Source organism: Eleutherodactylus coqui, chromosome 5 (assembly GCF_035609145.1).
Source record: "Eleutherodactylus coqui strain aEleCoq1 chromosome 5, aEleCoq1.hap1, whole genome shotgun sequence".
NCBI lineage: Eukaryota > Metazoa > Chordata > Amphibia > Anura > Eleutherodactylidae > Eleutherodactylus > Eleutherodactylus coqui.
The window spans coordinates 195,855,976-195,989,257 of NC_089841.1; the positions used below are offsets into that span (position 1 = coordinate 195,855,976).

The 133,282-nt window shown below is 43.4% G+C and overlaps 2 protein-coding genes across 6 annotated transcripts in view; both read right to left on the minus strand.

The window, feature by feature from the left end:
- The window catches only part of MRPL52 (mitochondrial ribosomal protein L52), a 14,667-nt gene extending 12,946 nt beyond the window's left edge, over positions 1-1,721 (minus strand). Inside the window, exon 1 of one of the 2 annotated variants that reach the window (XM_066603970.1) lies at positions 1,568-1,721. In XM_066603970.1, the coding sequence (XP_066460067.1) occupies positions 1,568-1,586 (19 nt within the window). In that variant the 5' untranslated portion in view covers positions 1,587-1,721. The other variant, XM_066603969.1, reaches the window with a different exon arrangement.
- Positions 1,722-8,134: 6,413 nt separating this feature from the next.
- On the minus strand, positions 8,135-81,184 carry CARMIL3 (capping protein regulator and myosin 1 linker 3). 4 transcript variants are annotated; one of them, XM_066603974.1, is made up of 40 exons: positions 80,719-81,184; positions 79,293-79,390; positions 62,301-62,351; positions 58,644-58,703; positions 57,783-57,901; positions 54,476-54,576; positions 49,936-50,006; positions 49,205-49,278; positions 49,046-49,121; positions 48,860-48,948; positions 48,245-48,339; positions 46,892-46,978; positions 46,597-46,706; positions 44,050-44,127; positions 43,753-43,829; positions 42,986-43,090; positions 41,243-41,312; positions 40,111-40,192; positions 37,446-37,542; positions 35,739-35,793; positions 32,316-32,488; positions 31,008-31,076; positions 30,827-30,920; positions 28,435-28,530; positions 28,220-28,348; positions 25,036-25,149; positions 23,560-23,732; positions 22,298-22,385; positions 21,628-21,750; positions 19,775-19,838; positions 19,359-19,588; positions 19,181-19,278; positions 18,845-19,103; positions 18,617-18,706; positions 18,452-18,515; positions 18,105-18,187; positions 17,179-17,239; positions 16,639-16,728; positions 15,902-16,051; positions 8,135-8,332 (listed from the first exon to the last, which is right to left on the minus strand). In XM_066603974.1, exons 1-39 carry the CDS (start codon positions 80,756-80,758, stop codon positions 15,915-15,917), a joined length of 3,870 nt encoding a protein of 1,289 aa, XP_066460071.1. In that variant the 5' UTR covers positions 80,759-81,184; the 3' UTR covers positions 8,135-8,332; positions 15,902-15,914. The 4 variants fall into 4 exon arrangements, with proteins under 4 accessions (XP_066460071.1, XP_066460070.1, XP_066460069.1 ...); XM_066603973.1 differs by having other exon boundaries at positions 15,962-16,051; positions 17,053-17,239; XM_066603972.1 differs by having other exon boundaries at positions 17,053-17,239.
- Between the last annotated feature and the right edge of the window lie 52,098 nt (positions 81,185-133,282).

Genomic DNA, 133,282 nt, shown 5'->3' on the forward strand with positions numbered 1-133,282 from the left:
TGGCTGGAGGGCGCGGTGGGTGTGGCTAGCGGCAGCTCATGAATATACAGGACTACTTCTGTGTCCGAGTGCTACTAATGCAAGTTTCTCCAAAACTCCTGCACAGATCCACACAGCAGACATATCAGTGTAATCAGTGCGGCAGACATGTCGACGGTCTCTACATCGTGGTGTTTGTCTATCCCTGAGGCCGCTCTCACATGCGCCACCGTTCACCACAGCATCCCAAGCGCCTCGCTAACCGCGGTACAACGCTCCCGTTGATCTTAGTGGGACTCCTCAGACGTGCGCTCGCACACAGCGTTTGTAACGCCACCATTTTTGAGCGCTGTCTGTTCTATTTTTCTGTGTTTTTTAACGCACCCGGCTCACAATGATAGCGTGCGTTACAAAGCGCTGTGACGGGTTCAACGCTGCGCACAACACGGTAAAATGCTGAGATTATGAGCGTCATTTTCTGGATACGTGAGAGCGGCCGTGAGCTAAATTCACGCCGGCGAGCGCGATGTCAGACGGACAGCACAGCTGCAATCCCGCAATTTCTGCTGAGATGCATTTTGCAAGAAAAACGTATCACATTTCAGCGATTTTTACACGCATGAAAAACGCATGTTTTTTTCAATAGCAAAAGTTTTAAAAAAATAAGTGAATAAATCACATTTCCACGTGCAGTTTTATTGCGCTCTTTTCTCTACCCCTTTGGGTTTTTTTAACCATCCTATTTAATAAAAAAAAAAAAAGCGTTTTCAGCGCAGTGTTTTACAGCGGTCGCCTGCGTTTTTACTTCATCTTTTGTGCAGCGCAGACAGAGCGATCCGATGACGTCACCGGTCCTCCCTTGCGGCAGAGCAAGCACCGTTTTGCAGCGACGCAGGGCATCGTAAACACGCTGCAACGCCAAACCATAAACCATACCGCTTTAGTTTTAGTGCGTTATAGACATTGCGCTGAATCGCTTGTCTGAGACGCCACATTAAAATGAATGGAGGGCCGGGCAGCGGTTTTAGCGGGTGTTAAAACTGCCCGCTTTAGGCCACCTGCACGCGGCGTACTCCGGCTCTGACAGCGGCGCCCGCACGTACCTGCTCTGCCACCATCCTTTCTGTACTGCGGATGGACTCCGTGGCTCGCCGTCGCTCATGCACAGTGGAGGGTTTTTCCCGCGCTGCGCTGAGTAGGTATAATTATGGAGCATGCTGCGGTTTTTCCTGCCGGAGCAGAAATCGCAATTGATTTCCACTGATGTGCAGGAAGCAGGGGATCTCCATAACAAGTAACCGTCGAGATTTGCTGCGGATTCGCGGTGCGGACGCCGACTGCAGATTTTGCAAATACCCGCCTGTATGAGCGCAGCGGATGCTCCCATAGGGGATAAGGGGGGATGCTTGCAGACGAATCACAAGGGGAGCAGGGAAAAAGCAGTAGTCACGTGACGGGGACAGTCTATGATAACGACCATGCAGCTGCGATGACATACGGGTTACAGGGTGTGAGGAGGCGGCGGGCACAGCGGAGCCGCCCGACACGTTGTATGCCATACAGCACGCCGCACGTTCACCCTCCTCACCTAACATGGGCGCCGCCATCTTGCACCGTGCAGCAGGAGCTGACGTGAATGACGTCACTTAGTCAGGTGACTCCAGCGAGGACCAATCAGTTCCGACGGGAGGTTGTCGTAGCAACAGCGTAGCCAGAGCTGTGATTGTAAGTGACGCTCCCGCCGCCATCTTACAGTCTGCTCATGCGCACACGCCGCCTTTGCCCCTGACCTTGAGCAGTGCTGCAGTAGCTCTCATGTCTGCAGACGGTTTATCCTGGCTTCATAGGAAGCTGCTGCATGCAATGCCGGCAACTTCTGAGCAGTTGAAGAGGTCATTCTGAATGCAATCTTAAACCAAGTCACTAGGGGGCGATCTACTCAAAGTGTTTTGTACAGGCCCTGTCTGTAGTCCAGCAGGGACTGCACTCATATAAGGCCCGGTACATTAAACCTAACTGTTGGGTTCCAACGGGACAGACGTCTTGCGGAATGTCCGCAGTGGGACCGCACGGATATTCCGCAGTGAAGGCTGCTCCTAAACCTCTGCCATTCAGCGCGGGTTTTGAAGCGTTTTTTCAGCCTGTTTTCCGCTGCAGAAATCTCTCCCCATAGAGAGAAGAGAGTCCGCAGCGGAAACAGCGCCAAAATTGACATGTTGCAGATTTGAATTCCGCGCCGCATGTCCGTTTTTCGCGCGGCTTGTCTGCAGCATGTGACTGTGATTTTGCTGCTTAGTCTCAATTTTAAAAGTGCATGCGGAATTTCTGTATGGAGGGTCCGCATGGCAATTCCCCCCTGTGTGAACCCAGCCTTATCCATGGCACTCCTGTTTAGTGCCAGCCACTACCCGGGTGTCGGAGCGGGCACTGCCTGGGTAACCATGGTAAAGGAATGGTACTCGCCCCGCCTGCAGCTCCGGTCTGCAGTGCAGAATCTGTAGCCGCTGACATCTGCCCCAAGGTGAGAGGTCAGCGGTCACAGACTGCACTGCGCCGCTGGACTGGAGCTGCAGGCGGGGTGAGTAGAAAGCTGGTAGGGATGCTGCCTGGTCAGAGGCCCATAGGGAAGCTGCTATTGTCCTCTGACTGGGCAGCGTCCCTGGGATTACTATGGTGGTCACCACTACCACTGGGGCCACAATTGGCGTCACTACTGTGGCCACTATGGGGGTCACTGTTAGTCATGGAAATACTATGGGAGTCACTATTACTACTGTGGCCACTATGGGGGTCACCATTACTATTGGGGATATTATGGGTGCACCATTACTACTGGGGATATTATAGGCGTCACTATTACTACTGTGGCCACTATGGGGGTCACTGTTACTCCTGGAAAAACTATGGGGGTTACTATTACTACCGTGGCCATTATGGGGGTCACTATTACTACTGGGGATATTATGGGGGTCACTGTTACTACTGTGGCCACTATGTATGTCACTATTACTACTGGGGATATTATGGGGGTCACTGTTACTACTGTGGCCACTATGTATGTCACTATTACTACTGGGGATATTATGGGGGTCACTGTTACTACTGTGGCCAAAATGGAGGTCACTTTTACTACTGTGGCCACTATGGGGGTCACTATTAATACTGGGGATATTAAGGGGGTCACTATTACTACTGGGGATATTATGGGGGTCACTATTACTACTGTGGCCACTATGGGGGTCTCTATTACTACTGGGGATATTATGGGGGTCACTATTACTACTATGGCCACTATGGGGGTCACTATTACTCCTGGAAATACTATGTGGGTCACTATCACTACTGTGGCCAAAATGAAGGTCACTATTACTACTGGAGCCACTCGAATTCGTAGTGCTGTTTTGCCCGGATTTTTTTTGGGGGGGGGGGGGGGGGGGGGGTTTGAAATATAAGCCCTACCTCAAAAATAAGCCCTAGCTACATAAAAAAAAAGCAATACATTACCTAACTTCTCCAGCAGTCCAGTGGTACTTGTTTAAAGTCTTCGGCCACCGCTAACTGATCAGGGGGTTCAAAAATCCCACCTCCAGGAAGCGCTGGCTCTGATTGGTTCTCGAGTGCTGCAGTGATCGGCTGAGCCACAGTGCTCAAGAACCAATCACTGCAGCACTCGAGAACCAATCAGAGCCAGCGCTTCCTGGAGGCGGGATTTTTGAACCTCCCGACAATGAAGCGCTGGCTGAGGACTACAGACAAGTGCCACAAAACTGCTGGAGGGGAAGTGTGGCGGAGCGGACAGCGCCTGTTAGGTGATATAGTGTGTTTTTATTTTAAGCAGCTAGGGCTTACTTTAGGAACAAACAGTAGGACTGTAAAAGCTGCATCGCACCACACTAAAACCGCAATATTTAGTCTGCTGCGATTTTTTTTTCTTGCAAGGTAGCATGCTACAAAACATCTCTCAAGTGATGGAGCCCATTGGAAAGCGTGAGCTCCACATACATGCGTTTTGTAGCGCTGTCGCATCATGAGAAAATTGTGTGATTTTGTCGCCAGTGTGAGAGCGGCCTTACGCCCACGTTTTTTCAGCCACTCCAGTATGTTTTTATGTGCAAAAATACACTGCGTATTTCTGCACACAAAAAAGAACACAGCCGTCCACAAGTACGCAGTGCGTAATAAAACATAGGTCATTTCAGGCGCATCACGTGAAAACAATCTGCTCATGTGAACGAAGCCACTGAAATGAAGGCGTTTTATTAACTGCACATTACATTGCGCAAAGACACTCATGTGAACGAGCCCTTACTATACAACTACAATCGGCCCTTTGAAGGCAGCCATAAGGCTGATGTGGCCCTCGGTGAGAATGAGTGTGACTCCCCTGGACTAGATGTTTGTGGTAGGCTGAGTCTTTTCCATCGACTGTTAGCAGCTGGTGACATGAACAAGTAACATACTAACATAGTATGGAAGGCCGAATAAAGACAATGTCCATCTAGTTTAGCCTGTTTAAGTATGACAGTCAGTTCTTGAAGCTCTTGTGTTAGAAGGAGGAAAAATGGGTCAGTGTAAGGATCTGAGGAACTTTGCGAGGGGTATACCGGGATAGCTAGACAGCGAGATCGGAGCAAGTGACAGTCTGAAACATAAGCCACCTAATAGGTAGTATAAAGTTAAACTAGACAGTCTATCTAGTTTATCATCCAGCAGAGGCACTTGCAAAACCTGGCACATTTTAAGATTGTGTCGTCTATGTTTGTACTGTCTAATTATTAGATAGCGCTAGCTTATATAACCAGTGTTGCCCAGGTATCCCTTGATGCACTGGCTCTTCCCCTCTCTTTTTAAATTCAGGCCTCATGCTGTTATGAGGTCTCTGCGGCCATTGAAGTCCTAGGTCTTTCACGCAATATTTGATGTTCGGCCTCACACTGCTCCATGGTTTCTGACGCCCTTGATCTTGCCCTCTCTTTTTGAATTTGTGCTTCATGCTGTTCCGAGGTCTCTGCAGCCCTTGATGTCCTGGCTTTTCCCCTCTGTTTATGGATTTGTGCTTCATGCTGTTCCAAGGTCTCTGCAGCCCTTGATGCCCTGGCTCTTCCCCTCTGTTTATGGATTTGTGCTTCATGCTGTTCCAAGGTCTCTGCAGCCCTTGATGTCCTGGCTTTTCCCCTCTGTTTATGGATTTGTGCTTCATGCTGTTCCAAGGTCTCTGCAGCCCTTGATGTCCTGGCTCTTCCCCTCTGTTTATGGATTTGTGCTTCATGCTGTTCCGAGGTCTCTGCAGCCCTTGATGTCCTGGCTCTTTCCCTCTCTTTTTGTATTTCGCCTCATAGTGTTATGGGGCTGTACATTAAACCTTAAAGGGGTTATCCATGCGACCCCAGCCTACAATTACAAGCGCAGCTCCCATTAATTTAGAGCTGATCCTCACAGTGAGGCTACCTACACACAAGCAAGCGCAATCTTGGACTGACAAATTAGTGCTCGCCCAAGTGTGTTTTTAGAGGGATATGAAGCATTTTTTTGGCAAAACTGCCCCCCCATCACTCCTGTGAAGTAGCGATCCTCTGGCGCGCTAGAGGATCGGCAAGTTTTTCCCATTGTTTTCAATGGGAAACATTGCATCACAATGGTGTGCACATCACAAGTCGCGCAATGTGTTTTACTTTCCCATTGAAAATAGTGAGCTATGCGATCCAAGGAACGTAAAAAGATAAGACATGCCACAATTTTTTCCTCACCTCAATGTGGAGCTGGAAAACATTTCTCATGTATATGTCTCCATTCAAAATAATGGAGTTCATATTTGCACGTTTTGTGCATCTCACAACTCACGAGAGATTCTCGGCCGTGTGAAACCAGCCGGACTGGGACACATTAAATATTTCCCACATCAACAAGAAATGTTTGTCTTTCTTTATCAACCAAAATCTCTGTCTTGCCCATCCTAAAAAGAAACTCCGCTGTACTATAATTTAAAGGTATGTTTCCTGAATCCAGTGTATGTTAGGCTGGGTTCACACCGGCGTTAGGGTCAGTTCAGGAGTTCCGTCTCTCTGCTCCTTTTTTGGAGGAGAGAAACTGAAATAAAAAGAAATGATTCATTTTTTTCCCATTAATTTCAGGGAGGTTTCAAAAAATGGAAAGGCTTCCGTCTGCTTCCACTTCTTCGGGTTCCGATGGAAAAATAGCTCAGTCTGCAGCGTTATTTTTCCGTCCAAAAAGCTGGAAACCCAACGGGATGAAAGCAAACTGAAGACTTTCCATTTGCTTTCCATTTTTTTAAACCCGATTGAAATCAATGGGGAAAAAAAGGATCCGTTTTTTTTTCCATTTTATTTCACTTTCACTCCTCCAAAAAAGGAAGCAGAGACAGAAACCCCGAACTGACCCTAACGCAGGCCTGAAAGCAGCCTAATTCTTGTTAGTAGTCATTGCCTGCACATAAATTATTTGCTTATATTCTCAGCTAGTCATCACTGCTATTAAAGGGGTTGTTGCAGTTATGTGTAGGGCATCGTAATGGATCCCCCACAGTGTAAAATAACAAAGCGACTGATATCTCTCCCTGCTCGTCCCCCACCTTTGGCTTTTGGCCTTCCTGCTGGCATATTTTTCAGAGGCGGCAGTTTGCCTGTGACGTCCCATAGACCTGCTACTGCAGCCTATGATAGCGCTGAGAGAAATTGAAGAGGTGATTTCCAAAGTGACTTATAGACATTTTCCAAAAAAACTGGGGCAAGAGGGGTAATGAATTCCTCATGATGCCTACTGTATCATTAGCAACAACGTATAGCCAAAAAAACATTCACTGCAAATATCACATTTTCTTCGAAAGTGTCCAAAGTCACACCACAGAAAATCCTATCTTGTGAAAATTGGCATTTATACGTCAGTTTGAAAATCAGCTCTTCAATTAATAAGTCAGACGTGTCTTTTCGACACACATGTAATACATCTTGAATTTTCACAATGATAAATATCAGCCGTTGGAGCATTTTAAGCACACATGGGTACAATTTTAGATTGCTCCAAAGTATTATGTATGGTGGAAAACATGAGTTATTTGGAAAATCATCAGAGCCATTGTCTTGTAGTTACCATAAGGCAATATAGCGTTCATTTGCGGTGGCATCCAAAATTTCTTTTATGCCCAGAGAAGATAATTGAGGCATCCAATGAGAGTGTGAGGTGCTGTCTGAGTGTCATGGCAGCCAGAGACCTTCAGAAGGCCCCCAGAGCTACCATGAATGATTTCCTATTAAGACATGCCATAGGCATGTCCTAATAGGATGCCTGTCCGAATAATTTAATACGATAGTATTCTGTATATGCGATCAAAAATCTTTTCCCAGAAACCACATCAAAAAATAAAAAAAAAATTAAAAATTGGTATCGCTGCGTCCGTAAGACTCCAATTTATTAGAATATCACATTATTAATCCTGCACAGTGAACGCTATCTGAAAAAAACCCTGTAATGCCAGAATTGTGTTATTTTTGGTTACCCTGTCTCCAAGAAAAAGTTGACTAAAAAGCATCAAAAAGCTGTACCAGTGAAAACTGCAAATCATCTTGCAAAAAAACAAGGGTTCGAACCTCAATGAACTGAAACAACATTGTAAAGAAGAGTGGGCCAAAACTCCTCTAGAGATTTTGCAAAAATCTCATCCACACAGGGCAGACAATCCGTCACGGCAAAGCCATACAGAACTGGTGATGCGGCGTGGAATTGACAGCCGCAGCAAGTCAATTCTTTTTTTTTTTCTGTTGCGGCCTCACTCCTCTTTATGGGGAGAGCAAACCGCAACAGAATGCTGGCAGCCAAACTGCTCCAAAATCCGTGGAGAAATGTTGCGGGTTTTGAAGCTGCGGCTCTCCCGCAGAAATCTTGCGGCTTTTCGGTGCGGCCAAGTCGGGAGATCTCCGCCCCGTGGGAACCCAGCCTTAAAGACATACATAAAAAGATATTGTTGGGGTACTTAGTTTTTCACACACTGCTTCTGCATTTTAGTCTAGCTTTTGGTAAATAAATAATGACACGGTGTAATTTGTCATGTGTTGTTCATCTGCGATTAAAAAGGAATATCCTTGGAATCTGGAATTGTCTACATATATAAAACATGAACATGAATAAAGGAAACAGGCTCCAAGGTTTACCATTTTATTAGGTGCTGAAAATGCACACTCATTTGTTATAGGCCTCTCAGTGCAACCAATTCTTCGGTTGAGCACACTGTATATGGTGTATTCACAGGCAGATTTCCAGCAAATCACATTTCAAGTTTTCCAGATGATTGAGAGTCAAGCAGACGATGGCAGACTCTTAGCATCACTCTCTTTGGCTTCTATTAGGAGACGTGGGAAACAGACATGAGAAAAGGAAAGCTCAGTTATGCTCAGAAAGATCAGGAGGACAAGCAGTAATAACACAGATAGGTAGCATTACTTAAATCAGAATTACTTCATTCAGAGGCCCGAAGACCCAAAGAGAAGATGACATTCTGGGCAAATACTATTCGTGAGGCTGGTCAGGATCCAAAACTAATTGCTAGCTGTTAGCAATGATATTTTTGAGTGGCAGATTTTTATGGAATCCTATTGCACTTCTATATGTAAGCTGCAGAAGAGCGAAATGTCATTCAGGGAGGAAACATTTAGAAATAAGAGGAAGGTGAGGCCACATTTTATTGGCATGATCTGTAGTATGGTGGTGTTATGTCTGGGCCCCGCATAATTTTGTGTCTGTAAAGGACAGATTTACACACAAATTACAAACGCGGATAACACAAAATCGTATAGAAGGAAACTAAAAAGTGGGGAACAGGAGAACTGACCCTAACCTACTGATACGAGGAAATCCTACCTTAAGCGGAGTGCTTGCCCTGATGAGGGCGACCCCCACATTAGGAAACTGGGGCAACCCTGACTATCTCTAGATGGCAACAGGGAATTTGGCAACTGTTAGATGTTATACAAGTGTAAGATCCATAATTATACAGAGAATAGGATGTAACAACACTTCAGATGAAATTTCATATATATATATATATATATATATATATATATATATATATATATATATATATATATATGACCAAACAGACTTATCTGAACCTAAACACTGGACTGGACTATGATCCTTTGACTGGACCAGATACACCATCAGACTGAGAGTATAAGTGGCACCCTATATCAGGAGGAGCCAGAATAAAGGTACACTAACACTGATTGGTTGGCTGTGATACACTCCTCCCAACCAACCTATGCACACACCAGAATTGTCCTCCTCAGAGTCCAGCATAAAAACAACAATGGGCAGGCATTAGCGTGAGGATCATGTGAGTCGGAGCTGACACAGTGATGTCACCCTGGTCCCGATCCTCTGACATGGCAGGTGGAGCACAAAACTGCTTTTTCACCAAAATCATCTTGTCAAATTTAGGTTGATTATGCCTATGAGGGAAGAGGTAGTTCTCTTGATGTTTAGAAGACTGAATGGCTCACCTCTTCAGTATTTTCTACTGCTGTGCACATAACATATTCAGGAGGTGTGCTCAGACGTGCACTTTACCACCAGTGGTAGGAATCACAATTTGCCCATACACATTGTGCATTACAGGTGAGGGCAGTGAACTTTTTATGCCAGAAAACTGGTGTGCACATCTGTTAATAAATGCCACTCAATATTTTTTTCTAATTTGTTTCACTATTTTGTAGATTTGGGGATTCCAAATGGTCTATTTCTCAGTGTCAGTCCTTATTTGCTGTGATTGGCACTTTGATGTCAAATTTTAGACTTCAAATTCCACAATTTTAATCAAAATGTTGTCATGTGGCAAATTTCAGCACATATTTTTTACTGTTTTAACAGACACAAAAGCAGCACTTTAATATTAAATATTTGGGAACCATAATATATTGGTAGAGCCAATTCCTTCAAAATGGTCAATGCTGATGGTAAACAAAGTATCACAGATCTCGTTCTATCCATTGACATTAAAGGGGTTGTTCCAAGATATAAAGGATAGGGATAACTTTATGATTCGTGGGGGTCGAACTCCTGGGACTACAACCAATCCAGAGAATGGAGATCCTGAAAGTCTCCACACTAATCGAGTGGAGGACAGGCATGCTGTCACTCCATTCATATCAATGGGAGCCCCAGAGTGCTTGTACTGGGCAATTTCCAGCTCTCTGCGTGTGATGGTTCATGTCTCATGTGTAATACTCTGCATGTGAATAACCTATTACAGCACACCGCCCCAAAATACTGCCCTGTCAATTGACCCTAGCTCCCGAGTTACATAAATAGCGTAGCTCACCATACCACACTGTTTCCATAATTCCCATTGGCTTTTCATGAAAACAGTATAGGACTGCCAGATTGGTTGTCTCCTGAATTCTGGCCACTGGTGGCGGCAGCATACAGATGGGTATTCTCATCTCACTCATGATTGGCTGAGATGGCAATAGCCTTACAGCTGTTAATTTTCTGATGGTTTGCCATGTAAGGTCCGTCTGCACACGGACGGATTTGCATTGCAGAATCCAGAGCGAGCATCTGCCCCCGGATTCCGCAGCAAATGCTGCCCATAGCATGCTATGACAAAACGCGTTTTTCTCTACATGAGCGGAAATAGATTGCGATTCTGTGCAGCTTCTGTGCGGACGGCTTCTATTGAAGTCAATGGAAGCTACCAGCCCGCGTCATCGCCTAGCGACGGCCCAGTAAAATCTTTACTGTGCATTTGCGCCAGCAGCACAGATATGAAGATGGCAGACAGTTACGCTGGAGTCACCCGCCCGGCACAGGGTCGGATTGAGCTGCGGGATCCCGCATGCGGAATCTGACCAGGCCGTGTGCAGGGGATCTAAAGGGGTCATGCAGACTTTTGTAAATAAGGCTGAATCTTTTTAAAAATGACTAATTACACAGCTTTCTTAACCCCTTAACGACCAGCCCATAGTGTTTTTACGTCCTCCCGAAGTGGGCTCTATTCTCTGAGGACGTAAAAACATGCTTCCTGCAGAGAATAGTGCCCCTCGGGCTGTGGACGTGACAGCTCCATGCTGTCGGTGTCCGCAGGTTGCTGACAGCATGGAGCTGTCATCCCGGGCTGTTCGGAGCCCCCCCCCGGCATTGCGATCGGCGCTATGCAATGGATAGCGCCGATCGCAAAAAAAGTAAATAAAAGTACATTAAAGTTAAAGATTCAGCTGCTCTGATGGATCGGATCCATCGGAGCAGCTGAAATTACTCACCGAGGTCTGGCACGCTGCTCCCCGCTCTCCTGCCGCTCCGGGGCCCGAAGCCGGTCTTCTGCGCATGCGCGCCAGGCGGCATTACGTCAGCCGCATGCGCAGAAGGCCCGGCGGCGCGGGAGATTTAAAATCTCCTGGCTCCCGGCTCCTGTAGGTAGCCGGGAGGCAGGAGATGTCAGCGGGGACTGCGGTGAGCGGTCCCCGGTACCGCGATCGCCGTTATCCAATGGTTAGCGGCGATCGCGAAAAAGTTAAAAAAAAGTTTTAAAAAAGTCAGTTTCACCTCCCCTCATGGATCGGATCCATGAGGGGAGGTGAAAATACTCACCCCCAGTCCTCAGCGGTGTCCCGATGTCCCGGGACCCGAATCCCCGTCTGCGCATGCGCGCCCGATGATTGACATCGGGCGCGTGAACAGACGGGCTCGAGCCCCGGGAAATTTAAAATCCCTCTGCTTCTGGCTGCCATGTGTAGCTAGGAGCAGAGAGATTATACCGGGGACATGATCACTGTCATCCAATGGATGACAGTGATCATGTAAAGTGAGAAAAAAGTGTAAAAAAGTTTAAAAAAAAAAAGTAAAAAAAAGTTTTTAAAAGTTTAAAAAGCGTACGTTTCATCTCCCCTCATGGATCATATCCGTGAGGGAGGATGAAAGTACGTACCTAAGGCCCCCAGATTTATCCGCGGACCTTACCACAGCTTCTGCACACGCGCCCGTCGCCAAAATGGCGGGCGCATGCGCAAAAGCTGTGGATTGCCAGGATAATTTAAATTCTCCCTGCTCCTGGCTACAAAACGTAGCCAAGAGCAAGGAGATTTAATGGGGGTCCGCGGTGAGCGGTTCCTGGTCACGTGTTCGCCATTATCCAATAATGGCGATCACGTAAAAGTAAAAAAAAAAAATTTGAAGTTTCATCTCCCCTCACTGATGCGATCGGTGAGAGGAGATGAATCTTTTTACCGGAGGCCTGCGTATTTGAATCCCGACGCGATCTTCCTCCGTGGACCTTCCAGGATTCTGCACATGCGATTGCCGGCAAAAAGCCGGACACATGCGCAGGAGTCAGGGAGCCCAGGAAACTTAAAATCTCCTTGCTCCCAGCGACCAACGGTCACAGAGAGCCTGGAGCAGTGACGGGTGGCCTCGTTGAGCGGTCCCCGGTCACGTGATAAAAAGGTAGCGATCTACCTTAGGCCGGTCTCACATGACTGGATAGGAATGACGGATTCCGCATGCGTCTGATCCGTGGTAATACGCAGATCAATTGCATTGGATTACACAATTCCGCTCACATTAGTGGGTCAGAATTGCGTAATCCACTCGCAGAAAAGAGAACACAGCAGGTTCTATTTTACTGCGGATATCGGCAACATAGAGCCCATTGTGCTCCATGGTCGCGGATATACCCGCAGTCCATACGCAACTACATTGTGTACGGGCTGCGGGTACCCGCGTCATCGCTAAGCGATGGTGCGGGAAATACAAACAAAGGTGTACTGTGCATGACCGCCTGTGTGAGTACGCAGTTATGCGCAGTACATTACGCAGCCGTACGCAGGGTCACAGCCGGGCTCACAGATGGGATCCGCTGTGGGCCTCCGCAAGCGGATTCCGCCTGCACCCGCGTGAGCCCGGCGTTATTCAGACCGCTACCTGTGATACGTATTTTACAAGAAGCCCCGGGAACGCTCGCTTTCCTGCAGTTCCAGGAGCACCTTGTTCAGCGCCTTCTGTGTGAGACCGCCGCACCTCATCAAGCTTACGGAAACTCACGGAACGCCACTTTTTACACCCCATACCCGCCACTGAGGTCATGAAATACCCCCAAAAAGCATGAGAGGAGGGGGGGGGGGATACCCGGTTTTATTGCCCCATGGGCCCATTCCAACCAGCCTCCGTAATTACCCCTGTCTTCGGAAATACTACACAGTTCACATTTTTACTTTTATCTAAGATTTGCGAACGCCAAAAAGGGCGCGGAGGGGGAGGGGGGGAATTTTTAGGGAGTCAATCTTTATTCTGTACAAATAAGCAATGGGGCCTGGAATTTATTCAGTTGTGCCCTGAAATCCAACAGGTGTTCCGTCCTTTATAGGCCTTGCCATGCGTCCTGTAAGTAGATTAGGGCCACAATGGGTATGTTTCTGAACACGGGACAAACGGGGGTATCCATTTTGGGGTGAACGTCTTCATTCCTATGTGCACTGTACAAAAAAACTGTTTTTAAATTGAAAAAATTGCCAAAAAAATTGAAAATCGTAACTTTTTCCTTCTGCTTTGCTTAGATTCATTCAAATACTGTGGGGTCAAAATACGCAGTACACCCCTAGATGAATTCGTTAAGGGGTCTAGTTTTCAAAATTGGGTCATTTGAGGGGGTTCTTTATAGTTTTGGCCGCTCAATGGCTCTATAAGTGGGCAATGGGGCCTGAAATTTATTCAGTGGTACCCTGAAATCCAACGGGTATTCCTTTCATTGTAGGCCTAGCCATGGGTCCTGTAAGTCTATTAGGGCCACAATGGGTATGTTACTGAACACGGGACAAACAGGGGTATCCATTTTGGGGTGAAAGCCTTCATTTATATGTGTGCTGTACAAAAAAAACTGTTTTTAAATTGACACAATAGCCCAAAAAATGAAAATCCTATTTTTTTCCTTTTGCTTTGCTTAAATTTATTCAAAAACTGTGGGGTCAAAATATGCAGTACATCCCTAGATAAATTTGTTAAGGGGTCTAGTTTTCAAAATGGGGTCATTTGTGGGGGTTCTATATGGTTTTGGGCGCTCAAGAACTCTACAAGTGGGCAATGGGGCCTAAAAGGACTTCAAGCAAAATCTATGTTCTGAAAGCCACCGATTACTCCTTTTATTTTGGGCCCCGTTGTGCATGCGGACATAAGATTAGGGCCACAATGGGTATATTTCTGAAAACAGCACAAACAGGGGTATCCATTTTGGGGTGTAAGTCTTCCTTCATATGTGTGCTGTACAAAAAAAGCTGTTTTTAAAATGACAGAATTGCCAAAAAAACAAAAATCCAAATTTTTTCCTTTTGCTTTGCTTGAATTTATTCAAAAACTGTGGGGTCAAAATGCGCAGTACACCCCTAGATAAATTCGTTAAGGAGTCTAGTTTTCAAAATGGGGTCATTTGTGGGGGTTCTCTATGGTTTTGGGCGCTCAAGAACTCTACAAGTGGGCAATGGGGCCTAAAAGGACTTCAAGCAAAATTTGTGTTCCGAAAGCCACCGGTCGCTCCTTTCATTTTGGGCTCCGTTGTGTATCCAGACATAAGATTAGGGCCACAATGGGTATGTCTCTGAACACGGGACAAACAGGGGTATCCATTTTTGGGTGCAAGTCTTCCTTCATATGTGTGCTGTACAAAAAAAGCTGTTTTTAAAATGACAGAATTGCCGAAAAAACGAAAATCACAATTTTTTCCTTTTGCTTGGTTTGAATTCATTCAAAAACTGTGGGGTCAAAATATGCAGTACACCCCTAGATAAATTCCTTAAGGGGTCTAGTTTTCAAAATGGGGTCATTTGTGGGGGTTTTCTATGGTTTTGGGCGCTCAAGAACTCTACATGTGTGCTATGGGGCCTAAAAGGACTTCAAGCAAAATTTCTGTTTTGAAAGACACTGACTACTCCTTTCATTTTGGGCCCCGTTGTGGACTCAGATATAACAATAGGGCCACAATGGGTATATTTCTGAACACGGGAGAAATAGGGGTATCCATTTTGGGGTGTAAATCCTGATTTTCATGTAAACTATAGGAAAAAAATATGTCTTTAAAATGACAGATTTGCAAAAATATGAAATTTTACTTTTTCTCCTCTAAATTGAATTAATTCCTGAAAAAAAACTGTGGGGTCAAAATACTCATGACACCCCTCAGTGAATACATTAAGGGGTGTAGTTTTTAAAATGAGGTCATTTGGGGGGGTATCTATTATTCTGACACTCATGAGCCTTTCCAATCTCGGCTTGGTATAGGAAAACAAAGTGTTCCTCAAAATGCTAAAAAGTAATGTTAAATTTGTGCGTCTCCTAAATAGTTAAAAAAAAACGAAAGTTTTTCCAATGTGCGCCCAAAATAAAGTAAACGGGTGGAAATATAAATCTTAGCAAAAATTTCTATATTATGTTTGCACATATTTAAGATATTGCAGTTGGAAATGTGAAAAAATGACGATTTTTTCAAAATTTTCCCAATTTTGGCGCTTTTAATAAATAAACACAATTTCTATCGGTCTATTTTTTCCGCCTAAATGAAGCACAACATGTGGCGAAAAAACAATGTCAGAATCGCTTGGATATGCAAAACCTTTCTGGTGTTTTTCCATGTTAAAGTGACACATGTCAGATTTGCAAAATTTGGCCTGGTCATTAAGGCGCAAACAGGCTTGGTCACTAAGGGGTTAAATACGTTTTGATTAATATCTCACTATTTTAGAATCAGTTTGCTGACCTGCGTAACTCCATTATGAATAATTAAGAGAGCAATAGACTATTATACAAGGGCTGCGGAATCAGATGGCGCTACACAAATAAAGATTATTATTATAATGACACTTATAGGAACGACATTTTCCTTTCTCACAAACATTACAATTAAATACCATGGATATAATACATAACGTACACTTGTTGTGTAGCTAACAAGGATGCTGTTTCTTCGGTCCACTGTGTTCTACCAACTCACCAGCCGCGTGGCGCATTCCACGGTGCAAGGCATCACCTGTCTGAGGCATTTTTTGTTCATTTGTATGAAGTGTCAAATTGGTGCCAGCCACTAGAGTACAAAACAAGAAGTAATGACTAGACTGCTCTTTGGCACAATGCACACGAGCGGATTTCTGCTGCGGAATCCACGGCGGGCGTCTGGCCACAGATTTTGCAGCAATGACCGTCCATAGCATGCAATGGAAAATTATTCTTTCACGCAAGTGAGTGGAAACACTTGCAATTTCCGCTTGCGGAGGAAGAATCGCAGCATGCTCTATGTTCGTGCGGACGGACAGCTTCCATTGCAGTTAATGGAAGCCGTCCGACCTGCCGCGATTCTGAAATGTCAATTTTGAAATCGGCGCTCATCCGCGTAATTCCCGGCGCGGCATTCTCTGCACTGCTCCGGCACGTCCACAGCACAGAGAGGAAAAATCCGGAGAGGTACGTGGGGGGTCAACGGGCAGCCCAGAGTCGGATTCCGCTGCGGGATTCCGCATGCGGAATCCGACCCGGCCGTATGCATTTGGCCAAAGTGGGAACTCTCTCAGTACACATAATACTAACTAAAAAGTGTTGATTTCAGATCTATAGTTTCTACGGGCAAACACTGGACTTCTTCAATATAATGTTTTACATTAAAATAGTTCTCACTAGAGTTTGTGGTTTCGGCCGAGTCACATGACTGCATCCTTCGAGAGCGTTGTGGCTTTAGAGGAGGCCGCCGGACTGGGGGTGCACCATCTGGTGACAAAGTAACAGGGATATTAAGTTATTTAGTCAAGGAGAATAGCGAGAAGGGGGCAAGAAGGACCTGAGGAATGAATACTGACCGCAAACAGTAAACTGAATAAATGGTTTGAGAACATTAGGATTAAAAACACATGCAGAATGGAGAAATAAACATCAGGAACGTCAGATAGAACAAAGCGTGCAGTTATAAACTGAAATGTGAAAAAGCGAAAACAGATGCAGCTAGAAAAATATAGACTCGTGGGTCTATGTGGTGAGTGATAGGGTGCAGTGTATGGTGTGCAGTGTTTGCAGTGAGTACTGGGCAGTTCCCACCTCCCACTGGGGGGGCCGCCTCTTTCCCAGGTTCTCTGATTCGAGGTTTGGGCACTGGGATATCCTTCCTCGTCTCTTCTGAACATTCGGTCTCGCCGTGCCCCCCCCCACAAGACACTTTCCTACCTCGCGGGGCAGCAACTGGCCGCAGTTCTGCAGATGGGGGGCAGGAATCAGTAAGACCCCCCTGGAAAAACAAGGGAGGGGAAGGTGCAGTGAATTGGATGTAAACAGTCCATGTCACCCTGTTAAATCAGGACAAATTGATTTCTGCTACAAGGTGGTTCAAATATCATATCCTGTAGATCCTTTCTATCAGTAGGTCATTCTGTTGGAAGATGGTTTAGCTTACCAACAGTGGGGAGGTACAGAAATATTGCTAGAAGACAACATCTACAGCTCAGTTTTACAACTATCCCAACCTTTCAGCTCATTTTTCCCACTAAATTTACGAAAAAAACTTTTTTTTAAAATCTGGTTTGGACCATTTTATTTGTAGGGCAATATAGAGAAAACAGCATTCTTCACCTTTCACCAACCAACATTAAACTGGTCAAATAATACATTATTTTAAAGGAACCAAGCGTTCAGTTATCGTCCTACATATGTAACTCCTTCACCGTAACCAGTGTCACCATAACCCATTCTAGAATACACAGTAGACCGCCCAACTTGCCACATCTCCATTACCAACAAACAATCGGAATTTGCCAAGTTACTGCAACATAGTTGAGACTGTGGTGTAACACAATGCCGTAGAACTGATTGACTTCTCTGTATTGTTTCATATGCTTTTCAACAACTCATGGTTTGCAAGTTTGTAGACTTGTCTGAGGAGACTAGGTGTCGTGTTATGTGGTTCAGATTTTTTTCCCCCCACCGAATAGTCAATGGATACTGAATTGACTTTGAAGGAAGCATCTTACAGCTACGGTTATTCCTCTAGAATGCAATATGTTTAACTTGCTTATTTCTTTCTGTATCTATATACATTCTTACTAAGGCAGCCCCTGGTGAGTCTGGTTCTTACAAGCTATGAATAGTGTTATTACCTCTTCTCTTGATAAATTCTTCTGATTGTTTCTGTCTCCGTTGGAGAAACAAGGCTGTCTGTCCTCAAACGTAGCACCCTCCTCTGAGAGACAGAGAGAGAGAGCGAGAGACAGAGAGAGAAGGGACAGGAAGGTGTAGGGAAAAGGAGGGACAAAGCCGATACACATAGAAAGCACACAGAGTGGGGAAAAAATTGGGAGGAGTACCAGAAAAAAGACAAAGAGCCAGCATGGATTGAACTGCTTATGAGATTGAGAGAAAGGTCAGAGATATGGTGTGTAACATGTGGAATGTAAGAAATAGAAAAAAGAAGGGATAGATAAAATGGGGCTAAGTAAATACTTACCCCCATCCCCAGAGGAGCGCCTCCGGTCATCTGGAACACAATTAGTTCCTCCTGCTGGTTCCATCTGAAATCAAGGGGCATGAACGTCACTTCACCATCAACAGGTCACCATATCATAATATGATTAGCTCAGTTTCTTCAGTCCATTACTACTCCACTACATACCTCCCTCCATGCACGGACTCCATCCATTCCAGGAAGGGGAACTCCTCGTACTCTTGCAGGCTGCACTTCTGCCAGTGGCTGCTCACAAGACTAAAAAGTAGTAACAAAGATCTATAATTTTATGAGTGGTCTTTTATTTATTGCCCAGTTGTCCGAGTTTATTTTATTTCACTGCAGTTTTTCTACCCTTCGTTGATGATGTATTGATCATTAATCTTAAGCACTTACTGGTGTTCCTCTGCCTGGTAACCCCCTCACTCCTCCCATACTGTGGAGGTCAGCACCATTGCTGACTGGTGTCCCATTGGTAATTGGAAAGTTCTCCAGTTTTATGTGATCTGAAGGTTCAGGACCAGGGGAAGGTGGAGGCACAGGTCTCCCTCTGTCGCGTTCTCTCTTCGGAGTCCGGCTTCTGCGGAAATGAAACAAGCTCCTACGCCTTCTTTTGGGGGGAGCATCTGTATCACTTTGTGCAGCTGAAGATACACTGATGAACATATAAGAGGTTAAGTCACAAAACAGTTACATGACTCTAGAAAACTTGTGTGAAGTATTTTATCATACCTGTTTGATTGCGTTAGTACTGTCCGATGGAAAAATTCATCCAGGCCTTCATCTATAGCAGGATCAGGACGTTCTGAGTCAGATGCTGGACCTCGGGCCTTGGGAATGAATAGATATAGTCATGTTTGCCTTTAATGACTGTGCAATGCAATAAATGTACATTTATCCTCATACTCACCTTGCCTCCTCCTGGTGCTCGGCGTGATTGTTGTTTCGGCCTGTCTCGGGTCTGGTGCTGCAGTTTACTCCCTTCTGTGGGTAGTTCAGAAAGACCTTCTAGAGATACGCTTAGAGAGCGAGAGAGCTGACTGCTAGCAGATGAGGAGAGCGCGGGTGGAGAACTGAGTTCACGGGAGCCAGGGGAACCCAAATCTAGGGTCTTGGGGCTTAATTCCTGCTCACTCACACCTACCAAATGAGGGGCATATGGATTTAGTTAATAATATAATAATATAGTAATAAGTTAAAAATGTCTTTTTTTTTGAGCCATAAGAGAAAAGTAAAGGGATGTTTTCCACAAAGCATACAGAATGAAGAAGTATAAGTTGAAGTTGTGCATGAATTCGAGATAATAGTACATATGAGAGATCTCACTGATAAAAGCAGACACGGGCCGTATTTTCCTGCCTTGAAGACGTTTCTTTATTACCATGGTATCCTGTAGACAGAATACAACATTGAAAATAAGACAAAAAGTGTTATACCAGTAATTTAAGATGGCTTGATCTAACCAAGCAAGTGGAAGTGTTTTTTTTCATTTATACTTAGAATACTATTGTATATAAATAGGACATCAGATGAATATAGCGCCCTGGTGACAATACGTATCTTGGAAAGTTACGGCTTTACTGAGAGCAGATCATTTCAAACTAATGCCATTGTTTCTTTGACTATGTCACAAGAGTACTGGGTGAAGGTGGTGCCATGGATAATGCATATCTGCATTTCAGCAAAGCCTGTGATACAGTTCCACATAAAGACCTCATTGATACGTTATTGGACATTACATTTAGTCCCTGGATGGTTCAAGGAATTCATACTTGGCTAAAGAATAGATATCAAAGTATTTTTCTTAATGGTGTGCCCTCTGAGGAGAAACTAGGGTACCACAGGGTTCTGTACTTGGCTCTATTCTGTTTGGTATGTTTGTAAGTGACATGGCAGAAGGTTTGGTAGGTAAGATTTGCCTGTTTATCGATGGCACAAAAGTGTATCATAGGGTTGATATTCCTGGAGGTATCTTCAACATGGAAAATTATTTAGCTTCACTGAAAAAATGGCCAACAAGTGAGACTGCAGTACAATGTTTCCAAATGTATGAAAAAATCCAGTCTATTTGATGATAGTATTGGCAGTTTTACTACATGGAACTTCATAAAAAAAGGATTTAGGGGTACTGATCTTTGATAGCGTCAAACAGTGTGACAAGACAATAGGTAAAGCAAGAGGAATGCTTGGTTGAACTCAAGTAGAAGTCAAATGAGAACACATCTGCAATACTGTATTCAGGTCTGGAGACCTCACCTACCATTGATAAAATAGAACAGGTCCAAAGACTGGCTTAAAAATGGTGGCATGTCTTTAAGAAAGTCTGAGAGGCTCATTTCACCTGAGAAACTATGCTAGGGGGGGGGGGGGGTTGGGGGGGTTGTATTCTGAGATTGGGCCAGGTTTTTTCTCCCTCCTGATCCCAAAGCCCGCTCTTGCCCAATGATTGACATCTTCAGCTCCCACAAGCTGGAGATGCTGTGTGTTCAAAGGGAACTGGAGATCTTAATCTCTAGGCAAGGGATGGGGTTTCGGACAAACGAAGGAGTGGGAGCCTGCATAGTCATAATATGTTCACACATCATTTGCATATTTTGGGATTTTCCTCCCTACTTCAAAAAAAAAAAATCACTTCTATTTTCCCAGTGACATAACTACATAAGGGTTTGTTTTATGTGGGAAGAATTGTATTTTTCAATGGTATCATTTAATGTACCATATAATATATTGTAAAACTTCAAAACTTTCGAATTGAAATGGGGAAAAAACACAATTTTGCAATTTTTTTTAAGGGGGTTGTTTTAGTGGCAATCATGGTGAGGTAAAATGATAGGTTATGTTTATTCTGTGGGAAAGTATGATTATGGTGATACCAAATTTATATATTTATTTTTCTGCTGTATTACTTTTTTTTCCCATGGATGGCACTGTCTGAAGACGCACTATTGCTGCCATTTTAGTTCGGCGATGCACATTTTCATCTTCATATACCAGTGGGAAGTGTTACTTGTTGTTCATTGACTCCAAGATGATGGATGGTGTGTTCACCTTCCGGTTGGTTAGGCCTAGTCTGACTATCCTGGTTTAGGCTACTGAGGACAATAATAAGTTGGCGGACAATGCATATATACACTAAATGAAAACCCCATGTAACGAAAATCTGGATACTCATGACTTACAATGCTGGAGTACATCTCTCCCTCGTGTGTCTCCTGTTTATTCCTGGGTGGTGTCTGTGGGAGGTACCCCATAATCCTCTGTTCTTCCTCCATAAGAGCCTGCAGCTGAGATCTATGACGGGCCTATTAGATCATGAAATAAATAGATTGAAAAATATACATAAATGGATGTTTCTAGTGATCCATGGATGGATCCTTTTCTTATTCACCTTTGTCTAATTATGTAAGGAGATGTTTTATCTTTATTTGTGGCGTAGGCACAAGAGTACCACGTGCATGGACTTTGTGTCTTGTCCGTGTTTGCAAGCTCCATCATTAGGGCTCTTTCACATGAGCGTTTTTTGCAGCTCATCACAGGTGTACTTCCTGCATGCGAGCACCCAACAAGTAACCAATGACATGCCTATTTGCCAACAATCTCCAAATACTATCTTGGTACGCATGTGCGCATAATACGCGTCAAGAAAGTGCATGCCGCAATCTATTTCACATGCAGTGTGTGAGAGGTACAATTAAAAGTGAATTCGAAATTGGCCCTGATTATTACACGCGCAAAACCTGGTTAAGACAGTGAACATCGATTTTAGGTTCACCGTGACTAATATGGTTCTGTATGGTGGCCTACTGTTCTGCTCCATCCCATCATAGCCCTCTTATTATGTCTAATTACCAGCTTCCTGTGTGTTCTTTGCATTTCTTGCAGAACTTGCTCCAAAACAGAATTACTGAGACGTGTCATGAGGGAGAGTTGTGAAGCCCTGGAATGATAATATATGTCAATTTTATACAATTTTACAGTATAACAAAATTTTATGTAGTTTTACCGTATTATGTGCCTTTTCTTTTGCTGTATTGAAAAGTGTAGTCAACTGTGCTTTTAAATAAATAGACATCATAAATTGATCAATATTCTATATTATAATAAATTTGTGTCAAATTGATTAACCTTAAAAGTCTAAAAAGCTTAAAAGGGGTTAACCAACCTTTAAAATTTAATGGCCTATACTCAGGATAGGCTGTCAATATCTTATTAGTGGGGTGCAATGCTCGGGATTCCTGCCAACCAGCTGACTGAAAATTATTAATAGTATACATTCTGAGTTCTACAGGCCTGTCCCATTGAAGCCTCTTCAATCAGCTGATCAGCAGGATTCTCAAGTGGCAGACCTCTATGATCAGATATTGATGGCCTATCTTGAGGATAGGGATTAATTTTTCAATACTGGAAAATCCCTTTAAAGGGGTTGCCCCATCCATTGGGACAGGGGATGCGGTTGCACCTGGGCCCAGGAGCCTTAGGGGGCCCATAAGGCCTCTCTTCTCCATATAGGGAGCCTAGTATTATGAATAAAGCATTATAGTTGGGGGCCCTGTTACAGGTTTTGCATTGGGGCCCAGGAGCTTCAATTCATGCCTCTGGTCCCACCATAGAAACTTAACACCTATCCACAGTATAGGTGAAAAATGTCTGATCAATGGGGGTTTGTAGAGATGAACAGATAGGTAGTTCCCATGTGTGACCAGTGCTTCATTCATATGGGAGGACTCAAGATGCCCTTTCTTGTGATTGGTGTGGGATCCTAGAAGTAGGACCCCCTGTAATCAGACCCTTGGCATCTATCCTATGCATATGTTTATCTCTTGCATCCGGAGATGGCTCTGGCTTTGGCTTATCTACCCAGTCACTGTTACAAGGCAGGTTAAAGGGTTATTTTTAACATGGGTCATTTCGTTTTTATGCCAACATACCTAAATCAGTAAGGGTCAATCCATAATAGACAATGCCTGTCTTACTACAGATCTTAATTACTAATGTTCATGCATTTGTGAAGAATCCCTAAGATATAATCACAATTATAACAGCTTTTAAAACCAAAGTTGACTTTTTTCTTTTGTCTCTCCAGCATGTAGTCATTGCTGTCAGTCACTTACCGCAGCTTATTATGTATTTCACTCCCCACCTGCCTAAGCATATCACGTATATGTGGGGGACTGAGTCCATGCTGTTCTCGAAGTCTGCAAAGCATCGCTCCTCCACGCTGTGCATCCCGCGCTGCTCCTGGGAAAAGATCCTGAGTAGCTTCCCACATGGTGTCTGCGATGTTCTGAGTAAAAGACAAAAAAATGGCATTATGCCTAAAGCTAAATTTACCCTTCACAATAATTGGTATGAGTTGTCCATTTTATTTTCGATCAAAATGAATTAGGAAATGCAAATATTACTTATTCGACATTTACATTACATATCCAGCTATGATTGGATTAGCATTAGAAAATGACAGCATAGTGTATGGACAAGCTTTGTACTGATGGAAATGTTCACCAGATGCCTGTAAGAATGTTCAAACCACCCATCATTTATTGGTAGTTTGCAAAACTTTGTAGCATAAGGCAAGATAGAAGAAATGCACATTGAAAATGTAAAAAAAGCAACACAGTAGAATAAATGTATGCAAGTTCACGTTACTGTGGCTGTAATGTAACCATAAACAATTGCAAAATGAGCAAGGGCACTCTGCAAGTGCCAAGAAAAATGCCAACATAGAAGGAGTTGCTTTACTGCTATGTTTACTATGCATATAAATATGAGGGTTTAGCAAACTTTTTGATCAAATTGTGAGAGCCCATGTGCCCCAGCAAGGCAACCTCCCTAGATGGAACCCTACAGTAGCACACTTAGCTGTCTTTGAGCCTAGGCCTCCAAAACAAACGCAGGGCAGGTAGGATCCAGATACACTCAGCTCTAATTAAACTCATCCTTGGACAAATGAATAGGAGCGCACATGCTAGTGTGGGTCCCATCTAAAGAGGTCACCTTGCCGGGGCTCTCCAAATTGGACCAAAGTGTGTGCTAAGAAGCTTATATTTAAATGCACAGTAAATATAGCAGTATTTAATTGAAAACTCATATATTCAATGTTGGCATTTTTCCAGATGCTTGCAGAGTGCGGTTTTACATTTTGTGTGTCTTTGGAAATTGAAAGTGTATTATGAGAAGTCTCCAAAATCTCAACACCAAAAAGAAGAATACATTACTTTTGCATAGTAACAAAAAAATTAATTTCTCATTGTGTTGAATAATTCTGCCCCCCCACGGCCAAAATACAGAATTTCTCTAGAATCCAAAAACCAGTGCACCCATTCACTGACAAAAGCACCAAGCACTGGCTACACCACTTATTGAATTGATGGTCGTATTGATGGGGCATGAGTAAGAGAATATGGAAAGTTTTGTAAATCAGATGTGCTTGACATTTTTAAAAACAGATTTACAACTTTTTCTAAAACTATGAGTAATTTGCATAATCAGGATTTGATCACAGTTTTCACCTCAACTAAGGCACAAGAGTTTTAAAGAAGGGTGCGTCATACCAACATAAAAGTAATAGAGCTTCATAACCGAAATACCTGCAATTCCCTGTCCACTGCTCGGGAGAGTTCATATGAGACTGTCTCAAGAAGCCTCTGAGCAGGGCCTGAAGGAGACAGCCAGCTGCCTGCTTCCAGGAGACGTGGTAATAACTGAAAGGAAGACGAGCAAAGGCAGTGGAGTTAGACAGTGAGGAACAGTGACCTAGACAGAAAAAATGTATAAAATATGGTTCTGGTATAGTCAGGGGCATTATCCACAGAATGGAGTACGTTTTTTTCCTGGTAGGGTTGTCAGTGTGGTTGCTGCATAGGTTTTCAACATGGTTTTCTGTAATTTATTATCGGTGCTGAAATAGACATTTTTACCTAGAAACATGTAAAATACAGAAAAAATAGAACACATTTAGCTGCGTTGCAATAATTAAGAGATCTTTCTCTCGAATGATGCTCTCATTAATTACTGGAAGGCCCCCTTAAATTGGGCTTACCTCACACCTTTCAGCCAATCATAAAGCATTTGTCAGTCTCGGAGAAATGGCTATTTTGAATATTTTGCACAATACTGTCTTAAACACTGAATGACCACTTAAATTGGAAATACCTGACCTTTCACGATTGGAGCTTTTCTTTATGGAAATTAGACATGTGACCCTGAAGTGCAGCATAAAATCAGATGAGCAAGTTTAACATAGATTACTTTCAGTGTGAATCCACATAAGGCTAAAGGCACATGGCAGTATTTTGGGGTCGTGTGCAATCCACATAATTCCATGGACAGCATATGACCCCATTATGGCCTAAGAGGCTATACACATGAGCAATTTTTCACATGGACCAATAGTCATCATGGAAAAGCTCAGAGAAGGTCCTATTCCTGTCTGTTTTCATGGAAAAGAGTAGGGCATTACGATGTGCAGGGTCCGTTTATATCAGACAGCACACAGATGGGTGTCCATGTGCTGTCCGATGTGAGTTGCGCCAAGTTGTAGTTATGGCCGTGTGCCTAGAGGGTTAGAATGAGAAAATTGAACAGTTTGAATCACTTCAAATAAGGCATTGTCATCAGTGCTAGACTAGCCAGGGCCAATATTTCAAGAATTGCAAGCCTAGTGGGGTTTTCTTGCACAACTGTTTCAAAAGTTTACTGAGAATGCTGTGATCGAGGAAAAACATCCAGCGAAAAGGGATTCTGTTGACATAACCAACTCATTGACAAAATCGGTCAGAGATGGATGTCAAGGATTGCTGTGAAGAATAGGAGGAGCACAGTCAAGTACAATGCAGTTGAATGCAACTCTGGTGCTCCATATAATGTGTGTGAATGCACAAATTGTCGTTCCTTAGTATGGATGGCCTACAAGAGCGGACAACCAGTTCAACTGCCATTGCTAAAAGAAACAGAAAGGCAAGACTCCATCACTGAGCTGATTTCTGTTGCACCATACTGATGGGAATGTCAGGATTTGGTGCAATTAGCATGATTTGATTAACCCTTCCTGTCAGCTGGTCAGAGCATGTCCATACTTCCATCTAATTTGTGGAAATTGCAAGAAATTATCCTGTCGACGGGGGCCGATATTCCTGCAGAACAATCAACACCTAGTAGAATCTATACCACAATGAATTGCTGCAGTTCTGAAAGCCAAAGTAGACCTAATATACTACTAGATGAATGCCGCCAATAAAGTGGCCTTTCAGTGTACATAAAGCAATGACATGTCAAGACTACCAGTTGTTTAATAAAATTAACAAGTGATCCATCATCTGTCTCCGGCTTTACTTCAAATCCCCCAGTCTCAAAGTCACTTTTACCTAACAACAGAATTTTATGGCGTATCTACTGGGCAAATAATGGTATTCAATGAATCATCTGGTACATGACTATCCGGTTCTTAAAGAGACAGAAAATGAAAAAGTCAATCTAGTGGCTGTCTGGGCATACAGATCAGGGCAAGCCCCAGGTATTTATGAGCTCTTGAGTGATAGAGGGCCTCCTGACTACTCCACCCTTGGCTTCACAAGAATAGAGGCACCATACACATTAGACCTTAGTAGAGATGAGCGAGCATACTCGATAAGGCAAACTACTCGAGCGAGTAGTGCCTTATTCGAGTACCTGCCCGCTTGTCTCTAAAGATTCGACTGCCGGCGAGGGTGAGAGGTGAGTTGCGGCGGTGAGCAGGGGGGAGCGGGAAGGGGGGGGGGGGAGAGGGAGAGAGAGATCTCCCCTCCGTTCCTTCCCGCTCTCCCCTGCCGCTCTCCGGCCCCTGCCGGCACCCGAATCTTTAGAGACCGAACCAATCTACGAGTATAATAGATGAAATTTGGGGAAAGTAGAGTTGGAGACGTTGCATTTCAATGCCCTGTCCTTTGGTTCTCCAAAAGAAAAGCTACCACTATGGCTGGGACTTAGGAACCTCAACACACAACATTCATGTGTATGGGGAAGTCGTAAAAAACAGTTGTCGAACAAATGATCGTTCATCCAATAGTCATTGAAGGTATATGGGCAGCTTAAAGCATGCTTATCCTGATTGCTATTTGCCCTCCAAGTATAGTGGACCCCATCATCCACCCAGATGTTTCTGCTAGGGATGCAAGTCCAGATTATTTTATATAGTAAATGGTGGAGAATGGTACATAAGGAAGAAATATGGTTTCCTCTTCAGTAAAATGCAAAGGAAATTCTAAATGAATCTGTATATACTGCAGCAGACATGAGGGCATCATGGGAGAGAAAAGTAATCTCATACTGTTTGAGTATATATTGGATAGAATAGGTGTAGTACTTTAATACCATATTCCTCCATAAAGCTGGGAATTAAAATGTTCTTTTTAAGCCACTAAAACACCTGCTTTTTGCAGTCATTTCCTACTTTTTATTATAGAATGCTGACTCCATTAGAAAAATATGTAAAACGGGCTACGCATGCACATTTTATAAAGGTCATATGTACTGTGCCTGTGATATTAAACAAACCATAGCGGCTTTTTGCTAATTATCTTAAAGTGTGGTTTCTCCCTAGAATAAAAAAAAATTGCTAATATAACACATAAGGGAAAGAATTCCAGTTTGGGGCCCAGATGAATGTAAGGTTGCACATCATATAAAAAGGTTACTACATCTACAGTATCAAATTCTGTCCTTTCATCTTATTGCTGTGCACTGATGCTTTACAGGAGCTCTGAATGTGCATATAACTTTAATTGAGACACTCACAGCTCGACAGTTCTTGGCATCTCTGAGGAGCTGTCTTGCACATATGATGTCTTCTTGTACAGTTTCCAGATCACAGGAGCGCAGAGCATTAATGTTATCTTGTATCATCATGGACAGTGTATGTAGCATCTATTGGTTGAAGGAGCATATGCAGAATTGTTAGGAAGATGTAAGGGTAAGCACAGGGGAAGCAGGTAAGAGCAAGTATACTGTACCTGTTCTGCACTGCTTGTCACACCCTGTTGAAGCCGGAGTGCTCTTTGGTCAGAAACAGCCAATGTCTGAGAGTTTCGAAGGAGACAGCTATGTATCTGTGAAAATAGACATTTTTTGATATCATCAAATAAACTTATATACAAACAATGAGGATAGTCTATGTAAAACTGCATATAAAAGCTGAAGATGTGAAATACAAGTCTTTGCACCTACCGCGTTTCCCTGAAAATAAGACCCTGTCTTATATTAATTTTTGCCCCAAAAGAGGTGCTATGTGTTATTTTCGGGGGATGTCTTATTATACATACCTAGCAGCCTCGGTCCAGGTCCCTCCCACTGCTCTCCGGAGCTCCGATGCATTGAGCCGTGGTATTCATTGGCCAATTCATAAATCCCGCCTCCACAACGCGATAGCTGTGATTGGCTGAGCAGCAGTCGAAGAACCAATCAATGCAGTACTCGTTGAACCAATCACAACCATCGCATTGGTTCATCAAGCGCTGCATTAATCGGCTGAGCAGTGTTTGAGAACCAATCAGAGTCATCACTTCCTGGAGGTGGGATTTATGAATCCAGTAACCAGCAAGTGATCTTCTGTGGGCAGCACAGGACTGCAAGAAGCGCATCGGAGCTCCGGAGAGCAGCGGGAGGGACTTGGACCGAGCCTGCTAGGTAAGTATTCCTTTTCTTTTGTGTTCTTTTTAATGTAATGCAGCTAGGGCTTATTTTTGGGGTAGGGCTTATATTTCAAAGTAAAATTTTGTGTAGATGATATGATACTTGCTCATACCAACTACATTCATATGAAGTCCTGTTTTATAGTCTTAGGTTATCTTAGGTGGCCAGTTGATTGACTCATGCAATTATATTCTTCCTTTTTCAGGGGCATTTATAGTGCTGTCTGTGTGGCAGAGGTTTTTGGGGACCTCCAGGCACTGTGGCCTGATTGTGACTTTTAATATTTATAAAGGTTCTTTTACACAGAACGATAATCGTTCGGATTCCTGCGACCCAGCGAGTGTCTGAAGGATCATCGTTCAGTGTAAATGCATGTGCCGACTAAACGACAAACAAGAAATCGCTCGCTTCTTGTTCATCGTTCAGTTTCTGCATTCAGAAAACAATGTATCGTTGCGTGTAAACAGGCAGTTGTTCATCTATGAATGACTAAATGCTTTCCCCGACCCACTCCGTCTCCATTCGCTAGCTATGCTCATTGTTGTGTAAGAGCACAGGACTGATTTGCTGGGACGACCTGTTAGGCATCTGTTGCCCGACAGATCATCCCGTGTAAAAGCACCCTTACTCCTGAAGCCATTGTGTGCCGGGCCCTCTGATACAACTTGATTATACACATCACTTTATTCTGTACATCATTTATGCTCAGTAAATGCTGGCTTCAGACCATTTGGAGTTTTCCCCAGTATTAGGGCTCAGTCACATGGGTGTATGGGGTCTGCTTATTATGCACATATATTTCACTCGCATAATACACAGTCCTAAAAGCCCATTGATTTACATTGAGCCATTCGGACATGTATTATTTTTACACGTATCAGAAAAACCTCATGGCAGAAACTATATGTCATAAATTTGTACAGTCAGAAGGCCCCTTAGGCTGGGTTCACATGGGGCGGAATTGCCGCGGAATTGCCGTGCGGGCTGTCTGCATTGAAATTCCGCCTGCAATCTTTATCCCAAGATAAAGAAGTAAAGTGGACGAGATTTTCAAAAATCTCGTCGACACGCTGCAGCCAGTCCGCTAAAAGGGCCCTTAAGCATACCAATGGTCATGATATTACTTTGCAAAGCCTCCGGGTAACTAAGTTTTAATCCCCTGCACCTCCATCACTGCAAGTACCTTGAACTTGGGACTTTGCACTGAATTGCTCTCCACTCTGTCCAGTGAGCTACTCTGCAGCTCTGATTAACTGCTGTAGCGTCCACTCAGGAGACTACAGACTACCTTCAATGAGACGAGAGCGTTTCCCGGCGTATACATAATATGAAAAAAAAGGTTTGGCACCGTGTTAGCCAATAGAGTAAAGTGTGATTGTTCCCAGCAAGAGAAACCAAGTAATCTTGTAGATATGATACCTTCTAATAGCTAACAAAAATACATGATGTTATAGCAAGCTTTCAGGTTCTTCTTATCAGGCTGATGAAGGGCCGATAAGAAGAACTCGAAAGCTCGCTATAACATCATGTATTTTTGTTAGCCATTAAAAAGGTATCATATCAACAAGATTACCTGGTTTATCTTACTGAGATTAATCCGACATATATGTCATACGGAGGCCAAACCGTGATATGAGCACACACTTGTCCACATAGTACATTTTAAACAGCAGCTTTACAGATAGAGGTGACATTTGTCTCCACGTCTGTTACCTTCCTCCAGGCACTTTCAGCTCTCTCAGGGTGTCTCTGGTATGCCTGGCAAATGTCACCAACAGGAAAGGACATGAAGCGCAGGGTTCTATTTCTGTGTGATATCAAGAGTTAAACTGTGTGAAGCACAAATCAAAGTAGGAGTATAAAAGCGGATGAAAATAGTCTATTGTTAACTCACTTCTCAAGAGCTCGAGCTACATCCATAAATCCAGAAGCTGAAACCGCATTCCTGTCCCAAAGAACAGACCTGAAAGCAAAGGAATAGAAGAAAGGGAGTTATAGCACATAATAAGGAAAGTATTCCAGCTCACCCAACAGGCAGAAGTACTGGGACCGCCATACGGAAGAGGCAGGAGCGAGCAGATCCAGCATCCATATACAAATAGTTCAGGATGTATTAGAATCCAAACTAATATCCAAATAGCGGACACAAGGCTACATCACTTATGAGTTTCAGGCTTTTCTAGTCCTTTTACATTTTCAGTGGGATCAGCCAATCATCTAATGCGTATGAGGGTCCACTGACGTTCCGCCAATGGCAGATTTCAGAGGGAAGAAGGATTGGGCATTCTGAATTAAAATATGCCTGATTCTTTTGCTCTTGGGATGAGGTGTCTTGTAGCGACTTCAGGCCCATTTAGACACAACGATTATTGCTCAAAAATAATTCAAAAGCCATCTTTTGAGTGATAATCGCTGCGTCTAAACTTGTGGTCACCGTGCACTTTTCGTGCACTATTAGTTCATCGCTGACTTCAAGCCAGCTTGAAGTCAGCGATGTATCTTATCAGGACTGCACACTGAGTTCTCAGCTGGATAGTGCTGATAGCATTCTTTCAGCTGCAGTTCCACTCACGAACAAAGCAGTTGAATGCAGATAACAGACCTCCAGCTGTTATCTGCATTCAGCGAAAGGCTTCATTTGCACACTAATAAACTCTTAAGTAGCTGAGTAGCTACTTAAAGAGTTTATGCAAAATGATCGCTCAAAACTATCACTCAAATTGACGGTCATCATTGCATCTAAATGGGCCTTTATTTCTCTTTCACTATTGAGATCACATGAATGATTGGCCAAGGAGAAATAGGATAGGTCATCAATAGTATTTTCCTGGAAACCCCTTTTAACTGTTTCTATAATTCTAACCATCCTTGCCACCTCATACATCTGGTCTGGGGGCCAGAACAGGAGAAAGATATGAGTCCCAGAGGTGGGATCCGTACTTATCTGACTTCTATGGCATATCGTCTGATTATGCCTAAAAAGTCTGAGATGGGAATAGACCTTTAACGTCAGTCCATGAGAGAGAGCTAATTTCCATGTCTTGTGCATATCATTTTCTTTAAGGTCTTTGTTTGAGTCAATGTAGGTTTTATTATGTGGTTTTATGTATCAAATGATTTTAATATCATATTTTATTTTTTCCTTTCCTTTCATTCCAGAATATTCCTGCCAATGTAACAGCAATCCAAGAGATGTACTCACCGCAGTGTACTATTTATCTGCAAGGTTTTGCCTAGCATCTTGGCACCAATGTCAGACATCCCATTACCACTGATATCCAACTCCTGAAGAGATGTATTACTCCCCAGAGCATTTAAAACAATACATGTGCGGGACTTCAAACGAGAGTCTGCGAGAGACAGAGACTGGAGGCACTGAGAGAAACAGAGACAACCGGTCAGGATTTCAACGCTCCTATACCTTTAATATCATTATGGTTTGAAATACCTTTGTGTCAAAACCAGGAGTGATACTTTAATTTATAACTGTCAGCGTTTGGAGCACAAAGGACCCTTCATCAGTGAAATTTACAAATGTCCGTTGTATATTTTATACACATCGTATATTACTCTAACCCAACATTTCCTCTTCTAACCTATATTTTCTTACTAATATAGTCATTCTACAATTGAAACACTTCAGATCCTAATTGATAACATGATGCAATATTATCAAATATCTTGTACCTCCAATCAACCAGGCATTAGTTTTTCTCTGTAAAGGAGAATGTTTCAATTTGCTAACCGATAGCAAAAATGATCAACATGGTGAAGAATTGAAACATAAAGTTGTAAAACTTTTCATTATGCAGTGATTAAGTTTAATTTACATAAACCAAGACAATCTTTCCAATCATTAGCTATCTGGCTCTATTACACTGCGATGGGCTTTGCTGCTCTAGCGAATGGTGCTGTGGGAATGACTCAGTAAATATGTAGAACTGCTTTCTCCATAGGGGCAGGATTTACAAGCTGCAGTACTGATTTACATGCATTGCAGTCAGTGGAATATTTCTAATCTCACCCTGGGAGACGACAGGCACAGTGGAAGGAAAAGCTTGAGTATCTGCTAATCTGGAATTACATCTATCACCTCCTTTCTGATCACAGACTTCACATCAAAGGACGATGAATCATAGATACAATTTTAGTTGAGGATCTCAGCAAGAGACTTATAACATGATCCTCTGAGCTCCTCTGGTACTACCAGAACATCTGTGATTATTTCACCACCGAACGCCAATCTTTTTTTTTACTTTTGGTATTAACAGACTAATCATTACACATTCAGTGGTGTGTGATGAATATTTATATACTACCAGAATATTTGAATCACAAATCCATCAGTTTTATCTTACGGTTTCAGCAAATAAAGGTTTGGTGTCGCAAATGTTTTTGCTGTATTTTTATAGATTTCCAAAATACTTTCTGAATTAATTCTGCACAGTTTTTAAAATATCCATTGTACCCATTGCTTACTGTCAGGGGATGAAAATCTGTCCTAGTCATGTGATAGATATTCAAGTGCTTGGCACATTGTTTAAATTAAGTTCTTATGTTAATTTTTTTTAAAAATTTCTTGTGATTTTATTTTTCATTTTCTATGTCACTGTGTATATTTACAGAATAAACCTAATATCTTGCAGTTTTAAATCTGGCCACTAAGCCTAATAATAGTCTAAGATTTCCAGTTTTGTGGAGAAAACATTTCAGTAGTCATCTCATTAAGGTAACATCGATATATACAACCCCAATTCCTAAATAGTTGGGACGCTGTGTAAAATGTAAATACATGTAAAAAAAACATTTCCCTCCTTCTACCTGCTGTAAGTCACTGCACTGATTACAAGATCTCTCTCATCCTCCTCAGCTCACTTGCTACCTCCTTCTCCTAACTCCTCCACACTATTTGTTCACACTTTCATAGAAGTGGCCACAAAGTCTCTGGACCTATTTGTTCAGTGGTCCAATGTGGAAGCTGCTAGCCCTATCCTGCACAAAGATTCAGAGAAACACTCAGCAGTGAATACAATGAGGATTGGCGAAATACCTCTGTAACTGGGCTCACAAAACGTTTCTCTGTGTGCCCAGCCTTTCCCCAAGTTCTTTCTGTCGCTGAAGACAGCATATAGGCAAAACCTTGGGAGGAACCATAGGCTTTCATTGGTCAAACAAAGACCAAGGCACAAGCTTTGGTCTCCACTTCAGTTCACTTCTGTTTGTGTGAAGACCAAGGCACAAGCTTTGGTCTCCACTTCAGTTCACTTCTGTTTGTGTGAAGACCAAGGCACAAGCTTTGGTCTCCACTTCAGTTCACTTCTGTTTGTGTGAAGACCAAGGCACAAGCTTTGGTCTCCACTTCAGTTCACTTATGTTTGTGTGAAGACCAAAGCACAAGCTCTAGTCTCTGCTTCCGTCTCTTCACTACACTATTCTGCTGAAAACAAACTGAAACTGACTGCAACAAAGAGCAAAGCTGCAAGATCTTGTCTCTATTTTAGTAACAAAAGCCTATGGTTCTATGCAGGATTCCGTTTGAATGCCGTTTTTGATGATCAAAATAGAACCCAAGGACTGAAAGGCTCAGCACACACAGACACAGTGTGTCCCCGACTTGCTTTATTTGTATTGATTTTTTAATAATTTTTCTTCAATTTCTCCTCTTTCAAGGGAGGAGGGGGATGTATTGGAGCCTTTAAAGCCAATTAATATTGCATGTTGAGGGACTCTATAGTGGGCACTGTAGTGTGGGGGAAGTCATGCTCAGCTTCCTGTCCCATCATATGGCACCATCGGTGTGATGCAAGCGATGACATCATCATGCCACCTGCATTGTCACACAGGCTGGCCAGAGGAGGTCAAGTCTTCTCTGTGCCTGAGGCTGGATGATGACTCGAAAGCATGGCACGTGTTTCTAGGCTTTTTATGCAAGGGACACTATCTAATCAGAAAGCACAGAGTTGAATATATTTCAATTAAGAAGCACAACATATTTTCTTCAGAATGCACTATACGTAGAAAATCAGAAGATGACAGCACACACACAAAATTCCCACAAGTGGTGCAAATCCCAGGGGGGTCACACTAAGACCCCAACAATTAAAAGACCGAAACACAGAATAGAATAGCACTTTTTGAATTAATGCTTCAGTGGCATTACAACATGAGCAACGATTCAGGGCTTTTGTGAAGCAGTGTGTGGAGTAGAACGGGAGCAATGACTGCCATGGAGCCTCCTCAGAATGGTTATGATTCTGTATATATGTTATGAGCTTCTGGCATTGAGTTTATATTGTGAGAGGTGGATCTTAATGGGTTAATCTGTGTACTTGCTCCTCGGATTAAAATTTGACAGCCGGCCCCTGCTTATATATGTCATTAAAATTTACAATTTTGTATTTTAAAATCATTTCACTAAATACATTAAATAGTACAGAGCTTGAGAGAAAAACTAACAGCTGTAAACCCAAGAGGCCATACTTGTGAATATAGTCATTCTGGAATATTGGTAGACGAAGAATCTCTCGGGAGAACCTTTAAAACTGGCAATGTCCCAGGGAATCAGGAACATTCTATATCTATGAGACAGCTTGATATTTGCTGTAGGTATTTCATTGGTACTCACACAGTCTTCATCCTGAAGAACATTCACAATTCTTTGAAGAATCTCCTCTAGGACCCTATGTGCAAGGTTACAGAATAAAACAGTCTTTCTTTAATAACTACAATGTTTTCTTGTACAAGTGCAGGGAAAACAGATGCATTACCTACTTCACTTTGTAAGAAACAAGACACCAATGCCCCAGTGACGGGTTCCCATATGGCCGCTGTCTGGCAATTCTACTGTTGCATTTTTTTACCATATCAAACACTGCAACTTGTGATACTGTGATTCCCATTACCAGAATGCACTAGTATTCATGGTCACAACTCTCATGGATTTTTCTTTTTTTAGTTACAAAATTATTCCCTAACACAAGCATTTATGTGTTAAATTTCCCCATAGACTGCAATGGGAAAAATTAAAAAAAAAATGAAATTCAATAGGGTTTTATTTTAACTAAATCTGCTATATTTGCTTCCCAAAATAGTTCTGGGGATATTTTTTAATTTTTTTTAAAATTTTTTAATGCAGAAAAATAATAACAAGACACGTTCATTCTTGAGATGCACTACGAGGGCGGATTCAGACGACCGTAGTTTTATCCCCTTATATGGCCGTGATAATCATGGCTGTATAGCGGGATAGAACGAATCGACTGATCTCTATAGGATTTCAGTGGTTTTATTATCACCACCTCTGTTCCCGGCCGTGATTTGTACCGCTGAGAAAATATAGGATCTGCCCTATCTTTCCCGCACGTAAGTAAACTACATGCGGGGAAGATCGGCCAGACGCTATCTTCCCAGCTCTTTTTTCCAACTTTGTACTGCCGGCGAAGGAAACGAAATCTCCCTTGTTGAGGCGCAGTTGCGTCTACGGCATTGTGAATAAAATTAACACACTGTTTGTGGATGCGTTAACTGACACAACTCATTTAGATTGGGAGCATTAATGGAGAAAGTGGCCAATGTAAGGCTGCCCTCCAGTTGGAGGTTCCGTCGTAGATCCGGCACAAAATACCGAAAGAAATAGTGCTGTATGCAGGGGTTTTTCTTCCATTCAAAACCCAGGCAGAAAGCAGGCAGACCCCATTTTAGTCAATGGGGGCCGTTCAGCCCTGTTCGGTTCCGTCATAAGACAGACTCATTCGGCCAGAAGATTCTCTTTTACTGTTTCCTGAACTAAGCAGGAAAACGGAACCCCCGACGCAACATTTTGGCCAATACATTGAAAAGCGAAAGGTGAAAAAAAAAGTCCCCAATTCCCTTTCAGGTTTTCAGGCTGTTTGTTTCAAGACCTTATGAAATCCATTGTAGAATGGCAAATAGGCTTATTAAGTATGCAAGTGTTAGTTTTGTGGGGGAAGAGGTTCTCCTTAATCATTTCTAAGCCTAGTCTTCCTCTTAAAGAGGTCTTCCTATCTAATAAAGTGATGGCATATCACTAGGATTTGCCATTACTTTATGATTAGTAGGAGTCTCATATTTGGGACCCGTGCCAATCTTGAGAATAAAGAAGCTGCATGTGGCTATGTTACAGGATTATGGAGCGTGAGAAAAACAACGATGGGGACACAGCGTTACTACAGCTCTTCATCCCCTTCATTCCCAGAGGTTGGACTCCCACCAATCATAAAGTGATGGCGTGGCCTTTAACTGGAATTCATTGTATGAGTAAAATCTTGTAAAACCAAGGTGGTACACTCATCAGTATATGATAAATTCTCACCGTGACTTAACTGAGAAGTTTCTGCCAATCGAAAGGTGTTTGAGATGTCTACTTCTTCCCAAAGCAGGGACAAGGGTGAGTAAATGGGAATCTAATCCTAATAGAAAGAAATAAGGAAATCAAAGGTAAAGATAACATTTATTGAATAAACAGAGCTAAAGGGAACGCATCACTTCCATTTTATTCTTGCTAAAACAAGATACTGATACATGATATTTTTTATAATTTATTTTGGGGTTGAGGCGTCTGAATTTTATTTTCTGTACGTGATTATGGGGGCAGCCGTCTTGCCTGAGCTGCTGCTTTGCTCTGTTTACAACAGTTCAGAGATATGCTTTACAGCAGTCACTTGGACATTGGAACCTGTAGTTTGGGGATCTTCATTGACTTAAATGACAGAGTGCCCTGGGCATGCTCTGTGACCTGTGCAGAGGTGATTGGGCAGAGAGGGGTAGGAGGTGAGCTGTGACCATCACCTTTTGTGTTATATATATATAGGTTACCTATTATTGTAATTCATTCATGTGATGATAATGAGATGACTGCTAAACAGTGATTTCTATAGAACATGAAATATAATACTTTTACTTAAAAGGCAAGACATCTTGGTAATGACTCACTTCTTTTTAGAGTCTGCTGTATTTTCTGGTGCAAAGGCCTTTTCATCATCATCATCATCATCATCATCATTATTATTATTATTACTAATAGTCTATTTCTATAGCACTAACATATTCCACAGCACTTTACAACTCAGAGGGTACATGAACAGACATAATCAGGCATTGCATACAGAATTACATTAATGAACTGAACTGAGGCCCCTGCTCACGGGAGCTTGCAATCTATGAGGAAATAGGGGGGACACAAAAAGAAAAAGTGCTTGTTCTGTACTATCATCCTGCCACCTTTTTAAAAATAGGATAGTTGATTACAGCATGAACTGGTCACTAGCCTACATCTGTGTATCTACAAATATGAAGTGCATTAAGGTGCATAGAGTGCCGGGTGGGGTGGGGGGTGGGGGGATACTGTAGGATGAAGGGATCAGGTTTTGAGGAATAACATAGTAGAGGGGTAAAACTGTGAAAAGTTATAAAAAGGAATATGATAGGCCTCCCTGAGATGTTGGATGTGTTTTCAGGGCACACTTAACCCCTTGAGTGGCACGCCCGGAAAATTTCCGGGGACGAGCTCCACTGCTCATAGCAACATAGCCCGGAAGATTTCCGGGCTATGTATCACTATGGGAGCTGCAGAGCACAATGCCACAAGCTGTGACAGTGTGCTCTGCCTGCACAGACCCACACAGAGCAGTGCAAGGGCTTTGAAAAACCAGCAGAAGATATTGCAGACATGTCGGCAATGTCCTGCTTTGTTTACAAGTTGCCATAGAGACCATCGGCTTGTCAGAAGCAAGCCGATGGTCTCTGTGGCAGGGAGAGCTGGTTGTTAGCTGTCAGAGGACAGCTAGGTACTAGCTCTTACAGCAGAGATCAGAGAAAACCTCCGATCTCTGCTGTGTTAACCCTTTACATGCTGCCGTCTATGTGACTGCAGCATGTAAAGGGCTGTCACTGCAGCATGTAAAGGGCTGTCACCATCGGACCCCCGGAATGTGATCAGGGGTCCTGATGGGTCCCTGTGGAAGTCCCCTAAAGGGACAAAAAAAAAAAAAAAATTAAAAAAATTATTTAAAAAAAAACTTGTCTCCCTTTACTTTGTAAAAGATAAAAAATACAATCACACATGTGGTATCCGTGTGCGTCGTAATGACCCAGAGAAGGAAGTTAATATATTTTTTAACCCCTTAATGACATGGCCCCTTTTTTTCTTTTTTCCCCATTTCTTTTTTTCCTCCCCCCTGTTTAAAAAATCACAACTTGTCCCGCAAAAAACAAGCCCTCATATGGCCATGTCAATGGAAAAATGAAAAAGTTATGGCTCTTGAGACGCAACTGCAAAATTAGTTGAAATTCAATGATTAGACCATTTTAAAAAACCTGCCCTGCTGGGCACGACAGGGTGGTAGGAAACCTGCCACTCAAGGGGTTAAAACTGTGGATATTGATGGTTAACCTGACTGTCTGGGGTAACACATTCAAGAATACTGGTGCAGCTCAGGAAAAATCTTGGGATATTGGAGTGGAAGGTTTAGATTATGGAGCATTGTTAGGATTGTAGACAGGTGACGGAGAGATATAGAGCAGTGCAGCACTGTAGAGAGCTTTATGGGTGAAAGTGTTGAGTTTAAATGGTATTCTAAAGTGGACAAGCAACCAGGGCAGTGACTGGCACAGGGTGGATGCAGTTGGACAGAATGATGAGTCTGGCTGCAGCGTTCAGGATAGATTGGAAAGGGGAAGTTTACTGATGGAAAGACCGATCGGTAATAAGTTACAGTAGTCAAGGCAAGAATGGATAAGGACAACAAAGAGTTTTCTGTTTCCACAGTTATTAATATTAGTGTATTGTGAGGCTCAGTGACCAATGTGAAAACTGCAATATTTCAGTTTTGTTTTTTGTTTAATGTATGAGTATATAAATTGTGACTTAACGTGTTGAAAAAAGTAACCAAATAAAAAAAAAAGGTTAAACATAAAGCATGATTCAAACAAGAGGATGCATTCCCCTTAAAAATGATATTAGAGCAAATGATTCTCACCATTATCAGATATATTCAGGCTCCCAACACTACTGATTGGAGGGAAAAGTTCCTGTAACATTTGTGCACCTGCAGACCGCAGCTGGAAAGATAGTGAAAAACATATATCAGCATGTCCCTGATACAAAATACATAAATACAATATAGTAAATTCTATCCAGCTATAGATAGACAGAGATAGATAGGCAGATAGATAGACAGACAAACACAGGAAGATAGATTCTTGTTTCCTTTTTAATCTGGTTGACAACCAATGCAATGACATGAATTGCAGTTTCCATGGGGGGGATGGGGGGGGGGGTTGCCACACAACCTTCAGTGTCGTGAATGGGAAATGTGCTGCCTAACTAAGCATATTAACCATTCAAGAGTCTGTAAAACTAGTGAAAACCCCCATAAGGGACCTTTCACACAGGACGGAATATTCCATAACAGCATTGCAGAATATCCCCTTCTGTGGAATATTCAGCCCTAAAATCTGCACTGCTAATGTATGCATTTTGACACGGAATTGAAAATACCCTGTGTCCCTGAAAATAAGACATACCCTGAAAATAAGACATAACATGATTTTCCAGAATTTTTGAGGATGCAAAATGATTTTTCAGGCTTTTTGAGGATGCTTGAAATATAAGCCCTACTCCAAAATTAAGCCCTGCTAACAGTTAATTAAAAAAGTCAATTTAAATAGTGTCCAGGCAGCTATACATGTAAAAAAGTTAAACCTTTTTGAACAAAAATTAATATAAGACACTGTCTTATTTTCGGGGAAACACGGTAGCAGAATCCTACTTGCAATTCTGCATCAAAATCCACAGTTAGCAGTGCAGATATGGATGCAGAATTCAAAGATTGCATATTCTGCAACGTTCCATATGAAAAGTCCCTATAGGCTGCAGTGATGAACGTAAAGGCTGCAGTGAAGACGTCCAGCTTTCACAGTCTCAAGGACTAATAATTTTCATTTGAGGGGGAACTTCTGTACATTACAGGCACTTATAAAGGCTAACTTAGTTGCTTCTTTTTGTTGTGCTTGGCATGGTCGGCAGACTTTGTTAGGTAGTCTAGAATTATTTGAGTCACTCACACTTATGTCACGCTTAAGTGTTCTACAACTATTTGACACACTTACCTCACAACTGCTTAAATCAATGTGAACGTCCTGCAGGTGAGTGTTGGAACACAGCCCCTGAAGCATGGCTCTGCATCAAGAGAATAGATTTGGCAGATACATTACTGAAAGGGTTTGTATATTAATCGGACTTATTCCAAGATAATATCCATAATTCATGTGAAGAGTTCTCATTTAAAAACCCTTACTGGGTAAAACTGACCATAGACATTAGAGTAAAGTAATGTAAGTATTGGCAGGCCTGGCCAACTATCTAATGTGTATAGGGGTAGCCCCACAGTCTCATGACAGCAGAATCCCAGAAAGGATCTGACATTTGTAATTGCTTTGTGTAGAGGTGAATGGTAGAGATTCATTCCCCTTTGAATTAAATATGCTGGCTCAGGTAAATGCAGGATGCATATTTATGAAGGGACAGTAGAGATAGCTGTCTACCGAATGAACGTTTGGCTATCTAATGTGTATGGCTGCTCTTCAGTAGCAAAGAACACATAATTGAAAGCTACAGTATTTAAAGGGGTATTACAGGACTTTTTAAAATTTTCTCTATTGATGACCTGTCAGACCATCGCTGATTTGCTGATTCCCAGGGCCTGTCACTGCAGTCAATGTAGGAAGCAGTGACCATAGCGCAGTGGTTCAGATTGGTACTGCAGTGCAGCTCTCATTGAATTCAATGGGAGTTGCGCCTGCAATACTAACCCAGCCGCTGCACTATGGTCAGCACTTTTTGCTTCCTTCATTGACCGCAGTGACAGTGGAACCAGGAATCAGCTGATCATCTTTGATCTGAGTGATTGGTCCCCAACAATCATGTATTGATGATCTGTCAGTCAAACATCTACATTTATCCTTATCTGGTTAGTAGGGGCCGACTCTCGGACACTTTCTGGATCAGCCCTCTTCACGCGGTTCTGTTTTTCACTGCTTCTTTCAGATCCATCATTTGCATGTTGGTGTCAGCTATGATAGTATCAAGCCAGCGAGTTCTTTGGCAGCGAGGTCTTACTTTGCCGCTGACCGATCCAACCATTATCAATGTTTCTAATGAATTAGCTCGCAATATGTGGCTGAAGTATGAAAGTCTCTGTTACGGACTTCAATGAAAACTTTGGTTTGATGGGCTCTAAGACTGTTTTGTTGGTGATCTTGGTGGTCCAAGTAATTCATAGGAGTTTCTGCAAGCACTGAAGTTCAAAGGCATCAATCTTCCTCCAAATCGTGTTCTCCAGTGCCCAACCTTCGCAGCCATAAGTTGTAATTGGGAAGATGATTACATTGCCTAAGCGGCATTTCATTGCAATGCTTATGCCTTTGTTTTTCCAGTTCTTATCCATACTTAAGATTGCACTGCAAGCTAGCGCGATTCATCGCTTTATTTCCAGTCCTGATTCTCCATTGCAGTCAATTTTGGATCCGAGGAAGATGAAGTCTTGAACTACTTCGATTTCTACATTGTTGATTTAGATTTTTTTTTTGTACCGTTACCGGCTGTTGTCATGATCTTAGTTTTCTTGATGTTTAAGTATAGGCCTGCTTTTTCACTTCCTTCAGTCGGTCATAGCAAAATCAAAAAAAGTCCTGAAATAACCCTTTAAAAAGTTATATTTTCATAACTATTAAAAAGTCAGATTTTTTACTGCGCTAATATGTTTTTCTCAGATATGAGGATTTTCTTCTATTAGATCTTGCGAACTGATGTAAAGTAGGGTGTTATCAAAACTGTGAAACTTAGTTTCTCACCTTAATAATTCTGGGGGCACTTTGGTTCCACTTAATGATACGTGAGACAGTGACAATGAGCTGCCGAAAAATTTCTCCACCGATGGCAGTGTCTCTGGTGTTCTTCTGTCAGAAAGGCAATAAAATTGTATGCTTTGAGTATATATTCCACTAATGAAAGTCACATTTGTAGATAATTTGTGAACTAAAACAGTGCAAAAAGTACTGCATGAAATTTAAAGTGACCATGCAGTTTAGCAGCAAAGTTCTATCCTAGGACTGATGGATGCGAGTGGTATATTGACTGCAGTTGTTCTTCTCTGCGGTCCCTCCAATCCACGATCCAAGATGGCTGACACAATCATCAGACTGCCTAATCCCCACAGTGCATTGCTAATATTAGACTACCAATACTCTATACCTGCTTTCTGATTGGCCAGACCTGACCAATCAGAGAGCAGGTATAGTGATCAGCACTGTCCAATCAGAGAACAGTTCACAGTGTGCATTTGGTAGTTAAAAAATTGCTGCCGCCATCTTGAACAGCCAGCTGCAGGTAATATACTGCCCACCTCTTCCTGCCCTGGACAGAATCTGGTCCTGAAACCAGAAGGTTGCTTTAATACTTAAAAGAACTAAATGTCTTAAATTCAACCGTGCCAAGAATGACCACATTGAAGCTTCATCACCCAAAATTGAGCAAAAACAATGGCGCATGAGCTTAGAATAATAGCCTTATCTACAGCATCATACCCTAATAGCATTCTATGCAATAATGTGACACTCACCGATGCGATATGGAATTTTTCGAGAGGTCAAGATGTGATAGACAGGAGCAACAACCAAGAGCTAATGCACCAAAAATCTGAAGCAAGAGAAAGCACAGCTGCAATATCCTCAAGTCATTGGAAGTTTTTTTTTTATCTATGACATTCATTCTTCTACATAAATGATATTCTGCAGTCAACTCTCTCTAAACAGTAGTCTTATCCAACCCCAGCCACATCATGCACTGCTGATATCCCATACACTACTCCCACATTTGGCTCATTTCCATCCTTTATATATTGCCTCCGTTCTCTTACAGTGTCCACAGCACAGTCTGTTCCTGAGAGATCCAAATAAACCAACGAATTTGGATGAGACAGAAAAGTATAAAGTGCCTAGAAAACAGAGATTTAGTGGTTATTAAGCAAAGGGACAGAAAGAAAATGGGATTCTTAATGTGTGTTATCTGAGCATTAAGTAGGGGATTTGGAGACAGTTGAATTTTTATGTCTTATCTATATAACTATTAAGGATTGGAAATCATGCAGGAAAAAGAGGAAGTAACAGATGAGCTGCAGAAGAAGTCAGAGGAACTTGTAAGAAAAGGTAATGCTATGCATGAAGTAAAAGACAGAGGAGTAATATAATGAATGCTTATGAAGTGGTGGATGTTAACAGGTAATCCCCCCCATGTCCACTGTATATCCTCATGAATGAAAAGACTAGAAATCACACGAGAGGTTATGGTGGAATATTAGATGAATTTTAATATAGATTATCTAAAATAATACTTTTTATGTGTTTGATCTTTATGACTTGTCGAAATGCATCTGGGGCCATGTTTCCAGCAACTGTTTTCTACATGCCCCATTCTCCCCTTACAGACTATGCTATACTAGTAAACAGGGGCGTAACTATAGAGGGTGCAGGGGGTGCGGTTGCACCCGGGCCCAAGAGCCTTGGGCGGCCCGTAAGGCCTCTCTTCTCCATATAGGGAGCCCAGTACTATGAATAAAGCATTATAGTTGGGGGCCTTTTTCAGGTTTTGCATTGGGGCCCAGAAGCTTCAAGTTACGCCTCTGCTAGTAAATGTCCATATCTCCTTAACTACTCCTGGTTCCATTTAAGCAGCTTATCCTAAATCTTTTCACCCTGCTTTTCACTGTTCTTCTTCCTTAGTACTGCCAACCCCTTCCGCCAATATTCCCATTCTTTTTCTTTCTTTTTAAGACCAGTTTCATATGAGCATATTGTAACGCGTCCATAATACGAATGTGTTACAGATGTCATTACAACCATATGTCATCAGTATCTGATCTGTATTTTCCTCCATATATTTTATTCTCTACTGGACAAATACTGATCTATAGTTGCCCAACAGAAAGGAATAGCAATACTAAGATAAACATGCGTCTTTAAAACACAGCAGTGAAAAATATGACCATGAGAATAGATGCATAGATTTACACTAGCTACCTGTTACAGTCCGCAAAACACGTACCAAACATAGGGCTAAAATAAGCTCATATAAAAGCGGCCTAACGGTACATACACAGGGCCGTTTAAGAAGTTGCAACCGAGATTCTCGGATGCAACTCAGATCGGACGGCCTGTGTACATCCTGGTCCAAACATTTCTTCAAGATGGAAGAAATGTTGTGTGTATGTAGCCTAAGGGTGTATATACTATAGGAGCAAACCATGTATTTGCTATGGGGTCCTTTGAGAAAGGGTACCCAACTATGGTTGGTCCCATCATCTTTACTACCAAGTTTCAAAAACTTTTGCAGGCCTCTCCTCTCCACAGAACAGCTTTATTTACAAACAGAAGGGCATGGAGGAACAAGGGAAAACAGCATGGAGGAGGAAGCACAAGCCATTCTGTCCTGCATGGCAAAACTTTGCACCATGTGGAGGGCCCACTTCCATTTTTGCTACGTGATCTCTTTTCTTCTATGTTTGCCACTAACTCATCTTCACTTGCACCTATCACTTTTGCCATCCTAAACAATAAAGTATTTATTATTCTTCATTTAGCTGAACCAACTTTTAGCTACAGTTCCATTAAACACCCTTACATGACCCAGTTTTTGCTCTATTGAGTTGTATCTAATACATTGTACAAATTGCATAAAATTATATATATGTACATACAATTGAGGCTTATAATGTGGAATCCCCATGAATGTCTAACAAATAAGTGCAAAAACTGATGCTAACGGCAGGGGTGTAACTTTAATGCATGCAGAGACTGCGGTTGCACCAGGGTCCTAGAGCCCTAGGGAGCCCATAAGGTGTGTCTTCTCCACATGAGGAGACCAGTACTATACATGAAGCATTTGAGTTTAGGGGCCCTGTTACATATCCTGCATTGGGGTGTCGCAGATTCAAGTTGCACAGAAAGATGACCATGGCTACTTTTCCAGTGAAGTAAAATGCAGTAAGTCCTACGGGAGTGCTTGTGCTCCCATTGATATGACCATTATGACATGTTCAATTGATCATGAAATGCTAAATACTTCTTAATCAGCAGTTCTCTAAGTATGAACGATACATACATGTGGATCGATGTAAATGAAAATGCCAAAGGAAACAATAAAAACAATCAAACAAGTATGTCGCAGGGGATGGGAATGTGATGTGTGCAGCTTTAACGGCATGATATCGTCTGTGATTAATAGATAGAAGCAAGCTGGAGAGTAATTAAAGGGTGCGCATACATGATATCTGATACAATTAGAAGGGAAGGACCTGCATGCAGATACAATGTAGAGACACTGAAGAATTACAGAAGAAACAACAGATTAAGTGAGGGTTATAAGTGCATGCTGATATGTGGGTCGTGTTGTTAGGGGTCAGTCTCACATTGGTCTCCTCACTCCCGAGAAGTCCAGGGTTCTTACTGAGGGTCAGTGAGTGCAACGAGGAGGAGAAAAGAGCATTCTGGCAGAGAGATTGACACAGAGAGAGTGCTCCTACAGAGAGAAAGCCCAACAATAATATACGTACATGTAGAGCATTGCACATGCCAGGTTATCAAACACACAGTGCCACAATCGCTCAGTTTCTCACAAACAAGAACACAGTTTAGGAAGACACAGTAAGACAGTATAACAAAGTGGTATAGTTACATGCAGTAAGACATCGGATATAATTGTACCTCGAGCGGTGATGTTCGTTTTGCTCAAATTGAGGCTTCGAAGTCCAGCATGAAAATACAGAAATTGCTGGGAGAGAGCAGAAATTCCTGAAAATAGCAAAAGGTTTTATGTAATAAATAGTTTTCTAAGTCGAAGAACATTATACGTTATCTCTAGAGATGAGCGAGTATACTCGCTGAGGCTAACTACTCGAGTGAGTAGTGCCTTAGCCAAGTATCCTCCCGCTCGTCCCTAAAGATTCGGGGACCGCCGGGGGGCGGGGAAGAGCGGGGAGGAACGGAGGGGAGATCTCTCTCTCCCTCTTTCCCCCCTGCTCACCTCCGCAACTCACCTGTCACCCGCGCCGGCAGCCGAATCTTTACAGACGAGCGGGAGGATACTCGGCTAAGGCACTACTCACTCGAGTAGTTAGCCTTAGCGAGTATACTTGCTCATCTCTAGTTAGCTCTCCATCCCAAAACAGGAAATTTTGACTTTATGCCCTTCCCACCTCTTTTGGGAGACAATAGTGGTGTGAATCTTTGCCTTCTTTCCCACTTACAAGGGTATTCCAAGACTTTAACTATTGATGAGCTATCCTCAGGAACTGTCATCAATATTTGATCAATGGGGGCCTGTCACTTGGGGTCCCCAACGATCAGCTTATCGTTGATAAACATTCATTATCGTTAGTCATCATTGGTCGACGCCAAAAGTTTAATGGCAAGCTTTACTCCCATTGATTTCAATGAGAGTTAGGCTGAGTATTACACTTCCGGTGTTGACCAGCGTTGACAGTGGGCCAAATGATCAGCTGATTGACATGGATCCTGAGCAGTGGGCCTTCATTGATCAACTACTGAGGATAGGTCAGCAATAGTTAAAGTTTCTATATACCCCTTTAGAAGAAAACCTCCACTTGGGAGCTGAAAATTGATATGTACAGGGGATGATTACTTGCTAATTATATTCCTCATATCTTGTTCCTTGGTTGCTTTTTAGCTCAACTCTGTTAGAATAGAGCTGTGATCTGTGAGTAGAGTTTATGCCCCTAGAGCTGACCACCCTCCTCTTATGAGCCCCTGCATGGACAGCCTCCATAGTACTGCCCTAAGTAGTTATGCTGTGCAGAATTATGGATAAGGAAGGAAGGAATATTTCTTTATATGATGAATGGGTGGAGTACTTCATGCTGACAGTAAGAGTGCCATGAGCTATAGGAGGCATCCCAAGTAAAATGGGGATTGGAGATTGAATAATTATGTTGAGATTCAATGAATATATCATTTATATTATAATGTATTTATTGGTTACAAAGGAGATCGAAGCAACCAACATATTACATTGTATGTGCACTGCAGTAGATGAATTACCTCGGTCTTCCAGTGGGTTGTGTGACAGGTTCAGCGAATGCAAAGAGGAGGCTGCATTATCTGACAACACAGAGGCCAAGCGGAGAGCAAAATCACTGCAGGAGAGAGAGGGACAGAGAGAGGAGGAATGGAGAGAGGGATAAGGGGTGAGAGAGAGAGGGAAGGTGAGGGGAAGGGGCTACTGTACTGCTGGAGATGAAAAGCTAATCTAATATCATTTCCATTATCAATTCCTCAATCCATTCCTGGCTTGTTTTATTACTTTTCTGCTTAGTCAGTGAGATATTATGTCCCCTGATGTGATAGTCTTTTATAACACAATTCATTTCAAACACTGCAAGCAATTATAAGCACATGCATACCATGCTGAAACCCATTGTACTACACACTCATATATGGACAGAATAACTCCCATGATATTTCGTCACGACCGACCCCTCATAGTCCTCCCACATTCTTGTTCAACCCTTTATTTAGCATCCCCTCTATATAGTACTTTCATTTACCACTTTCTTTGCTTTCCTCCAATTTCTCCCAGTGCTCTCCTATCTCCCTCTCTACCCTTATCTCGGTATCCCATCTATATATCCCTCTTTCTCTGTCTCCCTCTCTCACGCTCTCAGTCCGCAGTCCTCTAGGATTAGCTCCTCTAGGTGCTGCGATCGGCCCACGCAATGTAGGATCTGCTCTGTCACCTCCGATCCCTGTATTGGAAAAACAGTAAAATTAGGGAATTTATAGATATCATTTGAAGTGAAGAAACAAAAACAGAAATGCTCGCAATGCTAATTTAGTATTTACCAGTTTGAGATTTGCGGCCTGGAGCCTGAGAAAATACTGATTATATGCCAGAGCTGCAACAACCAGAGCCAGGTCCCTGTGGAGGAACAGAAAGACACAGTGTGAGCAATATAGTGGTCAATGAGTACTGACAGCACTTTCTTACCTCTTTCACCTGACCTGCTTTCCAGATGGCTGAAGTCTTGCAAGTTAAATTCCCGGCTGTCCTGAGAGTGATAAATCATATCCACATCCTAAAATGAGACACAACAACATTTCTAAAAGAGAAACACTGTAGCAGAAACTCTGCTTTACTAACAAACAGTTTACAAATATAACAATTATAGAACAAAATGCAACATTATGTATACAGTAAATCATAGCAAGGGGGATTACACATTAATACCACGAGCAAACCCGAACCGAGCAGCCTCTACACTGCAGGAGAACATCGGCTACATTTATCCTAACTTTTTGCTATAATATAAAGAGCACATTACATTATTTGGGCTTTAAATGTCCATATTATGGATGGAATAAGCAGGACCAATATGGTCCTACTGAACCAAACATAGATCACTACATGTCATTGTAGATCACTCTATGATGATCTATGTTCAGCTCAGTAAAGCAGTGCAAGGTCTGTTTTATAGACTGGAACCTAACACATAGGCTAAATTCTGATCCTTCCTTACAGGTAGAAATAAACAATTTTTCACAATTGTATATCAAACAATTAGATGACAGGTGGTCCAGCATAATTGGATAACTGCTGCCCACCACTGAAATGCAGCAGCATGACCTTTTGTAATAGTCCCAGCCCAGGTGATTTTTGCAGTAACTTAGTCACCATTGACAGACATGGTCTACTTGGCTATATATTCCATGAAATACAGTTACAGATCACTTACCCACTGAACCTCTTCTCTGCAACACACACCATTATAGTCACAAAGAGCAGCATATGTCTCTGAAAAACCACCTAAAGAAAAGGAGGTGATAGTATTACTGATAATGTCACTAATGATGTTACATTTATTTTAGGTCGTTTTTTTTAGATTTGTAGTTATATCATAAATATTACAGAGGCAAGAAGGATTGGGCATGGTGGATTTTAACATGGCTAATCCTTGGTTCCCGCTTGAAATCTCTTAATTCCCTAGGGAGAATATAAGCAATAGGGACCTGAGCATGCATGTGTATGGGAGGGTCTCAAGGCTTATTAGGCCGACAGCTGTGTAAGGTATATGGCCACTTTTATAGTTGCAACTAATGATGATCATCTCAGAAATAAGAGGCAGGCAGAGTGCAGTATAAGCATAAATGTCCAAACTTTCTTTGACTATCACCTCCTATATTTGCTATAACTGAAATACCAAAATGTTAGAAACACACCAGTAAACACTTTAATTGTAGTTCTCTTTATTTTGTATGTCATTTAAAGCAATGTATGAACTTCGTGTGATGCAAAGTGTTAAGGCAGCAGTATGCAGTCCTAAGCTCTCGCTCACGACCTGAAGGTTGCGAGTTTAATCTCTGCATGGTTCAGGTAGCCGGCTCAAGGTTGATGATTTAGCCTTCCATCCTTCTGAGTTTGGTAAAATGAGTACCAGCTTGGTGGGGGAATAAGTTGGCACTATACAAATAAGATTTTTTATTATGTGTACAAAAAAAGAGTCCCAATCAGTAGGAGAAAGAATGTGGAGGATAAATTTGGTATGCAATGATGTGGGTGGCAGGACAGAAGCTAAGCCACAGGCAGGTAGAAAATAAAAATTCAGTTGCAGTATACCACTAACTCATCAAGAAAGGAGGTCAGCAATCATTTTAGAAGTACATAGGAAAAACATTGCCCGGCCAAAAGGGATGGTTTGGTTTAGCAATGACTGGTCAGCAGCAAATGCACAAGAGTATCCCAAGGTTGAAGCATTAGTGGAAAATATCCCTGGATAGTGTAGAGCAGTGTTTCTCAATTCCAGTTGCCAGCAACCCCAACAGGTCATGTTTTCAGGATATCCTATAGTAGAACCACCAATAATTACATCACCTGTGGAATACTGAGGAAATCCTGAAAACATGACCTGTTGGGGGTCCCTGAGGACTGGAGTTGAGAAACACTGTTGTAAAGCACCCCCACAGCTGCAATGTATTTCTGTGCAGCCCCCTTGGGACAACCCCTTAAAAAAGCAAGTGTAAGGACTACATGGTTTATTTTATATACAGTATTAAAATATCATTCCCATGTATGTTTTTGAGTGATACACTGCAGTATGGGGTTGGATGGACTACATTTACTACTTTATCCATGCTTTCATTTTATGGAAATGTTTTTAACTTTGTTTAACTTTGTGAATGTATACAATTACAAGATTTTTGTGTCATTGAATGTTAAGTTAAAGGGGTTGTCTGAGTTTTTTCCCCCCAAATTCCTGCTTCCCATGTCTAAAAATAATAAAAGAACGTATACTCACATCTCTCAGCTGCCTGCAGCACCCAGCGCTGTGGCTCTGTTCTCTGTGCTGGGTTTGTGTTGACAAGCTGCAGTCAGCTTGTTTACCGGACATCCCAGGCTGCTGCAGCCAACCATACACCTCAGCATTCACTGAGGTCTGCAATTGGCTGCAGCAGCCTATGACGTCTCGTACCAAGGCCAACTGCAGCCTGTAAATGTAGCTTCATAGGGAAGACCAGGCTTGGTATTGCAGACCAAGTTCCTATTAAATGAATGGGAACTTGACTTAGAAAACCAAGCCTGGCCACTGCAGTGGAAATTAAGCCACCTGCTTCCTGCAGAAATCAGCTCAGTCTACAAGCACAGTGGTTCAAAGAACAGGTCAGAGGTGTAACTTGAAGCTTCTGGGCCCCAATGCAAAATCTGTAACAGGGTCCCCAACTATAATGCTTTATTCATAGTACTGGGCTCCCTATATGGAAGGAGAGAGCTTATGGGACCCCTAAGGCTCCTGAGCCCGGGTGTAACCGCATCTCCTGCATCCCCTATAGTTACGCCCCTGGAACAGGTGATTAGCGGGGGTCCCAGGTAATGGACCCCCACCAATCTACTACTGGAGATCTAACTTGAAGATAGACCATCGATAGTTTACAACTGCACAACCCCTTTAAGGTAAGAAGGCTCACTATATAAATCAATGGCAGACGTGAGCCAGACGGCACCTTTTAGAGGAGCAATACACGGCTATTTTCAGTTTATGTTTCCAGCTTTGCAACCGAAATTGATATCTTTCACATTTGAGATCTAGCTTATTTTGTTCCGTAAAAAATATCACATTAAATATTGAGCTTGGTCAGTTTCCTGCAGAATTTAAGAAATCTGCAGAATTCATCAAATCATCCCACATAGCAAATACTGGCACAAAATGTACAGATTTAACTGCTTATAATCTGGAATAAATTTAGAGGGTTTTGTTTTGCTTAATTTCAGCTAATTCTCATGCTAATGCAGCAGGAGATGTAGAACAGTTCTGTAATGTGATCGAACCAAAGAGGTTAGGAGTCGGGTACAATGAGGCCCGCAATGCAGAGAGTAAGACAGGAAGAAAATAGGAGATGACACCAGGAGAATGGATGAAATGCAAAAAAGCTAACTTGACTCAAGAAATGGTGGTTACAGTCTCTGATCGACAAGGATTGGTTACACTTCCAACGGAGGCACACAGCATGGTGGTTACACATCATAATCTAGTACAATCTAAGTTTATATCCCTTGCTGTGATCATAAATTAGCTGATAAGAATATGCAGCTTGGAGGAGATAAGGGCTGAAAATATTGTCCCCCAAAAGCTGTTCATCGCCTTTAAGCTTACTATCACAATTGCTAGCTTAACACTGATAAATCACAGAGTGGCAGAAGAGGACAACCCTTATAGAAACAATTCACTGGGGAACCCCTAAAAAGTAAACTTTAAAAATATCAAAAATTAAGCCAGTAGATAAACCAAAAATACACATATGTATATACACTCTACAGCAAATGATAGAGGACAACCGACACAATTGTCCAATACCACTCCCAAATAAAAAAAGAGAGGGAGGGTTCAGAGAAAATAGCACTGGCCGGATAGAAAAAGACAAATAAACTGTCAAAGTGACATATCCCACCCCGTCCAATCATCCAAACTCCCAGTAAGGAAACTCTTCCTACAAGAGAATGATATACAGCAAGTCCCTAGCCAAAAATATTAAAGAACATACACTATCCTCATAATATAGTAGGGTGACCCAATACAGAATAGACAGAATACTGTATCCGGGGATGGTCACAGTGAATATAGTAAAACATCCCATACATCTCCCATACTGAGTTAGTGGGCAGAAATTGTGCGTCACTCCTTCCACGGCAAGACTGCAGACCTATATAAAAGGGACGAGATAATCTTATACTGAGTAACAAACTAGAAGCACTGAATAGCCCTGCTGCTATAGATCCCTTTAAGATGAGTATACAGCCAAGATAATAGCTAACTGCTATAAAGATAATAGCTATCTTTATGGCAGACAGTGTATTACAGTTACTCTTCACTCAACAATGAACTATTTATTTCCCGCTCCCTTTAACCCATTCATTTGACTTTGACTGCAGATGTTTTTTTGCATTAAAACCTTCTTTTCCCAGTATATACCACCACATCACACACTATTCTATCCCCACCTGTTATCCCTCTCTATGCTTCTTCTCTTGCCTAGTGCCATATCTCATAATCCTGGGTCCTCTCAGCAAGTCATATCACCCTCCCATCCCCAACCCACTACCAAAAATTCTTGCAACCCCAAACTGATTTATTTGGCCCTTGCGCTCCCCAGTCCCTCTTTCTGACGCACTATGGAACACACGCTCTGTCTGCAATAAGCTTCCTGACATCCAAGAACTCTACATCTCTCGTAAACTGCCCTACATGGACATAACAGAAACATGACTGACCTCCTCTGACATGGCCTCCCCCGCAGCACTTTCCTATGGCAGCCCTGAATTCACCGCACTCCCCAGTTTGGCCACAAATATGATGAAAGAGTAGTTCTCCTGTTAGATAACTGTACCTTCATTCCCATAACGCCCTTACCATCTTTGACCCTTCCTTCTTCTAAAGTACACTAGGTATGCATGTACTCTCTCTCCAACCTCCGATGCCCAGATTCACGTAGGTTAGACAAAGATATTGAGTGGAAGAGAAGGATAAAGGCGTCCATCACTAAGATGTCATTTTAATATGTGATTAAAATATCCTCCATGACTACTTCTGTAATCATGTTACTCAGTGAAATACCATGTGGTATGATAAGGATGTTAATAAAAAGTATATAAACGACAGTAACAAATCACAAAATTGGGAATGAAGCCTTGTAATGAAACCTCGGAATTGTACTCATTGGGCACATTATTTTTGATATTATTAGGCATGCATAAAATGTCATCCTAAATTAATTTAGACTCACCGCAGATCCCGGTTGTAGGAGGAAGCCCAGCGGTCTCGGAGTTTGGAGAGGAGTTTCGTGAACTGTCCGAAGACTCGGGATATTGTCGCCTGACCAGACATCTGTTGAATATTAGCAAGAAGAAGGAGTTGGCAGAAAATAAATCCGTGGTTTTCATTAGTAAGTAGTTTTAGGATCAAAATGAAAATATATTTGTTCTCAAGTGTAAATTATTTATTTATTGTACTCATTTACATACACTAATGAATCACATTTTACGCTTGATATAAAGGTCAGCCAATCATGCTGATTTTCGTGGGATTAGCAGACGATCTTATGTGTTTGTAAGCCTCCCAATTCTTCCCCATTGGCAGATACTGGGGGTGAGGAAGAGGAAATGGTCCTCTGTCCATTGAAATAAACCCACACGTGCAGCTGATCAGTTCTCTGGGAGCCAATGTCTTCAGAACTCACCGTGACTCTCTGCAACCTCCAGGTTGTACAAAGCCTTAAAATATCATTTGTAGAATTCTGAGGGGTCTAACTATACCTACAGCTTATTATACCTTAGCATACCTCCAATTTCAGGAAGAGCAATGTGGAGATTTTTTTTCTTTTTCGATTCTGTATGAATGTAACAGAAAAATATTGTCTCCAAGTCTACCAGCTCAGATTCCAAGGCATCCTCCTCCACTCACTGCACGGATCCAGTCCCAGGTGTAAGGGATGAACAGCAGACAAACTGCAATTGTGGAAACCATCCGGGAGTAGACATCCAACATCCACTAGGGACAAACAAGATTATATGTTTTTGAAGAAGGCTTATGCCGAAACCTGCAGCTGTCTTGTTTGTCCCTAATAGACGTTGGATATACTAGAAAAAGGCGCCTTGGAGCGCTGAAACGCATTGTATGTACTGCATTGTGTTGTTTGAAGATTAAAGCTGTATCTCTAAAGAGACATTCATCCAGAACCATTAGGCATTTTTTCCATAGCTGGACCATTTGGACCTTAAGGAAGGGGCTTTTTCATTATGATTAACCCCTTTCTTTCTTCAGTGCTGCGGGGAGTCGTCCGTTTTGAAGTATGTCCGTCTTCTTCCTGCAGTAAGGGCTCAGTCACACGGGTGCATCGGCGCCTGTGTACGGGTGCCAATGCGCCCGTGTGACTGAGCCCTGAAGAAAAAAATATTGTGGCATTCTTCATCACATGGTGTATTATGGAACTATTCTTCCCTTAGAACCATGTAATAATGCATTAGTATACATAGATACATATTTAGCACACATACATAACTTCAAGGGGCATTATGATGTTGGTGGGGGCACAGATGTGCTCTATTACTTTTGGAGGCCACAGAGGGGATATTATAAATGAGGCACCACAGAAAGGCTACAAAAGAGACGTTATTACTTCTTAAGGCCACAGAGGGGATGCTATTACCATGTGGGGCCACAGAACTTGCAGGAGAGATTGCAAATAGCAATAGCAAAAATAAAAGGGAAGAGGATATAATTCATGTGGAAGTGGAGCGTCAGCGTCAACATGAACTGCCGCTAGCTCCTTCTTCTAAGGAATCCAATAGTAAGCAGCCAAGAAAAGCCAGTCAGCCAGATCAAATTGTTACTGTTATTGCAGTGGAGGATCAAAGTGGAGAAGCATCTGCACTTTGTGAAACAAACACTGATCAGAGATAGAAAGAGAGTGCTGCCAATGAAGATGCTAGAGTAGTGATGCAGAGCCAGAAGACACAAGTGACGTGTCCAGTGATGCCACCAATGGTGTTCAGGTGGTTATAACAGTGCAGCTTCATGTTGCAATTTAAGATGAAAGCTATGCAAGGTCTGCATCTCCAATAAGTTAATTATGCACTGGGTGAGCTTCACACAGCATGTGACAAGAAGGTGACCAGAGAAGGTCTGAGAGAAGAACCTGTAGTGGATCATACATTGCTAGAGAACGTGCAAGTGCTTAAGATAGAAGCAAATGGTGAAGTGGAAATATTGGATCAATGGGTGCTTCGGTCTGCAGAACAGACAATGTAGGGACTAGGTAGTGTGCCCCCTATCAAGAAAACAAAGAATATTGATCTGCACGACAAAGAAAACAGCTGATGTATCAGATTGTGACTTTGAGACCCCTAAACGTACATAAATTACAAAAAAAAGGTGTAAAGAAGAATGTCCAGTAGGAACTTATAGTTATATTTGTCCTAGATGGTCAAGCCTTGATCGTCATATGACGAATAGGAGGAGTTTGCCAGAGTTTCTTAAACTAACCCTCTATACGTTAGACTATAAATTTGGGAGGAGCTGTGATCATGTGACATATACTGTATGAGGGGACCCCAAATGTGATTTTACCTCAATGTAGGTAGGAACTTTCACCTCAGAAAGAGGGCTGTTAAAGGTGAAAAGCCCTACAGCCTTTGTCACTGCGGGGGGATATTGTTGTAGAGTTGCAACTGGGATAGCATGGTTGTGCCACTAGGGGGTCAAAGTACAGGCAGAGTGCTTGCAGCACTGGATTAAGTTTTGAACCCAATAAAAATGGTCTGGATTGCTGGAGTTGGAGAGAAGGGTGGATTTCATTCCAAACGGGCAGGACTGGGTCTTATGAGTCATCCAAAAAGGCAAAGTGAACCTTTCAGTTGTTGCTCTCAATCTATGGTATGATAGGCAAGGCCTATGGCAGCCACTGTGAATTTTGGGATGTTTTCAATTGATGGATAGAAGGCCTAGAAACTAGTAGCTAGGGAGCTATATGTTTAGTTAGTGGCTAGTCGGTCAGATTTTGATTTATATACTCACTGTACAATATGCTGCCTGTGAAATAAAACTAGCTGAGGCCATAAAACCACAGTCTGGGAGTGAATTCATATGAATGCCGACTATCTGACCACAAGGATGGAGAACCCAGCAAGTTACTAATCCCCAAGGAGTCACAATATACATACATGAAAATGTATTTCTTTTTTGGGAAGAGGACCCAAACATATGTTTTGGGGCCTGTTCCGTTAGTTGGTTACGATGAGTCAGAAACTGTAACTCTCCATTCCCCTTGAAAAAATCCTGTTGATTCTAATATGTACATAGGCAACATTAATTTCTAATGAGCAGTTTAGGCAGTGGTTACTATCTAAAATGCCGACAAACTATTTCTTTCATCTGTTAGCTGTCTTAGGAGAAGATTATCCTTATTAGTACATTTCTTACTACAGCAACCTGCAAGCTTCAATTACAGAATCCCCAATTGACTATGCTGAGGTCTAATTAAGACACTGTTTGTCAGAAGGCAAGTCTGATGTCATTTCAAAATGGGAACTTACACTGTATCTGGAGTAGGAAATATTTTGGACAGTGTGGCCTGGATGCCATTAATCAGCTGATCTGTATTCTGGGCAGTCAGCGTCAGCTGGTAGCTTCCTTTCTCTGTTTCAATAAGTATCTGCAAGAGGATAGGAAACCAAATAATGGTGGCATTGAAACAGCAAGCCCACACAATAGTGGCATCAAATGTATTATAACAAATGTAATATAGTGGATCCAAAGGTTTGCATCAGTATCTGGGCAAGAGAAAGAGTGTAACCCTGGATCTGATACATATAATGCATTGAGCTTGGAAGCATTTTCATGGTGGATGAGTGTAGCATGGTGATACCTAGACAACCTTAATTGCATTTCTATAATATTGACTAAGGGTGAATTTCCACACTGCGGCCATGGGTGGGCAGGGTTTTGGATGCATGCGGTTACTGCAGTGTAGAAACCCAGTCTAAGGGTCCTTTTAGACCTGCCGATTTCTCGGTTGAACGAGGGAACAAGTGAATGATGTCAAGAGTTGGCTCAGGGAGCCTGTTCATACAGGCAGATACATTGTTGGCTCGTTCCAACGAGAAATCGTTCAATTGTTCACATTCGCTGTATAAGTGAATGAGAACGACTGAACGATCGGTATTGAAACCGCATGAATGGTGAACGAGCGAATGATGATTTTCATGCCTGCAAAAAATGAACAATTAACGAAAGGCGAATGATTTATCATTCGTCATTTGATCATTGGCTGAGTTTACACTGGACGATTCATTAATTTGCATTTTTTGAACAATAATCGTTCCATATAAAAGGGCCTTTAAAGTTTGAGGTTGTCCAGTTATCACTGCTCAAGAGTGGTTACACATATTCAGTACCTGGCTAATACTGATAGCTGTGAGGGATCGGATTTCCAGCACACTGAATGACGTTTCAATCTACAAAAATAACAATATGGAAACATCAAGGTCACTAATAGAATATATTGTAAAAGGCAAGAAGATCAGGGAGCAATCAAGCTTTACAGCAAATGTTAAAAGATTGAAGACAGAGGAAGAATATGAAATTGGTACAACATACCACCACCACCTCACCCGAATATACTAAGGCCGAATTCAGATGGTCGCATGCAAGCTGTGCCCAAGAATGTTGGGTGCAACTCATATCAGACAGTATAAAGACACCTGTTTGTGTGCTGTCCGATCTTTAGGACTGTGGACATTGCATGCATTCTAAGATGCAGTCTCGTCTGTAATATGGTTGAAGATATAATGAAAAAAGTTTGGTACGGCGTTGGCCAGTAGAGCAAAATGTGATTGTTCTCAGCAAGAGAAACAAAGTAATCTTGTATAAATCCAAAACGCCAGCTCACCGCACGGACACAACAGCCGTAGGGTGCACGGATAGGTAAAATAGAACCTCCGGCACTTCCGTGGATACCAGAATAAAAACTGTATTTTATTTAGACATCATGGATAAAAAACATCTTCCGAAAAAAAAAAAATTGCGCTTACATGTTTCGAACAGAGTTCTTATGCATTGCATATTTTCCCACAAAATGACTATTCCTTAAATATACAGAAGAAGCAATGAAGGAGCCAGAAATCCCAGCCAATAACAAAATGACATTCATTATGCTACATCTGTGAACAGCAAGGCATATAAAACCCAACAACACAATCACATTTGTTATTCTGTGTTTACAAACAGCACTATATTTAAATTTAAAAATCCAATAAATATTCAAGAGGGTCAGGTCACCAGATTAATACTGATATGACAGATCATATCTTCTGTATATTTAAGGAGCAGTCATTTAGTGAGAAAATATGCTATGAATAAGAACTCTGTTCGAAACATGTAAGCGCAAAAAAACTTTTTTGGAAGATGTTTTTTATCCATGATGTCTAAATAAAATACTGTTTTTATTCTGGTATCCACAGAAGTGCCGGAGGTTCTATTTTCTAAAGTAATCTTGTAGATATGATACCTTTTAAAGGCTAACAAAAATACATGATGTTATAGCAATACATCTTTTTAAACAATAAACTTAATTGGCAAGACTGTTTACACTTCATAAGAGGGCCCATAATTGAAGGTGAAATAACATCAAACTGATAACTGTCATAATAACATTTGGGTGCACACATTTCATCCCGATTTGGGCCACAGTAATTCATCTGTCACCTTCAGCTGGCTGTTCGACATAATCAGCTGTGCTACTTGTGGACTAAACCGTATCCCGCCCTGTAGGGACTGCATCTCTCCCAATGAAACGCACAATGTCTTGGACATCATATAAGCAATACACCGCAAGTCTACCCTTGGCTATGTCACATTTCTTCCTACTGTGTCAGGTGTTTTACTGCACTCTTACATCATAAGTGTCACAAACATATTAACATAACAATACTCTATGAATCCACCCATCTTCCCTAACCCAGGCCTGTAAATAACTTAAAGTACTAAGGTGTGCACACCAAACTGAGGCCAAGCCTCACTTACGTTCCGGTGATGCAGAAATGTCCATTGTCTTCTGGTGGTCCAATCTACCGCCTTTGTAGCACAGCTGCAAACTCTCTACTTTGCAGTCCTTTGGTCATCAGGACCCTCTCGCAGTAGTTCTTCCCCTTGGTTGTCAGAGCCCTTTCTCTAACGTTCATGCTGCTCCCCAGCTCAGCACGAGGCATGCTGTTCTCCATCAGCAAAGGCTGCCACCATGTCATTGGCTGCAGTGTCTCTACTGGGCTCCTGCACAGACTCTGCTGCTGCTATGTGTTCCCTCTTGCAACTGTGTCATTCTCTCACAAAGCTGCTACTGTAGGGCTCCCTTGTCATGCAGCTCTCCACTCTTATATACAGGATGCCTCCCTATACCCAGAACATTCTTGAGCCTTCTGGCTCCCTTCCTCACCCACTGACCTACCAATGACATATCTTTTGGGTAACATGCTAGCCATGTTACCGTCCACATCATAGAGAGGGCAGAATATCTTCCCTGTCCCTAACCAACATAACACCCAGAGCACTCTCTACTTTCTCCCCTCCCCAGCCGTGGCTCTGGCTGGCAGAGGGGTCTTTTACACAGTACCGCAAGTGCCTTACTGACAAACACTGGCAATCGCCTTCCTCACCCAGCATTCGGATCTTCCCACTCCCCCTACTGGCCGAGTCCTAAACTAATCTCTAATAAAGCAGCCACTCAGTGTATATGCTATTGTATCTGCATTTCATTGTATTATGCAGTAATTATGGATCCTTCTTTATAGCTTCTAGCTATGTACACCGATCAACCATAAAATTTAAACCACCTGACTAATATTGTGTAGGCCCCGTCATGGCAGGGACTCAACAAGATCTTTGATGGTGTTCTGTGGCATCTGACATCAAGATGTTAGCAGTAGATCCTTTAAGTCCTGTAAGTTGTGAGGTTAGGGTTTTTAACACATCCCACAGATGCTTGATCAAACTCAGATCTGTAGGCCAAGCCACCACCTTGAAATCTTTATCATGTCCCTCAAACCATGCCTGAACAATTTTTGCAGTGTAGCAGGACGCATTATCCTGCTGAAGGCATGAACTTGATCTGCAATAATGTTTAGTTAATGGTAGGTGTCTAAATTCCACATGAATGCCTTGGAACCATGGGTTTCCAGCAAAGTATTGCCCAGAGCATGACACTGCCTATTTTTGTTTGCCTTCTTCCCACAGAGCATCTTGATGCCATCTTTGCCCTTGGTAAGCGATGACACACACCTGGATGTCCACATGATGTAGAAGAAAATGTGATTCATCAGAGCAGGCCACCTTCTTCCAATACTCCATGGCTCAATGCTGGTGCTCATGCGCCCATCGTAATGTAGGTGCTTTTGGCGGTAGACAAGAAACAGCATGGGCACATTGACCAGTAAGTGGTAACATAGCCTCATGTGTTCTGACACCTTTCTACCATAACCAGCATCACTTTTTCAGCAATTTGTATTACAGTAGCTCTTCTTTTGGTTTGGAAGAGATGGTCCAGTCTTTGCACTTACCAGGCATGGCTTGATAGACATCATCCATGGCGCCATTTTTGTTATGGCGCCCCCTCTCTTCTACGTCCATCACTGCTCCAGAAGTCAGCATTATCCCTAAATCCTTGGTCAGGGATCATTTCCTTGACCAACTGTCATTTTTAGCAAATGTTTGTGCCCATTTCATGTCAAAATGAACTTGTTTTGTGTATTTCGTTGATACGTTTCTGTAGTCCGGAACATTTTATATGGAAGACTATCCCATATCCAAAAGCTATGATATGTAAAATATAGAATATACCTTGTATAGGCAGATAATGTAGCAATATAGATGTTTTATGAAGAAAAAGCCTAGATAATGGAATAATAAGACATCGGCGTTAGGTACTCGGGTGCTCAGACTAAGCCTCCTTTTTAACGACTCTTTATATGTTGCCCCTTGCAGGAGGTGGAACAGTGAATGTCTGAATATACATCATATTCAAGATTTTTTTGGAGTCACCTTGTTGACAGATTTCTTACCTTTGCTGGCAGTTTTATGTAGAATATATAGAATCTCCAGCATGTTGTGACCTGTGGAGGAATACATAGATACAGTATGACAGATTGTATGCTATTCACAAGACCAGGAGAATGTGAGTGTATGCAACCATGGCAAAAAACGAAAGTGATTAAATGGATTAGTTGCTATGGTAACCTCCATGCTTTGTGTTGTGGGGCCCATTGAATTGTTTATCATAGAGAAGACAATCAGGTAGATCCTATAAATAGTTATTTTCTCAGCTTGTCACTAGGAAACTGTAGTTTGATATTCATTTTACTTAAACATTAGCAAATCCATTAATTTTGTGTAACGCAGATAAGCACAATAAAGGTGAACATAGGTACAGTAGATATAAAAGTCTACGCACCCCTTTAAAATGCCATGTTCTTGTCATATTAAAAAATCCAACAAAGAGGAATCATTTGAGATGTATTTGTGACCCGTTATCTGTATAATTCCATTAAAAAACACAGTGAAATCATTTAGAGTGGAAAAATAAAAATAACCGAACTAAGATAATGTAGTTGCATAAGTGTTCACACTAGAGATGAGCGAACGTACTCGTCCGAGCTTGATACTCATTCGAGTATTAGCGTGTTCGAGATGCTCGTTACTCGTAACGAGTACCACGCGATGTTCGGGTTACTTTCACTTTCATCTCTGAGACGTTAGCGCGCTTTTCTGGCCAATAGAAAGACAGGGAAGGCATTACAACTTCCCCCTGCGACGTTCAAGCCCTATACCACCCCCCTGCAGTGAGTGGCTGGGGAGATCAGGTGTCACCCGAGTATATAAATCGGCCCCTCCCGCGGCTCGCCACAGATGCATCCTGACATAGTTCAGGGACAGTGCTGTTGGTGCCGGAGCTGCTATAGGGAGAGCGTTAGGAGTTATTGTAGGCTTCAAGAACCCCAACGGTCCTTCTTAGGGCCACATCTAACCGTGTGCAGTAGTGTGGAGGCTGCTTTTTGCAGTGTTGCACTTTTTTTTTTTTTTGTATATCGGCCGTGCAGAGCATTGCGTCCTACAGTAATTTTACATTGTCCAGGGCCAGTAGTGGTGAGGCAGGGACAGAAGACATATTTAGTGGGCCTTTCCAAAAACATTTGGGAAAAAAATCTATTGGGGCTGCTTGTGACCGTCCTCAGTGTACTGGGTCTCTGCTGGGGGTAGTTGTCCTAATTCATACGCAGCCAGCTAAGTGTTACAGCAGGCTTGCGCAAAATTCTTTCCTGCCTCTGTGTTGCCTCTTACATCACCACTGTATTCCTGTCCACAAGTGTACTGGGTCTCTGCTGGGGGTAGTTGTCCTAATTCATACGCAGCCAGCTAAGTGTTACAGCAGGCTTGCGCAAAATTCTTTCCTGCCTCTGTGTTGCCTCTTACATCACCGCTGTATTCCTGTCCACAAGTGTACTGGGTCTCTGCTGGGGGTAGTTGTCCTAATTCATACGCAGCCAGCTAAGTGTTACAGCAGGCTAGTGCAAAATTCTTTCCTGCCTCTGTGTTGCCTCTTACATCACCGCTGTATTCCTGTCCACAAGAGTACTGGGTCTCTGCTGGGGGTAGTTGTCCTAATTCATACGCAGCCAGCTAAGTGTTACAGCAGGCTTGCGCAAAATTCTTTCCTGCCTCTGCTGTGCGTTCCGTAAGCGAAGTCAGCCTCCAACCACAGACCAATAAGCGGCACATTTAATTACAGCGTTCTGTTTCTGCACTACTGGTAATACACCATGCTGAGGGGTAGGGGTAGGCCTAGAGGACATGGACGTGGCCGAGGACGCAGGGGCCCAAGTCAGGGTGTGGGCACAGGCCGAGCTCCTGATCCAGGTGTATCGCTGCCGACTGCTGCGGGATTAGGAGAGAGGCACGTTTCTGGCGTCCCCACATTCATCTCACAATTAATGGGTCCACGCGGTAGACCTTTATTAGAAAATGAGCAGTGTGAGCAGGTCCTGTCGTGGATGGCAGAAAGTGCATCCAGCAATCTATCGACCACCCAGAGTTCTGCGCTGTCCACTGCTGCAACTCTGAATCCTCTGGCTGCTGCTCCTCCTTCCTCCCAGCCTCCTCACTCCATTACAATGACACATTCTGAGGAGCAGGCAGACTCCCAGGAACTGTTCCCGGGCCCCTGCCCAGAATGGGCAGCAATGGTTCCTCTCCCACTGGAGGAGTTTGTCGTGACCGATGCCCAACCTTTGGAAAGTTCCCGGGGTCCGGGGGATGAGGCTGGGGACTTCCGGCAACTGTCTCAAGAGCTTTCAGTGGGTGAGGAGGACGATGACGATGAGACACAGTTGTCTATCACTCAGGTAGTAGTAATTGGAGTAAGTCCGAGGGAGGAGCGCACAGAGGATTCGGAGGAAGAGCAGCAGGATGATGAGGTGACTGACCCCACCTGGTTTGCTACGCCTACTGAGGACAGGTCTTCAGAGGGGGAGGCAAGTGCAGCAGCAGGGCAGGTTGGAAGAGGCAGTGCGGTGGCCAGGGGTAGAGGCAGGGCCAGACCAAATAATCCACCAACTGTTTCTCAAAGCGCCCCCTCGCGCCATGCCACCCTGCAGAGGCCGAGGTGCTCAAAGGTCTGGCAGTTTTTCACTGAGAGTGCAGACGACCGACGAACAGTGGTGTGCAACCTTTGTTGCGCCAAGATCAGCCGGGGAGCCACCACCACCAGCCTCACCACCACCAGCATGCGCAGACATATGATGGCCAAGCACCCCACAAGGTGGGACGAAGGCCGTTCACCGCCTCCGGTTTGCACCGCTGCCTCTCCCCCTGTGCCCCAACTTGCCACTGAGATCCAACCCCCCTCTCAGGACACAGACACTACCGTCTCCTGGCCTGCACCCACACCCTCACCTCCGCTGTGCTCGGCCCATCCACCAATGTCTCTCAGCGCACCGTCCAGCCGTCGCTAGCGCAAGTGTTGGAGCGCAAGCACAAGTACGCCGCCACGCACCCGCACGCTCAAGCGTTAAACGTGCACATAGCCAAATTTATCAGCCTGGAGATGCTGCCGTATAGGGTTGTGGAAACGGAGGCTTTCAAAGGTATGACGGCGGCGGTGGCCCCGCGCTACTCAGTTCCCAGTCGCCACTACTTTTCCCGATGTGCCGTCCCAGCCCTGCACGACCACGTCTCCCGCAACATTGTACGCGCCCTCACCAACGCGGTTACTGCCAAGGTCCACTTAACAATAGACACGTGGACAAGCACAGGCGGGCAGGGCCACTATATCTCCCTGACGGCACATTGGGTGAATTTAGTGGAGGCTGGGACAGAGTCAGAGCCTGGGACCGCTCACGTCCTACCCACCACCAGAATTGCGGGCCCCAGCTCGGTGGTGGTATCTGCGGCGGTGTATGCTTCCTCCACTAAACCACCCTCCTCCTCCGCAACCTCTGTCTCGCAATCAAGATGTGTCAGCAGCAGCACGTCGCCAGCAGTCGGTGTCGCGCGGCGTGGCAGCACAGCGGTGGGCAAGCGTCAGCAGGCCGTGCTGAAACTACTCAGCTTAGGAGAGAAGAGGCACATGGCCCACGAACTGCTGCAGGGTCTGACAGAGCAGACCGACTGCTGGCTTGAGCCGCTGAGCCTCCAACCGGGCATGGTCGTGTGTGACAACGGCCGTAACCTGGTTGCAGCTCGGCAGCCTCACGCACGTGCCATGCCTGGCCCACGTCTTTAATTTGGTGGTTCAGCGCTTTCTGAAAAGCTACCCACGCTTGTCAAACCTGCTTGGAAAGGTGCGCCGGCTCTGCGCACATTTCCGCAAGTCCCACACGGACGCTGCCACCCTGCGCACCCTGCAACATCGTTTTCATCTGCCAGTGCACCGACTGCTGTGCGACGTGCCCACACGGTGGAACTCTACGCTCCACATGTTGGCCAGGCTCTATGAGCAGCGTAGAGCTATAGTGGAATACCAACTCCAACATGGGCGGCGCAGTGGGAGTCAGCCTCCTCAATTCTTTACAGAAGAGTGGGCCTGGTTGGCAGACATCTGCCAGGTCCTTGGAAACTTTGAGGAGTCTACCCAGATGGTGAGCGGCGATGCTGCAATCATTAGCATCACCATTCCTCTGCTATGCCTCTTGAGAAGTTCCCTGCAAAGCATAAAGGCAGACGCTTTGCGCTCGGAAACAGAGGCGGGGGAAGACAGTATGTCGCTTGATAGTCAGAGCACCCTCCTGTTTATATCTCAGCGCGTTGGGGAGGAGGAGGAGGAGCATGAGGAGGATGAGGAGGAGGGGGAAGAGACAGCTTGGCCCACTGCTGAGGGTACCCATGCTGCTTGCCTGTCATCCTTTCAGCGTGTATGGCCTGAGGAGAAGGAGGAGGAGGAGGATCCTGAAAGTGATCTTCCTAGTGAGGACAGCCATGTGTTGCGTACAGGTACCCTGGCACACATGGCTGACTTCATGTTAGGATGCCTTTCTCGTGTCCCTCGCGTTACATGCATTCTGGCCACTACGGATTACTGGGTGTACACACTGCTCGACCCACGGTATAAGGAGAACCTTTCCACTCTCATACCCGAAGAGGAAAGGGGTTCGAGAGTGATGCTATACAACAGGACCCTGGCGGACAAACTGATGGTAAAATTCCCATCCGACAGCGCTAGTTGCCGAAGGTGCAGTTCCGAGGCCCAGGTAGCAGGGGAGGCGCAGAGATCAGGCAGCATGTACAGCACAGGCAGGGGAACACTCTCTAAGGCCTTTGACAGCTTTCTGGCTCCCCAGCAAGACTGTGTCACCGCTTCCCAGTCAAGGCTGAGTCGGCGGGAGCACTGTAAAAGGATGGTGAGGGAGTACGTAGCCGATCGCATGACCGTCCTCCGTGACGCCTCTGCCCCCTACAACTACTGGGTGTCGAAGCTGGACAAGTGGCCTGAACTCGCGCTGTATGCCCTGGAGGTGCTTGCTTGTCCTGCGGCTAGCGTCTTGTCAGAGAGGATGTTTAGTGTGGCTGGGGGAATCATCACAGATAAGCGTACCCGCCTGTCAACCGACAGTGCCGACAGGCTTACACTCATCAAGATGAACAAAGCCTGGATTTCACCAGACTTCTCTTCTCCACCAGCGGACAGCAGTGATACCTAAACAATACATAGGCTGCACCCGCGGATGGAAGCATTGTTCTCTATCACCATCAAAAACGTGGACCTTTTTGCTTCATCAATCTGTGTATTATATTCATCCTCCTCCTCCTGCTCCTCCTCCTGAAACCTGACGTAATCACGCCGAACGGGCAATTTTTCTTAGGCCCACAAGGCTCAGTCATATAACTTTTGTAAACAATTTTTATACGTTTCAATGATCATTAAAGCGTTGAAACTTTCACCTGAACCAATTTTTATTTTAACTGGGCTGCCTCCAGGCCTAGTTACAAATTAAGCCACATTAACCAAAGCGATTAATGGGTTTCACCTGCCCTCTTGGTTGGGCATGGGCAATTTTTCTGACGTACATTAGTACTGTTGGTACACCAATTTTTTGGGGTCCTTGCCTACAGTGTAATCCAATTAATTTTTTGCCCACCTGCATTAAAGCTGACGTTACATCAGCTGTGCTGGGCAATGCAATGGGACATATTTATGTACCGCCGGTGGCTTCCTGGCACCCACCCATGCTGTGGGTCCACAGGGAGTTGTAACTGCATGTGTCCACTTCTAAAGAACCCCAGTCTGACTGGGGCATGCAGTGTGGGCCGAAGCCCACCTGCATTTAATCGGACGCTACCTCAGCTGTGATGGGCACTGCAATGGGATACATTTATGTACAGCCGGTGGGTTCCAGGGAGCCACCCATGCTGTGGGTGCACATGGAATTCCCATTGCGGAGTTGTACCTGCCTGTGACTATTTATAAAAAACCGCGGTCTGACTGGGGCATGCAGACACCTTGACAGAATGAATAGTGTGTGGCACATAGGTTCCCCATTGCTATGCCCACATGTGCAGCTCCTGATGGTGGTGGCACAGGATTATATTTCTCATTGCTTCTGTACAGCATTGTGGGCTATCGCCCCGCCCCTTTTAAAGAGGGTCGCTGCCTAGCCGTGCCAACCCTCTGCAGTGTGTGCCTGCGGTTCCTCCTCATGGCTGACGCACTTATAAATAGACATGAGGGTGGTGTGGCATGAGTGCAGCTGAAGGCTGCGCAGGGACAATTTGGTGTGCGCTGTGGACACTGGGTCGTGCAGGGGGGTGGGGGGGGGGGTGGGCAGCATGTAACCCAGGAGAAGTGGCAGCGGAGTGTCATGCAGGCAGTGATTGTGCTTTGTTGGAGGTAGTGTGGTGCTTAGCTAAGGTATGCATTGCTAATGAGGGCTTTTAAGAAGTAAAAGTTGTTGGGAGGGGGGGGGGGCACTCTTGCCGCTATTGTGGCTTAATAGTGGAACCTGGGAACTTGAGATGCAGCCCAACATGTAGCCCCTCGCCTGCCCTATCCATTGCTGTGTCGTTCCCATCACTTTCTTGAATTGCCCAGATTTTCACAAATGAAAACCTTAGCGAGCATCGGCGATATACAAAAATGCTCGGGTCGCTCATTGACTTCAATGGGGTTCGTTACTCTAAACGAACCCTCGAGCATCGCGATAATTTCGTCCCGAGTAACGAGCACCCGAGCATTTTGGTGCTCGCTCATCTCTAGTTCACACCCTCTTATATTTGGGGATGTGGTTGTGTTCAGAAGTAGCCAATCACATTTGAACTCATGTTAATTAGTAGTCAGTACTCCGCTGCCATTATTTACATGGATTCTGACATTTTCTTAGTTGCATTTTCCATCATAAGCCATAAAGATCTTACAACACATCAAAGGGATCTGAATGCTGAAAAGTATCAAGAGAAGGGGACCAAAAAACTTTCCAAGGCATTATATATACCATGGAACACAGGGAGGATGGTCATCAAGAAGTGGATTAAATTTGGCACAACAGTGACATTACCAAGAACTGGACGCTCCTCAAAAGTTGACGAAAAGACCAGAAGAAAATTGATCCAGGAGGCAGCCAAGAGACCGACAGCAACATGAAAGGAGCTGCAGGAATTTCTGGCAGGCACTGTTTGTGTAGTGCATGTGACAACCGTCTCCCGTATTTATCATATATCAGGGCTGTGGGGTACGGGGGCAAGAAGGAAGCCTTTTCTAACAAAGAAAAACATCCAAGCCCGGCTATGTTTTGCCAAAACCTACATTAAGTCTATCAAAAGTATGTGGGAGAACGGGTTATCGTCTCATGAGACCAAGGTTAAACTATTTGGTCACAATTCCAAAAACTATATTTGGTGTAAAGCCAACACGGTGCATCACCAAAAGAACCCCATACCCGCAGTGAAGATGGTAGAGGCAGCATTATCTGTGGGACTGTTTTTTTCCTGCTGGAACTGGGGCTTCAGTCAGGGTGAAGAGACTTACGAACAGTTCCAAATATCAGTCTAGTTTGGCACAAAACCTTCAGGCCTCGGCTAGAAAGATGAAGATGAATTTTCGTCTTTCAGCACAACAACGATTCAAAGCATACCTCCAAATCACCAAAAGAATGGTTTCACCAGAAGAAGGTCAAGGTTTTGGAATGGCCTAGCCAGAGCCCAGACCTGAATCCCACCTATGGGTTAACCTGAAGAGGGCGCTACACATGAGATGCCCTCACAATATGACAGATGAGGAGCACTTTTGCAAGGAAGAGTGGACAAAGATTACCAAACCAAGATGTGCCATGCTGATAGACCCTTACCTAAAAAGACTGAATGCTGTCAGAAAGTCAAAGAGTGCATCAACAAAGTATTAGTTTTAAGTTGTGCACATTTATGGAACCACATTACATTAGTTTTTTTCTTTTTCCACCCTAAAAGATTTCAGTTTGTTTTTCTATGGAATTGTACAGATAACGGGTCACCCTGAGGGGGAAATAAATCAGAAATGAATAATCTTTGTCTGATTTTTTAATATGACAAAACATGGCATTTTAGTAGGAATGTGTAGACTTTTTATACCCACTGTATGTGTCTAGGTACCTGCAAAATATATTTTGGCAGTACAAGCCACGATTAGTTTAACCACGGAGTATACAGGCCACAAGATGAAAAATGAAAAACTGAAAGGTTGGTAACAGACATCCCACAGCTGCTACCAACTAATGTCCGCTTTGTGACTGTCATAGGATCACCGATGGCTATAGGCTGTGGGAGTTGGTAACTACTGCGATTTTGAAGGCAAGCAGTGGAGTAGAAGAACTATTGAGTCAGCTTGTGTCTTTGAAGAGGACGAGTAACCTAATGTGACTTTTTTCTTTTTTTAATGACTGCACGCCACATGGAATAATTCTGGAGCATCATTTTTCTCACAAGTTGACAAGTAGGTGTTACCATTCACCTTGTCAAAGGATTGTGCCCTACACGGTCAGCAGTGACTAAACAGTGTAAATCCCGCACTGTTCATTGTAGAACTCACTGCCCACAGCCAACAGCTCTGGGCAACACTTGTTCTATGATGCCTTGTCCAGGTTTTACAAAGGGAGATGGAGTCTGACTGTTAGTGGGGTAAATCTTATGTTTCTCACTTAGATTAAATTGTATGTATATTAATTTAAGAAATATTTATTGTTGTCATATATTAATGGCATGCAAGTGTAGAGTGGGTCTATGAGGCCTTGTGCCTTTATTGGGGTACATGAAGTAATGTATGGCCATTCTTTCATAAATGTATGATTTTTGTGTTGCTTTTTCTTTAATTCCAAGATATTGTGACTCCAAGTTGCTGGAGAGTGAAAGCACAAGATGCAGAGTCAACTCTCATGTGAGGATGAACCTATAAAAGGTGTTTAGATTGGTTGTGACAGTACAGAGTGAGCTCTAAGAGGAGAGAATGTGCGTTCTCCAGATTTGTCCTGAGGGAAAATAGCTGGGCCATGACCAAGACAGAAGGCCAAAGGAGTTCATAGTCAGCTCCCTGGGATTCCAGTGCAGCTCTTTTTTCTACCAGTGATCAAGAAACTGCCTGTTCTATTGAGGAAATCTTCCAAAGTCACAAAAGACTGTGCTCATTATACCTCCACTGTGGAAGCCTGAAAGACCCTGCATCTCTGGCTTCAGTGGCCCAGCAGCGGGAGCCCTGTGACCTATCCAAGGGTTGCTGGATCGCTGTGCATGGCACCACCACTATAGCCTGTCAGAGTTGGGCACAGGAAATATTGTATAATGGCTACCAGCTTGCAGGAAGAGATGCCAACATCAGCGCAGACCTAGGCTTCATTCAGACACCAGCATTCCAATCAGTACGTTGCATTTGTATTTGTAAGCCAAATTCAGAAGCAGAACCTACGGAGACAAGAACTATAATGGAAAGATTTGTAGATACCTGTTCTTTGTTTTGGACCTTCTCCTGGTTTTGGCTTAGAAATACTGATGCAAAATACTGACCAGAATACTGCCATGTGAATGGAACCTTAGGCAGAGCCTGAAACTGACGTATTGGTAGCATTGTGGCACTAAACGCTGTGCCACCACGCTGGTGGAAAGGGGCTGATAGGAGTCCATTGCAGTACAGTGTTTGTTGCCAGCATGTGTGTCATGTATAGTGTGACCATATCAGGTGCCTGTTCAAGGAATGTGTACAGAGTAGACCCCAATCCCAAGGAGCATGTAGGTAGGCTGAAGGAAGAAGAGTGACTGAGAAATTAATTTACACAATGAGGTCCAAAAGTAGCGCTGTCAGACCTGAGGATCCATATTGCCATAGTGTTGTCATCGGGAAGAAGCTGGTGAGCCGGTAGAGACAGTCTGTAAGGGACTGTTATGCTGCGTTTAGACGGAACGACTTTTGTTCAGAAAATCACTCAAACTAGCAAAACTGAATGATAATCATTCAGGTGAAACGCGACTAACGAGAATTGTGTGCCTCTCGTTCATAGTAACATAGTAACATAGTAACATAGTATGTAAGGCCGAATGAAGACATTGTCCATCTAGTCCAGCCTGTCTATCCTACTGTGTTGATCCAGAGGAAGGCAAAAAACCCCAAGGCCAGAAGTCAATTAGCCCTTTTGGGGAAAAAATTCCTTCCCGACTCCCTAATGGCAATCAGACTGTTCCCTGGATCAACCCCTAATAGTTCCTACCTGCCTATATACCAGGATTGACACTTAACCTAATATTTATATCCTGTAATATCCTTCTTCTCCATTCGTCATTCAGTTTCAGCCGGCATAAAAGTCATCGTTGGCTTGTTGGCTTCTCATTGTTTTTAAGCACTGATCGTTAAGTGTTTCCCATAAGAATGTGAAACATTGAAGAGAAGTGAACGAGAAGTTCAGCTTGGGCGAACAAGAATCCTGAGGTTTTCGTTGGTTGTCAAAGGAGCATTAGACTATGGGGCTATAGCTGGAGCAGCAGTATGGCCCAAAGAAATTCTAGCCCAGAGAGAAAGTCAAGAGAGCAGTGGACAATGTGAGACTGGTTGCCCTATTTATTCTTGTCCTGTGAAGCAGGTGGACTGGTAGAGGTTAGAGGGGCAGTGATAGCCCAATAGGCTCTTGGAAGATAAGCCAAGTGATTTAGGATAATCCCTGCTTCTGTGGAAAGAAGTGAAGGCTCATCTGTTATACTGTATTCTGTGACTAAAGTAATCCTCTTAATCCATGCAAAGATAGCGTTAACCTGAGTGAAGATAAAGTTAACCTGGGTGCTGTTACAGATGTAATTGTAATGCTGCATAGCTGCAGTTGAAAGTTAATGTTTGCATTCTTTAAGGAGTATTCCCATCTTGGCCCATTATGTCCTAGATAAGAATACCCCTCTGTACACTGCAACCAGTATGGTCAGAACTATGGAAACAGCCAAGTGGGCTGGGTACGCTGTTTCCATAACTCCCATAGAAGTGAGTGTTACAGAAACAGCAGAGCACAGCGAGTTGTGTTGTTACCGTAACTCGGAAGACTGTTGTTACAGAAATAGCATAAGAAAGACTTCTCACCTATTTCCATAACTGCAGACAACCTCATATAGCCGGTTCAGGGTTAGTCAGGCTCTAATCTCAAGATAGGCGTTGGTCCCTGAGGTGGGACCCACATCTACCAGACTTTTATGGCATATGCTGTGGATATGCCATAAAACTCCAAGATGAAAAATACCCCTTTAAAGAGATGTTACTCCAACTTTTGAGGACTTGAACTGAGGCCATGTTGACCACTCAATGGTCTGGAATCATATCGCTGTTAAACATAGGACTGGACAATGTGCACATTGCATGTTCACTGCAGTCAGAAGTTGATTAAGTCTGTGATAGGAAGTAGTGTAGTGACCACGAGGACACATGTATGTGCTGTACAGATATATAAAGAATGACTGGTGCAATCCCATGTGAACCGCCTAAGTGGAGTATATTGTGGCAGGGCGTTGCCTCCCAGAAGTTAACAGCGGCACTGCAGGACAAGCAAAGTTCGGCAGTCAGTCTATGCACAACTTCACTGTGATCAGAGTATCTTGCAATCCCTGACCTGGAACCTGAAACTATAGTCTATTCCTGCTGTTGGATTTATTCTACAACTGTCAAGTGCATTGTGCCACTAAGTGGGACCTGTACCCATCAAGAGTACCATGCCCTAAATAGTGTTCTTCAATTCTGTGCCACTGAAGTGAAGGAAATAAAGTTCTTTTTATGCTGATGGATTCCACCGACAATGTATTCTCTATGGGAGTGGCCGCACACAAAACGATCGGTAATACTGGATTTCAATATGCCAACAGCACTGGCAGCATCTTACACCCCTCTTCCTACTGAATTGGTCCCTTACATATGTATGTTCATTCCAATCAGAGCATGCAAGTCTATAGATAAATCAGGTGTATTTCCAATTTAAAGTGAATTTATACCCATAAACACCACACTTTAAAGCTATACTAGTCCAATATTAAGAGCCGATGAATTTCCTAATCTGGTTTATAGCTGTCGGACTTGAAATTGATACAGCCCTTCATAGCCCTTGAATAGCTATAAAGTTTAATGATTCTGCCTGCTATAAACACATTACATTAAAGGCGGTGTCCCACAAATGAAAGTTATCCCCGAAGGGCAAAAAACAGACGGCCGTAGGCACGACTACGCTCACTGAATTGGAGCGCAGTTGTGCCTGAACGAGGAAAATTTCTTCCCTTTCGCCAACTGTTCAAACTCCACGCCATAGCGCAGAAGTTTGAAAGAAACCGCGGGACGATAGGTGTTGCCCTATCTCTCTCGCACGTGGTATTCACTATGTGAGGAGAAGATAGGGCAGGTCCTATTTTTTCTCAGACGTACAATTAACAGGCAAGAATCCCAATGGTGAGAACGAAACCATTGAAATCAATTGAAATCAGTGGATTTGTTTTGCCCCGTTATGCAGTCGTAATTATCACGGCCGTATAAGGGGAGAGAAACACGTTCATGTGTCTTTGCCCTCAGGCTGTGCATTTTTAAGCAAACAGAAATTAGCAAATTGATCCAACTAATTTGAGATTTCCACCCCAATTCCATCAGTCCCCTGTTAGCACACATTGACGTGATGTGCTGAGTTTGTTATTCACTTTTGGGAAACTGAAGTGGAAATGATTTGTATTGTATTCCACCCACTGGTTGTTGTATCAAGTGAATACAATGAATTGATCTGCTCATCGTAAGTTGGGAAAATCATGCAGGAACTACTCAAACCCCCATAAACCAATGCAAGTTATATATATATATATATACATGAGAACAGAAACTTTTTGCAGATGAATGGCTTTCAAAGAAGCGGTACTGGTCACTGTGCTACCATGCTGCAGAAAGGCGAATGTCATTGCACCCAAAATGAGGGTGAATGAAAACCTGAGCAGCCACAGGGTGAGCCCACAACTGGCAATGACAGTAGATACCCAGTAAAGAAGGCAGAAAAAGAGATACGGCATGTATATAATGCGGGAAAAGGAGGTGCCCACAGCCCGCTACTCGTCGTGCTATCGCCCAATCCTGATGGCTGGTCCTGCACCTCCCTGCTACCTCCTCTGTTCTGTCTTCTTCTCCCAAAAGTTGCTTCCCCCTCTCTAGTGATCAAATGAGAGGCCATTAATTTGTGGGAATCCAGCTATCCATGTTGAGGGTTTATTCCCACAAGCGTCTATCGGTCGACATTTTCATGGCCGTCCAATATATGCTATCATTTGGGGCGTAGAAGCTCGTGAACGGGCACACAAATCTAACGTTTGTGCACACGTCCACATGGCATGGGCCCGGGCACATATGCACCGAGGTCACCATGCCGTCGCCCTTTTCCCCTCCCTCCCCATCGCAGGCTCATCTCTGCTCTCCTCCCCACTCATTCTTTGCAATGGGAGGGGTGGGAGCGGGGGCGGAGCTAAGCGCCGCCCTGTCCCGCCTCCTCCCATTGATAGCTATGAACAAGGGGCTGCAAGAGGATGGGAGCTGAGCTCCGCCTATGTCCCGCGCCTTGTCCGCAGTCAGCAATGAGAGGAGGCGGGATGGGACGGTGCTTAGCTCCGTTAGTTTTAGGGCATTTTACTGTGCTTTCAGCGCTGCCGGCATCCTTTCACATTGGCGCAGGACACACCCTCACTGTGATTGAGAAGGCTGTGCACCCTAATTAGTCCGTAGTGTTATTGATTCCCCCACAAACTTGCACAGTTCATTGCGCAATTCCACATAGATCAGGTGCTCCCATGGACTCCTATAGTGCCTCGGATATGCAAATGCGAACAAAAATAGAGCATGTTGCATTTTTTGGGGCCCGCGCAAAACGCACCACAAAAAAGAACGGTGAGAATGAACCCATTGAAAACGATGGGTTCTATTCTCTGCGCAATGTGCGTGCGAAAAACATGTGCACATACGGTTGCCTGAAGCTGCACTTAGGGCTTAAACAGACAAATGTGATTTCATCAGGTTTTGTGGCCGTGAAAATCACGACTGCAAAACGTGATGAAACAAAACTATTAATTTCAATGGTTTTGTTTTGACCAGCGTGATTCTCGCATGTTCGTATAAAGGACGGCTCCGTAGGAAAACATGGGCTACAAAAAAATCGCGACAATATTTAGCAACCCAGGATTTTTTTCTCACAATGTCGCAGGCTACAAAACATGGCTAATGTGAAGGAACCCATTGGAAAGCGTGGGCGTCACATACATGTAGCGCTGTCACATTGCGAGAAAATCACACGATTTTGTCACCCATGCGAAACCGGCCTAAACAACACTGAACAATTTTCGTTGAATGAGTCAACAATGAATCTGCTTGTCTATAAAGGCTGCACAAGAGCGAACAAGCGAGCGATGACATCACTGGCTCCCTCGCTCGTGCAAACGAGAAACGTTCAGTGTAGAAGCCGCATTAAAAAGGCGGCTGTACCTTTTTCACAGTTTCAAAGGTTGAAGAGATGATCAGAGGTTTTAGGGTGACTTTACAAAGGACAACTTTCAGCTGAAAAATCGTTAAAACGAGCGATTCTCAGTGATACTTGTCCTGTGCAAGCAGAACCCAACAGGAGACTGAACGAGAAATCGCTTATTAGTCACTGGTTGCTGCGCTTTAGGTCAGCAACTTCTTGCTCATTAGGCCTCCTTACGTAAACATATGCGTTTTTACGGTCACCCGCACTTGCCGTAAAATCGTGTAAATGACGAAAAGCCATGATCGAGTCCCGATCTTAATTAGCGTCTATTCACATGGCCGGGTGTGGTATATTAACGAAAAAATACGCCGCAGTCCAGAAATCCCTCAGTCAGCATAAATCCTCGGAATGACTTCTAATGCCTAAATTGGGGCGTCTGTAAGCCTTTCCCTGCGTTGGACGCAGCTAAACCCCCTCCCTATTTTTGCAGCTCCCATAGGAGTCTATAGGAGCCACCAGTGAATATCAGTCCAAACATAGGGCAACGTCTATCTTTTCCAGCAGTGCATAAATTTGGTCGCGTCTGTCTTATTTTTTCCAGCGCAACATTTTTAACGCTGCTAAAAATCGGTCATCTGAACAAATACAGTGGAAACCATTGCTTCAGATGGTCGCGATTTTTGGCCGATGTAGAAATGTTGCTAAATAGCCGCATAAAAATGCTCATGTGAATACGGCCTTATAAGCAGGCAGTTCCTCATCTTTGAACCGGCCGGAAGAGATCTGCAACACGCTCTGCCTACATTCACTTCTGAAAAGCACATGTACTAATAGCCATTGCCAGAACTGCACTACATATCATACAATACGTCAATATACCTGTAGGGAATGGGGAACTTTATTTTATGTCACTTGGCACACTGGAAAATGAAATGAATAACATTGTGGCTACATGGTTTACTAGTTACTATTCCCTCATGCTAAAGACCTCACTGTCAGAAGGCAAAGACTATTTGCATACAAATGGTACAAAAAGAAACGCTTTCTGTCTTGAAACAAAGATACATTTTTGGGTGGATACATTGAAGAGATCGGTTCTAGTGTCAAATGCAAGTAACACCCCAATGTAGCAATTTAGCAGGTAACTATTCTGAAGTGCATGTCTGCATGTCATTCCCACCCTGATCGGAATCATGCACATTTCTATGATCTCATTATGTTCCACATGCAGCAGTGCTCCGATAGGTCAGACACACCTGTTAGTGTGAGTATACTCCATAGTACTCCAACGGTGCTATTCATAACCCTTTCCAGCGCTGAAACACATTCCTGTATGAGGCTAAGGGCTCTTTCACCCGAACGCATCAACGTCGACGTTTTTACACCGGACCGATATACGCGACCATCTGAAACATTGGTTTCCAATGTATCCGTTCACATGGGCAGATATATGGTGCGTAAAAACGTTGAACCGTAAAGAGTGGAACATACGCGAGCAATATGCGCACCGACGCATATACGTTGGGCAAAAAGATGGTTCCGGAACTATCTTTTGGTCAATATATGCCAGCGGGTCCCATAGACTCCTATGGGAGCAGGTGAAAAAACACTGCGAAAAGCTTACAGGCGCCTCTATGTAGGCATTAGAAGTCATTCAGAGGATTTAAGCTGAGCGAGGGTTTTCCAGGGTGGGAGCTATTTTTTTGCTAAAAACGATGCTCATGGTCCTGTGAATGGGTGAGAAAACGCTAATTAATATAGCGGAAAAAAGTCCTTTCACGCACTTTTACGGCACCGGCGAGAGAACGTAAAAACGCTTACGTTTGTGTGATAAGCCATAAGGGCTCTTTCACAGGGGTATGACAATTTTCACCCGGCCATGTCACGCCACAGCGCGGTTGAAAATCATGTGAACGGGTGCACAAATCTGCCATTTGTGCGCCCGTTCAGACGGCACGGGCTCAGCGCATATATGCTAAATCCCTGATTGCTGTCGGGCGGGGGGAGACAGTTTAGATCTGCTAAACTGCTTTCCCCTTTCTGCCCCCTCGCCAACTCTCGGCGAGGGAAGGGGGCGGTACAGGGTTTGAGCTAGTGTGCTAGGCTCCTGCCCCCTCTCTGCCCTTTATGGGCTGCCAGCAATTGGAGGGGGTGGGACCAGGTGGGAGCATAGTAACTAGCTCCCTCCCAGTCCCGCCCCCTCCCATTGCAAACAGCCGGCAAGGGGCAGAGAGAAAGAGGGTAGGGGGTGGGAGTCTAGCAGACAAGCTGCTAAACTCCCTCCCATCTCCCTTCTCCGGCAGCTACCATAGGAGTCTATGGCAGCGACCGACGTATTTCGACCAGGAAGATAGTTCCTGAACTATCTTTCCTGGCTGGCGTAAAAGACCGGGCGCTTTTACGCTGCAGTAATAAAATTTAAACCGATGCATCAAATGGGCAGTGTATATCGGCCGGGCGTGAAAGTGCGCCCAATATACGCTCATGTGAATAAAGCCTAAGTAAGAAATATCTTGTATCTGTATATGTGAAGATATAAAGCCATAGCCAGAGATGACAGGTACATCTGTGCTGAGACTAAACACATTTGCTACTCACCAGTATTCTGTCTTCTAGCTTTCTTGGTCTGGTCTCCAGTTGCACTCTCTGGAGACGAAACTCTCCTCCAGCCCGGCTCAGCAGCTGTCTAATGCTGTCTGGGGAGACAATGTGAGACAATCCACTGAGCATATTGATACTTTTGATATGGAAAGCAAAAATAGCAGTAAAAATCTGAACTATCATATGAGGTCTGCCTAGCTACAGAATATAGAGCTCATATATCACCGGCTGGGAACCATTCCAATGGCACAAAAATCCAGATATGCACATAAGATATGCAGTGTATATGCTACAGTCAGATGGAAATGTAAATGTCTAATGTTGATGTAATCCAGCAACAGTTGTAATGACAAAAATGGGTGAAGACTCTCTAGATGCATCCATAGGATTCATTATTACTTGTACTATTACTTAAAAATAGATACATATTACACCCTTATTTCCAATGCAGCAACAAAGGCCAAAAGTATAGTATAATCCATATAGCAGTGCAGGATAGATAGATAGATAGATAGATAGATAGATAGATAGATAGATAGATAGATAGATAGATAGATAGATAGATATGGGATAGATAGATAGAGATAGATAGATAGATAGATAGATAGAAGAGATAGATAGATAGAGAGATAGATATAAGAGAGAGAGATAGATAGATAGATATGAGATAGATAGATAGATAGATAGATAGAGAGAGAGAGATAGATAGAAGAGATAGATAGATAGATATAAGAGAGAGAGATAGATAGATAGATAGATAGATAGATATGAGATAGATAGATAGATAGATATGAGATAGATAGATAGATAGATAGATAGATAGATATGAGATAGATAGATATGAGATAGATAGATAGATAGATAGATAGATATGAGATAGATAGATAGATAGATATGAGATAGATAGATAGATAGATATGAGATAGATAGATATGAGATAGATAGATAGATAGATAGATAGATAGATATGAGATAGATAGATAGATAGATAGATATGAGATAGATAGATAGATAGATATGAGATAGATAGATATGAGATAGATAGATATGAGATAGATAGATAGATAGATAGATAGATAGATAGATAGATAGATAGAGTAGAGGGCGCTTTGAAGAAGTGTAGGTAATACTAACTAGTTCCAGTTTATAAAATATCCAAATGACCGTTGAATGTCAAATCTAGCTCATTATTTTTTAATTAGTGACCAAGACCTTTAAGATCTTGTTGAAGATATATATATATATATATATATATATATATATATATATATATATATATATATATATGAGCATAGAACATAGTGATAATTATTTGCACTGAAAGGTTAATAAGCAACATAAAGGAACATAAAAAGCACAAACAATGTACAGTATAATGAGAAACATACATGCAGGAAGCAATAGATAGATATTTCCATCTCACCTTGCAGTGCTCTGCAGGGCTCCATACACAGCTGGTTCATGGCTGCTGCATTTCTTGCTCTGTCATAACATCAGCTGCATGCAGCTCCTGTGAGCGGACCTGTGTAGTTGTTTTATGTAGTGTATAGGATGTATATATTAGGATGTGTTATATTTCTATGTGTATAGATATGTTTCTATTTGTATCCTCTGTGAGTATTAGAGTCTATTTCTGGAGCACTTAGTATCCATGTAGATTGGCGATACTCCTGTATGCTGTGTATGTGGAATGGGTGTGCTATCCTCCCTGCTTGCCTGTGTATTGCATTTGGTGGTGGTCTGGCTTCTGTGTTGGCGTGCCCGTCTCTCTCAGTCTCTCACTCTGGATGGGGTTGGTGATAAAGAGAGCAGATCCAGCAGCAGAACTGCGTATGTGTGTGAGAGACAGACAGAGTCTGTGCTGCTGGTGTGTTGGGGAGAAAAGATAGATGGAGAGGGAGAGAGTGTGGAAGACAGGGAGGCAATGCAAAGAAGGGAAGTGGCAAGAGATGGGGGTGGCACAATGTGCCATTTAACTACTTGTGCTTTTCTAAAGGAGATCAACCTTGGGAAAATGTGCTTGTGTTATCTTAGGAAAATATATACCGTGTAAGTCGGTAGATGGAAAAGATAAAAATTGCGAGTCTTCCGTTGCTGATACCTTTTAATGGCTAACTGGGAAGATGATGACAAATAGCAAGCTTTAGAGACTACTTGTGTCTCTTCATCAGGTAGGGTTTCGAAGAAAATCCTAGAATATTTTCCTGGTGTGGATGTGTCACTTTTAGGATGTTTTCATGATGGGCTTAATTTCAAGATATGGACCAATAATACTAAAAGGTAGAAAAAAATACATTAACGATATCATAAATATACAGGGTGTATATACAAAAATGTAGACACACTTCAACATGAAAAATATCTGCAGATAAGCTTTATTACTGGAGCATGCATGGTAGGCACAGACATGGTCCAACTTAAAATGCATAACAGTCTTCACTGAAGAACACCTGTAGAGGGTCGTCCCACAAAAATCACTTATTACCTACCCACATGTGTAAGAACTACCGCTTCATTTATCTATGTCAGGCTTCTTTCCCACGAGTGCATATATGGTGCGTTTTCACGCCCGGGCGTATATACACTAGCCATGTGAAGCATTCGTTCACATGGGCAATTATATGGCGCATAAATACATCAGCAGCGTAAAAAAAAGAACATATACGCGGCCAGCCAGATATGCCCAGCGAAAACATAGTTCTATACGCCACAAGAAGAAAAAAAGGAACAGCAGCACTCCAAGAGTTCAGCCACACCGCTGGTGCAAGGTACAATGCAATAGCCCAGTTAGGGTCCCGACTCCCTGGGTCCACTGTTGAACAGCAATATAGAGAGGAGGAACCAGGCAGCATTCAATGAAGTCTTCTTTATTAAATATCCATGAAGAAGCAAGCAGCAGCCACGTATCGACCCTGTGCTTGGGTCTTAGCTTGATAAAGACCCAAGCACAGGGTCGATACGTGGCTGCTGCTTGCTTCTTCATGGATATTTAATAAAGAAGACTTCATTGAATGCTGCCTGGTTCCTCCTCTCTATAGTTCTATACGCCGGCGGGTCCTATAGACTCCTATGGGAGCAGGGAAAGAGAAAGGAGGGGGAGGCATTTATGCAGCATCCAACGCTTCGAAAAGCTTACAGGTGCCTCTATATAGGCACTGGAAGCATCCCGACGATTTGTGCAGGGTGAGGGTTTTCCGGGGTGCGGCGTATTTTTTCGCTAAAAATGACGCTTGTAGTCGTGTGAACGGACGAGAAAACGCTGGCCGTAATCACGGAAAACGCTTATTCAGGTGCTTATACAGAGCGGGCGTGAAAATGTAAAAACACTGTTGCCCTATATCCGCTCATGGCAAAGAGCCCTCTGGCCGATTTCACACGGCCGTGAAAATCGTGTGAGATTTGTGCAATGTGAGACACAAATCTGACATGAATATAAACCCCTTTCTTTTGAATGGAGTCATATACATGAGATATTTTTTTCTGCACCACATGTCTTATCTTTGGGTATTCCCCTTAGAACACCTCGCCCATTTTTTTAAAGGGGATTGAAAAAACATTGCACAGCGTGCGAGGTGAACGTGAGGGTGATGCACGTTTTCCCACTGAAGACAATGGAAAACACTTGCCGATTCTCCGGTGTGAGGATCGCTACTTCCCTGAAGTGATAGGAGGGATTTTTGACACAAAAACGCCTGACACACACGGGAGATTGCACGTTCCCGAGCGCGATATCGGGCGAGTTTTACAGTCCGATATCGCGATTGCCCCAGTGAATTTAGCATAAGACTGCTGGAGATAGTCTGCAGCAGCTTTGCTGTCTATATGCCAAGGGACACCCCCCCCCCCCCCCCCCATTGCTATGTATGGGGGAGAGCACTGCTGGCTCTTCCGCTCACTGTCTAAAGTGGCATATTGCCACCTGCAGCAGTGGCCACCAGGGACGTGACGCCGGTCTCCTCCCCTCCAGGACCCAGTCATGAGTAGGAGCGTTGTGCTGCACAGGTTGCAACAGAGGAGGGTCAGGTTATAAATAGGAGGAGTGCAGAACATCTCGTCTGTCCATTAGAGTGTAATGACAGAGTGCTGCTCAGCTATAAGGTACACGCTGCACACATGCTGTGAGTCAGTAAGCAATGAGGACAATCCCAATTGGGTCTACTGAGAGGAGTAGTGACCCTGAGATTTGGCAGGGCAGTTCCACTTGGAACCGCTGCCTGGACCTCTTCTGGACTGCTGGCCTTGATTCCTGTGAGGTAGCTCTTCCAGGTAGCTCTTCCTGTAAATGAGTGGTTGAGCCTATTGGAGTGATTGTTTCTTCTGGGGTGAAGCCTACTCTGATCATCGCAAGTTGTTCTGGGCCACTTCCACCTAGAGATTGTAGTGTGAGTAGACCCAATCTAAGCTGCTAAGCCCTATAACCATCCGCTGTGATTGACTCTGAGCTGCACTGTGTACTGAAGGTAGAGACCGCAATGTTACTAGTGGCTACTACCTGCGGAGTTCTAGAGACTGTGTGCTACTATAGAAAGACCAAAACCAGAGGAATACAAGGCAATCCTCTAAACACCACTCTTTTCCAGAAGTAAGATGAAGGCGGTTGTGGGATTAGGAGGGAGTTTGTAACTGGTTGTGAGGTGGTGGTGCGACATGGGTTCAGGATGGCGCAGCGATGACAAACGGAGGCCGAGGAGACATTCTTTTTTAAAAAAAATAACTTTACTAAACATTTGCATAATAATCTGGTTACGCTCCATAGGAGGTTTCATGTACTTTAATGCTATGTAATAATTGGGTAGCATAAACTCTCTCGCTTAAGGCCCTATGTCCACTTGCACGCACAGATTCCATCTGCGGAATCCCGCAGCGGAATCCAGCCGTGCCCACAGACATGGACAGAAAAATACATTTTCTTACCTATCCAGAACCAGCGCAGGTCTCCTCCATGCCAGCCGGATCTTCTTTCTTCAGCACGGCGGATGCGTCCTGACGCACCGGATGCATGCTCAGTGCAATTTTTTCTTCTAAATCTCCTGTTTTCCCGCTGATCCGCAGTACAGCCAGTGACAGCTGTGGATGTGCCGCGGATCAGACAGCTTCCATTGACTACAATGGAAGCTGTCCCACGGGATCCGCAAAAAAATGGTGCAATTTCCTCCTGCGCGTGCGATCCGTATGCCGGGTAAAAAAAAATCACATCCGCATGTTTTTAATTGTTTTGTGGATGCTATTGCATCCCTATGGGCGCCTAGAGCTGGGGATCTCCCGCGCGGGTTCCAAAAATCAAATCCACCCATGGACACTGGGCCTAAAGCAATAATTCTCTTAAATCTCATTCTCATTCTGTTGCTCTACAGTTCCTCCTGGCAGCAGTGAGGTACACGGTCTTCCTCATTTTTATCAGAATAATTTTACATCTCATTACTGCTGCACAGATCATCTTTGTGGCCATGGGCTTTGACCTCAAATGCCCCATAGGAGCAGTGTCCCCATATACAGAACGCCTCCACATTTTAGGCGCCACTAGAATCCAGAGGTCGTCACGCATGTACATTACTAGCAGTTTAATTCCCGGGTTTCATTACTCAAATATTCTTACTGCTGATCTGCATTTACTCGTCTCATCATGTGCCTTACTGCGCTATTGCATCCTTCGTCACGTACGTCACATCATGTACATTGCACCTATGCATAAACACCTACATAACACAACTACATCAGGCATAAACCCATTAACCCCTTGCAAGGCCTTGCTCGAATAATCCATGGTGCCATAACTCCCATAGCTACATCACAGTCCCGTGAGTCCATTAACCCCACCCTGGCCAGGAATTTTAGCTCACCCAAAGCCGGAGGTTGTAGTCCACTCACACTTATACGAGGCATCTCTCGCTGTTCACTCACTTCTGTTGTCGTCCAGCGCAGGTCTTTGGCATAAGTCACGATTCTCCGAACTGAGCCTTCAACGCAAATTTGAACATGGCATAACTTGGATCAGTTGTACAAGATATCCGCCATCCTGAGACGTCCTGCCGTCTTTGACGTGAAGCGAGTGTTCCTATTAATCATAGGTTTTGCATAGTAAAATTTCAAGGTAAAATAAGTTCGGTTTCACATCGGCGTTGGGACCTCCGGTCGCAGGTTCCGTCACAGATCCGGCTCAAGAGCCGCACAGCTGAGCTTATGAGCTTATAGTAAATGGTGTCTGTTCTGCGCTGTTCAGTTCCATCCTGAGATGGAGCCGTTCGGCAGCGGGAATTAGCCTTTCCTTTTCTACGAACGGAAGAGGAAAGTGGAACCCTGAGTGCAGCATTAGGGCTCGGTCACACAGGCGTTTTTTGGTCCGATCTGCGGACGCGCTTGCGATCTGCAGATATATAGACCCAATGCATCCCAATGGGAGCAGGCACATGTCTGTTTTTTATGCGGATGTGCGATAAATTATAGGACACAACAATTCGCAGAACGCGCCTATCTGCGTTCTGCGAATTGTTGTGTTCTATATATGCGCTCAATGGGGCCGGCGGCAGCAGCGCCGACCCCATTGAGAACATATACTAAAGATTGTTCTCCTCTGCCACAGCTGTGCCACAACTGTGGCAGAGAAGAACAATGTTCTCCCATTAAAGTCAATGGAGTGCTGTATGAATTTTCGGGGAAGGGCTTAAAATATAAGCCCTTCCCTGAAAAGCATCCTGCAAATGTGTAAAAATTTTAAAAAAAAGTGTGCTCACCTTTTTTCTGCAGCCGGAGTTCAGCCGCATCCGGCCGGCAGTTCTCCTGAACTGCTCTGTAGTATTCAGCAGGCGGGGATTTAAAATCCCTGCCGGCTGAATGGGCTGCCTCTGATTGGTCACAGCCCTCACCAATCAGAGGCAGCTCTCACTCACCCATTCATGAATTCACGAATGGGTGAGTGAGTGCTGCCTCTGATTGGCTGAGCGCAGGGACCAATCAGAGGCAGCTCTCAGCTATTGAATGACAGCTGAGAGCTGCCTCTGATTGGTCCCTGCGCTCAGCCAATCAGAGGCAGCACTCACTCACCCATTCATGAATTCATGAATGGGTGAGTGAGAGCTGCCTCCGATTGGTAAGGGCTGTGACCAATCAGAGGCAGCCCATTCAGCAGGCAGGGATTTTAAATCACCGCCTGCTGAATACTACAGAGAGCAGTTCAGGAGAACTGCCGGCCGGACACGGCTGAACTCCGGCTGCAGAAAAAAGGTAAGTATACATTTTTAAATTTTTTTTTACACATTTGCAGGATGCTTTTCAGGGAAGGGCTTATATTTTAAGCCCTTCCCCGAAAATTCATACAGCGCTTGCCGACAGCCCATTGCTTTTAATGGAGCCGGCTGTATTGCCGGCTCCATTGAATTCAATGGGCAAACATTGTTCTCCTCTGCCACAGCTGTGCCACAGCTGTGGCAGAGGATAGCGGGTAGCGCTCCTTTGATCGGGCCCTTTCGCTGAAAACGCTGCTAGGTGCAGATTTCTCAGCGAATCGTCAGCCCCGATCACGCGATTTGCGGATGCGCATCCGTTATGCAGGAAAAAACGCCCATGTGACTGAGGCCTAAGACACAGACACTGTGAGGGTGGTTTCACACGGGCGATAAAATTGTGTGATGTGATAGTGATCAAAAAAGGAAAATTATGAAACCAATGATTTTCAATAATTTCCTTCCCATTAGCGATGTTTTCACTTATGCAATTCTGCGATTTTATTTAATTTTTTTCATGTTTCCCTTTGGAGCCTTTTTATCGCATCGCAACACAGAACCTTGCGATTTTATCGTGGGCGGCAGCGATGCGAGATTATTCTCAAAAAAAGCATCGCTGATGCTTAAAAATCGTGGGTACAAAGGACGCTATGATTTTCTCACAGCGATATCGAGATCGCCCGTGTGAAACTATCCTGATTTAGACACTTTATAGCACTGTTATTTGGGCAGTGTGATCTTGATACTCTCTGATAGTATTGTTTAACCACTTTCTATCAGTTTGATGCTATTATTTGGACACGTGAAATCACTGTTATTTGGCCAGAGGCTAGCACTGTTATTATTTATCAGGTTCTATAAAGCTTCAGGACATGCTCTAGCTTTTTGTCTTTGGGGACTGATATCAGAGTCCACTAATATAAGGGTTGTTTGTACAAATCCAGAATATTCCTTGTCAATGGGTTCTCTCTCTGTAAGACAGGGTAGAATTTATTAAAGACTTTACACCAGTCTTCTGGTGTAAAAAAGTTGAAAATTATGGAATATGCCACGTTCAAAAATGTGCAATTTCTTGCCATTTTGCACTTTTCTTATCATAGTTGAAAAATGGGCATGGTTTAGTGGAGGGGTGGGGCTTCACTATAATTTATGCAAAAAATTGGCGTAAATCAGAGTGTAAGCAAATGTGATATTTTTTTTTATAAACTTCATTAAAAAAGATGCACAGACAGTGATATAATGTGTTTTTAGTTCCAAAGATTTCTATTGAAATTTTGTAAGTCTTTTGTTACAGATTGAGCAGCAGATTTACACCCCTCGCAGGGGATCTTCTGTTTATAGAAATTGTAACATAAACAAAAATAAAAAACACAAACAGACAAACAAACAATGCCTCAGAGTAATTTTCAATAGATCACATGCTATCAAAGGTATAGTAGAATTACCTGACCTATTGGTACCACTTCTAGTTGACTAGCCCCCCCATTTAGTAGAGTTGTGAGGCCCTTCTCCCCACCCTCCCCCACCACACATTCACACCGCATCCGGGGCAGCCCTGGGATAGTCAGATACATGGCCTAGGGCAACTAGGTCCTAAGGAAACTCTCCATGCGGTCTTCCCTCATGGTGGACAGCTTCTTGTACAACATCATTCTGGAGATTCAGGCTAAAATTGGATCCATATGGAGAAATGGCGATAGCCACTGGGATGCAATATAGACCCTCGTCGCCATGCAAATATATTGTGATAGCTTGTGCTGTTGGCTACTGTAACCAGTTGGTTTGTCCACCAGGAGGCAAGCCGATAGGGTAAGGGGGAATGTTTTACCCAGGACTCTAAATATCAGGTGGGCCACCTGTCTCCAGAAGGCCTTCGCTGATGGGCACATCCACCATATGTGAGAGACTGTACCCAATGCTCCACAGCCCCTAAAGCTATCCGGGAAAGAGATTGGAGAGAACTTGTGGATAATTGTAGGAACGTAATACACTCTGGGTAGAATTTTAAAAGATAACTCGGTCAGAGTAACTTGGTGGCTACCCTTGGAAATAAAGGTACTGCAATGGTGCCACCTTGGAAGCGAAAGGGTTATATTTAAGTCAGACACCCACCGCCTCATAAAGGGATGCTTAGTCTCTTGTGGAGGTTGATGTAAGGTGGAGTACAGGAATGAAACTATCCGTGGTTGCAGAAGGGACCATAAGCATTGCCTCTCAAAGGTAGTGGGTGCCATAGACAAGGATAGTCTAGGGAGTTTAGAGCGAGAGATGGTTAGGGACTAAATATTTTTCTGAGATTTGTGACGGGGTGAGGGGTCTGTTAAATGTGAAAAATTGATGCATTAGAGTCAGGCCTGTAGCCCGCCACCATGCCAACCCACCCTCCCGGGTGCTTGGTGGGAATGCTTGGTTAGGGATAATTGGTAATGTTGGTGGAAGATCCGACATCAAAAGATACTTAAACCTATTTTTCCTCCAAATTAGAAAAAGATTGTAGGTCAGGGGTGAGCTTCCCTGCAAGGCATGGGGCTTAACTGAACTGTCCCAGAACAGTGTCGCCAAATCCAGTGGTGATGCGAGGGAAGCCTCGAAGTCCACCCACAGGGGGGGGGGGGGGGGCATTCTCCCCTGCAAATATGGAAGGAAGCTGGGACATCTGCGCGGTGTCATAGTATTTATGTATATTTGGAACCGAGAGTCCTCCCAGCCTCCTGCGGTAGTGCATTACTTTTTGTTTTATGTGGAGCCTTTTATACTTCCAGATAAATTGGGAGATTGATTTCTGCATTCCTGTCATTTCCATGGCAGGAATATGGATAGGGAGACACCAAAACAAGTATAGCAACCGCGGCAGTATATTCATTTTGTCCGTATTAATGCGCCCTATCCAGTAAAGTGTGTGTTGGTTCCACCTATTTAGTTCATTCTTGAGTTTGGTAAATAGGGGCGGGTAATTCCACTTGTATAGGGTGTTTAGGGAGGTGGTGATCTTGATACCAAGATAGGTGATATATAAAGATGAGCGAGCACCAAAATGCTCGGGTGCTCATTACTCGAGTCGAACTTTCAGTGATGCTCGAGAGTTTGTTTCGAGTAACGAACCCCATTGAAGTCAATGGGCGACCCGAGCATTTTTGTATATCGCCGATGCTCGCTAAGGTTTCCATTTGTGAAAATCTAGGCAATTCAAGAAAGTGATGGGAACGACACAGAAACGGATAGGGCAGGCGAGGGGCTACATGTTGGGCTGCATCCCAAGTTCCCAGGTCCCACTATTAAGCCACAATAGTGGCAAGAGTGAAACCCCCCCCCCGCACTGTCAGCATAAAGATCGTTCTCCTCTGCCACAGCAGAGAAGAACGATGTTAGCGCATTGAATTCAATGGAGCCGGCAATACAGCCGGCTCCATTGAAAGCAATGGGCTGCCGGCGATCGCGGGATGAATTGTCGGGAAGGGCTTAAATATATAAGCCCTTCCCTGCAATTCATCCAGAAATGTGTAAAAAAAAATAAATATATATATATACTCACCTTGTCCCGGCAGAACGATGTTAGCCCATTGAATTCAATGGAGCCGGCAATACAGCCAGCTCCATTGAAAGCAATGAGCTGCCGGCGATCGCGGGATGAATTGTCGGGAAGGGCTTAAATATATAAGCCCTTCCCTGCAATTCATCCAGAAATGTGTAAAAATAAAAAAAAAATATATACTCACCTGGTCCCGCTGAGCCAATGAGAGGCAGCAGTCACTCACCCATTCATGAATTCATGAGTGAGTGAGTGAGATCTGCCTCTGATTGGTCAGGCTGTGACCAATTAGAGGCAGCTCATTCAGCAGGCGGGGATTTTAAATCCCCGGCTGCTGAATACTACTCACAGCTGTTCAGAGCAGTTCAGGAGGACTGCCGCCGGCCGCGCTGAACTCCGTCTGCCGGGACCAGGTGAGTATATATATTTTTTTTATTTTTACACATTTCTGGATGAATTGCAGGGAAGGGCTTATATATTTAAGCCCTTCCCGACAATTCATCCCGCGATCGCCGTCAGCCCATTGCTTTCAATGGAGCCCGCTGTATTGCCGGCTCCATTGAATTCAATGGTCAGTGCTCGTTTAATCGAGACGAGTACCGCGTGGTGCTCGTCTTGAGTAACGAGCATCTCGAGCACCCTAATACTCGAACGAGCATCAAGCTCGGACGAGTATGCTCGCTCATCTCTAGTGATATACTGCTGAGGTGATTGAAACCCAAAGTTAAGTTCAATTAATTTCTGCATGCCTGTAGGAATATTAATGTAAAGGGCCTCCGTTTTGTCCATTTTTACTTGCAGACCCAAAACTTCAGCAAAAGCGTCCAGCATGGCCATGAGGTTCGTCAGGGATGTGAGCGGTCTAGTGAGGGTGAGGAAAATGTTGTCTGCAAAAAGATCGGCCTTGTACTCTTTCTCATCTTGCACTTCACCTGCCATGTTGGGGTTATTTCTAACTAGATAGGCCAATGGCTGTATCTATTGCTAGAGCAAACAGGGCTGGGGAAAAAGCCTTGCCACGTGCCTCTCTGAATGGGGATTACACTTGGGCTAGAGCTGGGAAGTTTCAAGATTGCGGAGGGGTTGGAGTACAATGTCCCAAGGGCTGTTACAAAAGGACCGCGGAGACCCATTTTTTCTAGTACCGCAAAAAGGTAATCTCAGAAAATGCTATCAAAGGCCTTTTCAATGTCTAAGGCTAGAGCTAATAATGGAGATTTCTGTAATTGGGTTGTATGGATCAGATTCAACACTTTCCGTACGTTATCCGGAGCTTGCCTTGATGGTATAAATCCCACTTGATCTTTATGGGCCAAGTAGGGGAGTAGAGGGTTTAGCCACTTGGCGAGTATGTTTGTGAATATTTTATAGTCAAGGCTTAATAGTGATATGGGGCGGTAATTTTGGGGGGAGGTGTGATCCTTATTCGGCTTCGGGATAACAGTTAAGTGAGAGTCGAGGAATTCTCCCGGAAGGTGTTTCCCTGCTAAAATTTGTTATAGAAGCTTGCAAGGTAGGGGACTCAGAGGGCGGCAAATTTTTTATAATAGAGGGCTGTAAAGCCGTTGGGACTTGGGGCTATACCTTGTTTAAAGTCTTTGATATAATGTGTTTTTAATGCTAAAACGCATCACAATTGCAGTAAACTTGCAGGTTTATCAGTGTGATATGGGTCCGAACATCTCCCAAGGTCAGAATAGATAGTTATGGTATATTACAAAAATATATCTTGATTTCTACACGGACACTGCAGCCCACGTTACTGGGCACTGTCCTTAGAAGTATCATCATATTCAGAGAGATGTTATCCACTAGTCTTGCTTTCTCAGCCTATTTCCGGTGATGACATGATCACCAGGATTAATACCCTGTGCGTACTGTACTGTATCTCGAGTGCTCATTGAGAGCTATGTTCATAATAATCAAAAAGGCAATAAAAGTTTTTTCCAGAAGAGCCCAAGAATCACTGATAGCCAGCTGTTCCATTCTACAGCTGCACGACTTGCTAACTCTGCAGGAAGTATACATGACTGTCTCCAACCCCTAAAATTTTCTTAATAAACTTGGCACATGTCTGGCTATGAGCTGACATGGATTTCAGCTATAATTTATGCAAGTTTCCGGCATAAATTATAGTAAGTAAAAGGGGCCATGAGACTCTGTGAAGCTTGGGATTTCCAAAGGAGCAAAAGACCTTTATTTTACTGAAAAAATATGGCGTTTATTGAAAGCAGCAGATCTTTACATGGGCAAAAGCAGAAAGTCCTTAAATCTACAGACATATTCTTGATCAATTACTCCCTGATTGCTCTGTGTCTGACCCTTTATATTAGTGGAAACTTCCACAATCCTTTTCAGGGTCTCTATAAAATCATTGAATTGCTGCTGGTCTGCCTCTTACAGCCTCAGAGCAAACATTGTGCTGCAGCTTCACCAATGCATGTAAAGGCTCTTTTACACACAATGATGATCGCTTAAAAATCACTCAAAAGCCATCTTTTGAGAGATAATCGTTGCATGTAAATGTGCCCATTTTTCACTTTTCTGCCGGACAATGATTTTCAGTTCGGCATAAAATCCATCATTCGGCAGAAGAGCTGATAAGAAGGACCGCATGCAGTGTTCTGCCTGGGGAGCGCTGATTACATTGTTTCAACTATCAGCCCCGTGGCAGAACAAAGGGAATGTATTCAGAAAACAGACCACACGCACTAATAAGCTACTGATTGGCATTAGTACAAATTAGTAGTTTATGCAAAATGATTGCTCAAAAGCCATCTTTTGAATGATGATCTTTGTGTGTAAAAGGGCCTTAAAGGGGTTGTCCCGCGCCGAAACGTTTTTTTTTTTTTCCAACCCCCCCCCCCGTTCGGCGCGAGACAACCCCGATGCAGGGGTTAAAAAAGAACACCGGAGAGTGCTGCTTACCTGAATCCCCGCGCTCCGGTGACTTCTTACTTACCTGCTGAAGATGGCCGCCGGGATCTTCACCCTCGGTGGACCGCAGGGCTTCTGTGCGGTCCATTGCCGATTCCAGCCTCCTGATTGGCTGGAATCGGCACGTGACGGGGCGGAGCTACAAGGAGCCGGCATCCAGCACGAGCGGCTCCATTGAGGAAAGAAGAAGACCCGGACTGCGCAAGCGCGGCTAATTTGGCCATTAGATGGCGAAAATTAGTCGGTTCCATGGAAACGAGGACGCTAGCAACGGAGCAGGTAAGTGAAAAACTTCTTATAACTTCTGTATGGCTCATAATTAATGCACAATGTACATTACAAAGTGCATTAATATGGCCATACAGAAGTGTATAGACCCACTTGCTGCCGCGGGACAACCCCTTTAAGTGATATTATCACACAAAACAAAACATAGTCTTTGGAGCATTTTCTCAGTTGGAAGACATGGTTCCCAGATTACAAAACCCAATAAAGAAAGGAATAGATAGAGCATTAGGTGGTCAGCCCAGTGAGAAATGCAAGGGGAAAAAAAGAAGCATTCACACAGCTTTATCTAACCAGGGGTACTTGTGCATTACAACCAGGGGCGTACCTATAGAGGGTGCAGGGGATGCGGTTGCACCCGGGCCCAGGAGCCTTAGGGGGCCCATAAGGCCTCTCTTCTCCATATAGAGGGCCCAGTACTATGAATAAAGCATTAGAGTTGGGGGCCCTGTTACAGGTTTTGCATTGGGGCCCAGGAGCTCCAAGTTACGCCTCTGATTGCAACTAAGTTTACATACAGAACACAAATGTAAAAAAAAAAAAATTCCACAGCTTTTTTTTAATCAAGCTCTGCAAAGTTCTAAGCAGAAGTAAATAGCCTAAGGCCGCCTGCAGACGGCCGGGTCGGATCCGGCTGCGAGAATTCTCGCAGCGGGATCCGACCCGAGTGTCTGCAGAGAGCAGCGAGCCCCGCACAGAAACAGAGCATGCCGCGTTTGTTTGCCGCGCGGCCAAATCGCGTCCGTCTGCCTAGGATCGCGTTTAGAAATCGCGTCACGGAATTTCCGCCCATGTGCAGGGGGCCTAAAAATTATAAATTCTATACTCCAAAATAGTCTAAACACCTTCATGAACTTCCCCTCCCCCCCCCCCATGGTGTTTATTTTCCACTCCACCCCTTTGCTTGTTTACTATAAGTCCAGAGAGGAAAGTCATGCACAAGTTCTTGAGGCGCTTTTACATGTACTGACTGAATGAGGAATGAGAAGTTGTTCACTTCTTTTTCGTCGTTCAGTTTCTGCATGCAGAGAATTGAACGCCGAATCATTCCGTGTAACCAGGCAGTCGTCTGCTTATGAACCGCCTGGTTACAGTAATTGCAGGCGGGTGGGCCGGAACAATCCCTGGCCCGCTCCTCTTCCATTCAGTCAGCAATGCTCATTTCTGTGTAAAAGCACAGGAACGATTACACTAGCCAACAAAAAATATTTTGGAATGTTTCCTTAACTTCATGAGTCACATCTTACTAATTTTGGGGTAAGAAAAACGAACATTGCAAAGAAAAATTGTCATTCGCTCTAGTTTCTGTGATATACAAATAGGTGGAAGTATGTTATTTTAACGGATTAAGAGAAAAGGATACATTTTAATTACATATGTTAACAACATTGAAAGTGCATTTGAAATTTATTTTTACTGACAGTTACATTCTAAGGGCTCATGTCCACGGAAGATCTTGCATTGCGTTACTCGCGGCGATATTTTGGCCATGAGTAACACAGTGCACTCTTTCTATAGCGCTGCTATGGAAAGCGCAGCCCCCTGTCCACGACTCAAATGAAGCATGCTGCGATTTGCCGCCACTCTCCACCGTAGGCCTATCTGTTAGATAGGCTCACCGCAGAGAACTGTCAGTTCTCTCCCCCTGCCCCCCGGCGGCGGAATTTCGCTAGCGATATTTCGCCTCGCCCATGAACAGGGGGCCTAAGAGTTGTAAATTGATGGAAGAATTCCTGGCAGGTGATTCGGTGTGAAGAGAATCATGTGGTGACTTCATGAGATCGTTTTCTTTTGGCTTCCCTCTTGTAAGTGAGTTCCGGAGCATCCCTACACACAGACCAGCAGTAATCCGCAAGCATTGCTTCATTCCAACGGCCCTGATATCTTTGTTCCATTCCAGAAATATCCTGGTGGAATCTTTCTCCGTGTTAATTACTAACAGCTCCAAAACTAGGAGGGAAAAAGTCTAGGTGGAAGTGGAGAAAATGGATTTTAAGGGACATGTGGCATCTGTGTTAATGGTATTTTTCCAGAAGTACTGTCACCAACTGAGTGTAGTTATCATCTTTTGTGGAGGTTCTCGCACTGCATCTTATTGCAGAACCCCAAACAGCCTACCATGATCTCAGTGAGCATGTTAAGAAAGTTGAGATGTTGTTGTAGAGAAGGTTGTTGAAGTAAATTACAAGGTATATACCAACTGGGAAAAAGAAAGCCTTACCAGATTTACCATGTCAATTTGATTAAGTCCTGGAAGGAAATGGAATCTTTGGTTGCCTCAGCAGTTGTGAAGGGTTTCATCATGGCAAATTAATTTCATTGATTTCTTTGACTATGTTACAAAAGTGGTTGGATGAAGGTGGTACTGTGGATATTACCATACCTATCTGGATTTCAGTAAAACCTTTGATACTTTTCCACATAAAAAGCTTTTAGATAAGCTATTAAAAATTGGACTTAATTCTTTGATAGTCCAGTGCATTCGGAATTGGTTAAAAGATAGACATCAGAGTAGTGTTGTTAACAGAGTGTATTCTGAATAGAGACTAGTTACAAGTGGTGATCACAAGAGTCTGCCTGGGTCCTATTCTATTAAATATGTCCAAATGTGACATAGGAAAGGCTTAATAGGTAAGGATATCTGTTTGCTGATGACACAAAAGTGTGCAATAGGGTTGATCTTCCTGGTGGTGTCATGAACATGGGGAAAGACTTAGCCTTACTGGATAAATGGTCAAAACAATATAAACTGCAGTTTTCCAAAAGTACAATAATTCACTTAGGGAGATGAAATCCTCAAAATGAGTATCAAATTAGCTGTTCTGTTCCAGGACTTCAGAAGAGAAAGATTTCGGGGTTCTGAGTTCTGAAGAAAGCAAGTAGGAAGCTCGGTTACATAGTTAGGTGTATTACCAGTAGAAAGGAGTTTGTGATCCCGCTGTATAGAGTTCTGGTAAGACAACATCTGGAATTGTTCAGTTCTGGAGACCTTATATACAGAAAGACATTGAGAAAATAGTCCAAAGATGGACTACAAAAATGATGGAAGGTCTCAAAAACAAAACTTATGAGGAAAGACTTAAAGAATTTAGTTTGTATAGCCGGGAGTAGAAAAGGGAGGGGGGGGATGATCAAAAACTTTAAATATGTTGAAGGTATAAATAAGGTTCAGGAGGGAAATGTTTTTATTACAAGGGGGCACAATCTGAGATGAGTTGGAGGAAAAATCAGAAGCAACATCAGGAAATATTTTTCTTACTCAAAGAGTAATTTGATGCTTGGAATAAACTTCCAGCAGATGTGATTGGAGAATCAACAATAAATAGGTGATACTTTCAGTATAGCAGTAACAAAAGGCCAAAGAGTTCCTACAGAAAAATAAAAGTGAATTCTCTGACCTGCCGGGGGTGTACCTATTTATACTCGTAATAGAGCATAACATACATAATAACTGAACCAGGGGTGCAGGTAAATCTTAAGCCATACAGGATACCTGAGGCATGTACAAAAGCAGTCTCTGCCGAGGTGAAGCACATGCTTGAGTTAGGAGTTATTGAAGAGTGAATGGTCAAGCCCAATCATTTTCATTCCCAAACCAAATGGCACCTGAAGATTTTGTAATGACTTCAGAAAAGTAAACGGCGGCGGCGCTTGGAAGACTAGTAGGAGGGTAAGTATATGGGTTTCAGGGGGGGTTCTATTACTACTTGTGGATGAGGAGGAAGGAGAGGGGTGGAGGAAAACCTGTACGGTCGTGTTTATTGTGGAGGCTGAAACTACATATGTGGTGAAGAGAGTAGAGTAGTTTCTTCAATGGTGGAGGTGCTGCCTCACCAGATGACGAACCACCTGGGTGGGCGTCACAAAGCAAGAGAATAGGACTAACAACTGGCAGTGAAGAAGGCACAACACTCCAGGTTAAAACATGTAGGAAGTGACCAAAGGTTATTTATTTAATACGTGATCAGCATATGATAACCCCTTCATCAGTTCCGCTGGTGTTTAATATATACAAGCAATTGGTGGATACCAAAAAGTGTTAATAATGAGATCCTGTTTGCCTGTGAAGTGAAGGTCACCCAGGGCAGGAGATGTGGGTTCCCCTTGGAAATGGAAGTCGGGGAGCGCTGACAGCGGGAAGCCTTCGGAGGAGGTGAGGGGGAGTGCCGCAAAGTCTGAAATCAGCTGCGGGTACACGACTGATTTCTAGTCAAAATCTGCACCAATAGTACAGATTTTCACTGTTTTTTGGATGCAGAAATGCTGTGGAATTTGCTCCCTGTCTATTTTGAGCCGGCCCTGTACTTTTTGGAACAACGGAGGTAAAATCATACATCGTGATAAGCCCCGCCCCTGACCACACTGCTATGTCCCGCTTTGACCCTGGGCAAATCTGATCACCTTAGCATAAAAATGGGCCATTTGGTTTATAATGGAACACCTGCTACTTTTCAGAGGTTGATGGACCTAATTTTGAGGCCACATCAGGTCTATGCAGCCGCCTTTTCTAGATGATGGTGTCATTTTTAGTCTGTATTGGGAGAGTCACCTTTGCAAAGTGCAAGCTGTTAGTAAGGCAGGCTTTACAATAAACCCAAAAAAGTGTGCTTTAAGGCTAGCGGAAGCAAAGTACTTTGGGTGTATATTTGGCAGAGGGTTAATTAAAATCCAAATGCTATCTCCGCTAAGCTGATTACTGGGACATAAAAGGCCAAGACAGTCTGGGTCAGAGCCTGGGATATGCGCACCTGTCTACTGTGGGGATTTCTGACCCTTTGCTGATAACTCATTTATGTTATTTACTAGGTGAGCAAAGCACTGTCCTTAGTGCCCAGGCGGGCAGCTATTTTATTTCTGTTTATTGCACAAAGTCTATTTGCTGCCAGTGGATGTTTCTCCACAAATCAACTGTTGTTGGCATAAAATAAAGCTAGATGGACTGTGAGAGCGACTGTCCTTGACGAACGCCATCCCCAACGCATAAATTGTGACAATGGTTGCTAAGCACTGTGAAGCCATAGAAAAGGGTCATTGTGCACAATGTTGTCAGACTATATGAATTATATGCAAAGTGATCCAAAAATAGAGCTAAAAGCTATAGTGATCTTGAAGCTATGAACCACAGTGATTTCACGGCACATGGATAATAAAAAGTGTCATAACACAGAACGAATGCACACAGGGTGCAATGAACTAGCAATACCTTATGCGATCGTTGTATCCTAGGTGCAAGATAAAATGGAAACCTCTACACCCGCTATAGTTACATACCTGAGTATTAGGAAACATGTGTAAAGTCTGAAAAACTTCATATCTCTATATACAATGGACTGTGGTACGAGAGCATAGAAAAATTAATATACTTTAACTGCTATTGCCTCTCTGTTGTCAGCCAGAAAGCTGAAGTATATTAATTTTCTCTAATGAAAACAAAGATCTGGTACCGTGTTAGCCAGTAGAGCAAAATGTGATTGTTCTCAGCAAGAGAAACGACGTAATCTTGTAGATATGATACCTTTTAATGGCTAACAAAAATACATGATGTAATAATAGCGAGCTTCCGAACCAACGCAGGGTTCTTCTTCAGGCTTAAATGGATTGGATCTGAAGAGGCATGGATATTTATACACACTTATAACATACATACTTATGACAAGGCACAGATATGGTTGTGATTGGTTCACACTTAAAAGGAATTCTGCAACAGCAAACAAACTTTTTTTGTCTAGGCACTGATAGCGGAGTGAAAGTTTTATGGTCCCTAAATTACTGTTGGAGGGGGGGAGGTCAGCAGGCTTGAATTGCTACAAGAGATACACAAACATTTTTAGCTAAACACTGATAAGGGAGTGAAAGTTAATGGTCCCTGAATTACTGTTGATGGGGGTCTTATCTGTGCAATAAATGTCTCACACTTCCCATTCACGCATAAATCCTGGGGAATAATTTAACCCAGTATTCAGCGTGTCAAAGGTTGTTATCAATTTATATTCCCAAATTCTTCTGTGGTTTTGTGACTTGAAACCCCCCTTTAATATCAAAACTCTCATATCTCCTATGTCATGTCCATGGTTAGAGAAGTGCTCGGCCACAGGTAATTCTCTTTTTCTGTGTTCAATTGTGTGGCGATGGGATCTCATCCTGGCTCTCAGTTTTTGTCCTGTTTCTCCGACATAAAGACCCCCAACAGGACATTTACTGCACAGGATCAGGTACACAACATTGGACGAGGAACATGTAAATGTCCCTGGGATCTTATAGTCCTGCTGTGTGTTGGGGATCCGTATCCTGTCCGCAGTCAGTATATGTGAGCAGGTCTTACAGCTCCTTACATTACAGGGATAAGTTCCTTTTTGTGTGTCAGAGGGTAATGCACTCCTGATTATAAAGTTCCTCAAGTTAGGAGGTTGCCTGTAACATAGGAGGGGAGGGTCCGGGAATATGGTTTTCAGACGGTCATCCTTGTGCAGAGTATGGTGGAGTTTTCTTGCGGTTTTCCTTAGTACCTCTAGTTGCGGATTGTAGGTCACTACTAGAGGCACACGATTGTTTCTTTCCTTCTCCTTGTATTGGAGTAGTTGATTTCTGGGTATCCTGGTGGCTCTGGTGATTTGGTCATCAATTGAGGTGGGATGGTAGCCCTGATCTATAAATGTTCTTTTAAGATGGTACAAATGTTCCTCTCTGTCTGTTGGGTTGGAGCAGATCCGGTTGTATCTGATGACCTGGCTGTAGACAATGGACTTTTTGATGTGTTTAGGATGGAAACTGTCCCATCTGAGGTATGTGGGCCGATCAATCGGTTTTCGGTATAGGGATGTCTGTATTGAGTTGTTTGAAATCTTTATGGTGGTGTCCAAAAAGTTGATTTCTGTATGCGAGTAGCTTAATGTCAGTTTTATGGTGGGGTGGAATGCATTGAATCTTTCATGGAATTTTATTAATTCTTGTTTGGTGTGGGTCCAGATGATCATGATGTCATCAATGTAGCGGAGGTAGGCCAATGGTTTGCTGGGGCAAGAGGCCAGAAAGTCACTCTCCAGTTTTGCCATAAAAAGGTTGGCATATTGCGGTGCCATTTTACTGCCCATGGCAGTCCCCGTGAGTTGCAGGAATTTCTCTTTGCCAAAGGAGAAATAATTGTGTGTGAGAATGAATCTTGTGAGTTGTAGCACTGCATCAGAGGTGACCCCATTGGCCTCAAGGTGCGCCTGGCAGGCAGTCAGTCCATCCTCGTGTGGGATGTTGGAATACAAGGATTCCACATCCATAGTGGCCAGGATGGTGCCATTGGGGAGGGGACCTACAGTTGACAGTTTGTTCAGTAGGTCCGTGGTGTCTTGCAGGTAGCTGGTTGTGTTTCTTACCAGTGGTTTGAGGATGCCTTCCACCCATCCTGAGATTCCTTCAGTGAGGGTTCCCACACCTGAGATAATCGGCCTTCCTGGGTTGCCAGCTTTGTGTAGTTTTGGAAGCATGTAGAATGTTCCCACCTTGGGGTTCTCCGGTATCAAGTCCAGAAGTTTTGTGGAGCCCACAGACAGGCTTCTAATGACCCTTCTCAATTCCCTCACATATTTCTGAGTCGGGTCTTGATTCAGTTTGGTGTCCTGGCCACTATGGATGTGGAATCCTTGTATTCCAACATCCCACACGAGGATGGACTGACTGCCTGCCAGGCGCACCTTGAGGCCAATGGGGTCACCTCTGATGCAGTGCTACAACTCACAAGATTCATTCTCACACACAATTATTTCTCCTTTGGCAAAGAGAAATTCCTGCGACTCACGGGGACTGCCATGGGCAGTAAAATGGCACCGCAATATGCCAACCTTTTTATGGCAAAACTGGAGAGTGACTTTCTGGCCTCTTGCCCCAGCAAACCATTGGCCTACTTCCGCTACATTGATGACATCATGATCATCTGGACCCACACCAAACAAGAATTAATAAAATTCCATGAAAGATTTAATGCATTCCACCCCACCATAAAACTGACATTAAGCTACTCGCATACAGAAATCAACTTTTTGGACACCACCATAAAGATTTCAAACAACTCAATACAGACATCCCTATACCGAAAACCGATTGATCGGCCCACATACCTCAGATGGGACAGTTTCCATCCTAAACACATCAAAAAGTCCATTGTCTACAGCCAGGCCATCAGATACAACCGGATCTGCTCCAACCCAACAGACAGAGAGGAACATTTGTACCATCTTAAAAGAACATTTATAGATCAGGGCTACCATCCCACATCAATTGATGACCAAATCACCAGAGCCACCAGGATACCCAGAAATCAACTACTCCAATACAAGGAGAAGGAAAGAAACAATCGTGTGCCTCTAGTAGTGACCTACAATCCGCAACTAGAGGTACTAAGGAAAACCGCAAGAAAACTCCACCATACCCTGCACAAGGATGACCGTCTGAAAACCATATTCCCGGACCCTCCGCTTCTGTGTTACAGGCAACCTCCTAACTTGAGGAACCTTATAATCAGGAGTGCATTACCCTCTGACACACAAAAAGGAACTTATCCCTGTAATGTAAGGAGCTGTAAGACCTGCTCACATATACTGACTGCGGACAGGATACGGATCCTCAACACACAGCAGGACTATAAGATCCCAGGGACATTTACATGTTCCTCGTCCAATGTTGTGTACCTGATCATGTGCAGTAAATGTCCTGTTGGGGGTCTTTATGTTGGAGAAACAGGACAGAAACTGAAAGCCAGGATGAGATCCCATCGCCACATGATTGAACACAGAAAAAGAGAATTACCTGTGGCCGAGCACTTCTCTAACCATGGACATAACATAGGAGATATGAGAGTTTTGATATTGAAGGGTGGTTTCAAGTCACAAAACCACAGAAGAATTTGGGAATATAAATTGATAATAACCTTTAACATGCTGAATACTGGGTTAAATTATTCCCCAGGATTTATGCGTGAATGGGAAGTGTGAGACATTTTTTATTATACAGATAAGACCCCCATCAACAGTAATTCAGGGACCATTAACTTTCACTCCCTTATCAGTGTTTAGCTAAAAATGTTTGTGTATCTCTTGTAGCAATTCAAGCCTGCTGACTTTCCCCCCTCCAACAGTAATTTAGGGACCATAAAACTTTCACTTCGCTATCAGTGCCTAGACAAAAAAAGTTTGTTTGCTGTTGCAGAATTCCTTTTAAGTGCGAACCAATCACAACCATATCTGTGCCTTGTCATAAGTATGTATGTTATAAGTGTGTATAAATATCCATGCCTCTTCAGATCCAATCCATTTAAGCCTGAAGAAGAACCCTGCGTTGGTTCGGAAGCTCGCTATTATTACATCATGTATTTTTGTTAGCCATTAAAAGGTATCCTATCTACAAGATTACTTGGTTTCTCTTGCTGAGAACAATCACATTTTAATTTTCTCTAGTCACACTGTTGTAATTGGATACCAAGATAGCACAACTTATATACCAACCCCACCTTCTGCTCTCTGGTAGATAAATTATTTCTTCCTGAAGTTCTTCCTTCAAGTGTTAATCACTAGTTATGAAACTGTGAATAAGCTGGGCCACCCTATATAAAGTTGTTGGAATTTCTTTGTATAGGCACACTGGGCTTGGGATGTTAATCCACCAGTGTGTGTGCGCACATAAAATAAACACCATTTCCTGAAGGTGTCCTGTCAAATGTTGTACACTCCTCTCCTGCCTGTAAAGAACCTGGAAGAACAGAGTATTGCCCAGTCCAGGATCTCAGAGCAGTGAATCAAGCTTTGGTTACTTTGCATCAAACAGTGCCTAACCTGTACACACTGCTTGGACTGATACCAGGAGAAGCTACTCACTTTACTCTGCTGAATTTGAAAGATGCTTTCTTTACCATCAGGCTGACAGAGGACGGTCAGCTTATCTTTGCCTTCCAATGGGAACACCCAAGAACTGGAGAAAAGTACTGTTTGCCCCATAAGCTCAAGAACTCACCCACACTCTTCAGAGAAGCTCTTGATATTGACCTAAGAAGAATCTCTCTCTCCCCTCCCAGCCAGGCAGAGTATTGCTACAGTATGTGGATGACCTCCTGATAACTAAATCTACCTCTGAACAATGTCTGCAGAACACTAAGACAGTGCTTCGTCATCTCTATGAAACCAGATACAAAGTCTCAAGGAAGAAGTCACAGATCTGCCAAGCAACTGTCAAATACCTGGGACTTCATATCTCACAAGGGAAGGTACAACTAGTTAAAAAAAAAGTAGGCTGTCTGCAATATCCCTGTACCAACCACTAGAAAAAAAAGTCAGAGAATTCCTTGGAGCTGCCGGATTCTGCAGAATATGGATACCTGGCTTTACTGAAATGGCCAAACCCCTTTATGAAGTCACAAAGGGAGGTGAAGATGCCCCCTTTTGCTGGGAGCAGGAACATACAAGGGTCTATGACAACATCAAGCAAGCTCTTTTAAAAGCACCCGCTCTGGCCTTGCCAAATTTGGAGAAACCATTTATTCTACATGTTCATGAGAAGAAAGGACTGGTGACTGGCGTTCTCACCCAGATGATGGGATAATGGCATCAACCTCTTGCCTATCTCTCCAAGCAACTTGATAATGTGGCCATGGAATGGCCTTCCTGCTTGAGAGCACTGGCAGCAACAGTGGCCTTGGTTACGGAGGCTGACAAGCTAATCCTGGGTCAAGGTCTTACAGTACGGGTGCCACCTTCTGTCCTAACTCTGATGAACTCCAAAGGTCACCACTGGCTGACAAATGCACACATAATCAAGTACCAAGGCCTCCTATGTGAAAACCAAAGGCTGAAGTTGGAAGTATATACTACTCTAAATCCAGCAACTCTGTTGCTAACTAGAACTGAAACCCCTGACTATAACTACTGGGAGGTGATGAATGAAGTCTTTAGCAGCTATCCTGATCTACAAGACACACCGTTTGAAGCTCCTGATGTTGAACAGTACACAGATAGTAGCAGCTTCATGGATAAAAGTATACGCTATGCTGGATATGCAGTGGTCATCCTACAGACTACTACAAGAGCAGAACAGCTGCTCAAAGGAACGTCAGCTCAAAAGGCAGAACCTATTGCACTAATCAGAAGCCCTACAGCTGGCAGCTGGGGTGAAAGTCAATATCTCAAAGTATGCCTTCCTCACACTCCATGTTCATAGGGCCCTGAGCAAAGAAAAGAGTCTGATCACGTCAGCGGGTCAAGAAGTGAAGCATGCTCTTCTCATTCTGGAACTGTTAGAAGAAGCATGGGTCATTCACTGAAAAGGAAAACAGAAGGGAGACGCACTCATTGCACAGGGAAACAGAGAAGCAGATGCTGATGCCAAGCAAGCTGCCGCTCTCTTGAAATGCAGAAAGTCCTGTCAAGCTACAAGCCTTTTTCCTGGTTCCCCTAAGCAACTGGAATCCCTGATACAAGTGAACAGGAATGGCTAAAGATAGAACATGGAAAATACACACCTGAGGGCTAGTTCATCCTCTCGGATGGAAGAAGTGTGGTCCCAACAGCACTAGCAACGGAGTTCCTCAAGAAAGTGCATGAGAACACACTATGGGTCCACCACTATGGAAAATCTAATTCGAGACGTGCTTTATATCCCGAGACTTATCAGGAAAGCTCCACAAAATGTGTCCTTTGCACTGAAAATAATCCCAGACAAGGTCCTCTGAAGACTCCAGGGATATAACCTTATGGAGCAGCTGCCTTCTAAGGTGTACTAGTGGACTTTACTCAAATACCTGCAGCTGACGGATGGAAGTATCTCCTGGTCTTTGTTTGCACATACGCGGAGTGGGTAGAGGCCTACTCCACTAGGACTGAAAAATCGATCAAAATGGCCAGGGAGCTACTGAGAGACAGAATTCCAAGACACAGCCTACCGATGCAGATTGGGTCAGACAATGGACCAGCCTTGGCTGCAGAGATCATACAAGAGCTAGCCTTCTGCATCATGATCAGATGGAAACTGCACTCTGCCTAAAGACCTCAGAGCTCAGGAAAGGTTGAACGCATGAACTGCATTTAGAAACCTACCTTAGAGAAGCTCTGTCAGGAGACTCACCTAAAAATGGCCACAAGTCCTACCAATTGCTCTGCTCGAATCAAAACTGCCCCCCACCAAAATAACTGGTTATTCCCCTCTTAAGATGTTGTAGGGTAGGCCTAGCCAAGTAGTGTTGGGAATTAGAGCAGACAACAAAGTAGTGGGAGAGATGACAAATCACCAGCAGATGCTTGCCCTGGGTAAGACCATGGCAACCATCGCCAAAAGAGCAGGAGAAAGGTTACCTACTTGTTTGAATATTGCTGTGCAAAAGTTACCTATATGTCTGGATACTGCTGTGTACTTCCTTTTTCTTCCAGGGGAAAAAGTCTGTGTGAAAGATTGACAGCAGAGACCTCGCAAACCAAGGTGGAAAGGTCCATACACCGTTATCCTATCTAACTCAACTGCTGTTAAAGTTGCTGAGATGAGATCTTGAATCCACCAGACCAGAGTCAAATTGGTCTACACTGATCGTGCCTGCTTATCACACCCGACAGATCCCCTGAAGCTTGCCTTAAAAACCTCCAGAAGTGCCTTGGACCAGACAGGAACCTTGTCTGCTCCTGGAAGCCCAGGAGACATCAGCTAACAGTGTTTTATTCACTGAGACAGTTGTTTTCACACAAGAGCTACAGCTGCAAGACAACAAGAAGAATGAGGAACCTACTAAAGATTACGGTGGGCTTACGCTATACAGGAAATTGGGACTTGTGCCAATAATTGTGATAAATGTATGCAAGAAGTTAGAATGTGTACACGCATCACAAGAACATTAGTGTACCATACGTACTACACAGGTAAGGGGAGACAAGTAGGGGGTTGCACATATAATAAAAACCCCTACTACATGTGTGAACGAGGTTCGCAGATCATATGTTATAATCCAGTATATTCTCCCTCTAAAACATGGATAGACACTGATGAAGCACGGGATACACAGGCTATACTGAATTCTATGGCGGTATAAACCCCTAAATTAGGATGATAGGCTATAAGCGAGTGATAGCCATCTAAGGGAGGAAAATGTGGTACAAGGACATAGAAAAGATAGCCTAACTTACATTCCAACATCCCCTCCTGCTCTCTTGTAGATAATTCTTCCTTCCTGAAGTTCTTCCCTCAAGTGTTAACCAATAGTTATAAAACTGTGAATAAGCCGGGCAACACTGTATAAAGTTGTTTAACTTCTTTGTATAGGCTTACTAGGCTTGGGATGTTAATCCACCAGTGTCTGTGCAAACATAAAATAAACACTATTTCCTGAAGGAGGTCTTGGGTGTCCTGTCAAATGTCGTACATCAGGACTACCATACCATCATCCACTTGCAACCAAAGAAATATCAGTTTATATCATCCGTCTTTAAGTACCCAGAAGAATGCTGATACCTAGGCATTGCTATAAATTGCATCACATTTGTTCTGCTTGCTCTAAGCCTGTGTCTCTGTAATTCTATTATTTATGGGAACCCAGCAGTTACATGCTGTATAATACTCGGTGTAATGCATTCTCAACAAGATTAGTTCATTAGTGGTTTCACCTCTGTTTACAGCTGTTCTAACAGCTCCACTAAGTTGTTATACATATCCTTACTCAAGCTGTACGTTTGCAAGCACATTAGCATAATTTTCCATTTATCCTCCATTGTGTCAAAGGCTTTGTGCTTGTACCTCCACATAACAGAAAATCAGCCTTCCTTGTGATTTTATAGCTTCAACTAGAATTTTGTGTTGGCATAGACAACTTCCTTAATCTTTGTGCTTCCTTCTTTCCTTCTTCTGCATTTTTTTGCATTAAAGTCTAAAAACTTTGATAAGTGCAGACCTTGTGGCTTTGACTCCAAGGCTTTGATGGTGTTAACCCTTTGATTACTGGTAGCTGTGTGGGCGTGTGTATCCATTCTGAGTGGAAGTTGTGCGCAAGATTGAGTGCCTGACATAGATCAATCCCTGGAGATTGCATCGCGGTTACATATTTTAAGAGTGCGTACGTGACAAGGGTTAGTATACCACAGACAATAGATTTAGGTAGCTTCAATGTATATGTGAGGAGGAAACTGCACGGCAATTGGAGAGTAGAGAATGGTGAAGAGATGGCTGGTTTAGTATTGAGGGTATGATTGTATATTTTAGGGCTTATTCACATGGGCGTATATCGGCCAGGTTTTCACGCCCCGCCAATATACGCTGCCCTTCTGATGCATTGGTTTACAATGCATCAGTGCACAAGGGGTGTATCTCCGCAGCGTAAAAACGCCCGGTTGGATGCTTGTATGGCGGCGGCAACTGCATTGACTGCTATGGGAGCCAATGACAGCTGCAGCAGAAGGGAGGTGGGAGGGAGTTTAGCATCATGACTGCTAAACTCTGTCCCCCTTCTCTTCTCCTCTCTGCACGTTGCTGTTGTTTGCAATGGAGGAGAGAGGGATGGCGGCTCAACACACTAGCTCCCGCCCTGTCCTGCCTCCTCCTCTTGCAGAGAGCCGGCGAGGGGGAGGGAAGGGGAAGACAGCCCGGCTGCGTATACGCAGCCCCGTGCATCACACGGTAGCGTATGCCAGATTTTTGGATTTTGATTTTATGGTATTCGTGGTACAACAAAATGTTAACTTTATTCTGCGGCTCAGTGCAAATGTGGTGATACCAAACTTATTCAGTTTTTTTTTATGCATTATTACTCCTGAAAAGTAAAAAAGCAAACTTTAAAAAAATTTCTTCTGCCACCATATTCTGAGACCCAGAACCTTTTATTTTTCCATCAATGTGGCTGTGTAAAGGCTTGTTTTTTTTATGTGGGGCGACTTGTAGTTTTATTGGTACCATACAAATTTTCATACAAATTTTCAGCACTTTTTATTTCATCTTTTTAGAAGATGGGGCGCCCCCCCAAAAAACACAACTCTGGCATTGTTTTTCTTTGCAATGTTCACTGTGCAGGACAAACAATTATATATTTTAATAGTTTGGACTTTTATTGACACGGCGTTACAAATTATATTTATTATATTTATTTTTTACATAAGTATTTTTTTTTAATTTTAATGTTCAAATTATATTTATGCTTTTTTTTTTTTCTTTTAGTCCTCCACACCGGTGACCACCGGACATGAATTTAAGGTGGTCCTTAAGGTGTTAAGACAGAAGGAAAGGCACCTATTCAAGGGGGGTTAATCTTGATGTTGTCATGTACCACACACCCTTAGGGATTATTCACACGAGCGTATAATGGCCGCCATTTTTACGGCCGGCAGATATACGCTACCATCTGATGCATTGGATTCCAATGCATCAGATCACACAAGCGTATTCCCACGGTGCCCGGCCGGCCGGCCAATATAGTGCCGGGCGCTTTTACAGCAGGCGGGAAAGAAAGTCCTGGAACTATCTTCCCGGCTGGAATACGTCGGCCGCTGCATAGACTCCTTTGAGAGCCAATGACAGAGGCCGTAGAAGGGAGGTGGGAGGGAGTTTAGCAGCATGACTGCTAAACTCCCTCCCCCTTCTCTCCTCCCCTCCAGCTGTTTGCAATGGGAGGGGGCGGGCCAGAGCAGAGCCTCCCATTGCTTGATGCAGACAAGGGGTGGGATTTTAGCTCCGCCCCTGGCCATTGCAAACAGCCTGAGGGCAATACAAGATTCTAAAAGAAAAAGCATCACTGACGCTGAAAAAGCACAGGAACAAAAATGTGATTTTGCTGCAATTTTCTTGTGGCAAAATCACGATCGGCCTTGTGGAATTAGCCTTATTAAAAATGTGACATGGGTTACCATTGTTATGTTGTGGACTGTCAAAGCCCTAGTGACCATAACTAGGGCTGTCAAGTTTAGTTTCGCCATATTGATGCTGCAGCGTTTTGCCATGCTATGTGTTAACATATTTATTTTCAGGCATTGTGGTGTCCAAATAGTTAAACTGCCGTCTATATTATAATTCTAGGTTCTAAGTCATGAGTGCAGATGATAAGTGTAGTGCCGCACATGCTCTATCAAAAGCAAAGTCCAAGATTATTGGGGCTGCTTCTCATGCCTCGTGGTTGTTGCTGTCATGGCTTAGTGGCAGTCAGTGCAGCGAGCCTAAGACTATGTGGAGTATAAGTGGTATACACATTTTCCCATGAGATTGGAGTTGGGTCCATTAAGCGTACAGAAAAAGCCTAAGACCTTGCGATCCTGTAGGGGGTGATCTACTGTCCTGGCATCTTGGACTGTATATTGTAGTCTTGCGTGGTGCTACAGCCTGGAAAGAGTCGCCATCAGTAAGCATTCCTGGTTAAGTTGGGTGGTCCTAGGCTGCTACCTGGAAGTCTTAACTGTCAACTAGTCAAGCCCTGGGAGAGGTGTCAAGTGGACCAAGTCATGGGGCATAAACTTTGTTTCTGTGTTTGTAACTCATAAACTAAATGCCTTACAAAACCCCTAAATTGTGTGCCTTTAGTGAGAGACTGTTTCTTGCTATTTGCAACCACTAAGCTAAGTGCCCTCTTACAGAGACTGTAACTGCCAAGCGTTTTACCTTATAGCAGTTTCAGACTGGCCCAGACTGGTACCTGAATTCCTCCATTGGGCTTTGAGCCAGGAGTGGAGCCGAAGCCCCCCGCATGAGTGGCAGAGTACACTTATTGCACTACATACAGATAGGCAGCAGCTCAGCCAGCCTACATGTCCATATAATGAACTGGCTAGTTTAGCTATAAATGGACACATACGGTGGCTGAGATAACATTTAGATGCATTGGGAGGCCTGACGGTATCCTCCCTTCCTGGGCACCAACTTCTCAACAACGTTGAGGGGGTCCTCATCCCCAATCATCTCCCAACTTCTTGCTGCAGTCTGCTGCAGGTCTGCACCACAATCTCTGACAAAATCCTCAACAAATCAGTGACATATGAATGCAGCCTAGGGGTGAATGCCCACAGATGGAATCACTACGCGTTACCCGCTGCAGAAAAATTGTGTGAAATCCGCAGCTATTAGGTTCAATAGAACCTAATAGCTTTCTGCCTGCCAGTGCTCACATGTGGAATTCTACCACAGATTTCTGCAGCCGGAAAAAATTTGCGACATGTTCTATTTTTCACGGATTTACGCCATGGGAGGTCTCCATTAATATAGCATTAATGGAGACCGCGGAAATCTGTGATCACTCACAGCCACCTTTTTGTTTTTTATCGTGGTACTCCCGTGGCATAAATCCGCGGGCGTATCCAGCGTCACTCGTGGGCATTAGCCCTAAAAGGGTTTTCCAAGGAAATACTGTACTATTGATGACCCATCCTCTGGATAAAAAGTGGAAAAAGATACAAGCTATCAAAAGATATAATCAAAAGAGATATAGAAGATCAAAGGATATATACAGGATAAACAAATAGTATATCAACAAGATATGGAAAAGCAATACAATATTATTGTATTTAGCATTAATGATCAGCAACTAACAATTTGGGGAGAGCCCTGTTGACTTATCCGAGGTGGCGAGTAGACTTTACCTGTAGCATTCCATGGTGGGCTCCACCTTCATTTATTTAGAAGCAAGGGATGACACTACATGATATTTTTACAAAATATCCCATGAGCCATTCTGTCATCACTTGAGAGGCCCCTCCTTATCTGTTCAAGAGGCTCAGTGTACGGCCAAATATGTTAGGGTGGCTTTACATGAGAAAACTATTGTTTGAATAGTCACTTGAAATATTCGCCACTACTACTACGGTGGTTATTAGAGAGAGAACAGATAAGGCCGAGGTAGCCTTGTGGGTATCACATATATACATTCTGCAATTCTAGCCAACTCCTCAACCTTTTTTCAGTTTTTTTTTACCCAGCGCATTCAACCATTATGATGCTAACAAAAGTGAACAACAACCTCCGGAGGCAAAGAAAAAGGTCACTTTCCCCGATGCTTCTCTTCTTGTTTGCTTTTCTGCACTTGACACACCAACCTGTAAGAAGGTTAGAAACTGACGAGGACTGACCGTATGCCCAACCACCATTACTATATCCGTTAACTGTGAATAATTGACTGTTCCTGCTGCCCTAATATGCAGTTTAATAACAGGCTGGCAATGGAAAAATGTATAATTGTACACTGCAATAATGAAGATAATTGCACACTGTAATTTTAAGGTATTAGGTGAGCATCCTGGCTTGGTAGTTGGATGCATATGTAGACATTAACATCACAGCTGAGAGACAATTGGGGTTGTTCTCTAGGACCAATAGGTCTACGGGGTGCAGGGGGGGCTAGCAGAGGATGTGGTGTGTTTCTTACCTGCAACCTGAGATGAGTCTGGAAGCACCTTTTCTCTCACTGGCCTCTGATCTTTGTAGAACACCTCATAGTTTTGTTCATGCCGGTAACAGAATGCTTGTGGGGCCTACTATTTGGCATTCACCAATTAATATCACCTGACTGACACACATCAATGTCTTCCATTAATTTCAGGCAAGCAGGCAAAAACAAAACTTAACTTTGGAATTTAGTTGAACAGACTTGCTAGTACTTTGGTCATCCGGTGCTGGACCTGTAGAAGAGACGTTGCAAGGTCTGGATGTTAATCCCTGGTCTCCACTCTGACAACAGATGCAACTATATTTCGCCTCACCATAGTAGCCACAAGGTACTACTTTCAGTAGCACACATTTGGAATTAGCCTTTGATGGACGGGTAGATCTCTCAAACACCTTTGCTCAAGAACTCAAAAAATCCCAACACGTTTTCCATGTAGGCCAGCAACAATGTAGGGCAGGAATATATGCACCATCCAATGCTATGCTATGTACAAAACCACTTCCTTCAATAATAATAATAATAAACTTTATTTGTATAGTGCCAACATATTCTGCAGGGCTTACATAGACAGGGGGAATACAGAAAGACAAAAAATACAAACATTACAGGACCATGGTTACATAGTAATCAGTTGATGGAAACAATAGGGGGGAGGGTTCTGCTCCAACGAGCTTACAAACTACAAGTAATGTGGTGATACAGAAGGTAAAATGGCAGGAGATGTGCGCGGTATGGCGAGGTGGAGAGTGAGGGATTCTATACACATAGACAATGGGCAGACATTTAGCCGTGTGACGGCAGGATTAGTATGACTGCAGGAGCGGTTTATGATGGCTAGCAGGGATTGCAGTCAGTAGGTCAGGGAGCATGTTATCAGGCGACTTACAAAGGAGTTTGTTTAGGGTATGCCTCCCTGAAGAGGTGCGTTTTTAGAGCACGCCTGAAGTTTTTCGAGTCCTGGATTGCCCGGGTAGCCTTTGGTAGTGAAGCTGAACTTTTATTAGCTTCTATTTTCGCAATCCCAAAACTTGCACTTCACACCACTCTGTCAAATTTAAAGAAACCATTACATCAATAACATAACTTAGTCTGCAAATAAGGGAGCTGGAAAAATACCTCTGTAGCGCCACCTATTGGAAGGCAGCGTTCCTGCTAGTCAATGTTAGACTCTTTAAACAAGCCTTGTAACAATGACTAGGAATTGAAAGCCAAGCCAGAATCCATACACAGACAGCTGTTTCGGGGTGTTTGCCCCTTATCGGTGTGTAGTAAGTTTCTTGTTTGGCTAGCTGTGATGTGGGTCAGGAACAGTAACTTTTCTCCTTAGGGAGAGTACCTAGAAGGTGAGTGAGGAGACTTATAAGGCCATTCATGCTCCTCTGGGTAACCTAGTCTTTAACAAGATAAAACATACATTACCTTGTTAGTCACACTAAGATTGCGCCACATGACCCTATGACAAGAGGCATGTTATATAAGGGACAGCATGGGGGCTCAGTGATTACCACTATTGCCATGCAGCTCTGGGCTCCTGGATTTGAATTCGACCAAGGGAAAGAACCGCAAGAAGTTTTTATGTTCTTCCTGTGTTTGTCTGGGTTTCCTGCTATACCCCCAAAACATATTGATAGCTTAATTTGGAATGTAGATTCTGATCCCCTATAAGTACAGGGACTGATGTGAGTGACTACAATCTATGTACATCCTTGCAGAATATGTAGATGCTATATAAATGAATTAAAAAATGCTACACTGATCAGAAGGAGGTGTCTTAAAACACCTTGTGGCAGTAGTAATAGGGAAAAGAGTAGAGTAGTGTTCACCATCCCAAAGACGATTAGTGCACAAAGAATGCTTCACCACCTTAGGCTACAGGGAGCTACGAGGATGGCTCTGAGATTGGCTGAGAAGTAGCCCTGGAAATTCTGACAGGTGAGAGACTAAGACTTGTGAATAGAGAGAGAATGGTTGTGTAAGAGACTCACTCTGAGGGGTTAATGTTTTCATAGAGATGGACTGGAAAACTGCACCAAAATTATTATTGCCCCATTTGGATATATGGTTGTGATAGTGTTCCTCTGTATGGGATTCCCTCTATTGGCCAGGCAGGAAACTGCTGGAAGGAATGGCAGACTTGGCATAATCATTTGAATTGTATGTAATCAAACCTTACCAGGTAACTTCAGCTCTGCTTCCGCTGACATTTTTCCCCAATCAGTGGGATTTCTCCATTCAGCTCACCGTTTGGAGAGCTGGAAATGTAAAAGTTGTTTTCCAGATAACTGGATTTACGCCTGATTCTCCGGAGCATATTTGTGCGCACAAAATCTTTGCCCACAATATTCAGAAAATAGAAGCCACTGATTTCAGTGATTCTGTTCACGTCGCATATTTAGGCTGCGGAATTGCAGAAGAAAATGCACAGCATGCTCTATTTTCTGCTCATTTGAACAGGAAAAGAATATATTGAACTCCATAAACTAATTGGCCATTTCAGTGGCTGAGAACATCGATGTGTGTTATTAAAATTTTTTGCACATGCAAATTTGCACGATGTACGTGCACAAAAAGTAAAGTAAAAAACGCACTTGTGTGTGCAAATACACAACGCCCATTAATCAAAAACACAGCGCAAATGCGTGCATAAATACGCCTACGCTCGTGTGAATGCAGTTTTACACGCAGCTTTTTATTATGTTTTTTTCGCATGGTTTATAAAAAGCTGCAGCCAGAGGGTACTTTATAGTTTATAATAAAATGATGTGAAGTCCACATTTTTCCTGAAATGCAGTATGCTCTACGTATGATTTTTTTTTACACTTTCCCAATGGGCTTCTCTATAGAACTTATTTAAAACACAGAAAACACCCCAAAAACACTTGTAAAAATGCCCCTTTAAGAGCACTTGCGATTTGAAATGCTGAAAAAAGTGTCCCTAAGAGCTTATTTACACATCCGTATATCGGCTGGGTTTTCACGCCCGGCCAATATACGGTGTCCCTTTCTGCAGGGGTAGGAGGCGGGTTGAGCTGGGAGCAGTGCACTGAGCTCCCGCCCCTATTTGCAATGGGAGGGGCCATGATGGGGCGGAGCTAAGTTCCCGCCTATTGCAAACAGTGGCAAGGTGTGGAGAGAGGGCACTGCTCCCGGCTGGCCCACCTCCTCCCCCTACAGAAAGGGACACCATATATTGGACGGGCGTGAAAACATGGCAAATATAAGGACTTGTGAATAAGCCCTAAAAAAGACTTTCATCTGAAATAAAAATATTAACAAATAGCCATCATAGACCTAACTGCAGGAGCAGGCATCAGTCCTTCAGGTGACGACCCCTATGGAAACTATAACTGCTACTTTTCTTGCTGTCATTTTTAGAAAACCGAGCAGAGAAAGAGTTTGCATCTGACAATTCTCATCAAAGCCACCTCATACCCTTTAGATGGGGTCATTTACATGGTCCAATGGCTGATATAACTGTTTATAACATAAGTACATATTATAAACCAGACAAATATTTGAGTCCCGTGTGTTACCCTACAGAGGAAGCGTGATCATCACCCACACGTGACGCGTTCTTCTTACCTCTGGTAAACTATTCTCCTCTCTGATGTATATTTCAGGCAGTCCTCTTCTTCTTCTTGCACCAGAAGTTGAACCAGATTTCTCAAAGTCCTCCCGTCCTTATCTAATACAAATTACAGGGTTGTCTGTGGCTTTCCATACTTCAGCTGCTGTGGAGTTTCCTGACTGTTGCTCTCAGCTCAATATACTCTTTTATCCATTCCTTTCATCTCAACATCTGTCTTATGCATAAAACATGCTTAGATGTATGTTGCTTCACACTTCATAAGGCTTCCTGTCACAGGGGGTTAGGAAGATCAAAAGAACATCCACTGGATCGCAGTGTTATTAATTGTGATTTCTCTGAGAGGTCGGATGATGAATGTGACTCTTGGCACCAAAGAAAACTTGTTACTATGTGTTTATGTGCTTAATGTGCAACAAACATATAATCTTCAAATATTTAGAGACTTTATCCTAACACTTTCAATAAATACAGCAAAACTGATCACCCAGTGTGAACAAAGTGCATAACTTGTTTAAAGCACAGTCCAAGGTATGGAAGGCGGGAGAGATGGTGTAATCACTCGTCAGCCACAGCTGGATGTTGGACTGTGGTCTAAACAAGTCATCATGGACTGTGTTCACACTGCGTGATCAGCTTGGCTGTGTTTATTGAAATATTTGGATAAAGCATTGAAATATTTGAAGATTGCACTGTATTTCTGATGGTTTTAGGGCTAATGCGCGGCATTATCCCGCAGCTATTAGGTTCTATTGAACCTAATAGCTTTCTGCCTTTCAATGTTCACGCTGCGGAATTCTACTGCGGAATTCCGCAGCATGAAAGAAATTGCGGTATGTTCTAAAACACGCTGCCGGCTTCTATTGTAGTCAATGGAAGCCGTCCGTCATGCGATACTTCTGCTATGTGTCACTGCTCACCGCCGACACGTCATGCACTGCACTCTGCATGTGCGCCGACCCGCCAGACGGGACTCACGTGGCAGATCCGGAGAGGTGAGTATGGGATCTTTGGGGGGCGCAGTGTCGGACTCTGCTGCGATATTCCGCTGGCGGAGTCCGACACGGCCATGGGCATGAGGCCTTACAAATGGATTTCAGGATCCAAGTGTGCAGCAACTGCACAAAGTCTGAGGAATTCTTTGGTGGCAAGTTTATTGTTATTTTCTGCAATGCTTGTTTAATGTGGCCACATGTGGTAAGAATTGCCCCTTGAATTGATGGTGTTCCAATTTATTCTTTAATTAGTGTTGCACTCAACAGGAAAGGACATGCCCATATTTTTGAATCTGTTGCGCATTTCTGACCCATATTTTTGAAATAATGGGAATAATTTTTTTTTAAATTGGAAAATAGAGCCCATTGGTCTGACAATTATATCATTTTAAATAATGGATCCATGAGCTAAGATCTCAGAGACCAGTACTCTGTAGGATACTTGCTCTATATACAGTCATGTGAAAAACTAAGTACACCCTCTTTGAATTCTATAGGTTTATGTATTAGAACATAATAAAGAAAATTGGTCCTTAGAAAGTATTAAAATTAGATTAACACAACCTTAGATGCACAACAACACATATCAGCACAAACACCTCAAACCAACTGTCAACCATGGTAGAGGAGGGGTGAGGTTTTGGGCTTGTTTAGCAGCCACAGGAGCTGGGCACTTTGCAGTCATTGAGTTGACCATGACCATATACAGTACTACACACTGTGCCCCCATACAGAATTATACTATACACTGTGCCCCCTGTAATAAATTGCACACCCCCATGTGGCCCCCACAGTAATCAGGCATCCCCCATGTGCATCCCACAGTAATCAGATGTCTCCCTATGTGCATCCCACAGTAATCAGATGTCTCCCTATGTGTGCTCTATGGTAATTAGACATCCATATGTAACCCCTGGTCTCTCTTTGTCACGGTTCACTTCCTGAAACTGCAGTCACATGATCTGACCATATGACTGCTGCCGCCAATCCACAGCAGTGGACATAGTCAGATCATGTGACTACGGTTAATTTATTGACAACTGACTAAGTGTTAGGGCAAAAACCAGGTGACCGAGGGGAGCGGGCCCTAAACCTGGGTGGCTCCTGGAAAATTCAGGTAATTTGACAGCTGTGCAAGCTGCATACATAGAGATAAAGGCTCACAAGTTTCCATGCACGCAGGTATATGGGTGATTGAGAGTATAGCAAAACATTTGCTGTTTTTTTGATATCTTGAGACTGTAGCACAGTATCCACATTTATAAGCAGTATAGCCAACTATCATAGCTAGTACGGATACAGAATATGAATGTTCTAGTTGAGACTATTTTTTTTATCACTAATGATCCTCATCACTGCCAGTTTTATATTACGACTATTGTCACCTGTATTGAAATTGTTTGTTTTCAGAAACCTTGTATTCTCTCTGTTCATTTGTCTCTGCATCATTCATTTTATGTTTTAGAACATTCCTTTTATATTCCTGATCGATATCTGTGCCAATCTCCTTTCTCATTTTATATATATGTTACAGGCAATGTGTGAAATGAGCCATCGTATAGAATGGCTAGACAATCTATAGAATGCCAAAAATGGGACGCAAGTATGAAATGATGAATATTTCACATATTGCCTAAAGAATCTATGCAATGCCAAAGGAAAAAAATACTACAGTGAGCAGTGAACTGTGGCCCACTCCCTCCCTCCACGTAAACCCTTTTTTCTCTACAACAAAAGATACGATTCCACCTTTTGCACCATCAACCCTCATCATCTTCTTCAAATATCCCACAATGCAACCCACATCATCTTCCAATGTCTCACACTCCAACCTTCATCCTCCTCCATTTTCATCTAATATCCCACAATCCAACCCTCATCCTCCTCCATCTTTTTCCAATGTCCCACAATCGAAACCTCATCTTTCCCCATCCTCTTCCAATGTCCCACAAACCAACCTTTACCCTCCTCCATCTTCTTCCAATACCCCAAACTCCAACCCACATCCTCCTCCATCTTCTTCTAATATCTCACAATCCAACCCCCATCCTCCTCCATCGTCTTCCAGTGTCCCACAATCCAGCTTCCATCACCGTCTTCCAATCTCCCACACTCCAACTTCCATCATCTTCTTCCAATGTCCCACAATCCAACCCTCATCGTCCTCCAGGCTGCACTACTACAGTCCTGCAGTCAGTCACCACTAACAGAGTCCGGGTCCTTGCTGTCTCGCTCTTCCACTGCACTCATGCTAACAGTGTCCAGATCGCAGAGACCACAGTGCCTGCAGGCTATCTGCATGCAAGGCTGTATAGGTCTGGCTTTGTCTGTCAGCGTGTTGCTGCTGTATGGTGTCAGCACATTCACACATTGCCTGTAACATATATACATGTACTCGCAGGAATGTAAATAAAGGCTCGGTCGCCCTGATGCAAAAGTTCAGCTGGGACCCCACCTCCATCTGTACCTGTACCTGTACCCATACCTAAACCGTGCTGCACAGAGGCGTAGCTTGAAGCTTCTGGGCCCCAATGCAAAATCTGTAACAGGGCGCCCATATATAATGCTTTATTCATAGTACTGGGCTCCCTGTATGGAGAAGAGAGGCCTTATGGGCCCCTTAATGCTCCTGGGCCTGGATGCAAAAACATCCCCTGCATCCCCTATAGTTATGCCCCTGTATTACTTGTATAAATGTCATTTCTCTCTTCTTTCTCCTATGTACTAACCTTGGGTTAGACTAGGCCACTAAAGGGTTGCATTCGTTTTGACAACATTTTTATAATACACTCTCTTCAGCTTCACATCCTCTAATTCTGTCATCAAACGACTAGACTTAAATGATACTAATTAAAATTTGATGTATCAGTAATATTTCCAGCTCTTTGTACTGATCTGAGGCCAGCATGGTCATAAAGGATCAGATTACAAGACAGAGTGTGCTTGCATGCATCTCTTCTGCAGGTCATACGAGTACAACCATACAGCTCTGTCTCCTTGAAGACTGATTTTTTGCGTGACTTAGGGCTTAAACAGACAAGCCCATGTACTAATATGCTCGCCGCTGTGGAGGATATGTGGACCCTTGACCGAAAAATATAATAAAATATAACTTTTATTAAAGAAATAACTAAAAGGAAGAACATACACACATAAATCTAGATCCAGGAAAACCTGTGGAACCGATAAAAATGTATTGATACCACTGTCCATAAACAGTAATAGACCGGTCAGTCTGAGTATCGTTATGACTCAGCCATTTAGTGTATTCGGTCTCTTTGCAGAATCTGACAGGATTATCAGAATCTATTGCATACACGTCAACCTAATCAGAGGATGAAAAAGTGACATAAGTCCGACAATTGGATGTTACAGGACGTGACCTAGACTCCAGTGATCAGGTTCAGTGATGTATACGTCGTTCACATCAAGAAAATAGTCTATGCCGGACCACTAACAATTATAAGCGTAACCCCACGCGTTTCTCCCACAACGTGGGTTCATCAGGGGTTTCAATGCGCAAAAGATGGTAGTTTACTGGTTTAATGACACCCAGTCAGAAATCGGATAGTGGTACAAAAATAAAACATTGATGAAGCCTCAAAATGTCCAGCACTGTCAAATAAATGACACACTGGATATAGAGGGATCAATCAGAGTAGAACTGTCATTTCCACTGGTGACGATTATATTACTAAATAGATCATTGTCGCCATATAAGATAAATGAACTATCCAAAAGGCGGCTAGTCTGGGCTGCTGTGAATATGCCACTTGAGTATCCAGGGACCCGATTGCAAAAAATTTTGCCCTCAGGATACTCTTTGACTTAACGGCTAAAATTCTTCTATCTTTCTGTACTCGGGGCTATTATCCCTGAGAAAGTATAATTTTTTCTCGCCTAAAGGGTAGAAATTTTTCTTACCTGTACCCTACTCTTATTTCTACCATTGTAGTAGTAGGGTTCTCGTAGTCCTGTCAGTTCATTTATCTTATATGGCGACAATGATCTATTTAGTAATATAATTGTCACCAATGGAAATGACAGTTCTACTCTGACTGATCCCTCTATATCCAGTGTGTCATTTATTTGACAGTGCTGGACATTTTGAGGCTTCATCAATTTTTATTTTTGTACCACTATCCGATTTCTGACTGGGTGTCATTAAACCAGTAAACTACCATCTTTTGCGCATTGAAACCCCTGATGAACCCACGTTGTGGGAGAAACGCGTTGGGTTACGCTTACAATTTTTAGTGGTCCGGCATAGACTATTTTCTTGATGTGAACGACGTATACATCACTGAACCTGATCACTGGAGTCTAGGTCACGTCCTGTAACATCCAATTGTCGGACTTATGTCACTTTTTCATCCTCTGATTAGGTTGACGTGTATGCAATAGATTCTGATAATCCTGTCAGATTCTGCAAAGAGACCGAATACACTAAATGGCTGAGTCATAACGATACTCAGACTGATCGGTCCATTACTGTTTATGGACAGGGGTATCAATACATTTTTATCGGTTCCACAGGTTTTCCTGGATCTAGATTTATGTGTGTTTGTTCTTCCTTTTAGTTATTTCTTTAATAAAAGTTATATTTTATTATATTTTTCGGTCAAGGGTCCACATAGTCAGTTCTTTCCAAACTAGTTGGAATTCACTGCCTCTGTTAAACCGCTGTGGAGGATATTAGCGCATGAATCAGTGTATTGTTTTTTGATTATTCAAACTCTGCACTATTGAGCGTGAGTTTGAAAAAAAAATAGTGAAAAGATGGACCCTGCAATATCTTTTACATATTCAGAAAAGCTACTTGCAAGAAAGATAGAGCAAGTCCTACCTTCTCTTTTGCGTAGCATTAACGCGCAAGAATCCTGCTAGTGAAAGTGAAACCATTGAAAGGTCAATTATATTACTTGCTGTTGGTCTTCTGTGCTGATGCGCTTCTGATCCACTGTTCTGCGTCCCATTTGTAGCTGTCCAAGATGTCTGGCACAATCTTTATACAACCTAGTGTGAGACTACCAATGCATTATACATGCTCTCTGACTGGCCAGTACTGCTCATGTCAATGGTGCTGCCCCATCAAAGAGCAGTGTGCATTAAGTAGTGTGGCAAGCCGGGGTTACTCACCTGCGGATCGCTTCTCGGACCGTAATGGACACCACCTGCATAGAAATGGCTCAGGAGACAGGATTTTTTAAAATCTGGTGCCTGCCAGTTTTATTCCACAGCACACAAATACAATTCAGCATCTCAAAAATATCCCGGAGTTCACAACACATATCGTCACCATCACCAACCCCACTTGGGGTGTCTAGATGGCATCTCCCTCTATCAGACTAGGGACTGGTCCAGAATTCGTCCACCCTGGACCTCAGGCTCCCAGTTCCTGATGTGGCATCTTCACACCATCTCTCACTGGTCCACACTGGACCTCAGGCTTTCAGCCCTTCCAGCTTCACTGAGCTGTAACTTCCCCCCTGAGTGTCGCAGGATCTGCTCCTTTTATGTTAGTTCCTGCCACACCCACAGGTGTTAACCATCTCTCAGGTTCAGGTTACCCAAACAAACACAGTAACTACATTCTGGGGCCCTCTACAGGCTATTCTTACTATGGCATTACCACAGTAGATAAAAAATTGTTGTATCCATCCTGACCAGCTGAAAACAGGATCCTGAAATGGTGGATTGGAGGGAATGCGACAGAAGGACAATAGCAGGTAATCTATCCTTTCTCTTCAGTCCAGTGAAAGAATTTTGTCCCAAAATGGGATGTTTGCTTTAAGAAAAATATGAGAGATGGGTGTGCTAATAGATCATACTGAGTATACCAGAGGCGTAATTAGCTATAAGGATTGCAGGTGAACATGATCCTTTATTTCTAAGGCAGCACAAACACCTCTCTGCCATGTAAGATGATACCAGAATTATACATGGCAGGCCCTGTTACAAATTCTGCATTTAGAACCATGGGCTTCTGGTTACACCTCTGAAGTTACTTAAAGTTACTCTTCTGTTTATCCTAGTTTAGTTAAGTCTAACTATCCTAGATAGTTTAGTCCATCTTAAAAGCAACTTGTAGGAGGGTTGGAAGCTGATGTGGACTGTCAGTATGTCCAACCACTCATCTCTCTGTATCATTGAACTATGAATAGTTGACTCTTGGCTAGTGTTAAGTATTGCATTTGGTATTGTAGTGCATTGTTGATGATGTCCTTACTGCCCAAATGTGCACTTTATTTATAGGCTGTTGGTGGAAAAATGTGCTTTTCTGCACTTGACTGCAGTGTTTCTTTGTAAACCATGTAATAGCCAAGCTATTTGCCTTTGTAAGGCCAGGTTCACATGAGCATATTATGAGCACATTTGTGCGCCCATAATATGGATGAGTGACGTGGTCCGACCTTGGGACTCTAGACCCGAACTCAGAGCATCAGTTCAGGTGAGTAGACGCTTGCATAGATTGGAAGACTTGTCAATATTACAAGCTCATAAATACACCTGTAATATGCTTGTGTGAAACCACTAAGCCTTGTAACCCTTATTGAGAGACTCATTGAGAAACCACCAAACCCACTGCCTCATAGTGAGTAAAACCCCTGTTTAGGTTATTCCTGCTGTGTTCGTATCATTGACTGCAGCATCTTCCATTGGAGTCCAAGTCACAGACTTTGGCCTAAAATCCATAAGGACTGACCGCTATGTTTCACTTGGACACTTCAGAAGTTGCCATTGGTAGTTGTTTGTGACATTTAACTCCTAATCCTTTCTAAATCGAAGAGGTCGAGGTGCTCTGTAAGACACCCAAACTCTCTTGGTGCAACCTGGAGATTCCCTTATTGTGCTGTTCCATCATTAATGGCATTGTGTGAATGGCCACTGTCACATCAGAAGATGCTGTTTATAATTAAGATTTCTCCTTTAAGGGTGCGTTCACACATTGGTAATTTGCTGCAGATTTTGGTGCAGACTGCAACAGATTTCACTCCTTCAATTTAATTAAAATCGAAGGGGGTCAAATCTGCTGCAGATCTGCACCAAAATCTGCAGCAAATCAGCAACGTGTGAACGCATCCTATGGGTTCCAGTACAGGTTCGGCCTCATCTCCATTGCCGTATCGGTAAAACACTATGGGTCGCTCCGTAGCATTTTACCAATATTTGTAATATCAGGTCTGTCGACAAAGACACCGCATATGTCTGTGACTGCACTGCGCATAGCCACGTATCACACGCACGCTGTTATAGTGTGACTTTATTTAACTTCCCTGCTCTGTTTCACAGTGGAGTTGCATTTGAAAACACCGCCCATACACAGGGTATTGCGCATGGACAGCATTGCACACCCTGCCTATACAAATGTATAGGGCTTACGTTGCGTGGTACGTAGAAGAATGGAGCATGCTGCGATCTATTTCCTGTGCGTATCGATACGCAGTGCCTAAACACTGGTGTGCATGGATCAATGAAAGTCCATTCACTGCGTATAGCACGGCCGCGCAACGCACGCGTAATATGCGGTGAAAAAACGGTGGTGGACGTGAGTCCTAAGGCTCAGTTCACATCTGCGGTAAAGCCTTCATCGCAGATTCACACATTTTTAATGGGAAAATTCAGCTTCGTACCATTACATTTCCTGTCTAAAGCGGAACCTGGGGGCTCCATTCTAAGTCAGTGGGATTGCCGATTGCCGCTGGTGTTGTGGCAGATCCGGCACTGCGGTGTGGCTTTTATATATACTGTCCGGTAAGCCAGCCTGGTCCTTCAACCTCCACATATTAATTAACGGTGACTATATTTATTGCTAATAGCAGACTTTCTAATTAAATACATCCGGAGCCGCGGCGATCTCCAGAGCCCGCTCCGTCCGGATCTCTATACCCCGGTGATACATATTTCTACATTTCCTTAGTGGATTTGTCTTGCTGCTCCGACTGCTAGCATCTGGTGACAAGTGTGCTGGAGAGGTATGCACTCTAGTGATTATATAAGTCAGTACAGATAGCGAGGATGCCGCAGCTCCTATCACCATGGCAACAGTTTCCATGGGACCCACCTCTCTCATCTTCCAGCTGCCATGGCGACTGTATCCATGGTCCAGCTGCAGAATATTACTAGGAATGGATGGAAGACTTTTTATTAATAGACTGCTTTATTTGCATCGCATCTTTAAATATAAAAATATGATTTATGGGCCATAAAATTATCTACAATTTTAGATATTTGGCTACTTTTTATCCTAGATTTTGTTTTTTTTGGGGGGGGGGGGGGGGGAGAGAATGTTCAGTAATGCAAATGACTGAATACCGAAAGATTAGCTTCATCCGTCCGGCCTCTCAAGATCTTCTGTTCACTCAAACAGAGGAATAAATCCTTTAATTTCAGCATCTATTGCTTAAATAAGTTGCAAAATGACTTATTGAGAATTCTATCAAGAGAAGGCGATGTCACAATGGAGACGTACACTCTGCGATCATGCTAATCCATCAGATAGAAGAGCATTGCCAAATTTTGTTTTAGTTAATTATCCTCTGATGCTACTTGGTAACATGAGAATGTTTCGCCTTCTGTTCCCATTTGGCGTAGAGCAGAATAAACAGCGGGGCAATGTCCAATAATGGAGTTCTGGGATTCATGAAGAAAGGTGCAAAATTAGATACAGTAACGGCTGTGCCCAATTGTACGGCAGATCCTTATAGTGTTTATAGGGCCGCATATAAAGGGGTCCATCTGTTGAGACTTCTTACAGCAGGAATAGCACGGTGCAGGAAAACGTGATGGCAAACCAGACACCAGGTCATCGAATATCATAGAAGTGTGAACAGAGCCTAAAAGTAGTGAAAAAAAGCCAGAGAAATGCACAAATTCATAAATCTGCTCAAGAATGTTCAGATACAGATGGGACTTTTTACGCAACATTTATCTCCTGGCTGCTACTCCTTGCAGGTTCGGCCCACGACCATGGTCTCTTTCCAGTCTGATGCCCATGTCCAACATTTCTCTTATTGTGCCCCTTTTTCACCCTGCCCCCCTTCTCACCTACTTTCTAACAAGTTGCCAGTTTAGAGGGTCTAAGATCGGTGTTACACAGGCGCAAGCGTTTTTATGTGTGTTCAACAAACCCATTGAAAATATTTTGTGCTTATTTACTGCGTATGACATGCGCAACTTTTTCATGCGTAATACACTGTGCAAATACATTTGTGTGAATCCAGCCTATGCGTGCGTTCACAAGTCGCTGATTTGCTGCGGATTTTGGTGCAGATCTGTGGCAGATTTCATCCCTTCAATTTGAATTCAATGGAAAGGGTTGAATCTGCTGCACCAAAAAATCAGCGACGTGGCAAGGAGATGCCTAAGCAGGTACATCCCACAGAGAACAATGTCCCGCGCCTAGATGCTTTTCTCAGTGTACTATAGAAAGGAGGGCTACTAGTTCTGTACTTGTGAACGATCTCTCAGCATCGAACCACTCTATGAACAAAAGCCAGTGTGAAACGCTTGATCTGGATTAGGCTGTATCCCTCATGATTAGGATGCCGTTGTGACATCTAGTCTGACATCTATATATTGCCATTCTGTTTGAGAACAAACCCCAGTTCTAGCATTTACCGCAGAGGGGCATTCCATGTACCAGTGCTCACACCACCTGCACACTTACTACTGTGTTTCCCTGAAAATAAGACACTGTCTTTTAAAAAAATTTTCCCCAAAAGAGGCACAATGACTTATTTTTGGGAAGATCATCACGGGGAACACAGATGTCGGCTGCGAGGTGAGTATTGGAGGTTTTTTTCACCTAGTGTAGCTAGTGCTTATTTCCAGGGACGGGCTAATATTTTAAGCCCCCCTAAAAATCAGGGTAGGTCCTGTTTTCGGGGAAACACGGTATATGGTTGTAATAGGTGCCTAGAACAATTGATATTTTCTGAGTGTATCAACTAAGACCTTGGGAGGTGATATTGCATGAACCCACACATTTACCCCATAACTATACAATAGGGAACCGGGTAGAGGTTGTCTACTCTATAGATTTAATGGTCTGATCTGGTGGTTCTATTAAGCCTCTAGGATCAGACACAAGGTGGTGGGGATATTCACACATTTATTCTCATATATGCCTATTTCTTTGGAAGCTGAATATTAACCCTTTCCAATCCAGTGTCTGACGTCTAAAGACATTATGATTTAGGGCTGTACAGTTCCAATGTTGCAAGATGCCTGTTGGGGTTCTCTTACTGCATATTGCCAGCCTCTCTGCTGCTTGAGCCTATCCAATGTGTCACCTCATGCAGTACTGGCTTTAGCCAGCAGATAGCGCCGTTGTATAATGGCAGAAAAAGAGTAAGCCCCCTAGGAAAACCAGAATACAAATTGGATTGGAAAGGGTTAAAGAATTAAATTAAAGATTACATTTAATGAGTCTCTTCAGTGACAAATGTTATAATTATTCTTGATTCCTCTGCCCCGGTGTTGTACTATTGATGTTACTGGTGCAAATCATGTGCCACTTTAGTGCTTCGTTTTACCCCACTTTTCTGCCCTTTTCCTTTGTGTGTAATTCATATGTGCCAGATGTAACTTATCTGCAGTTTTCATATGTATGAAACGAGTACACTAGGGAAATGTATCTCCTTGGATCAGACAGACATCTAGTTCATCTCTCACAGTCTGCAACATATTTTCGGGTGCCTAATTAGCCACTTCTAACTCTTGTAGAAGAACTATTCTTGGTTAGCTCTGCATGATGTTTTTTTCAATGCCTCCAAGATCAAATATTGTGCCATGTATTTCTGAGCGCACTTTTTTCTTTTGTTCTGAGGACGAATTTACATTGAATACCTTATTAATCACAGAGGGAAATGCTTTATACACGATTTGCAGATTTAAGTCTCCCCAATACATATGCAAGAGCTGAGAGTGCAAGTGTATGGGGGAGTTGGGAAGAGTAACTGTCAGACAGCTATTTATCATGAATCGGTATTAGATACTGGACTACCAGGGTATCTTTCCACCACAGTGAGCCTCACAACTAATAGTACTGACATAATAGTTATAAATGTGAGTGAAAAAATCTTATTGTTGCCCTGATCCAGTCTCGTCTTGACTACTAGAACTCATTTCTAATCAGTCTTTCCACACTAGAGATGAGCAAGCGTACTCGCTAAGTGAGCAGGGGGACGCGGGGGAAGAGAGAGATCTCCCCCCCCATTCCTCCCCTCTCTCCCCCGCCGCTCCCTGCCCCCCGCCGGAACCGAATCTTTAGAGACGAGCGGGCAGGTACTCGAATAAGGCACTACTCGCTCGAGTAGTTTGCCTTAGAGAGTACGCTCGCTCATCTCTATTGATCACCAATTTCTTTACTATAGAATGCAATTTAAAAGGAACCTGTCACCCCAGGGCAGCACCACAAACTAAGTTATAGTGCTATTCGGAAAGGTGATGGGGAGCTGAGGGATGTATATTTTATACTCCTCCGCTTCCGCCTGGTGAAATCTGGAAATCTGACTATTTTGCGCATGCTCCCCCATAGACTTCTATGGAAGAGTGCACGCACAGTGGTCTGAAAAGAATCATGTTTTTAGACCGTTGGCCGACTTCGCTTTCAGGCACCACATGGGGGAAGCTGGTGAGTATAAAAATGGCATCCCCCGACTCCCCATCACCTTTCTGAAGAGCACCATAACCTAGTGTATGTATAAGGACATAAAGCCTGGTCCCCCTCATTATTAATACATTGTTGCCTCCTCAAGTTATTTGCATCTGAGATAATAGATGTATCACCCCTTAGTACTTGAGGAGGCACTTATAGTGTTCAGGCCATGACTGCTCAAGAAACTATTCTGACTATATAATAGTAGCAGAGGCGTAACTTAAAGCTCCTGGGCCCCAATGCAAAATCTGTAATTGGGCCCCCAACTATAATACTTTAGTCATAGTAGTGGTCTCTGTATGTGGAAAAGAGAAACCTTATAGGCCCTCTAAGGCCCCTGGGCCTAGGTGAGACTGCATCCCCTATAGTTACGCCACTGAAGTAGTACATAGGCAGAAGAACAACAAAAAAAGTAAAGAACCACTTTGGGGCTGCGTTCCAGGGTGACAGAAGTTACAGTTTCAAGCAGCAATATATTAAAACATCACGTTTCTAATGTGTTTTGTGGTATTGTTTGAACAGTGAAAGTATATGTATATATTAGTAGATAACTAACATGGTCTAGTGATGCCAAATATTGAAGGGGTTAACACAAAGGTTGTACTGTACAGCTTTCCTAAATCTCATGAAGTTAATGCCCACCTTCTCATTAAATCTGGAATAATATATAAAATACCCCCGTGCAATAACTGTACTGCACATCATTAAGAAAATGAACGCTTCAAGGATCTTTACATGCAGTCAGCCCATGACTATTCCCATGATTTTTTGTAAAACCTTCTATAACATGTTTCATAGTCGGTATAAGCCACATGTATAATTAAACATATTCCATACCTTTCCACCTAATCCCACCTTTCTGCAGTTACTGTGATCCACACCCTATATTCTTATCCCCACCTTACTGCAGCGTCTGTAATGCACATCTTTCACTTCTCATTTCATTACCATGAGCATGTAATATAATATATGTCTTGAGGTCTTTAGCTCCATAATATCTCTGAAAATGATGGATATTCTTTTCTTTATTAAGTATGGTGCCCAGCCCGAAATATGATGTTCTCTGGTCCGTATGTGCTGCATTGCCTGCCCTTGTTGCACTGACCCCTTGGAGTTCACAAAAAACTTTCCAACAAAAAATTCCATAAAAGCAACATTTTAACATCTACATTTATATTTGTGTGAATATAACAAAAGGAATAAGCCATGCACCTGCCCTTAACCAACCTAAGCCCTATTGTCGTGCAAAACTTGTTTCCTTCAACCATTTACAGGGTTGTGTTCCTAGGGAGGCAAAATGCTCTGTGCTTCTTGTCCATTGACATTTAATTGAGTCTACCTCGCTTACTAGTTGCTGCCCACCTTGGCAGTTATTTCACATAGTCCACATACTGGAGAGCGAAGTCTTCGATAGGACTTAGCCCGCTACTCAACCTTAGTTTTGGCTTACCAAGTGGGTCTTCTGGGCCACCATGGTGGATCTAGCTCAGTATTTGATACACTGCTGAACTAACCTAAAAGGGTTTTAAAGGGTTAAAATAACAGGACTACTTTCTTGCAAAAACCGCACCACACTTGTCCATAGGTTGTGTCAGGTATTGCAACTCAGTTCCATTGACGTGAATAGAGCTGAGCTGCAATACCAGATACAATCTGTGGACAGGAGTGGTGCTGTTTTTGGAAGACAGCTACAATGTTTTTCCAGTCCTAGATAATCCATTTAAGTTAGAGACTTTAAAAACTAATTACATGTGTGACGCCAGTAAAAAAAAAAAAAATGGATGCTACTTGAGCCCTGCTAGGGCCGTTACAGGAGGGGAGAAACTTAAAAAAAATAGTTCTGATTTATTCATGAAGGTTTCTTGTCTGTTTCTTATCTGTTACAGGGGTCTAGTTATGAGGCGTCAAATCACCTTTCCACACCCTCCCTAATCCCCCCTCCCTTTTTAAAAATTTTTTTTTTCTTTTTCTCCTTTCTCTCACCATCCAGTTTTCTTTTATTAGGCCCCCTGTCTACGGGCGATATTCCTGCGCCAGGAAGCAGGGGAGAGAACTGACAGTTCTCTGCCGTGAGCCTATCTGACAGATAGGCTCACCGTGAAAAATCGCGGCAAATCGTAGCATGCTGCGATTTGAGTCCCGTGAGCATAGAATCGCTATGATTCGCCGCTCTTGGACAGGAGGCTGCGCTTTCCATAGCAACGCTATGGAAAATGTGCACTGCATTACCCGCAACCAGATTATCGCCGCGGGTAACGGAATGACCAATCGCCCGTGGACAGGAGCCCTTAGGATGCAACAGCACACTACTTATGTATGTTCTAAACCTGGATCGAATTTCTTGAACTATGTATGACAATGCTTGAAAATGTTTTCTAACAATCCAGTACCTTGTTACTGCTCTATTATCATTTAACTTGCATTACACTTTATCCCAGTTATGCAAAAATTCAATAAAAACATGTTGAATTAAAAACTAATGACATGACAATGCATTTTACTGCTTATTAGTTTTATAGTAATCCTGATATGAGCCTGTACTCTCATTATTCTAATATCTTGCTTTATATCTGAACCAGACCTCCATGGTTGGGGCATCAGAGGATTATTTACTCTCAGTTAAGGCCCATTTAGATGGGAGAAATGTCGGGCAAAGGATTCCTGTCACTCGTCCCCACATACACTCGGTCCCGTGCACCTGCATGGGAGCTAGTAGTGCTGGCTCAGTCGCAGAGCGGCCAGCAGGGGGGCGGGGAGGCTGCAGGAGATTTCTCTCCTCTCGCTCCACCGCCCCTCTCCATTGACTTAACATAGCGGCTGTTCAGTACTGAACAGCTGCTATTAACACTAAACGATCAGCGAACAGCTCATCATCCATCGTTTATGCAGGGGGAAAGCAAGGAGAGAAATGTCCTCCAGCCGCCCCACTGTAAGCCAGCCATACTAGCTCCCGTGCAACAGCATGAGAGCGAGTATGTGCAAGGACGAGTGTTGGGCATCTATTTAGTTTACTCTTTTCCTTGCCCAAGTTAATAATACGTAATCAGCGGTACCTAGTTATGGATATGATGCCGGCGATATGCTGTGATTGTGTTAGTTCCCGTCCTGTGTGATCCCATTCTGCCCATTATCTACTCCATTGATTTACGCTATGCCTTATAGTATACAGAATACCCTGTCCCTGACAGCCTAGTGATACTTCAGACATGTTTACAGTGCCTAGTGTCTACACATACACAGTCCATTGAAAACTCCTGTATATAGAATGTTCCTCCCCGTCGGTAGGATGATTCTATGATGTGTAGTGCTCAATTTATGACTAGCAAAACACCAGTTACATTGTCTCTACGCAGCATCATGTGCCCTTCCTGTGCTGATCCTTGGAGTAGCAGGTACCTGCTTCAACCAAACTTTTCAACACCATTTGCTATGATGGGGTGTACGTAGTTTGAATCAGTTGATAGATAGGAGGTACATGTCGAAGTAACATCCGTATGAACACCAGCATCCAAGGTTTCCCAGCAGAACATTGCCTAAAGTATCACACTACTGTCATTGACTTGCCTTCTTCCCATAGTGCATTCTGGTGCCATGTCTTCCTCAGGTAAGTCACATATGTGCACCCAGCCATCCATGTGATGTAAAAGAGAACATGATTCAGCAAACCAAGCCACCTTTTTTCACTGCACTTTGGTCCAGTTCTGATACTCATATGGCAATTGCAGGTGCTTTTGGCGGTGGACTCAACATGGACAATATTTCTTTTCCGGGATCAGACCAGATGGGCTAGCCCTCACCTCCAACATGCAACAAAGAGCTGTAGGCAACCATGGCGCCACTGTTGCAAATTCACTTTTTGAGCTCTTTTGGACCATTTTTGGCAAATAGCAATCACTGTATACTAGGAACACCCTACAAGGCCTGCTGTTCTTGAGATGCTCTGACCCAGTTCTCTAGCCATCAATCAGAATTTGGCCCTTATCAAAATTGCTCAGATCCTTATGTCTACCTGCTCCTTTCAACACACCAGCTTGAAGAACTGCCCATTCACTCATTGTCTAATGTTTGCCAGCCATTGTAATGAGATATCCAATTCACTCCACCTATCAGTGGCTTCAATGTTATGGGTGGTCGTTGTGTGTATACATCTGTGTGTGGGTATGGCATATATTGTGAGAGGGTATAGTGAGATGACAGGGTTAAAAAGGTTTCTGATCATGTCCAAATCCTCCATTATATATAACAATGTGTGTGACATGGCCTCAAAGGAAGCAGTTTCCCAGACTCCACAGAGGTATTTGTGTTGCTGAGTGCCATGTTACATTGAAAAGAAAAGCAGGACAGAAACAGCACCTTCCAGCAATGGCCAGTTCGACTAAAGTTAGTAGTCAATAAGTCTAGTCAGGGACTTCTTGCATGGAAAGAGGCTTCTGTTGGGTCATGAGTGGGAATGTGGTTTGATGCCAAGAACTATTTTTTCAAATTAAAAAATAACTAAGATCCAAAATATACCTAAACCACAAATGTGTGATACATAAATGAAAATAACCCTAACATCAGCTTCCACTAATCTAATAAGTAAGCTATGAATTCTCAAATACAATGTTATTATGGAAAACGTTGCAAAAACATCTGATAATTGGGTTAGGGCTGCACAGTGATTTTGCCTATGACCAAGGATAACTATGTAGCACTGCAACCTTGCACTCTCATTGAAGTCAATGGGGTCGTGGTACAACTTGCTGGTTACCCTGACCCACAGATTGCCGACTTTAGATTCTTTGTGATTTGTGGGTTACAACAACTTGTGATTTGAACCACAGCCCTTTCAATAAGGGGTCACAAGGCTACACAGTGATCTTCAGTCATGTGACCCATGTTGCAGCCAACGTTGCCATGTAGCTCTAGCCTAACATGCAGAAGTGCAATAAGGAAAGGAATTTAAATAGCTGATTCCCTACAAATTCTTCAGCTGTTGCCTCAGTTGTATTTCATACTACATTTCCCCAACATTATGTTTTGGGCAGCTATCAAGCAAACTATTCTCCATTACCCCAATATCTGACCACTGTGAGTCTATTATCTCCTTCACATTGGGGTTGAATGCCATTTCAAATTTCCATTGTTTTGGTGCAAAATCCAGCATATTCTAGTGATCATCTGTGCCTGACAGACTCCATTGGTTACAATGGGGTCCCTCATTGTACCAGAAAAAGTAGCAGTGAAGCTCTGAACAGAACCTCTGTGAACGAGCCCTAAAGTCTGTTGTAGAATATGGACTTGCAAATACTTCTCAAGGGGTAAGTGCACTTACAGTATGTACGTAGACTGCATTTATTGGCTCCCAATGAAAAATGCTAGGAGTGCTTTACACTAAAGGCCCATTTACACTGAGCGATCATT

Bases quoted from the DNA above. Each gene is read 5' to 3' on its own strand.
- CARMIL3 (XM_066603972.1), bottom strand. From the start codon at position 80,758: ATGAACCAGCTGTGTATGGAGCCCTGCAGAGCACTGCAAG. The intron at 30,921-31,007 runs GTGAGTTAACAA...GATATCACACAG, and splicing joins GTAGCTCGAGCTCTTGAGAA to AAATAGAACCCTGCGCTTCA. The intron at 19,589-19,774 runs GTGAGATCTCTC...CTCATTTGGTAG, and splicing joins GCCCGTGTCTGCTTTTATCA to GTGTGAGTGAGCAGGAATTA.